Source organism: Gobius niger, assembly GCF_951799975.1.
Source record: "Gobius niger genome assembly, chromosome: 18".
In the NCBI taxonomy this organism is placed as follows: domain Eukaryota; kingdom Metazoa; phylum Chordata; class Actinopteri; order Gobiiformes; family Gobiidae; genus Gobius; species Gobius niger.
Window position 1 is genome coordinate 11745060 of NC_136869.1, and position 116019 is coordinate 11861078.

The window sequence follows — 116019 nt, forward strand, 5'->3', positions numbered from 1 at the left end:
TGTAAATATTCAAGTCCCGAGAAATCAGCTCAGCAAGCCAGTGCCGAGGATTCTGGGTAACGTAGTTGATCCGAGAAAATCACAAGAAGCTCAAGTGCTCCTTTTTTTTTTCTTTTTTACAAACAAAGACAAAAAAAAAGGATACAAATTAAAAAAAACAAGCACGAGGTCGTATGATCCAGAATTAAGGCAATTTTTTTTTTTTGTTGTTGTAAATATTGCAGATAAATTTGGCCCCTGTGTCGCCGACAGACTGCCACAACAGTCACAGCGCCCCGAAAAAAGTGAACGTGATCCTCTTTGGAGAGAGAGTGGATTCTATTTGGTTTCGTTTTCCTCGACTTACTTTTTTTTTTTTTTTTAAAGGGAACAGTGAGGATCGCATTTTACAAAAGTCTAATCAAAATTATTCAGGGTCTTTGTCGTACAAAATGATTCTTATTTTTTTTCCTTTAGAAATCAACGACCGGATAGAGGTGATGGCGTTGCGGTAAGGAGGGGGGGGGACGATTGTGTGTTCTTCCTTAAAAGTAAAGCAAAATGGGCGATGAAATAAAACAAACAAAAAAATTGAAATATTAAGGAAAGGGATGTAGGAAGTCAAGTTTCTGAGTTACAAAGTGATGCATACCCTCGGTGATTCTCTTCCGCGAGGGTCGTTTTTAGGCAAATATTCCCAGCGCTGTCTCCCCCGTTGTTCAAAAAGGCCGGGTCCCCCCCCCCCCCCCACACACACACACAGTTCGTCAATCTGAACTCCATCAGATTCTACAAAAAAAGAGGAATCGCGGTTTCCGGCTCTGCAACCGTCCATTCTGAAGTCACTCTTATTTTGGTCTCTCGGTTGGTTTTGTCTGCAGAGAACGCCGCTGTCCTCTGTCTTTAACCGCTTTCACCACGAGTCTCGTCTGTGTCTGTTTGCGTGTCCCGGGTCAGACCCACTCCTGCATGGAGCGTTTGCAGTACAGTATGTGCCGCGGCGTGCCCTTCCTTTTGAACTGCACCACCGTGTAGACCAGCACGAGTAGACACAGCGCCAGCACGCAGGGGATGACGATGGCGATGGCTTTGACGGTGTTCGCCTCGTTCTCCAGCTCGATGATGACGTCCGAGGTGCCGTCGTCGTTGGGCTGCCGGTCCGGGTCGATGGGCATGAGTTCGCAGCCCATGAAGTCTTTGAGGATGGAGCGCGGGTACCCGGGCTCCACTCGCAGGAACTGGTGGTTGAATTTCCAATACTCCTTCCCCTTGTAGAAGTACGTGAAGCCTGCACACACCAGAAAGGCCATGTTGTAAGCACAAAGTCAGGTAGTCAACGATTGTTAAGTCATTCTGAGTAAGATATTATTAGTGTGAGGGCAGAATTTATAAATGAGCACAGCTGGATCAGTAAAAAAGTTGGAATGTTGTGAATTACAACCAACACTTTCTTTGAAGGCACCACACTTTATTCTGCCAACACTGTTTTTCCTGTGTACTGGCAAATAATTATAATAATGTACATAATTAATTCAAGAACACTTCAATCCATTTTAAACATGGGGTGAAAGGAATAATACTGAAATTCTTTATCTGATATCACCACACAAGGTACGCTTTGTAAATACAGTAATTTGTTTGTGCAGTCAATCATCCATTCCATCCATTTTCTTCCACTTTGCTGTTTCCGATCACACTGCACCAGCCCACGGACGGACGGCCTCATGTTTCTAGCTGGCCTGTTGGTCTCTTATAAGAGGCTTCTGAACCGCTCTTTGTCCGATCCGTCAACTAGGACCATGGGAGACCCTACCAGGGGCACGAAGCCCCCAACAACAGAGCCCCCAGGATCATTTGGGTGCTCAAACCCCTCCACCGCGTTAAAGGGACTATACAGAGTTTAAAAATGTTACATGTTCCAACAATGTCCTAATATGTAGAATGAGCCCAGACCTATTCACCACAACTGCCTCTAAAATCCTGCACTGGCCCTCAAAAAGGTGTTGATTCAGGTGAGCTTAGAAGCTGCAATTACACGTATGACCTGAGGTGGCAGTGGTGAGTTTAAATTGGCAAATTTGCGTCTAGCCCCTTTAAAGTGGCGGTTCCAGGAGGGGCAGTCAATCAATCGAACTTTATTTATAAAGCGCTTTTTCATACAGTGCTTTACAGATTAAAACATTGAAAAAACATTCTTGCCCTGCGCTCAATATTGACAGATATCACACTAGTCTTACACCCCCAACCTCTACTTGTGCATGCGCTCGTTCGTCCAGGAAGTATACATTGTTGTGAAGCTTAAATTGTCGACTGGACTGGGTTTGGTTGAGTGGAGGGCTCGTGGTCATAATGTGACACTATACCCAAGTGAAACATCCTCAACGCAACCAAACCCAGTCCAGTCGACAGTTTAAGCTTCACACAAAGTATTGGATCATTTTTTTACTCTGAATCTTCTTCATGTTCTTCAAATTGTCAGGAACACTGTCTGCGTGCCACATATACAGCTCCCAATATCAGACATGTTTTTGCCTTTGAAGTTTGAGAAGAGACACAGTAAATATAAGCTTCATCCTCAGACAAGAGTCGGCTTTGTTGTGATTCAATGTCACCGAGGTCAAACATTTAAAAATGTTTCGCAAGCCCATTTCCATTGTTCCACCGCTGGGGTTTTATTGCTGAGCCAAGATGCATTTAACCATCCCCTGGGACCAATTACCGTTACCTGAGGTCTTCAGCCAACGGTCACTTCAGTATGGCTGAACAATTTAGTAAAACTATCGAGTTTTCTGACCAATATTTCAAACGCAATTAGCTTTGCGAGTTCTACAGCGTTTTTGAAGCATGTCCCGGAGCAATAACATTTGAGAGAAGACAGAGACATGTTTGAAGAGGACTAAACTACAAAGTGAGCAGTTATTAAAAATATATATATAAATAAATAAAAGGACCTTGGAGCTTATTGTTAAATCACCTAAATAATTGCTGGTCTTGCCATTTGCTACTTTCGATAGCAAATGGCATATACGCAGCCACACAAACATAAACTGGACGACCTCCTTTAGCTGATTTTGCGACTGTATCCTATGTAGAGACCTCTTGAAAAGATTCCCACAGCAGCTGATGTCGGAATACTGTGCCAGAAAAGAAGGCAACCCGGCACCGGCGCTTTGAATGTGCTGAGTAAACTGCACAGCTCACCGTCCCTGTTACACACTTTGTTTTGCACTATTTATTATTCATGCCCACTCTGGCCGTGGAATAAAGAGAAGAGGAAATGCTTTGAATGTGGCGCAGGGAGTGGGCAGGGTGGGTACAGTGCCGGCAAAGGCATGTGCTTCATAAGATAAAAGACAAGAAAGGGGCTTTCAGAGGGACCGGTGGACAAATACGGATTATTATGTCAAGGCAGGGGCTTCGTTGGCACCGCAGGGTAAAGTGGCCCAAAGCTAATTTATTTGCAAAAGTCTTTTATACTCTCCACTCTGAATAAGTCATACAGTGATTTATTATTGCTTTTAGCTTTGGGAGGTATGTGCCAGTGGAGGTGATGCTAAAAAAAAAAAAAATCCCATGCATCTGACATTGCCTTATAACACATTCAGATGGTCTGGATGGTAAATCGATTAATCTCTCCCACACACTATTGTAACCTCTTAACCCCCACCATAACCAAAACATAAAAATAGCGACAAAAACGAGACGTAATGAGGATGCAGTGGAAAAAAGCGCAACAAAACGGGTGAGAAAAAAGGGATGAAAAAGCAACAAAACCGTGACATACACACAGGCAGAAACAAAACAAAAAAGTACCAAAACAGGCGACAAAAACGCAATATGAATCAGAGCCAGTTTTTCCTATACGCAAACTACGCTCTCTGACAGCGCTCACTCACTCTCAGCCTACTTTGCCACATATAACAGTCTGAGGTGGATGAGCAGCAGAGACCGACCGCCTTCCCCCCGTCACTTCCCCTCGTGTCCCCGCTCATCTGTCTGTCTCCTGGTGCTCGCTTCCCGTCCTGCATGTCCCCCGTGTCCCGGGTGTTGCTCTCATGTTTTCTCTGCGGGGGCTCTTCTTAACATCTCTAGCGGAGTATTTGGCGAATATAATAATAATAATAATAATAGATGAGAGTAAAGCCGTTGTCCGTGGCCTTTTTGTCTCAAAGGGGAGTTGAATCCACACGGTTCTTACAGTAACTCTGGTTCTCTGAATGTGCACAGTCGAAGGCGAATTGGGCTCTTCACAGGCTAATTCTCAGGGGTCTGACATAAATAACCGTCAGGTGCAGGTTTCAGTTAGTTTTAAATCAACGGTTCCCAAACTGTGGGTCAGGGCCTGAATTTAAATCATTATGTCCCCTTCTGCCCTGCACTACTGCACAGTGGAACTGTTTTTGACCGTAAATGGATTTGCTCTTTGTCGAATAGCCCTGGGATGCGTACTGTAGGGCCCCGTCTGGATTTTTGCTTAGGGCCCCAGAAGAGCAGGGTCTTCACACAGGAAAACAGGCAACAAACACACAGCAAAAAAACCTTAGATCAGTTTTGTCAGTCTTAGCTTTCAAATGAGGCTCCAGTCGAGAAGCTTTGGGTAAAGCCGAACGGGAGAAAAAAATGTGCTTGGTAGTGGACGGCCAACCTAAATATAGCATAGTTGCCTGCCCCTTCATTTGACTTCTTTGATTAGCCCGGTCACTGCTACATATTTCAAGGCAAATGAGGCAGAACGTCCGCATTTTCAAAACTGATAAATCCCCCAAAGCAGCGGTAACATGTGTGGGTTCATTAAACTCTATTATGAGCCGCGCAGCATGGACGCTATGAGAGGCGTGAGCGGCGGAGAGATCTTATGGGTTAGAGCGCGGTCAACGCTGCCCCAGGGTCGCTGCCTAATGTACTATAATCAGCAGCGCACTCCATTACGCCTGCTTATCTGGGTCAATGTCACTGTGCCACATCAACACAACGTCAGGCTGTTGAATGGACTCGGCATGGAGCACGACTGCGCCATGTTTTCGCAGCTCTACAGTCACAGAGGTATGTGTATTAGGTCCACAGAGGGGCATTACACAAAGCAATAAAAGGGAATAAAGAAAACACATCGACTATGCCGCTAACACACATCTGGTTACTTTCATGTGGGCTGAAAAAAAAAAAAGAGAAAAATAGTGATGCTGTCTTGAACGTTGAGCCAACACTACTATTGCGGTGTATTACTAAAATGTGCAAAAGGTCAGTTTTAGTCACAGTTTCACACATTTTGTTCCATTTGAGCCTCGTTTTGGTTCTGATTGAACAGTCTTTAAGTCTTTCTTTGAACCAGTTTGATGAAAAAAAAAAAAATGCAGGTGATTTTTGTTCAAATTGCGCTGTAATGCTTTGTACACCCTAATAGCATTGTGGGTTGTAGGCTCTGGTAAGTTGCTGAATGTCTCTCCCTGCTCCCTTTCATGCTGTGCTGTCTAGTCCAAAATCCTTTGAAAAATGGTGGAAATGCTTTATAACGACACCTTATGTAGCCTAACACTTCATTCATCATGAACATTAGTTAAGTGTGACTAACACTTAATAACTACTTAACTACTACAGTTAATGCCTACCTCATAATGCATAGTTATTCACATACTTCACTTATTTGTTGTTAAGTAGTCATTGAGTGTTAATCACACTTAACTAATGGATTGTTCATGACGAATTAAGTGTCAACTAATCATTTATTAAGGACAAATAAGGTGTAATTATTATAAATTGTGACTGAAATATCTATACCATTATTGCAATAATCCAGACAATTTTTTTCTCACGATGTACAGCCCTATTGTGTTAAAGATAGGGTTAAGGATACTCCAGAGCCATGATGTCAGTATAGGAATATGAAAAGATCTGTTGAAAATTAACTATAGTTAAAAACTCACCGCTGTAACATCTGCTTTGCGCAGCTCTACACTATACCTATGTTAGAGTGCCTCAGATTCTGTCTTTTGCAATGTTTATCAAGTATAATACCTGAAGAGCACCTGCACCTTCATTTTGGACCCACTGATGCACTTTTTCAGTTTTTGTACTAAACCTACGCTCCTTAGTGAATATTCCCATAGTTCTGACGTCGTCCTGATACCCCTGCACCCTTCACGGTTGGATTGGTGCGTGCTCCACCTGCCTTGCTCCTGGCACCGGGACACGGCGCAGATGGCCCGACTGCTCAGCGCCACCTGGAACTCAGCCCTGCCAAGTCACTCTCCCACCTGGCACCGGACGCCCAATGGGAACGCGTTTCGGGGTCTCAGTGGGCTCCCTGATTGGCAGAGGGAGCTGCTCGGAGACATGTTTGGGCCCGCCTCTCGATTTTTTTATGGATAGGTGTTCTGGCTTAAACCGGAATGAGAGCCCAGTGGTGGTCTTGTCCTTTTTTCTTTTTTTTTTTTTGCTTTTCACTCTCCTGTGCCAATGGGGTCCAATGTAAGACGCAGAAGTATGTTGCTAGTAAGAAAAAAGGCTCTGGTCCTACATGGCAATGATTAAAACAGTGCCCAAATGTTTGTATATCTCGCCAAGAATTAAACAGAGATCTGGAATAACCCCAAAATTACAATCAGTGATAGGAAAGTTTGCAATAGCTACCATTGATAAAATACGCTTTACACCTTCCCCATTACCAGCAGCTGGAGTAAGTACGTAGGCCTACTTTCCATGCACGCCCACTGCCCTGTTTCCTCCGGTGCTGCACGTGTGGAAACAAACCACACGCTGCCACCCGTTAAAACAAATGGGCCAAATTTCAATCGATGCTAGGCCCTGCTTTAGCTCCTGGCCCGTGCCAACAGTGGAGGCTTAAATCGATATATCCCTGGCACACCACTGCACAGCAGCTGCCAGGGAGAGGAGCGCGGGTATTTGGAACAGAACATGACGTACTGTTCGCTTTGTCCACGAAGGCCCCCTGCGGAGACTCGGGCACGCCCCTCCACACCGAAATGGGCTTGGGATATCCTGGATCCATGGTTCTCATCTCCTCGTTGTAGCGCCAGTACCTGAAACGCAAACAAATGATCAGCGTCGGCGAAAACAATGCGAAACAAAAGCAGGTGCTCCGCGAGAGATGATTGAATTCGCAGCAGATGGCGGTTTGTGTTATGGTGTCCTGGAATTATGCACTGTAAATATGCTAAACTGCAACATATCCATTATGAGAGGGAATCTGACTTTATAATAAACAAAGCTGCTATAGATTATGCATAAAGTATTGCTCAAGGGGATACAGCATGTTGGTTGGCAGGCGGCAAGGTTACGTGGGTACAGAGAGATCATTTTGGTTCAGAACAATGAGGAAGCCAAGGCTGTGTGCGCAATAATATATTTAGTGTGAGCACACACTCACATTCACTGCCACACTATTCATTTAAAGTGGGCATATCACGCATAATTGAGGCCTAAAAATATTCCCTCGGGTGCCTCAGCATTGATGTTTTACATTTAAACATTTGTAATGATGTCTATGTAAGGAAAAGACAGTGAGGTGACAAAAAGATCCAGGAAATACAGATCAGAGCGAGAAAATGACCAAAATGACTCCAGACTATTGGGATGAAGTATGTTTTTGACGAGGCCACAGCGCTGTCACATGGTTAAAAACTCCCCAAAAACTTTGCATGACACACTAAAGCCTAGGTCACAACCGGTCGTACAGGATCCAGTGGCCGGTCTACATGCAAAAATGCAAGAAAACATGCATGTGACGTGCTGTAGCCGTAGACTGGCTGCAGAGGTTCTTTGTCTTGTCAAACAAACTCCACAGTGGTAAAAATGTTTTCAGGTTTCAAGAATGCTGTACGTCTTCGTGTGTCGTCTGCACGGCCAGCATATGTCTTTCGCATGCTTTGCATGAAACCTTTTTCGTATGTCGCACTTTGTGTGACTTTGTATATGTGTGGAGCGCCACACACGCACCACTAGTGCGGCCAGCGCACATTCAGCGTACGTCCTCTATACATGTCGTGTAAGTCGTTCCTGAATTGCCCATTCAGCAAGAGTGCATCAATCGTACAAAAACTCTTATATATAAAGCTCCACATGGCCTGTGGCCATTTATACAAAGTTTTTGCAAAATGCCGAGGGGAAGAGAGAAGGCGAGGAGAGAACAGGTGTCAGAGAGGGAGGAGTGAAAAAGGCGTTATGCGTGGTGTGTACGTATAGCATCAATTCACCAAAGATGTTTGGATCCATGCGAATGTAGTCACCGAGGCTTTCTCTCTTCCACTCTCGGAAAAGTGTATCATACATGCGGCATCTCTGTATCCGAGGACGAAATATATAGGCTATACCCCACCACCCCTCCACATTGCCGAATAATCTGCACGGCGTTGGTGCGCACAACGTACAAATTGTGTGCAGTTCTTGCCAACTTCACACAAAGCCCGCATAGAACCCACGGTCAGTATGTTTATTGCAGGTTTGTCTTATAACTACAACCAAAAAGTCGTAAGTCCGGTTGTGACCTAGTCTTCTGTCTCCTTTAAAGCTCCAGGCCGAGGCTTGTAAATGACATTAACTGGTCTAAGAGGTCATAATGTAGCGAAAGCACACCGACAAAATGTGGGAGTAGATCCTGTATTGATGAAATGTCTCTATAACCATATCGCAGTAGCTTTATAGTCAATTCTACTGCACATGAAGTATGCACAGTATACACAGCAGTAACGTGTCCTCACCTGTCCCCTTTGAAGAAGTAGGTCTTAGCCACGTCCTCCCACCACACGGCCGTCTCGATGCTCTGCACTGGCATACCGTGTCCAAACTGGGAGATGTCCTTGGGGTACCCGGCCTGTAGTACGGTGTCCTTAAAAACCCAGTACTGCTTCCCTGCACGCAGAGAGGAATAGAAAAGAAAAGATTAGCGAGAAAGAAGGCGCTCAATATCTTCACAATCAACCAATGACCTTGACCCAGATGTTATTTATTATATAGGACGGCAGACATACTTAGTGAAAAGAGGGAGGAATTTGAAAGAAACATTCATCAAGTCGTCGGACGTTGCCAGGAATAGTTCGGGGACCTAACCCCTAATCATGCAGCGCAATTTGATATATTTTGCGTAAATTAGAACGCCTTTTAGTGGAGGCAACAACACATTTCACCACTCGATGCTCCATTCGATGTCTTATAAAACCCCATTCATGTCGATGTTTTGCAGAGGTAAAATTAGTCGAAGACAATGACACCTTGTCCTTGCTCACGCTCTGAGGTATTTTGGGAACTTTCAGTTTTGTTAAGGTGAACCAAGAACTGCTTAGCGATGATAAAAAGAGAGGGAAAAAAAAAAAAAAAGCTATGGCCCTGGTTGGAGAAATTGGCAGCGCGAAACACTGCAACCTTTTTATGAAACTTTCTAAGCCCTTGGGATCCACGCGCACCTGAAAACAAGAATACATTTAGCGCTTTGCCAATGAGCGTCTTATACCTCAGAGTTTAAAAGCTGTGACTTCTTTTTCTCATTAAAAAAACAGTGTCCCCTCCCTTTTCCTGTGCCAGTAATAGGGCCAAACAACGGCACGTTTTGACACGCCGCGACCCCAGGAAATGCGTTTCTTCAGCTGTAGGGAGGGCCCGGGAGGAAGTGAGCGGGACGAGTGGGGGGGTGAGGGTGGGGACATATGGAGCAGGAACGACATGAAAGAGGCTGAGAGGAATCACGGCTGTATTTGAAGACTTACTTGCTCCATTGTCTGTTTTATCGTATCTTTTATCATTAAAAAGTGGCCCGGACGCTTATTGGACGGGACAGTGAAGCATCAAAAGGTGTGAAGAGCAAAGAGAGGCATGATGCGCCTTTAAACTCAGCCAGACCCTTTCTCTTTGTATCAATCTAGTTTGTAAAGATGGAGTGATGTTGTTACATGGGGTTAGAAAGAGCTCAATCTAATCATTATAGGAATAGTTTCAGAATACCCTTTTCACTTCATGCCACTGTAAGAAGAGTCTGTTTTTACGTAGCCACAACTATAAACATAAAAGGAGTGGTCAAAAATGTCCAATTTGTATATAATCTTTATCGTCTTCTCAAATTCAGACAAATGAATTGGCAAATGCAACTGGTAACCCTTTATAATAATTACATCTTATCTTTAATAAAGGATGAGTTAACTGAATTCATCATGAACAATTCATTAGTTAGGTGTGACTAACACTTAAAGTGACAGGTTTAAATGCTGTTGAAAATATTACTTATTCAGAAGGATGACATAAGTTGCCTAACTAGCGTTTTATTTCAGTGAAGCAGCAATTTTGATGGAGGTTGGGCATAAATGTTATTTTCATGTGAATTTTTAAGCTGCTAACAGAAAGTGACATAGATAAAGGTAAAGTTCCAAATAAATAAAAGCAGTTTAAAATTGTTTGCCTTCACCTATGTCACTTCCTGTCAGTGTCCAATAAAGAAGTGTAACTATAAACATTACAAAAAATGGCAAATAAAGTAAGCTGGGTACAATCTTGAGCAAAGTCTTAAATATATTGTGCTAACCATGTTTTAGCAAAAATGGTGTCTAATGTGTCATATGCACTTTAATAACTACTTTACAAAGAATAAGTGAAGTATGTGAAGAACTGTTCATTATTAGGCATTAACTGTAGTAGTTAAGTAGTTATTAAGTGTCAGTCACACTAAACTAATTATGTGTTCATGATGAATTAAGTGTTAATTCATCATTTTATAATAAGGGGTTGTTACTATAAAGTGTTACCAAGCAACAAACTAGAAGTGTTGCCTGGTGTGAAAACTTTGACAACCACTGCTCTAGAGTCTGGAATCATTCATGAAACATAAGCGTTTCGAACACTCCTTAGAGGAAGTAAGGAGCACACCTTGGTCTGCGAGTAATTGATTGCTGCGACATTCAGAACGTTCAGGATCCTCCATCTTTGCAAAGGTCATACATGTGATGTGTAACCTTATGAAGCCCTGGCATGGAGCGGCCCGAGGAAGTGAGGGGAGGGGTATATCGATGCGAAGGAGGAAGTAACAGTAGGACTGGGTGTTGGCAAACTTTAACCAGGACCCCAGACCTGCACTGGCCTGTTTTGGGAAAGGAAGTTCCTGTCATTGGACCTCTCTCTCTTCTGCATGACTTCACTGGCACTGGCTCACACTTCCTGCCACTTTTTTGCCCATTGTCACACCCCAACATTATGGAAAAGGCTTTCGTTAGCACTAATTTCCTACTTTGAGCACTGCTAAGGACCAGTGACTCAAGTATCATTTGAAGCATCACGCGAAAAAGAACAGTAGTTGCAGATTGTCCTTTATTGAATTACATTTCTTCCCTTCAGCGTTTCGCCCTCCATATTAAAGTGCGGTTCATCTTCTGAGCGGTCTGGCCTGCTTTGATGTCGTGGCAGCTCTGTGGCATTTCTTAAGTGTAACATAGGATCCGGCTTGAAAATATAGACTTCTGTGCGCTTCATGTGGCCCACACGGAGACAGCGCGCAGCTCAAATGTGTGGAAGTTATTATGTGCTCCCTTTTACTGCTGCCTCAAGGCCATTTGTTCACATTGTAAATTGTAAGAGAGACCAAATGGGTAAACTATTCATCTTAATTCCGTCTAAATTACCCTTTAAATTTTACTATTCCAGCTTGACTCTGCGTGGAGTAAATCTGGCTTCCGATCGGGAGACTAATCTCACATTTGCTTATTGGTAACAGACTTCCACAGTAAATTTAACGAAGGATTTATAAAGAAGATATTGGCTTGCTTTTCACTTCGGCAATTAAAGCCCAACCAACACCAAAACAGCACAATGCCCACAATGCCCCCTGATATACGCAAAAATCACGGAAATTGAACAGCCTACGTTTGGATTTGTTTCAATACATTACTTTTTATTTCAGGTAACTAATTCTCCAATGGGGTAAGAAGATTGCACTTGTTTTATTGGATACAACCTTAAAACCAATGCAATGAAAGTAAATAATGGAGTAAACTCAAGACAAGATTAACATTCAGATCTCAGGTCTGTTATGGCCCCCCGCGCCTTCAGTCTCCCTCCTTTTTGAATTAGTTTTGTGTGTGTGGCTAATTTCCACTTTTCCTTCCATAGAAAGTGGCTGTGTGAGCCCTTGCCTGGGATTGGAGGACTGGTTTCCAGCTCTGTCCTGATTGGTTGTTCGTTCCTGGTCCTGATTGGTGCAGAATCTGAACACCTGGCCCCTGATTAACCACCTGCTGCAGCCACGCCTATAAAAAGTCACACCTCATAACATTCGGGGCTGTTACGCCATTTTGTGTCTGTGTCCACCGTGTCTTTACAGCAGTACTAAGTAACTCATGCCCCTAGAGGCCATATGCGCTACTGCAGGTGTTGTAGCATGTTACGTTTTTGTACTCATTAATTGTCCATGAGAGTAAATAGTAAGCTGACAGAAACGAGAGAGGAGAGAGGGATATTGTACATCCAATTACACAATGGAGATCATTTTTGTCACTCAAACTTGGCTGTAAATACTGTTTAAGTGGCGCTAGCCTGCATTAGCGTTGCCCGTTAGCCTGTTAGCTTCTTCTTCGTGATTCCATTAGTGTGTATTGGGGCCTCCAGGTCGGAGCAGGGAAAAGTTGCCATTGTGATTCTGACCAGAGACACCAGGGGGAGATGAAAGACCCCCCAATCATCCTATTAACACTTGTATTACCCCCAGGGGGACTACGGAAAGGATATATTAAAGGTAAACAAGTTACTTAATACTGCTTTAAAGACTGGCTTCCAAAACACTTGTGCGAGGTTGTGTCCACTCTTTTCTTTAGGCCTGTATGTTGCACTTCTTTGTTTAGCTTATTTTAGTAGCTTTGTTTTGTACATCTTTTAGTTTCCTCAAGTTTAGTGAACTCTTAAATGTGTGTGTATATATTGTAAATGGCCTTAGTTTGGCGGTTTTGTTAAATTCGACCTTTACATTCCTTTTACTAAACTTTATCTAACCTTTTTCTTTTGACATCTGGTTTTTGTTACTTCCCTTTTGCCACAGCAGAGCTCGGTTGTAACAAGGTCATTGCAGGTCATTTCTACGTTGAAGTCAAAACCATTTACGAGGTGATCTCTTTTTAACACCTTATAATGGTTTGAAATGACCTGCGATTCTGTACCTAACGGCATCTCCTAAGCACCTAGCCTCAATGATGTCATGAGAACAACAGAGAGCTAGCGCAGCGCCCCAAAAAAAACTACTGAAACATTTCATCAACCGTCTGGCCTGGAGAGAATAGATGCTACTACAGTGACTGAAAATGCTTGATGTGGCTTAAACCAGGTGCTGCTTTTGCTCGCTGACCGACTTTCTTCCAAACGTTTCGCTACAAATTGGGGCAGACAGAATTGCGGCCCGTTGGGAAATCAGCTGTGTGTAGTCAGATAGTACAAATGCTCGGGATCCGTGGGTAGTCCCTTTGGCTTGAATGAAACCGCACGTCAGCATCTGCAACCCGGCGCCTGTGTTTTCGAGGAACTGTTTGTTGTATAAAAATGACAGAAGACCAGTGCCACAGCCGTCTTTCATCGCCTTCATCACTGCCACATGTGCAGTCGTCTATCTGCTTCCCTCTCCGCCTGCGGTGCTAGATGGGGAGTTTTCTTTTTTTTTTTTTACGAGGACGGTTTGTTTGTTCGCAGTCTTTTAACCAGCTTTTGAGCTTCAGACATAATTAGCGTTCAATTACTGTGTTTTAGTGGCCGACTTAGTGTCTGTTTTAAAGTGCAGACACAAATCTTTGTCAGTGGGGTTTGGATTCTGGGCAAATTGAAGGAACTGGCTCCTCTAAATTAGACACGTCCAGAGCGTTTTTTACTAAATAATGTAATGTTCAGTGGATACAATGAAAAACCAGGCAATCATCTGCCTCCCATAAACAGGCATATGTCAAATGCCCTTCCTGACAGCCCCTCTGCATGACTTATGACTGGCTAAAGACCTCCTGAGGACAAGATGATTCTGGCAAATGATTATTGTTTGTGCCTCTGAGAGATTTAGACTCATTGGGTTAGCTCATGGTTATAATCACTAAGCAGTTGAAAATGTTTTGGGCCAAAAAAAAAAGAAAGGCTACACTATAACACAACAAACTGTTTTAGCTCGACGATTTAGGATACCATAGCAAAACGCTGTCATGCATTTCAACTAATGGAAAATTCTTATAAAGCAACACGGTGGATTCGATTGCATCATTACCAGACACAGAAAGCCATTTTTGATAAACAGCCCAGAATCTATTTACTTAGATGCTTGTCCGCTGTTGGAATTTAGGGCAACAACTTATTGCTGCCAGTGCGTTTAAACATAGCACCACTTATTATTAGTCCAAAAAACTCGTGGATTAAGGGAGATTTTCCAGCCAAGTGAGCAAAACACTGCTTTAATCTTCTCCTGATGTACACAGAGAAGCGCACACTCGCTCAGAGATAAGATCAAGGCAGTTCTGCGAGCGGTTCCCTGATAACATGCAGCAGATATTAAAGATAAAATCCCGTGTTTGTTTTCTGGGAACCCGGCGAAACGCACAACACCGACATGAATATTAAAGCGCCATCAGCCCATATAGAGGCTAGACATGACACGTGCTCACGAGAACATTTATGAATGAATTGTAAAGAGGCATGAGCTGAAACAATATGGAACAACATGCTGTACCGGGAGGAACATATTGCGCAATTTCATCTGCAGTAATTAAATCGGGTCTACAAGACAGCACAGGCAGGCAGGCAGGCACTCCTGGTCTCATTTTATACACACTGCCCGCTATGTGACGACCGCACTGAACTACGACAGTGCGACGGGAGTATTTCAAATCTATAGGACACAGAGGAGGACGCGTCGTCGGTATCTCACCTTTAAAGAAGACAAACTTGCCCTCGCTGTTCTCGTACACTGCATCTATCTTCGGCGGCAGGCCCCTCCAGAACACACTGATGAGCATCGGGTAACCGGGCATCACCGCGTTGTCTCTCACGCGCCAAAACCAGTGATCCTGGAAGAGAAAACAGGGATTTTTAGGTTCATTAGTGGAAAAAAGATGTGTGTGTAGCATCAGTGGTCAGACAAACAGGCTTGGGAGAGTTAAGTTTTGTAGCATGTGTATACAGTGGGAGGAAAATGTATGTGAACGCTTTTGAAATTCTCACATTTCTGCCTAAATTGGTCATAAAATGTGGTCTGATCTTTATCAAAATCACAAGAATGAGTAAACAGTGTCTGCTTAAACTAATACCACCCAAACAATTACATGTTATCATATTTTTAATGGCCATAACATGTAAACACTCACAGGACAGCGTGGAATAAGTAAGTGAACCCTTGGATTTCTTAGCTGATTTCTTAGCAGATTGTGCAGAACGATCAGGATGATTCTTGGACCATTCCTCTTTACAAAACTGTTGCAGTTTAGCAAGATTCCTGGGTTCACTTACTTATTCCACGCTGTCCTGTGAATGTTTACATGTTCAGGCCAATAAAAATATGAGAATGAGATGAGAATGAAGTGTCACTGTTTGGGTGGTATTAGATTAAGCAGACACTGTTTACTCATTCTTGTGATTGTAATAAAGATCAGACCACAGCTTATGACCAATTTAGGCAGAAATGTGAGATTTCCTCCCACTGTATCAAGCATCTTCAGTCTGCTATGATGGCTTTGACTTTCACTGTGACACGGGTGACTTCAGGCCAACGGCTCCTTTAAAGACTATCACCCCGTAACCTCATACTTCCTCAGGTCGCCTTTACACACACAACCTACCGAACATACTGTAAAAAACATTATGTGACAAGAGTGAAGGTATGTCCGGGAGCTTTACGAGCATCCACTGACCTATGGAAACGTGAGAGCGTCCCTGGCTATAGGTGTGTCTTTTTGATGTCGGGGATGAAACTTGAAGACACAGAACGCCGGGGGGAGCCAGCTGTGAAAGCCATTAAAACACGCCCGGCCTTTGGCTACAAGCGGCCGATTGTGCCTTTGTGTGCGCACTGGAGAGTGGTCCAAAAAATCCTCAACGCGGAGCTACGGGGAGAAGGGAAGGCAACACATCATCGGAGCTCGCCACATTCGCGGTGAAAGCTAAATAAACAGGGCATTTATCAAACGGTCTCCTCTCGCCGGGACTAATCCAATTGTTTCTGTGGGACTCCCCCCCCTCTTCCTCGCTCTTCCTCCCTCTTGTTCCGCTGCCAATACAACCTTAACAGGCCTTTTCAATTGTTCAGCGCTTTCCCCCAGCCCTGTAATTGAAAACTGCTCAAAGTCTGGAATCGCAAATCATTCCGACTAACAGTGTCCGGACTCGAGTAGAAAGCAAACTTTTGCAAAAATAGGGAAAGTTCAACGCAAATCATCTAAATAAATACAGTATTTTCCGGACTTTGAGTCACTTCGGAGTATAAGTCGCACCAGCTAAAAAAACATACAAGTCATAAGTCACACCAGCCTGGGCAGCTACCTGGGATTAGAGGAGTAACTGCACTGTTGACAAGCCTCTTCCGGCAGCACGTTGTTCAAGATCTCATTTACGAACTCGTTCCTCTAGCTGTGGCCATCGAGCTTTTACACCCTTTTTTTGTTTTCTTCATTGCTGTAAGAGCAACTTTTCACTTTTCGCCAGTCCCTTGCTCACACCCTCGCTGGTGCACAAGCCTAGAGTGCCCTCTAGCGGTGTGAAAATAAATCAAACTATATATATATATACACGTCGCACAAGAGTATAAGTCCCACCCCCAGCCAAACTATGAAAAGTGTGACATATAGTCCATAAAATACGGTAGTGGTGATTCGTTTATGCGTGTTTATGAAGCTATTTTTGAAATGATCATAATCTTGCTGTACTATTTGGTTCATTCCCAAAGACTGTGTAAATATGGAAAGTTGGGTCGGGAAGGGCACGTGGCACTTTGCCAGAAAACACACAGACTTCACAGCATGTTAGAAGGCTGCAAACTACTGCGGCAACACAAGGCAAAGTAGCTCCAAAATAAATATCATCAACAACATTAACTTCCTATACCCAGATAGTTTAAGGCCTGACCCACTGGTTTACGAAACACTAATACGTCAGAAGTCTAGGTCTAAATATGTAATCTACAGTTCAGGGGCATGAAATATTCATTATCAAATGCTATATCTAGAGCACAGGATGAACACGGCCGATTCAAGACATTCGCACAAATCTTTATGTAATGACGACAATGCACTTGCCTCTGCACCCCAGCCATCTCCGCCACAGCTGATGCGGGCACTTTGCAATTATGGGGAATGTCTGGTTTAATCACAACAGCAGAAGTCTGAAATATAATCCCTCAAATTGGGGAAAAAAAAAAGGGCCGCACTGAATTTGTCACGCATAACTGTCTCCATATAACTGCATTACCATATGGTCTCTATTGAAAAGACGGCTTGACAGCTTGTGCGAAAAACGTCCCCATATCCCCGTAAGGATGAAGCTGGTGATTGCAAACAGCTAAAATGTGCAGCTCTGAGAGTCGAGTTGATGTTCTGACACAAACGCCGTTGCATAAAAGATGAATTCCTGCCGCGCTGACACAAATACTACCACTTTTTATGAATAAATGACAAGCACGTTTCATTAAAATTTAAAAAAGAAAGAAAGAAAAAAACAAGCAAGTGTAAACATGTTTTTGTGCTGTACTTGGGATTACAAAGAGAGGGGGTTGGCAAATGCTTGGGAGTTAATTGTTGCCTCATTTTAAACCTAATGCATTTCTGTGTGACATAAAAGGAGATAAGAGAATCACTTTTTGATACAATTTGCAGGGGAAACAACCCCGAATTGCTTGATATTTTTGTTTAAGCCCTGCCAGATCCAAGAGCATTTTCTCCAGTTCGGCTATACCCAAATCTAAAAGCTTCTTGAAAAATATGTCAAAAGATCAGACGAAAAGGAGGATGAAAATGCAATAAAAGGGCAACAAAAAAGCAATGAAAATTTGATAATACTGTGTGACAAAAATGCAACAAAAAAGCCCCCCAAAAAAAAGAGTGACAAAAAAGTGATGAAAAAAATAATTGATGAAAAATCAACAAAAAATTAACAAAAAAGTCATGAAAAATTTACAAAAAATGGATGAAAAATAATCGAAAAACTGATTAAAAAGTGACAAATAATTGATGAAAAATTTACGAAAAATTGATGAAAAAGGGACAAAAAACTGATGAAAAAGTGACAAATAATTGAGAAAAAATCAACAAAAAATGGATGAAAAAGTGACAATAAATTGGTGGAAAAGTGATGAAAAAGTGACAAATAATAGATGAAAAAACTACAAAAAATTGACGAAAAAGTGATGAAAAAGTGATGAAAATTTGGCAAAATTTTGACAAAAAAACAACAAATAAGCGATGGAAAAAAATGTCAAAAAAGTCTTAGCTTTCAAATGAGGCGTTACACTGGCCTAGCGGCTGTAATCTTTCAGATTTGGGTAAAGCCGAAGTGCAGAAAATGCACTTGGTTAATTTTAAGGCAGGGGTTAAGAGGTTAAGTTAATGGTACGCGCTGTGTTTAAATGGACTCATAATAATATTTTTCCCTCGTTATGCAGCCCCGTGTTCAGCTCTCCTTATATGTCTTCATCCTACACAGCACATATGTCGATGGGCAGAGATAACCGGCAGAAGGCCATATGGCGCGTGCGTTCGTATAAAGCTCACCCAGACCTGACCCGCTCGTGAGGCAGGAGCTGGTAACTCGGTATCAGGGGGGGGTTTATTACTGACACTGGATCCAGATGGTGGTTACCTGTGAACCTCCCACGACCCTCTGCCTCCTCGAGCGGAGAGGAGAGAGCGGCCGTAAAACAAAAGCCTAACAAGCATGACTTGGGACGCCTTTGTAGATTCACCCCGCTCATATACAGTAGACCTTAGCCGTTAGGATTTACCGCCCCGCACTAAAGCTGGTTTTATTGAGAGGTAACATTACTATGGGAGCTACTACTGGGGGAGTTACGCGGATTGAAAGCAACAAAAACACAACCAAAATACGACATAAACATGACGACAAAGCGAGGAAAAATCGTAGTTCCATTTTGTACATCTTAGCTTTCAAATCAGGCGTTCCACTGTGGTGACTACAGGCTGTAAGCTCCAGTGTAGAAGCTATTAGATATGGGTAGAACTGAACTGGAGAACATTTGCTTGGATAAGGCTGGGGTTAAGAGGTTAAGTAAGTAAGTAAGTGCTTTATTTGTCATTGTATAAGTGTACAATAAAATGGTGTTCAGGTGTTAGTCCTGAGCCGCGCTGCCATTGTGGGCCGACCTGACCTGCAAGCTTTGGCTGCCTTCAGTCTCCTAGATCCTCTGAAACGGTGCAGCCCCTTCTGGATTTGTCCTTGTTTCAGAGTGTGGTGTCCTGCACTGGTCAACTCCACTTCCTCCTGCACAGCCCCCTCCGCTCCACAACAGTCTTTCACCATCTATTCGTTTGTTAACTGAGTATGACTTAGCATTTAGCACAGAGGTCACTTATATGCTCTAATCCTCATCTAAAGTAAAATCTCAAAAGGTCTGTACATTCATTAATGATTTCTAACCTGGCCTTAACATCACCTAAATGTGGTTGATGCTTTGACAGCTGAAAACATCTGGATGGTTCATGATTTGGGATGTTTGATGGCCAAGTGCTAACGGCTATAGGGAAAATACATTGAGCAGGCTAACAAATGCTGGACTAGCCGGCTTGCTAACTGTCCACATTCGTTAGGATAGAACGCCGCTTTTCCTTTTTATTTCTATGCTCCTGACCATGAACCCGGCTCATGATCTGGAGATAGATCCAGAAAGACGTATACCTAAACCGTGCGAAATAAAACTTGATAAATGCGGTCTTAAAGAGGTTTTTGAGCATTGGCGGTGCTCAATGGCTAATTCTAGTTTACGTAAAACATCAAGGTCCACTACCAATAATGTCAGCAGAGAGAGATGTAAGAATGTTCTCTAAATCATTATGAACTTAAACTTGGTCAAGGCAAAAGAGCCACCACTGACCGCTGCTGAAAGTAATCCCACTTTATCCCAATCTCCCAAAGTAATCCCACCGCGTCCCGCCTTTCTCTTCCCAGTCCGGACCACCTGTGAACCCCTGGGCCCGGAGGGGCTGCACAGATCCGCGGTGTAATGACTTGGCCTCGGCTCGCGTCCGCCGTTCCAAAACCATGGAGTAGAGCGAAACCACGCAGACCAAATGGACCTGGCGCGGGCCCCCTCACCGCACATGCAATCAAGAGAATGGACTCGCGCTGTAAAAGTGAACCGAAATAAGCGCATGCTGTAAATCACTTTCGTGGACAGTGTTTTGGCGAGCGCTCGAAGAGATCTATTAAGCCACGGGTGATTACGCATCTCCTCAATTATCGATACAGATAAACCGCGACGTTGACCGAGAGGAAAGTGCGTAATAATGCGATACTTGAGCCTTTTCGGTGGAGTTTGTGTTACAGCAATTTTGGCCGAGCACAAATTTTGTATCAGGAAACACTAAGACCACCTGCTCCACTGAAAAAGAAAAAAAAAACTGCAGAAGAGAAGATCTAATTCAAAGGCACAGTCTCCCTCCAGTGTTAACTTTATAGTGCTTTTCGATTCAGTGGACTGCAACAAAGGGAAACAAAAAAAAAAACTGTACTCAGAGTGCTACATAAAATAGTGGCCATAATGATGTGAGTGCGCTGGCTCTACAAGTACAAATGATCTGCTACAAATCAAGTCTCACTCTGTTAAACAAACAATAGGAACATTTGAGACGGTGCTAGAGTGAGGGGGGACGCAACTAGTCTTCAAAGCTTCATCGGGAACATGCTTTTTTCTTATCCCGTGCAACACACAACTCCATATCTGCCACGCTCTTTCCCTCAACCTACATATTTCGTTTGCAATTATCCTATTTACGACAGAATAGCCTTTCAAAAAACAATGCAGAGGTTGTTCTGCAGAAACACTCTTCCAGGGTGGCCCCAGCGGATTGGCTTTCAAAGGCCGTTTATTTGCAGACAACGCTGGCAGTCTCTTTAATTTCTTTAATTGAACCAAAGTGGTCAAAATGAAAAGCAACTCATGGGATAGAAGTGTTACGACTACAATATTACGCTGATAATGAAAAGGGCCTGGACTTGTTTTTCACCGCACAGTGTGGGATTAGGAGGCCGAGCTAATCTTTCTTCGCTTTGGCACTGTTCCAAACCAAAGAGGCACACTTTACATTTCCAAAAAAGATGTGCTATATCTTTCGAAAACCCGTTGTTAAGAGTGTGCTCTCGAACACGACTACCTGCCCTTGGTGGAGTAAAGCTTTGTCATAAAAAAAATGTCTCTCGGAAGCTTTGATTTAAATTACTTTTGACAGGAACTTAGACGTCTCTCCATTACACGAAAAATCTGTCTTTCACTTTTCCCACATTTGTCTTGTCAAATCAAAGTCTAGTTAACTCGCTGCAACAACTGTACTCTCTGTGTGTCTTTCAATAGCTCCGAGTGCACGCAAGTCCCATGATCCTCATCACTCCATCAGGAGCAGGAGAGAGAGAAGAAAACTAAATATAAAAGAGTCGAAGCTACCAGAAAACGTAATTATACTGAATTTGACCTGATTTGTTTTGACATTTCTATCCGAAGCCGTCAGTGTAAAAATGAGGTTGTGTGGGAAATCATCGAGCCGCGTACAATCGAGATACGGTATGAAAAGAAGACTGTAAAGAAACGCATCGGTTCTGTTATTTGTGAGCAGTAAATCTGCAGAAGTGTTAGTGCTGCGTGATGGTGGTTAACCTCTTAACCCCTACGTGAACCGAGCACTTTTTCTACCGTTTAGCTTTGCCCAAATCTAAAAGGTGACAAGAAAGTGATTAAAAAGCATTGAAAGACCAACAAAAAAGTGACAAAAAACAAGAAAAAGGGAGAAAAAAACAGACCAACAAAAAAGTGTCAGAAAACCAACAAAAAAGTGTCAGAAGACCAACAAAAAAAATGTCAAGAAAGTGTCAGGAGACCAACAAAAAAGTGTCAAAAAAGTGTCAGACCAACAAAAAAGTGTCAGAAGACCAACAAAAAAGTGTCAAAAAAGTGTCAGAAGACCAACAAAAAAATGTCAAGAAAGTGTCAAAAAAGTGTCAAAGTGTCAAAAAAGTGTCAAAGACCAACAAAAAAGTGACAAAAGAGCAACAAAAAAGTGACAAAAGAGCAACAAAAAAGTGACAAAAGAGCAATGAAAATGTGACATGAAAAATGTGATGCAAACGCAACAAAAAAGTGAGAAAAAAGTGACAGTGGACGAAAAAAATCAGTTTCATAGGTCTTCGCTTTCAAATGAGGCCTTACCCTGTTGCTCTCCAGTCAAGAAGCTTCTTAATTTGGGTAAAGCCGAACTGGCTCAGTCAAGCCGGGGGTTAAGAGGTTAAGGCTGCCGCACATATACAGGGCACACAACGTCCTCCTCTTCTCCCTCATCAGTAATGTACTCCAATAAAGCCTGGGCCATAAATATCACTGTGGAACTTTCCACGTTACTGTATGTTGTAAGTGTCATACAACTCACAGCATAAACACGTCAGCCGTACCAAATGTGCCGAACATGCAAGTTTTCCAAAGGGTTTAATCAGAAAGAAGTCTTGGCCAATCTCTAGAATAAAACTCACTCATAAAGGGGAAAAGGCCAGACTTAACTGGATTTCCCCATTGGTTCCGCAAGCTTCTTATTGAACCAACGAATACAATCAATTTCTATCCTTAGTGTAATCACATAAGAACACACTCGCTCCTTCTCTTTCAGAGCAGAACACTGGGAAGCTTTGTGTAGTCCCGAGGTTTTCCCTGCTCCTGTACATTGAAGAACAGACTTGTAACCAAAGATTAGAGAACGAGAAAGGGGAAAACGCTTTCACAAAGGTATATGCAAATCAGCGCACACTAGGAAGCGGAAAACAGTGTATGCAAATTCAGTAATTTCCAAATTGCGGGTTGCAATTTGACAAAAGAAACAGGCTTCCTGAGAGTCCTGAATTTATTTTTCTTTCAGGTATTTTAGCTGAAGTGAGAATGGTAATAGCATTTTCTGGTGCGTATGGGGTCTTAAGGATGCACGCACAATTAGATGGGCTTTTCAAACGGACTGGGAGTTGGTGAAGGCTTTAGATACTGGGCACGTACAGGCCCATCAAGACAACCACTGGCATGACTGTAGCAGGATGACTTATTCACACAAAGAGAAGGTACAGTGTCAAAGGAAGCACACGCAGACTAATGCTAGTACATTGCTGCAAAGAGCCAAACTTCTTTAAATGACTTTCTTTAAGCTCACACCTCGACCTGCCTTTCACCGCACACAATATGTACCCAAAAAGCAAGCAGATAACAGGCCTTAAGGTAATCCTTCGCATGCTGTTTAGCTAATGCTGCAGCTTCAGGCTCCATAATGGATTTCCCCAAACGTATAGGACATCCACACTGGTGTAAAACGAGCGATACGGTGTTCTTTTGTTGCCTTTCTCAGCCGATTAGGTTCAAACCCAGCAGGAAGAGACTCTTTTGTATACCTTAACTCGGGTGTTTCTTATGGTAAAACGTAATAATGTAACGCAGGTACGAGTAGAAACCCATTTCACAAAGTTTTCGGCTGAAGAAAAATGATCGCTAAAAAGTTTAGAGCACCTTGGGGGGAAATTGATGGCTTAAAAACAACAGAACGGCGAGAAATAGCCCGGGGATTGTTTTGAAATGTGTCCGCCGCCTTACCTTGAAGACGAACATTTCTCTTCGGAGTATGGCCAGCGTGTTGAACCCTCCGTCACAGATGTTGGGCTTGGCGTTGGGGTGGGACGGCGGGGGCAACCTGGGGGGTCTGGTCTGCCTGTCGGGTTTTCGGGGGTCGGATGGCGGATGGGAGCGCGGGAGAGGAGCCGTGGGCAGAGGCTTGGTGGGCTGAGGAAGTTTATCTGGAGGGCCTGCGGAAAGAAACAAGACGGGAGTGGGGGGAGAAATGAGTTATGCTGCAAAGTGCGGTACGGCGACTTTTCGAGGCAGATTTAAGGAGTGCGATCAGCGAGAACACCTTGAGATGCAAAAGACAAATAGTTCTTGGCAGCAGAAACGGAGCCATGAGGCTTATAAAAGTTTAGATATTCATTTAACCTCTTACCCCCCGCCTTAACTGAGAGCTTTTTTGTTTTACCCAAATCTAAAAGCTTCTCGGAGCTCGCAGCCTACCAGTGCAAAGCCTCATTTGAAAGCTCAGGCCGACAAGACTGATGGTAACATTTTGTCGCTTTTGAAGCATATATCTATTTTTTGGGGTCACTTTTTTCGTAACTTTTCTGTCAATTTTTGGTTCAGTTTTCATCACATTTTTGTTGAGTTTTTGTCACTTAGGCCCTGTCCATATAAAGTCAAGCTGAGGACCAAACACAAAGATATTTAATCAATCCAGTGTATCGTCCATACGAGCCCGGTGTTTTGGGGGTCTGTAAATGAACATTTTCCAAACTAGGTCCCACAGTGGAAAGATCTCAAAACGCCGTTTACGTGGCGCCGTTATTACGACGTCTCCACAACTTTTACTAAAACGATGACATCACAGCTCCAGAGTGGTGTCTGTGATCCATAATCTACTGACCTTATAATGAGTTTTACTCATGGATCTATGATGGTTTTACTCCGCTCCTCTTTGCTCCACTGCAGTCCACAAGCCACAGGTGACAAGTAGGAAAACACGGCCGGTCTGTGTTTTTGGACTGACAGTAAAAGTCACTGACAGGTTTTTCTGCTTTAGTCCCGTTACATCTGAAGAGTAAACTCGCCTCCTCGTCTCTTCTGTAGATCGTTAATCCTTGAATCAGTTTCATTTTAACGTTACACTAAGTTTACCTCTACATCTTGTTCTATTATCTGTGTTAGCGTCACAGCGCCTCACACAGACCTGGAAGATGAATCACGTCATTTTCACAAACCTGAGTCGATCCATTTGGACGCACGCATTCACTAAGCTTCGTGCTTACAAAGAAAGTTTCTGAAAACTTAAGTGTTTTGTCTTTGTGTGGATATAGCCTTTGTTGAGTTTTCGTCACATTTTTGTTGAGACTTTGTCACTTTTTGTTGCGTTTGCAACACTCTTTTGTCATATTTTTTGTCACTTTTCCATTGTGCTATCTTTGCTTTTCTGGCCCAGTTTTGTTGCTCTTTTTTGGTTGCATTTTCATCCTTGTTTTCGTCGCTATCTTGACGCTTTTTTCCAAGAAGCTTTTAGATTTGGGTAAAGCCAAACTGAAGTAGATCTGCTCGGTTCAACTGGGGGTTGAGAGGTTAACCGCAACATCTATGTGGTGGCCGTGCGCTCCACAGCACGAACAGAAACTCCGGGCAGTTTTTTAACAAATATGTCGAGATTATATTAAAAATGTACAAGAGAAGGTCACCGCGGGTCTGGGAATAAATAGCCACATGAGTCAAGTCGTGAATAAATAATACAGAACAGGGCGTCATAAGATCGTTTCGGAAACATGCATATGGAGATTAAAAATAAAACTTCGCGCAGACATGCCTCGGTGCCATTTAACATTCATGAATCACACGTGGGAAGAAGAGCGAGAGGAGACGTGCGTTGGGGAGAAACCGGAGTGATTTGGGGTTTATGAATAATTGAATGTATGACGAAGCTCACGTCCTGTCGGGGTGAGCGGTGAAAGCACAGCACTAGGTCTGAATGTGAGAATAAGCGATTCCTTTAGCACTTAAGTCATGTGCGTCACAGTTACATATGTAAGTGGATCTGTAAGTTTCTTCCTTCCGCTTGGCAATATCAGGCGATGTGTTTTCCCCCTGTTGTATATGTTAGAAAAAAATCACGTCCATAGTGAATTCATGTGAGTAAACTGTCACTGTATTTGTCTCTATGACCAGGGTTTACCACACCCATGGGTACATAAATGCTAGATTAGGCTAAAAATTCCCACAATCTCCCTGGAAACGAGGAGGAGGATGAATATAAATGCATTTTCCTCACGTTTTAAGGCTTTTTTTTAACCCCCACGTGAACCGAGTTTGGCACTACTCAAATCTGAAAGCTTCTTGAAAAAAAAGAAGGATGAAAACCCAACAAAGGAGTGACAGAAACGTGCTGGAAAAGCAACAATAAAAATAAGAAAAGAGCGGGAAAAAAGTGGTGGAAACATGACATAAACAGCGTCAAACATGCACTTAAAAACTACGAAAACGTGACAAATAAGCGATGAAAACGCAACAAAAACGTGGCAAAAACGCGACATAAAAGTGACAAGAGTACAAAAACCTACGAAAACCTGACAAAAAAGTGATGAAAAAGCCACACAAAAATGACAAAAGACCGACAATAAAGTGACGAAAACACAGGGAAGAAAACGACGAAAAAGAGATGAAAACACGGCACAAAAGAACGTGTCAGTTTTGTAGGTCTTAGCTTTCAAATGATGCGTCACTCTGCCCTATAGGCTGGAAGCTCCAGTCGAGAAGCTTTTAGATTTGGGTAAAGATGAACTGGAGAAAATGTGCTCATTTAATATAGCTTTATGCTAAACTTTGTTGCATTTTACAGTTGTTCTTTTTCATACATTAGTTTGTATCCGTTGTAGCTTCACTGAATATATAGCTTGCGGCCAAAGTGATCTTGACTGGCTTCTGTGCTTGACATTCATTGGAGTAGTTTCTGACTTAATCTACTGGCATCTATTCAAAAATCAATGTAAAATATACTTCAAACTTTTATTTTTTCGGCGGAAAGAAAGAAGCAAGAGCCTAAAGACAAAATGAGCAGGTGTATCGGAGAAACGAGTCAAATCATGAGCGGTGAGCGAAACCAGCTGATGACGGGATTATCACGAGCCGCCAGTCGTGTGCCAGACATCGCAACAGTCCACGTAACTGATGAGCGGGTCACTCCAGAGTCAGAGCGAGAGAGAGAGAGAGCGAGAGAGAGAGAGAGATAGAGAGAGAGAGAGAGAGAGAGATTTCATTCACGGACTGAGTGAAATCCCCTGAAATACATCCCGGATTAGAAGAGCCAACGCACCGAGTTACATAAGCGCGGGGCTGACCGGACATGCAGACAAACAAACAGGCAGCCGCAGCAGGGTTTACCCCCACCAAAATAGCACAATATGGGACGGAGCTGAATCAGGACTTTGGAACGCTGTACACCCTTCACTGTCCCATTGGTAACTGTGGTTAACAATGCAGGGCTGAGGGAACAGGGAAAGAGGGAAGGAATGGGCAAATGTTGTTTTTAGGTGAGCTGATCCACGTCAGCAAATCATGAGCTTTAATTTGGGAATGTGTGGAAAAAATATAGATATAGGTTTCTGCTGTTATAACTCACTAACATGGTAATGTGTAACATCTTGGACGACATTTCTAAAGCAATCATCTGAACTGGCTTGTTTATGGGGAGACACTATAGGCAAGATTACATTTTTTCCAATTTTCAGTTTGTGGGCGACATTGGTCTAAACTTTCACCTGGAAACAAAAAAATACCTTCACAATAACATGTTTCATTATTGCACTGACTCAATGATTCTCCATAGATTTGTTTCTATCACATTGGTGCGACAATACGTCCACTTTAGCATCTCCTACAGACTTCAAACTTTGCAGTCTAGGGTACGTTTGTTTCAGAGGGATTTTTCAATATCTAATCTCTTACCTGATTTATTGAGTTTTGAATTCCAAAAAAATCCAAAGCAAAATTTTAATTTTTTACAGATTTTTCACACACAAAACAAAAACTTGCAATACATTATGTTCTCATATGTATGTCAGTAATCTACAGCAGACGTTTAACCTGCAGCGTCCAGGCCTTAAGTGTCACCTCATGCCTTTGTCAGCACTAACGACCTTTAAGCAGCAGGATGAGTAATACTGATGAAGCAGTGAGGGGTTTACTATAGGGGTTAGACTATAAAAGGGTGTAACCAATAACATAATGAGGCCCCTTATCTTATTGTACGAGTGTTCACAGGAAAAGCATTACTTCTTTCTCATTATCCAAAAAAACAATTGGCAAACCATTAAGTGTTGACTTGATCACGTCTTTTATTGCATCCAGTTTCTCCGCTTGCCAAAATGAAATATCCCGAGTTAATTTAACTCGCAACATGAACACAGTGAGGGGTAATGGTGCTTGTGACATTTACTACATGGATAGAAATAAACTAGATATCAGTGTATTGTTGAGGGAAATGTTATTTAAATGAGTCTAAATACAATCTACACTAATACCCCAAGTTTAGCATGTCCATTGTTATGTTTGTATGACAGTTTAGACCTCATCAAACATAAGATTTTCAATAGACATATAGCACATTATTGTATCTCTAACCTGCTTAATGTGTGAGAGGAATATAGTCTTTTGGGGATCTTGTATGCTGCCTGGAGCACCCTTTGCTGGGAACGGGGCAATTAAGCATCATAAAAGCAAGATACAATCCACCTAACAAAATGAAGGTGTTGTGATGAACTAACCGAGGCTTATGGACTTCAAAGGTGCACAGGATACTTCCAGGTTCTGTCTTTTATGCAACAAAATTCAGAAAACTGATAAGTCCGCAGTCTACCATCATGGGGGAGATATAGTTCTTCCTGCACGGGACTGTTTTGTGGTCTAGTTGCGGTGGTCCGTGTAATTTGAGGATCTGCAGAAGCTTAACACTTTGACACCAGCTTTGAGGACGAAAACTGAAAATTGCTTCAAGCCGGGTGTTTACTTCGCTCTTCAGATGTGGTCGAACGCACTTTGTTTATCGCAGGCTTTGACTCATTAAGTTTCTCACTTCACGCACTTTGCTGTCACCGAGTAAGTGTGACTTTGGTCTTTACTGACTCCGCAATTGACACTTTAAAAGGGCCGGGATGAAGTTTTTGCGAGGACGAACGTGTGATGTTTGGTGACTTTGCGCTTGGCCTGGCTCTCCGGTATTGTCGGCGCAACCAGCATTTAGCAGTCCACGTAAACAACAAGCGGTCTTCGGAAGGGAACTTAGTTGTTCATAGCATAATTAATACCTTGACTCACACTGTTCTCCAACTAAAAGTCCAATTGTTCAGCACCCACGTCTTCCTATGACCGTTTTTGCCAAGCTGGGAGAAAGGAAGACCAAAAGCTGTGAGCTGAAACCGGTTTGGACGCAACACTCTTGTCCTGTCCTTCAACTCTTTGTCCAACAGTGTGGGGCGCGATGGGGTGTCGGGTGTGAGAGGGGGCAGAGGGATGAGAGAGATCGCCTGTGTCTGTCACTCCCAACGGGACGGGCTCCGAACATGTAAGCAGATGGCCGGTGCTTTTGTTTGATGCGATGCTTATATATATAGACATTTGAGAGGCAAAGCAGAGATATTCAGATGGGGGGAGGGTGGCTTTTCTGTAAGAGTGATCTCCGTTGCACTGGGGAAATAGGATGTAGAATGTTAGACAGTTCCTAATATTTCCCTTTGCTTTCTCCGTTCTTTATGTGTATTTTATGTTGTCAGATATGGTTTCTATATTAAATACTCCTTGTGAGCTGGTAGGGGGCCCAAAACTTAAAGGGATATTTCAGGATTTTTGACATAGGGCCTCATTTCCTAGTTATCCAGAGTGTTGCTGGTACCTGGAGATATTTTTTTTTGTAATTCATGCAGTTCTTATGTTTGAAGAGTTTCGTGGCGCTAGGCTAATGCAAGGCTAGCGCATTTCTACGATGCCAGCTAGCCTGCGTTAAAAACAGTCTTACCACAGTGCACCTGAGGCAAATCACTTAAAACGCCAGACCAACCATATAAATGTCTGTGTTGATAGAATCATTTTTGGAATATAACTGACCTTGCGTCACATGAATGATCGCAGTTTGAGGGACTATTTTCTTGCAGATCACTCCACCGCTGCGTAGCTTGTACAAACACGAAGCAGATGCTGCTCAAATATAAGGTATTTTTAATGCAAAATGGTTAAAATGATTCTAGAACTGCAGAGAATTACAAAAAAAAATTCTCCAGGTACCAGCAACACTCTGGATAACTAGGAAATGAGGCCCTATGTCAAAAATCCTGAAATATCCCTTTAAGGAAATGCTGATGGACCATACTAACTTCACCTACAAGAAATGAGAACGTGCATTGTTGACTAAATCCCTTATGAATAAAACAGTGCAGACATCATTGTTTATGGCTGAAACTCTATAGTCGTAGCAAACACTCGTCAAGACACATCTTGAAATGGAGTTACAGAGAATTGCTGGTTTGTTTGGCGGAAGAGGACAAATTTACATTAGCAAATCATATTTTCTAAATGTAATTTCCTATTGCAAAGAAACTCTCCCGTTGTCATGAAATATACATTAGCAGATAGGACCGCTTCTCCGGAACTAAAGCAGAACATTTACAGCGTTGTCCAGTACCAAGAAATGAGTTGAGTGGAAACTGATGAAAGGGATTTGACTCTATATGAACATTAGTAGCTCATGTTCGATGTGCAGGGAAAAGCAATGGTGGCAAACTAACAAACTGGGGCATGTTAAATCGTTCAACCCACAAAACACACCGCTAGCTCGAAGTTTTCCTCTCTTACCATAGATTTTCTGTATTCCCAGCAGGTCATCCATTGGCAGTTTGAAGTTGTCCGTGTCCATGTACTGATAGAAGGGCGCCATGATCGCCGTGGGGTCATTGGAGTGTTCCAGTCCTAAGGCATGCCCCAGCTCGTGAACAGCGACCAGGAACAAATCGTTACCTGCAAAAGAGACAGAAATGCAAAGTCAATGCTACAGTCGGTGTCTTGTTTTGTTTGGCATTTCGAGACTCAGCAGCAGCGAAAAGAAATGAGTGTGAATCCTGGTCAGCCCCGGGTTATTTTCTGTCTTTTCGCAGCTTGTCAGAGTGCACCTGTTGTGGTTGGCAGCAATAATGTGAGCAGCCTCCAAAATGACGCCAAGTTTAGCGAATTTAGAAAAGGCTGTAAATAATAAAACAGTTTTGGGTCCAAAGGCCGCTGCGCTCTCTGCTGTGGCCTCTATGTCACGACGTACAACTCAAAATAGGAATATTATTATTATGGAGGCAGTCAATTCCAAAGTCGGGTCCGGGGAACCGCAGGGGGCCGTGCAAAGTCCACACATCATTCACATGAGTGTAAAATGAACTTTGATATGAATAAGTGTATGTATAATATAATTTCCAATGCAATTCAACTTGATTTGTGAAGGACTTTAAAAACAACACAGTTAACCAAAGCGCCAAAGGAAATACGTTTTCAGCAAAAATTTAAAGACAAGAAGTGGATTGTCTAATATACAGGGGACGCTCATTACTCAAATGGCACGATCCCCACACTACCCTGTTCATTTCTATTTTCACTGAACATTCATGAGAAAACTGTTACATTTTCTGATAAATAGAGCAAATTCTTCTCACTTGAGGGCCCTGTGAGATCTTTGGATGCAAACAAATGACAAGTCCAGATAATTTCAAATACTGATGGTAGAAAAATCTCTCAAAATACTGGACTTTCGAATATCTAGTCATAACTGCTGAAGCTCATGTGTGGAGTTAAACAGCCAGTGTGGGTTGAATTCTGATCGTTGCAAATGTCAGCCGCCCCCATGAGAGGAGAATAGGCTGATAGACGTATGCATAATCCTCCACTTATGCATGAAATGACTGGATTATGTAGTTGGTCACAGCCTCTAATGTGACACTCTCCACGCCGACCCCGCTCTCAGCACGGGAAGGCTCTGTAATTAGCCTAAATCTGTGGTTAAGCTGACGATACATCGGGTTGACCTTTTGTCAAACCCTTTGCGGCCACGGGGCAGGACCAACCCTCGCCTTCTCCGCCCTGCAGCAGCCCGCCATGTTCATATATAAACCGAGACTCCGCCACGACTTACACAACCAAAGCAACAATAGATAAACAAAACAGCTCCTTTGCAAATTTTAACATCAGTACGCCAGCTCTGAGCCGCAAAAAGCCTTTCATTGTTCAGACAAAATTCCTTTGTGCTGTAAAATTTATAGCATCGCCCTGCCTGGTTGTGGTAAGCCATTAACCCCATTCTAGGAAGGCATCACTGTGTTTTATTGTACGCTTTCCGAATTGGAACCACCGCTAAAGTATGTCATAAATAATGCAATATTAGCAGAACTGGGGATAGAATGTGGAAAATGGGAAAAACGCTGGTCCAGTATGTTCTGTGCGGTGTCAATTTGGGAAAAAAAAGTAAGAATGGGCCAAGAACAAAATGTGGCAAGTTTCCACTCTAGTTTATTTATTCGTATAGTTTAATAGGACGGCCATTTTTGAGTTACAGCCTAAAAAATGAGGGAAAAACGTGTAGTTTTTATAGGATCAGATTACAAAAAAACTGTGGAGTGCCTCAAGGGTCGGTCCTCAGCCCCACCCTCTTCTCCATTTATATGCTCCTCTTGGGCCACAACATGTCAGGCTGGACTCCACATTATCTACCTCTTCACTCCCCATTCTAACTGCCTGCCTAGAGGAGACAAAGGCAAGGATGCCTGACAATTTTCTAAACAGCTCCAAAACTGAAGGTCTCCTTAATGGGACCCCACACCAACTCCGATCCTCCCCCCTTACTGTTTACTCATTTGCTGGCCATGACATTCCTATCACATCCTCTGTTACAAACCCGGGGGTTCGATTTGACTCCCACCTGTCATTTGACACTCATATCCATCTGTATGACTGCCATCTTTCACCTCCAGAACATCTCATTTTAATCATTAATTCGAAGTACCGAAATAATTGCAGCCTTTGGTATTTAATAACTGCAGCCATAGAATATACGATTCGATCAGTCTTGAAAGCTTGACACTGTCAGATACAGTAGTCTGCCAATGTATCTTGTTCTCATTTTCCTTCTCATTTTTGAATATATATTTCACTATATCCTCTTTGGCGCATAGCTTTTCGTAAAACCTAAGAGTACTATGCTATTGTCAAGGTTGAATCGTCCTTATCCTTTCACCTTTCCACCTTTGTATCGTCTTATCAAAAGCCGACAAGACAAAAAAAAAAAACTCCATCACTTATTCATTGACATTCTGCATAAGAGAAGCACTTATCTGCTGCAAATGTGTCATATGAATAATGCAACGGTATCTGGCCACTTCGTAGCAAGTACAGTCGAAAATGTACAGCCATTGGTACCAAGAAACAGCCTAATTGGAAAGGCATGAAATATATTTGACAGTATAAACATTAGTGACTCATGTTCATTGTGCTGCTGTAAAAGTGATGTGCGGCAGTAATATCCGAGAAGCTGGAGATGAAATGTGCGGGTTCTAATAAAATAATATGGGTTTCATTACGATTATGAAAAGAACTATTAAGTTTATGAAAGTGCAAAGAGGTACAGAGACAAGTGTCTGGAGATACGGTTTGAAGGTCTCATAATGTTTATTTCAGGCTTTTTGAAAATGACTTTTGCGCAGCGTAGCATTAGCATTTCAAGTTTTATAACTCATGCGTTTGACATCAAGTATCACCAAAGAAAACAGCTTTTCTAAGTACCATCATACCTAAACCTATTAAATATAAGTTTGATAATATGAGCCGGAACACAATTGTTTAAGAGAAATGATTTGTAGTGGAGGCAATCAGAGCAATGACATGATCAGAATGAGTAGGAAGCTCAAAGACAGAATAAGCACAAGTGCATGAATGAAACAAAACTCCATGTATGCTTTTCGTGAGGAAACACAATTATAAAATGGTCGAGAAGCCCGAGAAAGTCAGTTCAGTGTAATATCGGCACTTGTAAAGGGTTGTAACAGTTCAGAGACTCAGTGATCGATGTCAGAGAAAATAGTGGCACCAAAGAAACATGGCCTTTCCAAATAAGGTCAAGAGCAACAGAGGAGAGCAGCGGGCAACAAATCACAGATCTCAGAGGCTGTGGCCGCCGGAGTTTCCAAGTTTAACCAAGATGTTGTAATCTGGGGCGAAATTTACTCATCGTGACTCCAAAAATACCTCGGTTGGCAAACGCTGACAACTAAAGAGATCTGGAGTGTCATAAACTGCATCAAATTCACAGCTAGCAGTGGAGATCTTAAGTGTACGATGAGGTGTTCTGATGCAAAACTGTGTTATTTCTCATTGTGACCAAACAAGGCTCATTTCTGTCCTTTATGTTGAAGCTTTGAGGATGTTCTACACATTGTTTGCCACAAATAGGGCTAGGTAGCGTTAAACTATAGCAGTATGGTATCGAGAAAAAAAAAAAAAAGTTATGGTACAGCTGGTATAGAAAAACGTATACAGTATCTTCAGAGATCCAGTTTTGATGGCGTGACTTGGTTGTTTCAGCTCTTTTATCGAATATAGTCACATTATTGTTCCGTTTTCTGTATCTAGATGACAAACATTTTAGTATAGGTATAGAAAAAAGTACATTCAAGTATTTGTATCGTAAACCAAGTATCGTCAAATCCAGTACCCGCCCCTAGCTACAAACATAACATCACAGTAATGTAAACACAGAATACATCTTGCAGAACTATTTCGATCCACCTGCTTTGCCTTAAGGAGTGAGATACAGATCTTATTGAGCTGATAATCCTCACATAAAAATAAATTAATACGAAGATCATCATCAATCTCGCAGTGACTGACAGGTTGAGTGCCTTTCAGACGGATCGGGTCGTGAAGCTACAAGAGTCAAAAGCACAGTTTGTCTGTCTCCAGTTCCGGCTCATTCAATCTCCCGTCAAGTATGTGAGGCTATTCCAGGTCAGCGCTGTCACTTTGCGAGCCGCACAACAAGAAGAACATTCCGTTATAATAAAAAAGACATTGCTGCGTCTATTGTGTGGCTAATTATCAGGTTGGATGCTGCGTATTTATAAATAGAAAGAAAATTGCAAGGGGAGTTGTTGATGCACAAGAACTTCAAGAGGGGGAGGTAAGGACGGAGCGAAGATTCAAAACATGATATATATTTAAACCAACAAAAAAAAAAGAAAGTTAGGTAACATAAGGAGAATGGCGAGGGAAGAAAACCGGGCGATAAAGAGGCACTGAAAAACTGAAGCTGGGAATATGATAAGGCTATAACAGGGCAATTTGTTATCGCGCAGGACGGGCTCCCACAATCGCGAAACGCGCACGCAAGATGATGAATTGCGGAGCTACAAACTCTGACCTTGGCATTTGTAGCATCATTGTCTCCGAACAGACCGCATAAGGAAAAAAAAAAAAAAAAAACAACAGCTAAATAATAAGGCGAGGAACAGAGTGAGTGGGATTTAAGAGGCGGGAGGAAGGAGCAGCGCCAAAGTGTTGAGGATGATGCATGTTATGGAGGGGCGTGTGATAACCCTCCGAGGGCGGCGCTGGGACAAAAACAAAGACTTTATTCTTTTTTTTTTTTACATTTGGTTTTGTAATCTGTTTACAAGATGTGTTTACTAAATGTTTTTCAAGCAGCCAACATTTACTTTATGCTGAAGACAACCTCCGGAAGAGAGAGAGAGAACTGGGGACTTGGGAGTAGTTTTCAGGGATAAGGATTCGTTTTTCATTCAGATAACTTCAACAACTTCTGAGGGCCAAAACCACCAACAACCCCCAGGTTTCTCTTTTTACCTGTGAGTTTTTTCCTTGTTGATCTCCAAAGTATTCTTTTTGATGCAATAAACATATTTTGTGGGGCTTCCTTGGATAATGTCTTTACAGTATTTGTGTTTGCAGTTTTTCCTATGGCTTTGCCGCTGTCACAATTTCTACATCACGGGACAAATAAAAAGTATTTATCATCTTACTTTAAAGAAAGAGGCCACCGTTTTTACATACTGAGATATGTTCTTGCCTGAGCTTAGACGAGTTGATACGTTCCTGTCTGGTCTTTGTGCGTGTGCTCACTCACGCAAAACGACCAAAGATGTTGTTAGTATTTGGCCTCTCCCAATGTATTCCTATAGCTCCAAATACCACGCTCTTCCACGGGCACAAAGACCAGACAGGTATGAATCAACTCACCTAAGCTCAGGTAAGAACATGTCACAGTATGGAAGAACTGTGTGCCCTCAGTCACGCAAATAAAACAAAGATGTTGTTAGCATTTGGCCTCTCCCAGCATATTCCTATGGCTTCAAACGGGGGGTGAAGTTAGAAGCTCATATCTCAGTATGGAAAAACGGTGGCCTGTTCCTTTAAGGCAAACTCTGGTTACAAAATATGTCTCATGCTGATCTCCTAACAAGTAAAGAAGCCTAATTTGAAAACACTTAATTTTGTGGCAAGCTGAAGGATGTTTACAATGACTCACTGTTAACTTGACAATAAACAAGATCCTTAGATGGCACTTTAAAGCCCGTTCACGGCCTGATTTTGTAACATCCAGCTCCAGGTTGTGAAAATAGCAGCCATGTCGTCCTGCCAGCAGTCCAATGGAGAGGTCAAGGTTGCTGTTAATGAGATGTTGCGGCCAAGAAGCCAAAGAAAAAAGAAAACAACATGTTACTGGGAAAATCTATAGCGCACTGGCTGGAGGAGGAGACTTTGTAGATTCATGATGAGACGATGCTGTCTGTCTATCCCCGCGGGGCTGCAGTAAACTAAACAGGACAAATGATTAGAAAATCCTCTGCTCCTTGGCCATAACTTACCAGCTTTCTGCACATGTCGCCCCGTCTGTATCCATTTGGGTGACCACACGTGACTCGGGAGCGTAGGAACCAAACAAATAAACACGCCGGGGGACCACAAATCACGATACGCGCCCCGAACACTGCCTTTCGATTGGAGTAATAGCTCATGTTGTCAGCGCCGGGTCTCCAGGGGCTTGTAGTTTCTTACTGTTTAACTAAATGTAGCTGGTTCTTGGGCGATATATATGGCGCTTGACCCAAACAACAGGCAGCGGTGACGGAGTGGGTCGTCGTGATGGTGGGCTTTGCTTTTTCTAAGGCTGCACAACGAGATGTTTATGGAAACAGCCAGGGGAAAATAGCATCCTAAATCAAGATAGACAAATAAACAGGGCAGGGGAGCAGATTTTCTCTGCGCTAATGTGTGCTGTTGGGCGTATAACATTACACATAGAAAGTTTCTGTCAGGTTTAATAGAGCTGTAAATCAGATATAGAAAATAGTTTAAGGCTATGTCAGAAGCCAAGTGTCTCTACTAGATTTATTCACAACAATTTTGACCAGTGTACTATCCATAATTTCAGGAGAAGAAAAGCAATATATCGTCAACACACAATAATGTGGTAACACTTTATAATAACTTCACCTTATCACCTTATCTGTTAACACTTAATTTATTAGTTAAGTGTGACTAACTCTTAATAACTACTTAACTACAGTTGATGCCTTACTCATAATGTATAGTTTTTCACATACTTCACTTATTCATTGTTGAATACTTATTGTTAAGAAGTAACTTGTTTACCTAAATAAATCCTTTTCCTAGTCCCTCTGGGGGTAATACAAGTATTAATGGGATGATTTCATCTCCCTCTGGTGTCTCCGTCCAGAAAACCACCCTTGCAACTTTTCCTGCACCGGGTCGGAGGCGCAATACACACTAATAAGATAAGATAAAACCTTAATTGAATCACAAAGAAGAAGCTAACAGGCTAACGAGCAAAGCTAACTGTGGGCCAGTTCCACTTTAGCAGTATTTACAGCCAAGTTTGAGTGGCAAAAATGATCTCCTCTGTGTCATTGAGTTGTGGCACAATGTACAATATCCCTCCGTCCCTTTGTCTTTTCTGTCAGCGTTGTATTTACTCTCACGGACAATTAATGAGTTAAAAAAAAACGCAACATGCTACGACACCTGCAGTGGCGCTTATGGCCTCTAGGGGCATGAGCTACTTAGTTCTGCTTTTCTAATTGTTCATGATGAATCAAGTGTTAACACATCATTTATTATGGTTAAATAAGGTGTAGTTATTATAAAGTGTTACCAATAAAGTTGCAACATGTTTTGGAAGATAAAATATTGAGTATATCGTAAATATACTTTGGAAAAGATGTGTATATTTTTGCACTTTTGTAGTTTATTATGAAGATAATTCTTGTTTTGTGCAACAGGTAGAGGCAGGCTCTTTTAACAGAAAAAAACCCACTATTTAGCTAACACACTTTTAAATGGCAGCTAAATATTAAAAAGTTTATAATGTATTGGATGTTGTCGTATGTTTTATTTTGCTTATTGCTCATGACCAGAGAACAGCGAACTGAACCGCCCCTTGGGAAGAACAAATTTATCTGATTTGATTTATTTCATTGAGAGGTCTGTTAACACCATTACTGGCTGTAGCCTTTTGAAAACCATAAAACTCCATAAAAAAAATGATTTATCATCCATCTGTTAAGGTGGTTTCATGGATGTTTCTGTCGGACAAAAACAAAAAGAAAAACTGAAGCTTTGAACATGTGAACATCCTGCAGAGATGAGTGAATACTGCAAGGCTGTCAACATGTTGATGTAGCTACCAGAATAACAATAGAGAAAAACTCACACTCGCCACTACAGCATCTACTGCTGCGCTGGCCTATTCTTTACATGTTCCGAGCATGTGCGGGAGTTCATAATGGAAACTAAACTAGACATCATGCAGAGTTTTGACAGCACTAATGGCAATTCAGCCTCCCATGTGGTTCTTACTGTTTTTCCAGCTCTACCTAAAGCCATTGTCTGTCATCTCTCTTTATAGCGACGACAAGATCAAATGAACATTTTGCACCAACAAATCACAATAAAGCTTTCCAAAGACAAAGCTCTACAGAGACAAATCCTCCCTTCCCCTCCCTTTCACAGCTGCAGTGGTTAGCCCTGTTACCTCGCCGCCAAAGCCTAAGAAACACGGTCTTATTCCCCAGTAGGCATCCAAAATTTCCCCACGTTAGCCTCTTTCATTCCCCCAAGAGGCTGATTGCGCACTTTTGACAATACGGGCAAGAAAGTAAACGCACAAAGGTGTTAATTGCAATGGTTTTTGGAGGTCGGAGCTGCCAGGAACATTGGCGTGCATGACTAACCTTCACAGCGGTAGGAAGAAAAGGTTTTTTACTCTTACAGTAGCATGAATAAAATATCGCTCTGGAGCCAAACCACCGTTCAGAACAGACCACAGAGTTTCCACAGACGGGTGGGTCACCTGATTTAAATTTACTGCATGAATAGACCCCGAACAGCTTTAATCAAAACCCTGGCACAGGTCTGGAGGCTCAAGGAGAAACTCGGTCCTAATATTTGGCAGGACGGCAGAACAAGAAAGGAAATTAGTTGTTACTGCCAGTTCAAAGGATGGTCAAAAGAAGAAGAAGAAAAAAAAAAAACACGATCCAGGGACAGTGAGTATATTGGCAACCAGGCGAGAAATGTAATTCAAGTAAATGCTCAGGACTTGTTCTTATTAGAGTTTGGAATTCCTTGTAATCCACGCACACTAGTGGAGTGTCTGCCGATATCCGATATTAACCGATACCAAGAGACTTTGTTGTGAATGTTCCCCTTTCCTCCATTTTAACATCAATAAAGTGTTGTCTTTTCTTGTCATGATGTTACAGATCAATTATCAGCTATATCTATTAATAAACTAGTAAAACATTTAACAAGGATCACTGGACTTTTGCATACAGTACACTACATGACAGGTTTTTATGTTGCATTAATATAAACAACTCACGTGATCTGATCTTTACAACTTGTTTAAAAATATGTTAGATGAGTTATTCTTTTGTCATTCTCCAGCATTTTAAACTAAAATACAAACACTTATTACTGGTTATTTTATTTCATTAGGCTTCTTTAGGGATTTCTATGTTTTTGGCTCAGCCTTGATTTTTCTCGTTAGCGTTAGCATTCTGCCGCTAGCTTAAGCATGCTCTTGCTAGTCACAGCGATCAAAAATACATTTGCGCAGGTTAAAACTAACATGCATGCCCAGATTTACTCAGATTTAAGTTGGTGAAAGTTGTGTTTTTAAAGATGTGAGAACCAAAACTGGTATCGGTTCAGTATCGGATAATTGTAGCCGATACCCAACATCGTTTTTTTTCCCAGTACCTGCTCCAATATATGATAGCAGTATTGGATCAGTGCATCCCTAGTGTGAAGCATGTTCTCTCCGCGCCTGCGTTGATTCCCTCTCAACATGCACAGTTGGCTAATCCCAGACGCTTTACATTGATAAACGATTACGAAAGAAAGCGCTGCCGACGCCTAACTGAGCATACTATAAGGATCACGTCCGATTTCACTGCGTCTGCCTCGAAATCCTTAATCAAACTCATGCCCGCAGCCTGACTCCACTCCACGTCAAGTACAATAGATCATTACAACACGTCTGCGAGTTCCCCCGTGGGCCCAGTGATCTCAGACCGCAGGATGGATTGGGTGCCTGGCTCAATGGCTCACGGGCCGAGCGGAGTTGGCCGTCAGAGCGGAGCAGCGTGCCTGGCTGCTGGACAGAGTGACCACTGTGACGAACACGGCCAAAGTACAATGACTGCTTTCTGCTCCATTTGCTTTCACACTTACTCAGCTTCAACGCGGCCTCAGCGGACAGTACAGGAACAGCCAGTGCGGCGTTTAGTGGATTATTAACACAACAAGTAGGCTAAGGCTGGGGACTGAAAATACAAATGTGATGAGTAACGAACAGGGCGGGTTAACTGAGCTGCCAGTACTCATTTTAGAGACGGGAGAACGTTAATGTTTAGGGCTGTGAGTGTAGGGCTGTCATGATAGTCACTATATGTGCAAGAATAGGACTCGATATTTATTGTCTTTACGAGTTTTGGCAAATGCGGACAAAGTATACAAAGGGACATATCTGAGGTATAAGAGAACTGAAAAAGTAGCCAGTTTTTGCGCGTGTCCCAAGCACAAAGGGACTGGGTGGGTGGCAGAAGGCGAATGCAGATGAAACCTCTTCCAAGTCGCGATGCAAAACATGTGGTCTCAGATGAGTTGTCGCAGCGACCCCCCCCCCCTGAAGGAAAAGCCAAATTGGAAGTATAAATATCACGCTATGATGAGGCTTTGTTCCAAATGAACACAGCGTTTGACCTTTACCTGCACTGATTGCACTGTTTTCTCCCATTGTTCGCCCCCATTGTGAACCGGAGCCATAGGTTTTCAGCGGGTCTATAGAGACGCACTATCTGAACCAGGACAACTGCTGCTTCTGTCTCCGGCTGCTCCTTTGTGTCTGCGGGCTGTCGACAGGGCCAGCGCTGGTGAATCTATTAAACCTAGCTCTCGTCCTGCCTTGCCGTGTCTGCAAACACAACCTCAGCTGATGGGAGCAACATATGTATACCGGGGTAATTATTTACAGAAATTGCAATGGGGCGAGCTTTTGCGAGTGGAACGCTGCCAACGATCCAAACATTGGCCCGTTCCTGTGGACTCAAGGTAAATAAGAAATGCAGGAGAGGAAAAAGAAAGAAAAAAAAAGGAAAAGAAGGGGGGAAAAATGCCAAGGAAAGGACATTCTTTATGGCTGTCATGTTTATCTCAGCGCAGCACCTGTGACCCAGACAGGAACGTATGCATTTTCATTGTCATCAGTAGTCGTTAATAATGCATTTGCTGGCATGCTTCTAGATTCTGGAGGGGCCCTATAGGCAAGAGGGAGCTCAGATATACTTCGCCAACTGAAAAACTCAAGCAGACATCCCAACAATCTGAGCAAGTCTTAGGAGAGTTGCAGCAATGAATCATAAATAATATTATTAGCTGGCCTCTTTCTGTCTTGTGCACTCATGTTGGTCATTTTTTACCTTTGTAGTAAAGCTTTTTACATAAGAAAACTTACCTACAAGACAGTTTTGCATATAGTATTTTTATTAGAGATGCACCGATCCACCTTTTTTGCTTCTGACACCGTTAATGGGGGTTTGAGTATCTGCCGATATCCGATACAGTATTAACTGATACCAAGAGAATTTCTTAAAAGTGGCCTTCTCTGAGTGAAAAGGTGAATGATTCTCTTATCTCCATTGTGAAATCAATAAAGTCTGTTCTTTTCTTGTCATCATGTTACAGATCAATTATCAGTTAGCCTATATCTATTAATAAACTAATGAGAAGACACATAACAAGGATCACAAACACAGTGGCCTTGATTAGTTGCTGCTAGCATTAGCATTCTACCGCTAGCTTTAGCATGCTGTTGCTAGTCGCTACATTTTTGGGTTTGGATTCTCCTGGTTTTTTAGCTTCAAAATGACGTGCATCATGCCCATATTCACTTAGATTTAGTCGGTGAAAGTTGTGTTTTTCAAGAGCCAAAACTGGTATCGGTTCAGTATCGGATATTTGTATTATCAATATTTCAAAAAGTCTGTGGCGATTTTGAATGGGATTTTTACTTCCTGAACCAGAGCAGGAGCAGAGGTGGGCGGGGCTGTTGAGCCGCCGCTGATACATTGCAGCACGGCGTGGTTTCGTCAACTACGGCGTCTATTATGAATAGACTCTAATTAAATGTATACAATTGTGTTATTATAAACTGGAAGATAATTAAGACTTTCTACCGAGCGCGTTACGTTAGGGGTGAGGCCTTTCCAGGAGAACTTAATCTCTCAATCATCGAGGCGGTAAACACATCGGGATGAATTACACTTATTAAACAACCGTAATCAGATTAAACTTTTATGAAATGTATTAGAGAACAAGTCGGAGTGTGTTTGATTGCCTACATGTCGAAATTCAAGGCCCTGCGCTGAGTTTTTTTGTATCTCCGTTTGCTTTGGATAGAGATTCAACAATTAGAGATCAAGGGAATTAAGAACACCGTAAAAAGTCCTGAATAATGCAGGATTTGCCGGAGGAAACTGAATGCAGAAGGACAAAACTGTTGCCTTTTCCTTCATGCATCATATAAGTTTTGCACTAAACTTTGACAAAAAAAGGGTCAAAAGTTCCTTCTAAGCTCTAATAGGGCTGTTGTTAGAAGGACCTGAACCCCAGGCAGCTCTGTTTTCTCGCTGTACTTGCAAAGGATTACGGGTACGAGGTAATGAGAGCGGGCCGTGGGGGGTGTTGGTTGCGAAGGGCGCGTAGGAGGAAGCTAGCAGTGCCGCCCACATCGAGGTTGTTGCCGCTGCCAGTGGGCGGCTGTCTATTTCGAGTGGCAGCCTGGTGGGCAGAACGCGCTCTTCCTCTGCCTAATTTCAGAGTCTTTGTGAAGAGTGTGAAAGCTATTAAATCCCCACATTTCCAAAAAACGACGCTACTCATAGTTGAAAATTAAAACGTGGTTATGTAACTGCCGGGGATATTTACCGACACAACAAACGGTGCACTCTGCAAACTGCGGATTAATCATGATGTTAATGGCTCTGAGCGTAAACAGGCTTTACTTTAAATATGCAGTGTTTTCTTAGCTAATATTATGAAAGGGAGAAAGTTCCTCTCTCTAGTTTCGCATTTACCTGTGTCAAGTTTGGCATTGTTTCGCAAACCGCACACTCACGCCAACAGTCGAGCAAAGTCCAGCCCTGTCCAGACACACAATCGACATCAGTCACTGCATACACCCCAAGAGGGAAACACAGAGGGAGGATTCGTCCACAAAAGGTCCTGTTTATGTTTCATTTGTGGAGATCAGATTGCTGTATTTCTTTGCCTCGCCCCGTCATGAATAGGCGGGGTGTATGCAGTATGGACAGCTGACTATAATATAAACTCAATTACAAGTTACCGCCAGGTGCCCATAGCCACGGCCCAGCTGCTTTTGGCATGCCCCAAAAATCTCCTAAAAGCTGGGTTTAATGCCAATACTTCAACAATATGCACTTTGCTCGGTTAACTGACTGTTCTGATCTGGTGTTGCTGCAGTTGGTCAAGGTCGAGGCTCAGAAACACTATGTGGCCAAAGAATGAACATCCAAAATGACCTGGTTATTCCATCAATGGATCGCTTCTTCTTCCCTGATGGCATATTCCAGGATGACAATGCCAGGATTCATCGCACTTACATTGTGAAAGAGTGGCTCAGGGAGCATGGGTCTTCATTTTCACACACGGATTGGCCACAGAGTCCAGATCTAAACCCCATTGAGAATCTTTGGGGTGTGCTGGAGAAGGCTTTGCGCAGTGGTCACACTCTCCCATCATCAATACAAGATCTCAAGGTGAAAAATGAATGCACTGGATTAATAACACTGGATCTTGCAACCAAATATTTGAGCGTGTGATGATTTTTTTTTTTTTTTGCCAGGCAGTGTATTTTAACAATGAACTTAATAAAAACAAACAGGGATGTAGGAGTGCACTGTTATTTTAGGCTATTGCTTTCCCATAGAGATACAACCATAATATTTCATAGCCACTACAACTACACTCTATCCGCTCTATCTGACTTACTGAGGATCGGACTGTTCTCACCAGTGCATCAGGAAAATATTTAGCACCCAATAAACCTTTAGGCGCATGCAAAGTCCTGAATAATTCATGCAAAAAAATAACGTTTGACTGTGTCCTTCATAATATATGGTCCATAATGCTACGGTACACTTTACTGTCCCCATAGGGAAAGTTGTCCATTCCTTTTCCTGCAGTGCCACTGGAGCAAACCTGAACAGGCAACATGAGCGCAGCGCCCGGGGACCCATCAACAGAGAGAGAGAGCTTGTGTGGGGTTTAGTACCTGGCTTAGGGGAAAGAGTTTTGTGCATGTCTTAGGCTGACGGAGGAAGGAATCCCATCTGGGGACTCAGCCACCATCATCGGCTCGTTCACTTCCTTGTGTTGGATGTCCAAGTCTTCACTCACCCTATATCCACACACATACGGTAAAACTATGAAAAACATCTCTACACAGGATGTCAGCTGGCACCTGAGCGATCGATACAAAACGCATCAGCGGGTTTTTACAAAAGTACTCGGAGCCTGGGATAACATCAACCAAGACGAATGCGTGAAGGGTGGAGCTTACAAACTTGACGGCATGTTTGTAGCTTCTATTTCTGCCCAAGTTTGAACTTTTGACAGTGAGAAACCCACTTTACACAATGCAATATTAACACAGCAGCATAAAACTCACAAGCCGTGGCGGTCAGAGCTTGTTCGTCAGCCTGCACTTCCGAACCCCTTCCCCTTAAAGTAGTCGCGCTTTTCCCCGGCGCTCAGACTTTGCAGCTGAGAAAGGATAGGCATCTACCTTTTTAAAGAAAGCCTATTCTTTTTCGCGGGGAGACAGGACGCGGGGGAGCTGCAGGGTAAGGTGGATGTGAGATAGAGACGGAAGACAATTTGCACGGAATAACTTTGATAGAGCGAATGTTCGGATCCGAGTGCACTCAAACTACGTGGGAACTTTCAGACAAAACCAGTGTTTGACTATCGAAATTAAACTCTGATACAATCTTTTCTCTTTCAACAGTTTATTCCGGAGCGTCCGCCAATTTCATGCCAACGTTTTGAAAAACAGATTAGTGCATTTTTTCAATTCAATTTAAGTTTGTTCTAAGGGTGAAATGTGGACTTGGAATAGCCTCGCCGTGCATTTTTGTTTCAGGCTGTGTTTGCAAAGACAAGTGTAAATCTCCGCCACATGAAAAGACCTGATTTATTCTGCAATGTATTGTGGCTTCTGGAGAGAGGGTTACTGCGTCTCGAACGAAACAGGACTGAGACTATTTCCTGTGGCCGGCGATTCAACACGAGAGAGAGAGAGAACCGACCGGAATGAGTGTACACGGAGCAGACAGTGAACTTTAACCTCGTCCCGAAACGAACTCAACTCCCACATTGATGGTCAAATAAAACGCCACAGAGACATTCTTGACTTTATATTCAACTTTCTCTGTCTAGAGCAAAGGGAGGTCAGTCTGGGGATGTGCTCTTGAGGCTCGTAATTCCACAAAAAGAGATGTACAAAAAAAGACTACATCAACCAAATGAGTAACAATGTCTTTTAGCTCAGTTTTCATTATCTCAGTTCAATTATGAGGCCAATTATGAATTATTGGTAGAGATTAACATTCAAAAGCTATACATCTATTACTTTTGGTACAATTTATCTATAATAATACTACAAAATAATGATCTTTGGATGGACAGCTACAACTAGTCTTTTTTCGAGGGAATTACAGATCAAATTCAGCAGTGAAGAAAGCCCTGCAGTTAAAAATCTGGCCTCTATGTTTCCTCCTCATCACTCTGTAGGAGCTGCAGCCTAAAAATAAGCCCGCAAGGACACCATATGTCCCACTTCACTTTCCGTAGAAACCGCCCCGTGTCTTATCTGCAGCTGATGCCCTTTTCGCAAAATTGAGACATCGCACAGTCAATATTCTTGTGACTTGATATCCCTATATATGCATCATATTATAAATCAGTCGTTTTGGAATGAGATAAATTCAAATACTGGGCTAAACAAGGACTACACCTGGACTAAAATAGTACCAAATGAACCAGGGCTGACCTAGATCCTCACCATCAGTCTCCGCATTGATTGTTTTTTGCGCTAATGGCCCCTAGATGCCTCCCAAAAGCCGTCCATACTGGAAGTGCAACAGGACATCGATAACGAACGAAGCCAATTGACATCAGCGCGCAATCTCTCCCCTCGGCTAAGCTACGGCCATCAGTCAGTCATGTGATCAATTCTGGGCCGGTCCCGTATCCAATCGCTGCCTGTTTATCGAGCGCCCCTCCCTCTTACATAAGCCCCCGCTACCTGGAGACAGAGGGGTGTTTGTCTAACCCCTCGACTTCTCATTTCCTGCGTGTCGGTTCATCGGCGTGCTTTGCATTGTTTCATACTTTTCAGTCACATGGTGGAATGCAAAGTACAAAGACGGGGAACAAGCAGAGAGAGTGTTGTAATGGTTTACAAAACGGGGTCCTATATGTGTATGTAATGAAGATTTATAATATTTTTTCAACTATAAGATAATAATTATGATCTACAGATCATGGCAATGTGTAAACAAGCAGCAGCCTCCCTCTCTCTTGGTACAGCTGTGTTTTTTTGCCTTCTTCAGCAAACCGCATTTGTGGTTTCTGTGCTCCACATTGTTTTACTGGATACTTTTGGACGTCTTTGCCGTGTTTTGTGGGGTTCGGCAGATTATTTTACTGCAGAGAGTCCATAATGGTCCTGAAGAAAGCAGCGTTTTTTAAAAGTAAACAAACAGCTAGCTTATGAGCTAAAGACATTTGAGACCTACAGATTTCTACTTCTTCTGAAACACAAGAGGCACCAAGAGCCCCCCACACCTGCAGCACAGTGGAGGCGTCACAAGAGGAGCTACAGGAAACAGGGAAGGGACAAATGAGGAGGTATCCAGGCAAGACTCACAGCTAAGCCACACATGCCTTCTGTCCCTACTATTGTTCTGGCTAATGGACGAAATGTCCCCAACAAAGCAACAACAAGGTGATGACAAACTGTTTTCTATGAAGGTTAACCACTGAGAGCTTACACAAACCACGGAGGGATATTTTGTTTACAACTCATAAAAATATTGTTACTGTATTGCAAATATTGCTTCAGTCAGGACGTGTGGGAAAGAGCCATTTTCCTTCTGTTAGTTTCCCGTTGCTTTCATAGTTATTTATATAATCAATAAACAAAAAGTGAAGCATTCCAAAGTAGAGTCTGCACAGGTCATTGTCGTCATAGTTCATTAATGTAATTTCTCTGTGCTTCTGAAATAGCTTCATTCTTGAACATTACTTTAGATCTGATTGAAGTCTATAATTTTCCTAAAAGATGGAAATACGGAAGATTCTCATGTTGTTAAAAGGAATTTTGTAAGATTACTCCTGAAGCAAAGCGCTGCATTCCAATGAAAAATATTTTTGTATTGGCATGTTTGATTAATCTCTGGTCATGATGTTTTCACCGTAGACAATAATCCTTCTCACAAACTTCTCGATTTCTTTCGGGGAGACTTATATCCCGGGCGGAAACTTCTCAGTGGCATATCAAGTCTTTTAAGCCGCCCTTGGCACAGCCTGGCTCAGTACAAACATACAGTGACCATGATCCAACCTGCTCCTTCCTGGTGCCAACTATTATTCCACAAAAATCCAATCAGAGCCAGTGCGAGCGATTCCATCTTATCTATGTGATGTGCGCGGCTTTCATTCCTCGGAGAGAAAACACATAGCGATGACCTTGCGATAAAGCTGTCGTGAGTGTCTTGTTGCCTGTTCGTCTTTTGTGTTGTTTCCAAATGGAAAAACTGTCAAACAAAACGCCTCGGATGTTTCTGCAAATTCATGTCCTTTCAGAAGTGGCTGCAGCATGTGGAGATCTGATGAAAAGACCATCTTCTATCTCCAGATCCATTTATTCTTTTGCCTGTGTGCGCAGCAAATCTCTGTGCAATCCTCTCCTGCCTTACAGAGCTCCGCGCCTCGCAAAATGCTACATTCAGTCTGCTTTCAAGGCACACGCAGCATTTTGAATAACACTGCTCGAGCATTGTATACGACAATAAATCATCGGATAGTGTTCTCATCACCGCTCACAATAAACTTTAGCTCTGAGCATGATTAAAGGTGCGTTATGCAACTTTTTATGTGCGTGTTTGACCTTGTAGTGACCCGGCAGCTGTATGAGTGGTTAACATGGCGCCTTTATTTCCCGTCACAGTGGTCTCTAGGACGCTCCAAGATAACTTGTTTGTAAGTTTTCACTGCTGATGGACCCTCTTACCAGAATACCTACAAAACAGTTGATTCTGGAGCGTTGTCGAGGCCACTGTGACGGAAAGTAAAGGCGTCATACTGACCATTCATACAGCGGCTGAGTCACTACAAGGTCAATATACGCACACATCAACCTTTTTTTCCACATAAAAGTTGCATAATGCAGCTTTAAAGGGACTAGACACAAATTGTCATTTTTATACTCACTACTGCCGCCTCAGGTCTTACGTGTAACTGCAGTTTCTATATTAAGAATAAACACCTTTTTGAGCGCAGGATTTTAGAGGCAGTTGTGGTGAATAGATCTGGGCTCATTCTACATGAATGGACTTGGCTGGAACATGTAGGGGGAGGAAAATACATAATTTTAAAACTACGTCTTCTATAAACTTCTGTAAAGCCGCAGCTGCCTTGAGGCTGCAAACCTGTGCCAACGGCCACCCTGACAATCACAAAGTATCGGGAAAAAAGGTTTATGTAATACTGGTATCAAAAAGTATCGAAAGCGGGTACAAAATCTTTTTTTTCTCATCTTTAGAGACCGAGTTTGGACGCTGTTGGTCCCTGATGGAATAAATCAACATTGTTGTTCTGTTTTAAGGTTTAAAGTTAGAGATATTTTAGTATAGTTATCGGAAAAAGTATCGTTTAGCCAGGTATCGGTATGGTAAATTAGTATCTAAAAAAAAAAACAGTATCCAGCCTTACACACAAGCACATGTAAATGGTTTTGATTTGTGTGGTTTTTCACCTCCAAAGACCTCTCACTGCTCTTTTCCAGACATGTCACTCATTCACAACCTCAAACAACGTACACAGGCACTATAGACTCTAGAGACAATGTAAGTTTAGTGTTTTGCCCGAGGACACAACAACAGTAGACCATAAGAGCTATACAATGTTCCCTTGCCCTATCCGCAAATTTATCACCATAACGATTCTCCCATTTCTCCCAAGTTTTCCATCGAAGAAAAATAATCTTCCCTAGTGTTCCTTCATAATGGCTGATCAACATGAAGTTGTTTCACACTTGAAGTTATGCAACATTTATAAAATAAATACAAATCTGGTAGGCATGGTAGACCTGTGAGTGAGAAAGAGCGAGAGGCAACCATCAAACGTTCCTACAGGTGTTTGGATTACATAACGCCGCTCACTGTGGCTGGATACAGTTGTAGCCTGATTTTTAGCAAGCGCTGTCGCAGACCTTGATATATTTCTGCCAATTTGAAATGCATTTTGTCAATCTGATATGATGCTTTGAAGCCAGTGCGTTTTTATTAGCGTTTGTTCATTTAAATAGTAATTTTCCCGTCACCCCGGGCTAGCTTTATAGTCTACAAGAGAGAGATGGAAAAGTGAGTAAATCCAGCTGTTACTTCAACACAAAAGGAGCGCTTGAAATCTGTGTCAAATCGTTGGATGTGTTTCTTGATGTTTGAAATGTGGTGCGATGCAGAGGAGTGGTGTCAATTGCTTTTTCATATGACGAGCTCTGGAATGTGTAGACTAATATCGACAACAGATGCAGAAAAATCATAAGTAATAAATTGTAAGATGTTGAATTAATGTGTGGTATAAATTGTCAATCAGAGAGCTCAGAGTCATGTGATTTAAGTTGCCAGGTCCATGTGAAAGGCAACCCAGATCGCCTTTACTTTTGCAGTACCATTTTGATTTATAAGCAATAAGCAGTTTTTTTTAATTTTAATAAAGAAATTTAGAAGAAGAAAGAAAGAAAGAAAGAAAGAAAGAAAGAAAGAAAGAAAGAAAGATGGAAGGAAGGAAGGAAGGAAGGAAGGAAGGAAGGAAGGAAGGAAGGAAGGAAGGAAGGAAGGAAGGAAGAAAGGAGGGAAGGAAGGAAGGAAGGAAGGAAGGAAGGAAGGAAGAAAGGAAGAAAACAGAAAGAAAGAAAGGAATGATGGAAGCAAGGAAGGAAAGATGGACGGAAAGGAAGGAAAGAAGGAATGAAAGAAAAAAGGAAGGAAGGACAGATGGACAGTAGCAAGGAAGAAAGGAAAGAAGGAATGAATGAAAAGGAAGGAAGGAAGGAAGAGAAGAAGGAAGGACAGATGGACAAATGGACAAAGAAGAAAGAAAGAAAGAAAGAAAGAAAGAAAGAAAGAAAGAAAGAAAGAAAGAAGGTAGGTAGGAAGGAAGGAAGGAAGGAAGGAAGGAAGGAAGGAAGGAAGGAAGGAAGGAAGGAAGGAAGGAAGAAAGAAAGAAAGAGCCTTTTGATTGCAGAAGGAGGATGCTACAAGTGCAATGAGCATTTTCAGAGTGAGCACATCCTTGTTTCTAGGTTTTTTTCTTGCACTTCTCTGGTTTTCTAACAGGCCATTGTCCTGCGCTTTGGACGAAAAGGTGAATCTCAAGTGACACGAAATTGCTGAGGCTCCTCACTTATATTGAAAGCACGCAGCCAGTAAAGCCACCATACACACGGCACGCCATTTAGTATGCCATTAGCTAATCCCGCTGTGCATGCAAGAACTGCCTGCAAGTGCTAACTTTGGGAATAATCCCTTATCCTTAAATGCCTTCAGCGTATAGTGTGAAGTGACGCTTATACATGTCATGGATGAAGTCTTCATTTATATGTACAGTACTGTGTTTATCTTTTCAGTGCGTGGGGATTATTCCTACGCCGGTGGTGGCCGCGTGGTTCAAAACAACAACAATAACAGCGTCACAGCGGCGGTGCTGGCACTAGTCAACGTGACCGCGGTCGGTATCCTGCTCGGCAACAGTGGATTAGGTATGACAGGCACAGACGAACTACAGGGCAAGGCTCATCTCCCCCTGCGAGTCTGATGGAGGGAGCGTGGATGACAAAGAGAGAGAGGAGCAGACAACGTGTACTGTGAAATTGCATCATAACCGGCAGCAACGTGGCAGACAAAGCAACGTGGCTGATAGATGCAGTGGAAATCTTCAAACCGCTGTAACATCAGGCGGAGGTGTGTCGCAGAATCACTGAGGTCTTCCACCCGGTTGAGATTTAACAGGATATACGGAAAAGGTTTAGTCAGGTGGAAGAAGTCTGCGGTTTTATTTCCAATTCAGACAATATCCAGAATATTCATCTATCAATGTTTTTCGGAACAAATTAGTACATGTGACAATGCACTCGCTGGGAAATATAGAGGATCGGATAAGAGTACAGGCAAGATATTTTTCAGAAAACTTCGGCCTGGCGCAACAACAGCTTTGCTCAAGACAAAGTTGGGATCTTGTGTACAAACAACAGTGCGCCAGTGCTTTTGTGGGTACAAGCAGCACTAACTACAACGAGTGCTTGCTGCTTCCTCTTCGCTCTCCTCATGAAGTTGTTGCAGGGCAAACTACAAAGCATTTCTTCCACTGTGAGTTAAACACTGCCCATGTCCCGAGAAAGAGAGAATGTGTTGTTGTTCCCGCTCTAGAGCTAGTATTAAATAGTGAGGCAAAATTCCAGTCTGGCACTTCTATAGGAGGAAAAGCTTGTAGAGGGACCACTGCCGTGCATAACATTGCCACGGCAGTCTGTCCAGCCACCTGGACTGCGCCAGTTATGAAGCTGAAGATTTCACGTAGCACCCCAGTCAGCGAGAAAGTCTTGTCTACTGTATAGTCTGTGTTTAGAATCATACAATCAGGCCCTGTATGTTAATTGTCACTTCCTTTAAGAATATGCAGCAAATTGGCAATATCTTGCAGAGAGGAAATAGAAAACACAGCAGTCAATTACCTTTCTATTCAAATGGAAGTAAAATACAGAAAAACATTTTAGCCTTAAAGGGACTATGCAGAGTTTTAAAATGTCAAACCTATGTGTTTTCCTCCCCCTACATGTTCCAACAATGTCCTAATGCGTAGAATGAGCCCAGACCTGTTCACCACAGCTGCCTCTAAAATCCTGCACTGTCGCTCAAAAAGGTGTTAATTCGTTACACGTATGACCTGAGGTGGCAGTAGTGAGTATAAAATGGCTAACTTGCATCTAGCCCCTTTAACAGAGTCTTAAAGTCATACCTTAACTTGTATTAGTAATTCAGCTTAACTGTACATAGTGTTTATCAATGTGCACTATCCTCTCCAAATAGCCAAATAAAGCAAGTACGTAGTAAAGTATTTTTGCCTGTAGATTCTTCTGATCCATCAAACTCACTCCAACTCCAAACTGCCTTTGGACGGCGTGTATGGCATGCGTGGTTTGTCAATTATGCAAAATATCGTGCACCAGTTTAACAGAGACCATGCTGTATCCCAAAAGCACGAGGCCTGTTGTAAGCACTTTGGGTCTCTCCAATGATAAAAGAGCTGCAGCTATAAATGGTAATCGCTCTGGTGCGGTATCAGCGGTACTAGTTGTATCAATATTGTGTTTTACTGTAGTCGCGGCCAGCCAGAGTCCGCGCGCTGCCTCTGAGCTTTGAGCGGCTTGCCAAGTGAAAGCATCTGGCAGGAATACAAAGCACCTCCTATTAGCATTTTTCTGGCTGTAAACTGGAAATAAAAAATGTAAAGGCATCCGATATCTCAGGCCCGAAGCCGCTATATGGGCACCTCAAAACGCTTTCTGCCTTCAAAAATTCATCTGAAGGTAACACCATCCCTTCCTCGCGCCCATCCCCACAGCGAGCAGTTGGGAATGGAGCGCTGCATGATTCATATTTGGCAGGAGAGGCATATACCGTAGAGTGCGTAATAGAAGTGCACGCATGATTATGGATGTTTTCGCAGAAGTGTGGGCCACAGCGGGTCTGTATAAATATTGTATTGAAGGCTGGGGGGGGGGGGGGGGGGGGGGGGGGGGGGGAGCGCTGCTGTTGGTTTGAAGGGAGTGAATCACAGGCTACGATGGCTGCGGGAGGTGACAAGACTGTGATTGTACGTAAATGGGGCACATGTGCTGGTCACCTGCTTGTATGGACACAAAGAAGATTCCAATGGGTAAATATCTTAACCTCTTAACTAGGGCTGTCACGATAATTACTATATCGACATATCGTTCAATAAATAACAGATAAACGATATATTTTTGCACTCGATTTATCGTCTGTACATTTCTTAGCATTCCGCCCTATTTTTCCTTTGTAAAATTTTAACTCAAGCCAATTGAGTTAAATTATATTTCATGTTTATTGCAGCTTATGGTATTTCATGATGTTGCACTTTTAGAACAAAGATAAATTATCTGAGAGTTGACAGTATCGAGTATCGTTAGAGCCAATAATATCGTTTATCGCGATACTTTCCTGCCTCAATATATCGAACTTCAAATTTGTTATCGTGACAGGCTTACTCTTAACCCCACCCGAACCAAGCACATTTTCACCTGTTTTGGCTTTACCCAAATCTAAAAGCTTCAACAACATAAAAAAAACACATCAACATAGTGACAAAAGGATGAAGGATGAAAACGCAACAAAAACATGCCAGAAAAAGCAACAAAAATGTGACAAAAACATGACCAAAAAAAAAAAACTGTGGAAAAAAGCCACAAAAAGAGACAGAAATGTGACAAAAACATCAACAACAAAAAAAGCAAAGAAAAAACAATAAAAACAACAAAAAAGAGAGGGAGAACATGCTTCAAAAATGTGACTAAAAATGCATTAAAAAAAAATCACTTTTGCAGGCCTTGGCTTTGAAATTGCTCTCCAGTTGAGAAGCTTTTAGATTTGGGTAAGGCCGAATTGGAGAATATGCACCCAGCGGATGCTTGGGTGGTTAGCATAGCACCTTTACTTACCATCCGGATGACCAATAGGACGGTCCAGGATCAATAGTTTTTTAGGTTTTCACTGCTGATTGAACCGTATCCATGGTTACGTATGCAGTCCATTCCTAAACCAACCAGAAACCCTGAAAAAAACCTGAAATAAGATTGATCCTGAAGCATCATAGGAGCCACCGGGAAGGAAAAGCGATGGCGCCAAGCTAGCCACCCATACAGCCGCTGGGTCACTGGAAGGTCAAATACACACTAATCCAAAAAGTTGCATAATGCACCTTTAACACACTGCTTGGGGCCGCCTTTAGCTTTGATTATAACATCCATTCACTGTGGTATTGTTTCGATAAGATGATGCCACAATGTCTCATCACTGTCCAGTATTTTTCATCAATATCTCGTATTCTGACACTCAGGGGGGGGGAAAAACGTAAATCGGCGCCTATGGTGGTGCAAATTCATCTCCTTCTCATTTTGAGTCATGGCGTGCGTTTTCAAAACATCCACAACTCATTACCTAAGCCTCTCAGTTTCTGCTTGAAATTCAATCTTCAACACCAAGTTCCTCGCTTCTATTTCTGACACATAGTGCTCAACAACTCCCACTCAGCTCTGCTCTGCTCTACTCTCCTCTTTCTCTTCAAATGTTGTCTTTGCTTCTCTCCGCTGCTCTGTCTCTCTGGTGAGCTCTTGAACCGCCAATATTTGTCTTGAGATACTCCGCCATTCTCTTTTATCCTTTCGCGGCTATCACCAAAGGCTTCTTTTTCTTTTTTTTTCCTTTTTTTTTTACTTATAAAATCCGAGCTCTGACTACACTTTTCTCTCTGCATTTTCAATTTGAGGTCCCTCACTTGCTTAGTCACCCCCGTCATTGTTTTGACTCATAGTTCTGTAAGCATCATGACTCCTCTTGACTTACTCCTTGGGCTACGCGAGATCTACTTGCACATTGCGTTTGATAAAAGATGCAAAATAATATCGTTTTTGGCTCCCGGTCAGAAACAATGAGCTACAAAGCCTTGTGTCATTTCTTCTGTTGTCGTTCTCATCAAATTCACTGCAACACTGAAGGATGGAGGGGTCAGAGATTGCGCTGTGAGCTTAGTCCGCTCAATGTCACAGAAGTCAGCGACAGTTCGGCGAGAGACTTACGCGCTGTCAGATCAACTCCGAGCGTTACAGCATCCGCAAAGCGATGAACGACACAATAACTTCTTATGCTGAAACGGAGTCAAATCCTGTGTGATTGATTACGGCAATACTGTCAGCCCTAGCAGTGAGCGCTTGCAATAACACCCAAATAAAAGTACTTCACAACACAGTCCTGACAGAATAGATGAGTGGATTCCCTTTGACTTTTGTATCCACAGTGGGTTTAGTTATGAGGAAAACGCTTTGAAGAACGAGCATTCAAGCCCTACAAAAACCATCCCTTTAGTTAATAGAGACATTGGTCCTGACATGTAAATAATGCTAGATTTACGGATTAACAGCTCGTAGTTTTTCATCATTAGGGCGTACCGTTATATTTTTTTCGATACCGGTACTTGAACGATACTTGGTTTACGATAACGATACTTGAACTATCCTTTTTTCAGATACGTATACTATGTTATTTGTCACATAGAACCATGAAACAGATGAGTAATGTGAAATTATTACATTTTTCTTTGTATTTGTACCATTTTATTTGAGGAGAAACAACCAAGAAACTTCCTTTGACTAAAAGAGAAGAAAATTAATTTAATTTCCCCCAAAATTTCTATTTTTTCCCAATTTATCCTACTTGTTATTCCCAATTTTTTGTATTTTTTTTTTAATTTTCCCCAATTTTTAAAGTTTTTTTCCCCCACACTTTTTTCCTCAATTTCCCCAAAATTTTCAAATTTTTCCCAATTTATCCTACTTGTTCTTCTTGTATCCTACTTGTTCTTCTTCTTATTTTTTTTTCCACTTTTTTCTCAATTTATCCATGTTTTTTTCCCCCCAATGTTATTTTTTTCCCCTCCAATTTAAATGTTTTTTTTTTCCACTTGCGTTGCATGAATATGAAGATTTTATGTTTCTTTTCAGTACCTGCTTTCGATACTTTTATTTTATCTAGTACCTAAGTATTTTCTTTTCAATACCAAACTGGTATTGTTAAATGGTACCCAACCCTATTCATCATAAATATTCGTTTTAAGGGATGAACAGTGGCGCAGATGGGGTCGTTGTGTCCTTGGGCAAGACACTTCACCCACATTGCCCCAAGTGTCTGCGTGCATTGGTGTATGAATGAGAGTGTGAATGGGTGAGTGGATCCTTGCTGTAAAGCGCTTTGAGTGCCTAATGTAGGTGGAAAAGCGCTATATAAGTTGAGACCATTTACCATTTAACATGGCTCTACTATATGAATGTAAATGTGGCTTTCCGGAACATCAGCACTGATTTATTTACATTTTCAAACTTAAAACAATGTGAGTTTGAAAGAAAAAGGCTCTCAATCAGCATAGACTAAGTTGGTTATCATCTCAAGGGCAGCAGTAGGAAATGTAGACGCTATAAAGATTATATGAAAGCAGTATGTTTTCGCCAACAAATCAAAGGCGCTGGTATACACAAAGATTCTATCAATTAATCCAGGAAATACCCATGGGGCTTTAGCGGAAGAAGAAGAAACAATCCAATTAAACAGGATTACCCAAACCTGTCCGACTGAAGCAAATAGACTACTCCATTGATGTTTTTTGACGAAGAAACAATGGCTTAGAGCTCAGAAAGTTGATATTGCATAGAGTATCACATTTCACATTTAGGCTGGAGAGATAAATGTCATGCACGATCGATCATTGCACAAAGGCGCCTGCACAGACTGTTGTGTCCTGCCGGAGTACATGTGTGAACTAAGTACTCAGCAGCAGTAACGGAGGAGCTATAAACTGCTGTGGTTTTGCTCCAGAGCGAAGTAAAACATTTTATTTCGCCACTAACCTTTCCCACACCGAAACCGCACAAAGCCATTCCCGGCAACGTTCCCCTGAACACGTCACACAGCGCGCTCTCTTACCGTCATGATTGGGGTTTCCCAGCGTCCACGGCTCGTCGGAATCAAAGTGCGTGTCCCCTCCTATTCCCGGCCCGGGGAAGTAGGCGTGCGCCAGGAAGCCCCCCTCCCCGTCGAAAGGCGAGCTGTCGCCGTGGAAACCTGAGGCGAAGATGATGGTGATGTCCACGTCCTTCTTGCTCCGCTCCAGCTCGCTGTACGGCACGGCCTCGAAGCGCAGCGGCGTCACGTTCTGCCAGACGTCGAACGCCCGGCGGATGGCGTCGTGCGTCTCGTCCGCGCCCACTTTGGGAGTGACGTTCTTTATGCTGAAAGTAGACACACCTCATGATTATTACTGAACTGTAGAAGGTCTTCCAGGAGTTATGAGTTATTCAGAGATGAGGACGTTTCACCTCCCATCCTCCTACTCTAAACAAGCCCGTCAAGACGCCTCATTTCGAAAACCTTTGCAAAGAACATGAGTAGAATATACACGTACACACTTTGAGAGGAGCAGGCACATTAAACACATTACAATGTTAATATTTTTATAATATTTATCCAATTATGTCATTGGGGGCAATAACCATAAGTGTAGTAGTATTTTATTGAATTCCACAACACTATATAAACTTGTAAAACAATATTTCAGAATATCCTACAAAGATTTAAAGCAGTACTAAGTAACTTGTTTACCATAATAAATCCTTTTTGTAGTCCCTCTGGGGGTAATACAAGTGTTAATCGGATAATTGGGGGGTCTTTCATCTCCCCCGGTGTCTCTGGCCAGAAAACCACAATTGCAACTTTGCTGCCACCGGTTAGGAGCCACCAATACACACTAATGGAATCACGAAGGAGAAGCTAACAGGCTAACTTGAAAAGCTAACTGTGGGCTAGCACCACTTTAGCTGTATTTACAGTCAAGTTTCAGCGGAAAAAATTATCTCCATTGTGTAATTGGATGTACAATAACCCTCTGTGCCTTTGTCTTTTCTGTCATCGTAGTATTTACTCTCACAGACAATTAATGAGTAAAAAACTGCAACATGCTACTACACCTGCAGTGGCGCCTATGGCCTCTAGGGGCATGAGTTACTCAATACTGCTTTAAGCTCTTACAATCAAATGCAGGCAATACAAAAACACAATTGTACAGGGATTTGCCTGGTATTTTATCTTCTAATCTTTAATTAAGTGCTCATTGTGCGTCCTGGTCCATTCATATTTTTTATATATAGAATGTGAATGAACGAGCTGAGCTTTAGCAAAATCCACATCAAATACATCGGAAATATATATATAGTTAAAACAATTACAGCTTGGACAAGTTACAAGGCAAAACTTTGCTCATACTTCTAATCTCATAATCCTTCAGCTGTAGAAGCGCTACAAACAACTTGTCAACCAAAGTCGCCAATACAGCGATCTACACTTTCGGACGTAAAAAAAAAAGTGCCATTGACACCAGCCTCCGTGTGTTTCCGTCCACCAGCCGAGAGCTAAACGAAGCCAGTGGAGTTTGAGAACAGCTGAGGCCTCCCCCGCCGCCTCGAGCCGCTGCAGGTGTGGTGGGAAAGATGGCACAATTTCCAGCCTCTGGATTTTATTTTCTAATTAAGGATTATCAACAGCCCGGTGCCCGCTGAGAGCGCCGGTATGGGCCGCCCAATCACACAAACCTCCCTCAGCTCTGCTCAAGGACTAAATATTTGAGGTCTATTACGGCGAGACACTGCAGGTGAATACGAGGAAAATTAAAACGGAGAAATCTTAACCCCCACCTGAACTGAGCACATTTTCTCCAGTTTGGCTTTATCCAAATCTGAAAGCTTAAATAAATAAAAAAAAAACACTAAAAACAGCAACGAAAACGAGGATGAAAACGCAACAAAGAAGCAACAAAAAAGAGACAAAAAAAATGACCAAAAAAACAAAAAAAAATGAAAAAGCAACCAAAATGGACAAAAACACAACAAAAAAAGAGACAAAAATGTGTCAAAAACGCGGCGACGTAATCAAAACTTTTACAATCACCTTTCTAGGTCTTAGCTTTCAAATGAAGCATTATACTGTAGCACTCCAGTTTCCCATGTACTAAATCTATAGAGAAACTTTGAATGAGTGAAATTAAAGCAGTACTAAGTAACTTGTTTACTGTAATAAATCATTTTGTTAGTCCCTCTGGGGGTAATACAAGTGTTAAAGGGATGTTTGGAGGAAGAAGAAGCTAACAGGCTAATGGGCAAAGCTAACCGCGGGCTAGCACCACTTAAACAGTATTTACACCCAAGTTTGAGTGAAAAAAAGTATCTCCATTGTGTAATTGGATGTACAATATCCCTCTCTCCCTTTGTCTTTTCTGTCAGCGTAATATTTACTCTCACGGACAATTAAGGAGTAAAAAACTGCAACATGCTACGACACCTGCAGTAGCGCTTGTGGCCTCTAGGGGCATGAGCTACTTAGTTCTGCTTTAAACACCTTTGCGCTATTTGTTTGTTTCCAGGCGAATGTTCATGAATTAAGACTGGCCCGAAACCTGAAAATTGAAAATTAAAAAACACTTTCACCTGCAGTGTCTCCCCCTAAATTTGAAAGTTGTTTGAAAATGTGCCTTCTCCTCCCGTGAGAGCCTCTTGAGCCGACAGCCTGTCATCTCTCACGAAATGAATTAATATTAGAAAAACATTGCTTCACTCCCGCTCGCGTCTCTTCATATGTGCGGTGAAAAGTCAGCCGCGGGGCAAATTACACGCCGCATATTTAAATTAGCGCAACTTTTAATTATCAAATCACTCTGAAAAGGTGCTCCGGAAACTGGTATGAAAATAATTTGGTTCGACTAAAGACGCTATTAGACTTCACTGAAGGGAAGGAATCATGTTGACAGATGTATTTGCGGCAATTTCTCACTTGCTTATTAATTTGACAGATTGGTAAAAACATTTTAAAAAAAACTGGCCAAAACATGGGAAATATGTTTTTGGAAATAGGCAAGTTTCAGAAAGTGGAATACATTCACTGGTGGCTGCAAAAGTCAGTCACACGTTGAGGATCACGTGGCTTTCGAGGGAGACTACTTTTCCTCACAATAATCGTGACTCTGACATTTAGAATCGTGACATCCTTAATAACAATGTGCCAAACCATAAACAAGGAGGATGTTCCACGTCTTGTTTTGGAGCTCATTCAACTGATGAAGCGAACAAACATTATTAGTGTCACAATCAAAAAGCCACACTCCATGAATGAGGATTTGATCGTTGCAATTTGTAAACGTCTGAAACGATCTTTATCCGTCCTCAATTGCCCTATGGAGGGTGCAGCCTATTCAGTGCGAGATTTCCAGCACTATTAATCTATCTTGAACATCAGCTGAAGCGGCGTTAGCTTGAGAGCACTGAAAGCTGTCTATGTCTGATTAGGCCCTTTATAGAGTCGGCCCGAATGACCCTTTTGTCTTTCCAAGTGCTTATGTGCAGCGGAGAAAGGCGAGGCAGGGTACGAACGGGTAAAACAAGGACAGAGTGTCACTGTCACATCAATATTTGTATCTGACCTACATGTTTCACCTCAGGGTAAGATCAAGATCTTCCCTCATCTTTGTCCTGTGTATTTTCTAGAGATGCACCGATCCAGCTTTTTTGCTACCGATACTGGTGTTTGAGTATCTGTCGATAGCCGATATTAACCGATTCCAAGAGACTTTCTTACAAGTGGCTTTCTCCGAGTGGAAAATTTACTTTATTGTCATGTTACAGATCAATAAAGTTATATCTATTGATAAACTTTTGGTTAACATTTAAACATTTAACAAGGATCACTGGACTTTTCGACACTAAATATCCTTGGGTACATCACAGCCTTTAGGTTACATTAATATAAACAACTCACATAAAGTGATCTGATCATATGTTAGATCAGCAATTTCTTAAATACAAACATTTGGCTTCAGCAGAGGTTACTTTATTGTATTAGGCTTCTTTAGGTATTTCTATCAAAGTTTCTGACCCAGCCTTGATTAGTTTTCGTTAGCATTAGCATGCTCCTGCTAGCTTTAGCATACTGATGCTAACCACTGCATTCTTAGCTTCAGAATGATATACCGCATGCCCATGTTCACTTTGATTTAGGTGGTAAACGTTGTGTTTTTAAGGCAGTGAGAGTCAAAACTGGTATCTGTTCAGTATCGGATATTTGTAGCCGAAGATCACGATCTTCCCTCATCTTTGTCCTGTGTATTTTCAATCTTCAATGATAATGAACATCAGCCTTTTACGGGAATAAACCTTGTGTTTCTGCCAAGGCACTGCCTGTGGGACAACTGTGTTGATTGTTGCAAATACGTGACAAAAGGTGACAATTATAAATGATTTCGGCCTTGCTGAAGCACATGGCGGTAGTTCAGAGTGTTAAATTAAAACTTTAAGTAAGCATTAGCCCGGGTTTTTGCCACAACACAAAAAAGGACTTCAAATGCTGCTGTAATGAGAGCTCTTATTCTGCCTCAGTTCGGTCATTACTCATGTAGCTTTGAAACTTGCTAGCCTTGTAGCTTTAGCAAGTAGTATTTCAGTCTGCTCCTAAATGCTCCAAGATGTTTAATGTGAAAATATACCTTGTTACAATATTTATCAAAACATTTGCAATTATAACTACTTTTTCCACATATCAATGTTTGCAATGTATAAAAACGACATACGTACAGACAAAGATACAAATTGTTACAAAATGTATCTTAACCTGCTCTGGGGCGACATACAATGGTTCATATTGTGAGGTGAAAATGATACAAATAAGAGAGAGAGTGCATGGAGGGGGGCAGAGTTAATTAGTGACTCCCCGCTGCCGCCTCTGCGTGAGCGCACACACCTGGGGCACTACCGCACTCTGTTCACCCCTCTAAATGCCAGCTTTGTTGTGGGTTTTTTTTTAAGATTATTTTTTAGCTGCTTTTAATCCAATGAATAATGCAATTGCAAGAGACCAAACTCTGAGTAACATGTCCTCGATTGTTGCTAAGAGCAAGTAGAAAAACGTATAGGCATTTGGGAAACAGACCTAACAGGAAGTGCGCAAACCATTGAGAGTGACTATACTTTTATAACTGGTGCTTTTCACATTTCCACAAAACACTTTAAAATTCTTAACCCTACATTGTTTCTTTAAAAAAAAAATACTGCTAACACTAGTACATCAGAGTACAAGATCCTAGCTCTCTTCGGGCTTTTAAAACTTGCTTTGCAGCCTCTAAGAGTTGTGAATGTCAATTACTGAATGCAAACTTCAGAGATCCCTCCATGGGACGTATATAGAGTGGGTGTTTTCGTGCAGAAGCGGGACACGGATTGAATGGATTGCTAAAACACGCACCACTCTAGGTACGTTCATACAGTGAATGTAACATATAACACGCTTAACAGCTAACTAAATGCTCATTATGTTCCAGAGCCAATGCCATTGTACTAATTCAGGACAAAGGGAGCAGCTGTGAGCACATCTGAGGACTAACCCGGGCCCAGCGCACACTCTCATCTCTCCACAAAAACCCACAGTCGAAATGTTCCTGTCCCGTTACGTAACCCTAATCTGTGCCTCCGTCCGCCGGGGTTTCCTCTTACTCACAGCTGCCTTAGCTCTCCAACAAACTGCTCGAACGCTGTCCAAACAACATCATATTTTAGCATGGAAAAAAAAAAACCTGCATGAATATGGAGACCCAATTCAAAAGCGGGTCACTGATCCAGTAGATTAGGTTTAGCATGTTAAACTGCTTATACCTCTATCCTCGAGGCAGACTAAAAACATGTGCACATATAGAGGATTATCTTGTCAAATACGAAGCTGGAGGCGAGCCACATCCCTGTATAGTACATGCTTATTATATATATGCTAAAACATGTGCCTCGCTTCTTCCTTATGTCCGCAGAGGAACATATGTGAACGGGTTTGTCCGACGCATTGCAATCTGCACTGACTTTTGGCAAACCTAATGGCGTCCCTCCTATTTTCCAGGCTACCTTTCCAAAAAAATTGTTTAGCCCAAACTTTATGTGATTTCCTGAACTCACGCTGAACCTCTTTTTTTGGAAGATTTTTCGATGCGACTGGATTTCATGGGCTTACTCATGGCAGTAAATTAGACCCCATTATATCAAAAGGCAAAGGAGAGGTTCAAGGTTTCCCAATAACTTTTTTGTGGTGCAGATGAGGGGGAGCTGCTATAAAAGGCGGAGAGGAGGAGATGAGAGAGATCCTTGTCTCGCTGCCAGATCCGTATCTTGGTGAAAAGGTCAGTGACACAGTGTAATTCCCAGAGGCCTGTTTTGTGCACGTGTTGTGTGTGTGATTGTGCAGAGATAGTGGAGCTTCTATTGTGGCTGTGGGGCTGCACCGCACTGTCACAACATGCAGTAACAATAAAAGCCACTGTAGGAGACCTTACTTCAGGTGTTGATATGTGCTAGTGTTGTAATAGATATCATCAAGTGGCATATTTCTACATATGGAGATACTCAGGCAGCACAGTTTGATATAAAACCACTTAAAGGGGCTAGATGCAAGTTGGTCATTTTATACTCACTACTGCCACCTCAGGTCTTATGTGTAACTGCAGCTTGTACATTAAGCTCATGCATGACAACACTTCGGACCCGAATGAACACCTTTTTCAATAGTTCTGGGCTCATTCTATACCTTAAGATATTGCTGGAACATGCAGGGGGAGGAAAATACATAATTTTAATATCTTAAACTCCGTATAGTCCCTTTAAAGAAAACTCACCTGTATGTGATATGTTTATGTTGCCACTTCTGTCCCGTGAGGGCATACCGCTTTTTCCTGACGTTAAATCTCGACGACCCTCCCATCTGGTCTGGGACGCCACATCTGGGCTTCTTCATCCACCTACAACACATAATACAAGGTTAGCTTCATGCTTCAACTCTTCATCCAGCAATAACATTCGATAATAATAATAATACAATAGGGCTCCACAATACAAAACAAAATACAACAATATTTGATCTTGAATATTGCAATAATGATATTGAAGCAATATGTTTTAGTAAATTGTTTCATTACAGTACGTTCAATTAAATTTAAACAAAAATCTAATGCAATTTGTCATTTCATCAACCACTTAACCCCCACATGAACCGAGCACGTTTTCTCCAGTTTGGCATTTCCCAAATCTTAAAGCAAAAAAGCTGCAAAACAGCGACAAAAATGTGGAAAAAAGCAACAATAACACACGACTAAAGAACGATGCAAAAGTGACAAAAATGAGATGAAAAAGTGATGAAAAACAGGACAAAAAAAGGAACAAAAACGTGATTATTAAAGACGAGAACCCAAAAAAAAACACTTCCAAAAAGTGACAAAAACACGGCAAAACAGTGACAAAAACGTGCCGGAAAAGCAATGAAAAATGGTGACAAAAACACGACTAAAGAGTGATGAACAAGCAACAAAAAAAATCAACAAGAAAGACACGAAACAGCGATGAAAAAGTGACCGGAACACGACAAAAAAAACTACAAAAACACCTACAAAATGCGGTGTGGTCTTTGCTTTCAAATGGGGCGTTACACAAAGGCTGTAAGCTCCAGTCCAAAAGCTTTTAGATTTGGGTAAAGCTGAACTGGAGAAAATGTGCTCGGTTAAGGGTAAGTAGTTTTAACAAACAAGACTTTGAAAATGACTACATTTGGACCAAAACATTGCTAAAATCAAACTAAATTAGGAAAAATCATGACTAAACTTCTTAAAGGTTCCATGAGTTTTGTTATCGGCCAAATGTATAAATCTTAAGCAATAAGTAACTATAATTTGCTAATATATAAACCCAGAAAAAGACGAAATCTAGAGAAAGAGAACCTCACCTTATTGTGGTATCGCTACATCAACAACGGAAGCACAGGGGAGTAAAAGACAAGACAGGCATACCGTTAGCATACCGTTAGCATACCGTTAGCATACCGTTAGCATCCCATTAGCCGATCACATTGCATTGTGTTTGGTAGCCAGCGGTGGGACAGCTGTTGCCTGCCTCACATCGTCGGCGTCCTCGGCGTGATTTCACAGTTCACCGGACGATTTGAGCTCATTGCTATTTGCGGCGCGGATGGTATTTCAGCGTTGGTGGGCACAAATGTCACTGAGCACAGTTTCAGTGATTTGGAGGTTACGGGAATCTAGTTAAAGGTCTCCCACAAGAACAACATTAGTCTGAGAGAATGGGAAGAATTTACTGCACTGCAATTCTGCGTCTGAGCCAATCATATGCAAGATTTTGGAAGGATTTTGACACACAATGCTAAATGCTCATGCTAATAAAGGATAAAAACGGAGATGAAGCTGAAATAGTAATTTGAAAGATTATACCGAGGCTAAACGTCTGAGTGAGGACCATACAACGTTTACCTGTCTCTTTGTGTGCAGTTAAAGAAGAGCACTTTCTTTGAATCACTTGTGACTGTCTCTTGGTAAAAGCCTGACGGATGGAACTGAGAGGCTCACTGTCCCTGTGTCTCCTCCACACTGCGTTCAGACTCTGGCGTTTCCAGTCTTTGATCTGACAAACGGAGGTGTGCTCTCACTAAAAGCCTTCCTTTGATCAAATTAAAACGGCCCACTTAATCCATGTCAGGGAAACTTTGTGTCTGGCAAAATGTCTCGCTCGGCCCACTGAATGTAAAACAGGGAAGAATAACACACTGTGTTTGTCCCCTCGGTGAGTACATAATATGTCCAACTCGAGGCACTTCGTGAATGTTAACAGTTAGGTTGAGACACGGTGCACGTTTAATTAAGTGCACGGCACACTCAGGCCCCATCTCAAAAAGTAGAATATTGTTGTTTTCTTTCTGAGTAAAACATAGAGGACAAATATACTAAAAGAAAAAAAATCTCCAGTTACTATATAGGTAGCAGTGGTGGAAAGCAACAAAGTAAAAAGTACAAGTACAAGCAAAAAGTACAAATTATTGGTACTTTTACTTACTTTAGTCAATTTTATGATGAATACTTTTTACTTTTACTTCACTACATTTTAGAGCCTGCATCTGTACTTTCTACTCCACTACATTTTTAAATTGTGTTCAAAGTAAAACCTCTCTACGATGAACTGGTTTAGTCCCAATTTAGACTTGGTCTAGTGGTTTACTCCTTTAGACCTGGTTTAGACCTGATCTAATTTAGTCCGGGTTTAGACCCGGTTTAGTTCTTCCTTTATTTTGGTGTGCTAGATCGAAACAGGAAGTCACTTCTTGGGCGGCATTGTTATGGTTTGAAATTATGCACAGAGTCAATTAGAGTAAATCATACTGAACTGCCATTGTTGTCACTTTGTGCAGCTGTATGCTACAATTCAATCTGCAGTGTTCATTTCATCCCAACACTTCCTTAATCACTTATGAAAATACAATCAGACTACCATTATTTCAAGTACAGCCCAAAGATCCCTAATTGTGCATCCCATAAATGACATTGTTCCTATTGTTTCAGTGTCACTCACTCTATGGTGCTGCTGTCGAGGGTCCCTGTGACGTTGAGGCCGTAGCGGCGCTGCATGGCAGCGATAGCCGACTGCATGACTCTGGCCGAGCGCAGCACTGACATCCGGGGGTCTGCAGAGGGCAGGTATCCATACCTCTGCAGCCAGGTCTGCACAAGAACACAGAGAGAGAGGACATTATAGTCAAGCACAGAATGACATTGAGAGATCCAGTTGTGATTAAATGTATTTGACTATACTGAATATGCCATTGAGCCAAAATAACATCTCTCTTCTCTCGCAGCCTGTTCGTATTTTCCCTATGGGGCATAATTTTCCATACTGTGTGCAAAACAAGAAAACATATCATACAACTCAGCAGGCACTGCAAGGATTTAAATTACGGTACAACAACACAAAAGATCTGCAGTCTTACCATCTGTTCACGAATAATACACAATTTGAATGTCAATTATGGCTTTGATTCTTTCTTTTCATATGCTTTAAACTGCATCGTGAATGAAATGCTTTATTTTTCACTGAAATGAAAGCAATGCAGACATTTGTAGGATGGGAGGGAGAAATATACGCTTCAGAAAGTGACATTTTGGTGAGAAATTGGAAGGACCAAATGCCGAGTGATAACAGGTGCCAAATGTCAGCTGTTATCACTGCCTTTGTAATGGAGATTTCAGAATCCAAGCAAAATCCTGCCAAGAGGAAGTTTAGATCCCAGAGACAGGGCATCGACTGGGCTTTCCCTCCACAGAGAACCAGGGCTTTGGGACGGCGTCACCACTACAGTCTAAACACAGAAATGCAAACATCAACCGATCATACTGATGGCTCCCAGTAAACTGATGAACGTGCGGTCGCCAAAACCTCACATTGCTTTGTATGTTTTTGGGCAAAACTACAGTGCAAGCCTTCAAATATTATTGCAGGTTTGTAACGATCACATTCTCCTGATTGTGTGCTGCCCCGTTTTATTGTTTTGTTTTGAATAATGTACAAACACTGGCTCGAAATCCCCGTTATGAAATCAAACTGCCCATCTGTGGATTGCCTCGAATTGCTTCGCTTTTCGCTCTGGATGTGAAACCTGAGCTGCTCTCGTACACATAGTGCCCGCCGCTCCGGATAGCAGCACGCATCCACAATGAGATTCACTAAACACCGGGCGGATGGTGTGAGAGCAAGAGAGGAGAAGGGAGCGATAAAAGACTAGCCATTACTCCACAATAGGACTAATGCAGCTCAGCTTAAGATACAGTGAAAGAGACGTGGCATGTGTGAGGGATGGATGGGCCGAGTAGAAATGTAAAGGCTTAATGCACATGATGGATGGGCTTTATGGACTGAGATGCAAGGGTCACCTGAGTGCAATACATTTGTCATTTCAATGCAATACTTTGATGCTGTTCTAAGAGGAGGATTTATGTTCCTTGGTAAAATATAAAGAATCCAGAAATAGCTTTGGAAAGCATTAGAAATGTCTAAGCTGTTGAAAATTAAACACTTATGGTTAGGGCTGTGAACCGACCAGTCTGGTATCGGAAAAAAGGTTTAGGTTCTACTGGTAAAGAAAAATTTCAAGTATCGAAAGCAGGAACCGAAAAGAAATATACGGTATATTATTATTTATATTCCAGTTTTGATGCTGTCGGTCATCAAAATGTAAAAGAAGATAAAGTGAAAGACTAGTTGAGAAAAAAAGGAACAAATGGGGGCAAAAAAAAAAAGGTTAAAAAAAAAAAACATGTTTTTTAACATTGAAAATGTGGTTAAATTTTGGGGGAAAAATTGAAAAAATTGGGGGAAAATGTGAAAATTGGGAATATTTGGGGCAAAATTTGAAAAGAAATGAAAAAAAAGACTTTTTTTAAAAATTGGGGAAGAAAAATTGAAAAAACGGGGGGAAATGTGAGAAAGCTGGGAATATTTCGGACAAAATTTAAAAAAAATTGAAAAAAAAGGAAAAAATTTACTTTTTTAAAAGATTTAGAATTTTGGGGAAATTGGGGAAGAAAATGTGAAATGTTTTTTAAAAATATGGACATTTTTGTGAAAAATGTTTCTAGTTAAAGGAAGTTTCTTGGCTGTTTCACCTCAAACAACTGATACAAATGCAAAATAAATTCAATGGAAGGAAAGGGAATGAATTAACATTAACATTTTATGGTTCTAGATGACACATACTTTAGTCAAGGTATCGAAAAAAGTATTGTTCAGTAATCGGTATCAAAAACCACGTATTGTTAAAGTACTGGTTTGGAAACAAATGTAAAAGTACCCAGCCCTACTTATGGCTCATTTGAAGTACAAGTGCAATAGTAGGTGGAAGTAAGTGACAATAAATGTTCTTCAAAGTTACGTTTGACAGCAGCAATGTATCACAATCTAAAATGTGTTGATTTACACCTCTGGCTAAAACCTGTACAACTTGTATTTGTCCTGCTCATACTTGGTGTATGAAGTTTGTAAATGTCAAGCCTATTTATATGTGACCTGAGCTTCACCCTGCCAATCCAAAGCATTACTTCTCGTGGCCATTTCCCCAGTTTCCCCTTGACTTCCTGCTTCAAATGCGACCTGGGCCCCTCCCCCACCCACCCATTGCAGATAACATTATGAAGTGTGCTGGATTTTTTTTTTTTTTTTTACGCTGTGTGACTAGACCTCAGGGGAGAGAGGAGCGCACGGCTTCCCACTCAGCTGCTGCTTAAGTCCCGGAGCCATGAAATGCAACGTAACAAATAAATGCACAGGCTGGGGACGAAAGCTAACGTCCTCATGCACTCACAAGGTTTCACATGTAAAATAATAATGATTCCAGGTTCGTGTCCAACCCTGTGTCTCTGTCTAGATCCGTTGGAGTTAAAGTCCTCAAAATAGCACTTTTCAATTATGACAATGCGGCGCGAGCCCATATATCCTGCCTCTTTTGTTTGGTTGCAAAGCTTTCCCTTCCCTCCTCGTGCATCCAATCGTCTCCCACCGCATCTATATTCCAACACAGCAAACATGTTTACCATCATTTTCATAAAGTTGAATTCATTTGAATGCAAAAACCCTCAGACATCACAGGCGTCCACACCGTCCCGCTCCTCCCTGTGAAACCATTCATCCTTGTGCTGGGTTTTAATGCCTATACTTTCCCCAATCCTCGTCCTGTAATCTTTCCCAAGCGCATCCCTTAGCATCTCCACTCTGACATTTGAGGTTTTTACTGAAACCACTTTTGGTTTTCTCCTGACCACAGCCCCTGTAAGTTCCCTTGGCTGGAGGAATAAAATAAATTTAAAAAAGCACATGATGAGAAGGGCTGCTGTTTGGACAAGGTTTTGCATATTTTGCTAAATTTAGGTGTTGCTACTTGTTGTGAAGAGTTCAAGTATGCAGGAGATGTTTTTTTTTGACAACATCTCATGCAGATGTTTGTGCTTAGGGCTGTCACAATAATCACTATATCGACTTATCGTGCAATAAATCACAGATAAACGATACAGTTTTGGGCTCAATATTCATCGTCTGTACATTTATTAACAGATTTTTAACAGAAGCTAATTGGGTTACATTATATGTCATGTTTATTGCAGCCTGTGTGGTATTTAAGGATATGATTATTCACTCTTAGAACACAGGTTTACTGTCATTTTTATGCTTTAGAGTTGCCAGTATCTAGTATAGTTAGAGTCAATAACATCGTTTATCGCGATATTTTCCTGCCTCAATATATCGAACTTCAAAATGTTATATTGGGACAGGCCTGTTTGCGCTAGATGTACATTTTTCCAGATTTGGAACAGTCACTTGATTTGAAGGAAATATCTAATTGCGATTTTTGTAGTTTCTAACCGTTCTAACAGCAGCTTTCCAAAATGTTAAATGGCAACTCATAAAGCGCTTTTCTACCTTTATCAGGCCCAAAGCGCTTTACAGCATGGAACCAGTCACCCATTCACACTCTCATTCATACACCGTGTGTAGGCAGACACTGGAGGCAAGCTGGGTGAAGTCTCTTGGCCAAGAACACAATGACAGTGGGGACCCTCAGGAGCTGGGACTCCAACCCCCGACCTTCCGATCAAGAGACGACTCGCTCCGCCAACTGCGCCACCGTCCAAATCTGACTGTGATTAGTTGTGTGGATCCAGGGTTTATAAGCAAGTCAAATGTACTTTTTTAATGCCCAAAAACTAAATCTAATGCGACAAATGCAGAAGAAATACATGGGATTTACAAACATTTCATCAAACAGAGGAAAGAGAAATGGCCAGATGGGAAACTTTTGCGTGAAAGCTGCAAGTGAATATGTTTAAACCATCATTTTGTTTTTTTTTCCTATGAACTTTAAGGCTAAAAAATGTTGAGCGATGTCAAAAGATGTTCAAGAAATTTAGACTTAATGCCAGTCTGAATCCATGTTGATGCTTTTTAATGATATTTACTGTAAGTTAATGACTTTGATTGCGGAAACCCTGGGATCTACAAATGACCTCACCACAGACCCTTTGCTTAGTGGAACTATAAACAATCATATTAGCATTTTGCAAAACAAAATACCTCATAACTGAGAGTGGTTTATAGAATAGAAAGGACTTTAATTACTATAGCAGGGCCAATGCCATAGTTTGCTATCTCCAAGTATTTTTTCAACTTATAAATAACGTTGCTTTTTTTGCAGCGGATATTACTAATAAAGTCAATCTGATATCTCCAGGAACATGATAAAAGAAATTTGAAGAAGTATTATGACCGTGCAAAAAGTATTATTATGTAAATTGCAAAGAAGATGAAAAAGTTTTTTGTTCGAGTTTGAATAGCGTGATGTGTTTGCGCCCGCAGACAATGGCACCATTATCACAGAAAGACGTACAGTTATTATTACAGCAGGAAATAAGGTAAGCCTGTGGTTAGATATGTCTGCCATTTAGATATTAACAGGATATTGGAGGACGGGGGGGGGGGGTTGGTGTGCGTGAAGAGGTGCGCTGCTTGTTGTTCGCTCTGCCCCCGAAGAGAATGAGAACAGCGGCGGAGAGAGCGGAGCTGTCACACCAACGCGTTATATACGGGCACTGCGGGCGAGATGGGACAAAATGAAGCCGGCAGAAAGAGCAGCCGCCCGCGTGTTTCTGATAAAAAACTTTGCGCGACACAAGCGACGGCAAACATGTCCGCCAGACTTATTCTGGTCGCCGCTGTTGTCACACGCTTCGCAGGTAAAGGATAAAATGGATGTTGCTGTTGTGGAGAGCGGCCCGGCGGTGGCTGTCGCGTGGTTCCTGCGGTGATGTGTGGATACAAAAGTGTTTGTTTTGGGCTTTGACTAGTGACTAAAGATACAGCATTGGAAAAAGGCAACATCGACTCCATTTCTATTCCAGATTAGAACAGCCATAGTATGTTTGTGTGGTGAATGGTGTAGGAGTGGAAAGCATTCATGAATTGTTAAGCTGAGGTTTGTTTCGAAGATCTTCCTTCTATATCAGCAGGAACTGTTATAATATACATCATGTCGAATATTGAGACCAATGTGAAGGGAGAAAAGAATATGACATTGCTACCCTGTCTGATTATTGTTAATGAGACATCTGTTCTTTAAAGTGCATATAACAGGTTTTAATGCTCTTGACAATATGACTTATTTGGATCTGTTGTAACCAGTGTTGGCACAGATTACTTGAAAAAGTAATATATTACTGATTGCTCCTTTGAAAAGTAACTTAATTACTTTATGTATTACTTGATTTTAAAAGTTACTAAGTTAGATTACAAGTTACATTCAGCTGCGGCCGACAACGCCTCCACTGTCACAACACATAATGACAAACACTTTTACCAACACTCAATATTGGAGGTGCATTTTAACAGTAACATCAACAAAGCTGACGCAGACTCAGAAAAGCCAATGTTAGTGTTTTCAGGCTGAAAACATGAACTGTCACATTATGTTATGTCATTCGCCGAGATACAAAAAGAAATGTATTTTTTTCCAAAGTAAAATGACAAAATAGTAACTCGCAGTGATTTGGAAAAGTAACTTAAATCTGATTACTTGTATGGAAATAGTAACACGTTACTGAAATAAAGTAATCAGATTACAGTAATCTATGACTAAGTAATTAGTTACTGGCATCACTGTTGTCACTAAGGAATAATTATAATTTTATTTCAGTGAATGAAGACGTGTTGGAGAAAAGTTATTCTTACATGAATTTGTAAGCTGCTGACGTAGATAGAGGCAGAGCAGTTTGACTCATTCAATTTCCATTGACATGACATGGTCGGCATGGCAACAGTTTAAAATAGTCTGCCTTGATCTATGTCACTTCCTGTCAGTGTCCAATAAGGAAGTGAAACTATAAAGATCACAACAATGGTCAAACTAAAGAAAGCTGGGTACAATCTTTAGCAAAATCTTTAATGTTGTTGTGTTGGTTATGTTTATGCACAGTTTGTCTCTGATGTTTCATATGCACTTTAACTTATTGGCTGAATAAAAAGACATCTCGAGATCAAACACTGTTTGATCTGCTTTGACTGTTCTATTTTTCGATTCCGATGCTCAAATGTTGCATACCATCCATAACTTGTGACTGAAACTCATAAATAGTATCTCAAGCAAGCATAAAGCTGCTCATTGTTCGACTTAGGAGCCTCTTTCGCCTTTGCAAACGTCTGTATGCAAAAGAACAGCCCACTACGTTTCTGTTCATAGCCAAGTGCTGAAGCCTACGCAAACGTATGCTCAGTCTACGACCATCCATTTGTTAGCTTTACTGTAATAAACACGCCACTATTTACTGATCAAAAATAAAAAGTGTTCAGAGCTTCTTTTTAAAGCATCCTCCACTCTTTGTTCCAATACATGTATAAAGCAGCTCAGAGTACATCATGTTGTCTTCTATTTAAACTGACAGTCTTTCCCTTATGGGCCTCTTCTGGGAATCTGCTTCTATAGCCCAGCACATGTTGTCAAAAGAGATCAAGATTAAAGAACATGGTTGTCACACACGTCTTTAAAGCCTAAGAGGATTAGCCATAAGATAATACCACGCACTTGCACATAATTTTGCACTACATTGGCCTGAGTAGTTTTGCTGAATGGGGACTCTGTGTCTAGCCCTCGCCGGCGTTTTTCATTGATCGGGTCTTTCTGTCCGTGATCTATGGTCCGTGCCGTTCTGCCGATGTAAGGATTCCTCGGAGAAGCATCACGGCTCCAGCTGACAACCACTTTATTCAATACGACGGAAATTCCTCTCTCTCCTCACACGATGCGCCATTGGCGTCGGAAGCTTGCAGGCACCAGTGTTGAGGAATGCAGGTATTATTCAGGGCGTGGTTTAACGTTCGTAACTGCATTTTTGGAGGCTAAATGCTATAACACCTCATTGCATAATAAGAAGTGTTAGCAAGTCAGCTCCACATTCGTTAGCCTGTTCAATGCATTATTCCTATAGGCACTAGCATTAGCCATGAAACGTCCCAAATGATGAACGATACAGATGTTCTCCACTGTTGTCAACCCATCGACCACTTAAAGGTGAAGTCAAAGCCTGGTTAGAAGTCATTCATGAATGTACAGATCTTTTGAGATGTTCCTTAAGATAAAAATTGGCATATAAAAGTGGCATCAGAAACATACACCACAAAAAGTAAATATCAAGCATTGGCTTAAATGACTTGAACTGAGGTAATATATCTAGTTTTGAGGGGTTTTCACTCATTTAGACCTTTTTCCTGATCTGACCAAGATTATTTTGCTAGTTTGAGGACATTTCAGATTGGTTCTATGGTATATCTCGCTTGAAATTAGAAAGTAAAACTGCCAATGGGACACGATCATTTTTCTTACCCCATTGGCAGAGAAACTTACTCGAAATAACGGCGAAATGTATTGAAACGAGTCAGAAACATCTCAGAAAGAGTGAAATAATCTAGGTCAAATGCCCAACTACATCTTAACAAGCCAAAACAACAAAAATGTGGATTATTGTGCTCAAATTGAGACGTCTAAACTAATCCAGTTATTTACTTTTTGCAGTGTATCCAATAGCCACTAGACATTAGAGAAACCACAGCCATACTTTAATATAGGAACTGGCTTCACCATTAACTTCCCTGAGGATAGGATGCTCAATTCAAACAGGTCAAGGAAGCCGCTAGTCAACAGATACGTATTTGCTCTGATTGTTAGCGGCATTTCTGGCATCTCTTTGACTCCATTGTCGCTGTTGTCATAGTAATGCTAAACAACCATCAATATTTCTGAAACTCAACAGAGAGTTACTGAACCTACTTATTTCTCAGACTCATTAGCCAAAAATGCCGCACTAAAGTCGGTACTTCCGCGGTTAGCGTAGCTGCTGCACCGTTAGCATTTTTCTCCACTAAAACGGAAGTACCGATTATGGTAAATATTAATTTCATAGCAGTAGGTACAGCGTTTTCGGCTAACGGGCCTGATAAGTAAGTATGTTCAGTAACTCTCTGCTGAGTGTCAGAAAAATTGACTGTGGTATTAAAGAGTTTTTCGTAGTTTCTCGCACATCTCGGGACCCGGAGGTAGAGCTGTGACGTCTCCACAAACGTATAGGCTCCGATTGCTGTTTCAGGCGTCTCTTTGACTCCATTGTCGCTGTTGTCATAGTAAGGCTAAACAAATGATGATGTCATCGCTCTATTTCCGGGTCCAACAGGGCTTACTATTAGCCGTATTCATTATAATGGGATTCTGCTGATTTCAACATGCTGTAAGGCTCTTTTTAAACATTTGATCACACAGAAATATTACTTTTGCGCCGGATTTTCTTGAGTAATGCGTTTCTTACATTAAATACCTGGAGAAATGGTGACATATATAGCATTCTGATTAGGTGTAAAGCAGCTTTTACCTGTTGTTACTTCAGCAGAAGATTCAGATAAAGTTGTGGAACTTTCAACAGTTTGGACCCGGAAGTAGCTTATTATTGCGTGGATAGACCAGATAAAACTTTGATATACAGCCCCGAATGTTGTTCCTTCTATTCTTGCAGCAGGATGACAAGCTAGTTTTAGTTTAGTCGTCTTTCTGCTGCTTCCCTCCTGCCTCCAGCTGATGTCCCTGATGAAGTAGGCAGGAAAAGGGTGAATATGCTCAAGATTAGGAGGTACGTTGCTCCTGAAAGTTCCCTAAATGCACTGGTAAAACGATGCAGGGACACACAGACAATAAACTCCAGCATTACGTGACAAGCCTATAGCCTCGACTGAGATTTGCAAGGCAACAAAGAACTGCAATCGTTAGTGTAACCCGGAAACAGCAGCACCTTACTTGAAGCTGTAGAGGGGAAAACTTCAAGCCAACTTTTTTTTTTTCTTCTGTCAATGGCGGCAGGAAGTGTATTATGAAAATGTCAAACTATTTCTGACTGCACTTATTCCCTCGCAATTTAGTCCCTATAACCAGCAGCGCTCAACAGGAGTCAACCTGGTGGAAAGCGGACGCGTCACCGGCTAAACACAAGTCTGTAACACCGTAATTGCAGTTATGAAAGCACTAACAACTTCCTGAGAGCCGTAATGGGGTTAAACTGGTAGAAATCAAGGCCCCTGCAGCTCTTGCCTTGGAGTGGAGCGATAAGGCGTCCAGCAGCGGCAGATCCTGATGAAGGCTATAAAGTGCCTGAAATGCCTCGCCGCTGACTACTTTTGGGAGCTCCACACTTGATTTGATTTCACTTTGAAGTAGATTTTTTTTTTTTTTTTTTTTTTTCCCCCGCAAACTTCTGATGCAAGACCTCTCCAGCTCGAGCGCCATAAACCTCTCCAAGATTTGAGTCATTGCTAGGTCTTATCAGGATGAGGGGGAAAATAAAAACGTAAGTGATTTCAAATTATAGCACTTAAACAGATGTTAGATAAGCTACTTTAATCATTTAGATGGGAAATGAGACGGATTTTGCAATAGAATAAAGGATCAGCGGAAAAGTCTGATTTGGTGAAGCGATTTGAAAAGGTTTAGTTTTTGCATAAAAGGTTACAAAGCAGATATTTTGTATTTTGAATCATGTTTTTAACGCAGGCATGAAAATCCAGCAGGTTCGATTGATCGGACTGTTTTGTTTATTGTTTTAATAATGTACAAAGTGTTTGGATTTTTTAGCTTTACCATCAGAATGTGCCTCATTTGCTGTTGCCTGATCCAGAGGGATGATCCCGGAGTGGAAATGAACATAAAAGTTCCACAACTCCCAACATTAAGTCATATATTTAGTGCTAGTGCTGCCTAGTAGTTAAAGCAGTACTAAGTAACTGGTTTACCTTAATAAATCCTTTTCGTAGTCCTTATGGGAGTAATACAAGTGTTAATGGGATGATTGGGGGGTCTTTCATCTCTCCCTGATGTCTCTGGCCAAAAAAACACACTTGCAACTTTCCTGCCCCAATACACACTAATGGAATTACAAAGAAGAAGCTAACAGGTAAAGCTAACTGTCTGAGTGAAAAAAAAATATCTCCATTGTGTAGTTGGATGTACAATATCCCGCTCTCCTTTGTCTTTTCTATCATGTATTTCTATCATTTACTCTCACGGACAAATAATGAGTAAAAAACCGTAACATGCTACGACACCTGCAATGGCGCTTATGGCCTCTAGCCTGGGCATGAGTTACTTAGTACTGCTTTAAAGCTCAGTGGCTGAAATCTGGAGGTTCTTACCTTTCAAATGAGCAACGGCATGTCTGAATACACTAGAACTTGTGCTTTTGTCCTCATATGTAGGTTGAGCCAACCCAAGTTGTAGTGTTTTAACCACTAAGGCGGTCATTTATAGAGACATAGGCTAAATAACAAGTGCAACCTGGTAATATCTGTGGGCATGTTTACATTTGCACATGTCTATATTACAGTATTCGGGCCTTAAATCTGATACATACTTGAGATAATGGTGCGTGCGTAAAAAATGCACTAATGACAGATTTGCACGTGCATCGCATCCTTGACTCAACTATGGTAGCCTTGCTCTGACATACGCCTCTGATTAAGATTTTAAATTCCTTTTAAATTGCAGTCCACATGCATGAGGAGCTGATGTTATACCACACGATCATGATCAAGTGTTAGGCACAGTTGCATTTCTCATTTAATTCCCATATATTGATCATATAGTTTAATGTATAACCACTGTACCTGATTCTCGACAAACTACACAGCGAAATCCTTTGAAGCCAGACACACACAGAGTAAGAAGAACGCCCCTAAATATTAAAAACAACATGTAATACTTGTTGAGAAGTCTTTTGGTGGACCTCCATAATATCATAAGCTCCAGGAACAGCCGGTGATCAGCAGTGAACCCTCGTCCTTATTGCATGAACTGGGGTGAACTGGAGCGTCTCCGTCCTCAGCACACCTCACATCAGCAGCAGCTTGGCCCACTACGTCCAGAGCAGGAGGAGCACTAATTAGCCCACGGATGCCACCGAAAGGCCAACCTATGAGGAGAAGGCATCCCTCTATAATACATGAGCGGTGACTCCGAAAAAAAAAAAAGGAAGAAAAAAAAAAGAAAAACCTGGTCGGCATGGCAACACGAGAGCCAATGGGGCGCGGGACTGTAGTCGGCCAGCTGATAGGGACAAGATCATGTGGTGATCAATTATTCAGCACTGGTCTGTGGCTGTGGTGGTGAGTTCGGCTTTCGCGAGTCACAAACAAGTCAAAATACACAGAAGCTAAGAGCACAACAAGCATCTGTTTACATTACCTCACTGGAAACGATGGTTATAATGGCTTTAGTAACATACCGAACACAAGAAATAATATATTTACTTTACCAGCTCACTATAGGCTCTACTCTAGTAGTAAAACCATTTTCAGTTTGCATTAGTTTTTCCTGGGGAACAATTTATAAGATGCAAAAACTTGTCGTGATTTCAGTTTTGGGTTTATTCAATGCTTAATCTCTTAAAATCTCTAGTTCGGCATTACCCAGATCTAAAAGCTTCTTGAAAAAAAAATAGCGATGAAAACGGGGATGAAAACACAACAAAACAGTCACATAAAAAGCTCACAAAAACCTGATGAAAACGCAGCAGAAAAGTTACAAAAAGTTCAGAAAAATCTGACTAAAACCTGAACAAAACGCAACAAAAAAAGCCCCTAAAAAGTTCACAAAAACCTGACGAAAATGCGACAAAAAAGTGACAAAAACACGACAAAAAAACTTCAAAAATGGAAAAAAATAGTGATGAAAAAAAGCATTAAGAAACGTCCCGAAAACGCAACAAATAAAGCCACAAAAAAATGACCAAATTGCGATGAAAAGCTGACAAAAACACGACAAAAAAAGTGACGAAAAAGAGACAAAAATGCAACAAAACAGCCACATAAAAAGCTCACAAAAACCTGACGAAAACTTGACAAAAACGCGGCAGAAAAGCTACAAAAAGTTCAGAAAAATCGGAATAAATCCTGACGACAACACAAAACACGAAACACGAAAACGCACAAAAAAAGTGACAAAATTGCGATGAAAAACTGACAAAAACACGACAAAAAATGTGAGAAAAATGCAGCGACAATGCGACAAAAAAAGTTACAAACAGTTTTGCTGGTCTTAGCGTTTAAATGAGGCGTTACACTGGCCAAGCTCTCCATTCGAGAAGGTTAAAAATCAACAATAATCTATGAGAAAATACATTGAAAACACAGGTTCAATCATTATTTAGGTCGCAGCTCATCTTCACTGAGCTGATTCGTCCTTGAGAGTCCAGAGCATTACGTCTTTTCCTAAACAGAACCCAAATGAAACAGATGAGCACGATCTTACCAGAGATCGCCTGATTTCTCCGGTAACATGTGGCGCATCTGCTCGCAATAACTCCCCCCAACTAACAACAGTTATTTACGCGCACAACAGGGACACTGCCTGTTTCACGGACCATCGGTGAAGTTTGGCCCCGGGGCGAAAGTGTTTACAAGCCCGTTCTCACAAGAGGGTTATAGCTTCAATGTGACACATGATTACTGCGCATTAAGACCTTGTAAAGAGCCACTTCCTGGATACACCGACAAATGGTTCCCATACTATGAACTCCTGTGACCTGTAATGTAATTATGAACCCGTTGACTGAAAGGGCCTCAGACATTTGCCAATTCCTACATTCATTATTGAGTGCGTCTGGGGTTACTGGGCTTTCTCTCGAGTGTTATTTCTTTCATAGTATATTTGCAGTAATTAATAAGCACTAGTTAGGCCCATAGATATCTGACTCCAACTTTGACTCTTCCAGTGTTGCTTCTTTGTCAGTTTAAATTTGCTTTATCGCTATACAGTTTGACCACACAGAGCAGTCTCTCAATTACCTTGGTTTTACGTAACACAATGAATGGCTTCTTTTCCCATTCATTTGCCGCAGACACAGTGATCAGTGGAGCCACGTGGGGTTTTCTTTCACAGAGACACAGCGGTCACATGGATCGCGTTAAACCAGACTGAAACCTCGTCTTCAAGTGGGCCGGCTGCAGACTGCAAAAGGGCCCTTACAGCTTTCCGTTCCCGTCTGTAATCAGCGAATGATTTACTGTGAGGGACACAATTAGCTCCCTGCTGGGACAGAAAATCACTGACCAAAGGCCTTTTCTGATGCGGGGAGACAGGTTCATAACACCGGTGTTAGCTTTGCGAAGGAGGAAAGTTTTTGTCTAGAGTTGATTGAAACGTGTGGTGGTGATGTAATAGTAAAATAGCACCTTCGAAGTTTGAACCTTTTATGTTGTTACCTGTGGAAGCCTGGCAGGAACATGCTTCAAACGCTTGTGTTGTCCCAAAACTAATGCTATATATACTGTATGAGCTTATCAGAAGATTCCTAGTTGGTTAGCTTCTGTTCTGAATGAGTGACAGGCAGATTTAACCAATTGCTGGTAAGTGTGAGCTCTCAAAAGAAGCACAGAGGAAACTATAGGATCTGTATATTCTAATTAGCTTCACCATAGTCTATACCAGTGGTTCCCAAAGTGTGGGGCTCGTGGGACACTGAAGTGGGGTTCACAAGATGATTTTTGAGACAATTTGGGACCCCTCCTTATGTAAAGTAATTTGCATTTGTGATGATTTAAAGAAATAAGCCACAGTTTTTCCATACAAAGACATGTTCCTGCCTTAGCTTAGATGAGTTGATGTGTACCTGTCTGGTCTTTGTGCGTGCGCTCAGTCACGCAAAAAAAAGGCTAAGGTGAGTACATATCTCAGTATGGAAAAACGGTGGCCTGTTCCTTTAATATAGAAACTGCAGTTAAGCGTAAGACCTGAGGTGGCAGTAGTGAGTATAAAAAATACAACTTGCATCTAGTCCTTTTAAGCCAAATATCAAAATACAGCATCCAAACCTGCAAAATTAAATCAAAATTGTAAATGTTTTGCAACTTAAATGATCATAAATGCAAATGACTTTATATAAGGGCGGTCAATACACTGGTTCACCCTTCACCTAAACTTAAGATATCCTTTTTTGTCTTTCTCAAAATTCCATGAAGAACTGTTTATGAACCGTTTTGTCTGTAAAAAATCAGGGCATAATTATGGGGTTTAGGTCAAGTTTTTTTTCCTATGATTTAAATGGCATTATAATAGAATCAATAAAACAGTGTGCGATCACAACAACGCAAAGCAGATGCAAAGCGATATATTTCCCCAGAGGCTACAAAATGAGACCTATACGGTGGTGCATCTCAACAGATATGATAGAAATGAATATATTTTATCACTACGCTATATCGTATTGAACTCATAGCGGAGCCTGACCCACTTTGAGTAGATGCGTTTCTCCTGTACTCGCCTGGTTTCGCTGTGTGTAGGTGGTCAAAGGCAGCTCCAAAGCAACACACTCCATCTTTTTAAATAGGCCGAGTTACATCATACAGTAATGAATGTTTACTTGCTATATCGCCTTCAACAAAACTAAAACCTTTGTAGCCTTGTAATAATTTCACTCTTCTTGTAATAAAGTGGAGCTGTATGAGTGAGTCACAGAGAGGGCAATGCTAATAAAATTCTGGCTTGTCTAGGTGACCAGGGCTGACCTGATGCACCTTTTGGGACACCCTGCCGCCTACAACTTGACAGTCATTAGTCATAGCCACGGTCTCTAACCCACAAAATATATACTATACAGCCATAGTAACTCCAGCACAAACCCACACATGTCACTGGACTAGGACTCCGTCTACTCCCGTAAATTCCTCCGTTTGCTTAACTCCCCCCAGCCTTTAACATGGCTTACCAAACCGTGACCAAAACTGTCTTCGGCTTCTCATTCCCTGCAACACTTTATGCATGCCATCCCCGTCTCCTCTGTGGCCCCATTAGGACCAAATGTCAGAAAAATGTCACCCAAAAATGTCACAGTGTGATCGTACATACTTATCAGAGCCCGGCCTTTCAACGAGAAAATCTTTGGTATTTCTACAGCAGGCGAAAAGGAGGCTGCAGATGAACATTTTTGCTATACACAACCATTCCAACACAAAAATGTTGATCACAATGAAACTCACGAGCTTTTGCATACTTTAAAGCTCCCATGCGTTTTTGTTTCATGCTGTGTTGGCAAAAAATAGTGTAAATCTCAGTGAAATGGTAGAATTCACAGATTGTAAGACATTTTGGCTTTGATTACGACATCCAATAATGAGATAATGATAATTAGGGGCTGCACGATATATCGCAAAAATATTGTAGGCGATGCAATATCCGTATCACAAGAAGCCACAATATATCGCAACATCACGAAAGTCCTCATCTGACTGAAAGCGTTTTTTGCAAACTCAGCCAGCAACAAACAATGCATTGAACTTACAAATGTGTCCTTATTTAGTTCAATTTTAGTCTTACTTACAATTTGTGTTTCATTAAAATGGACCATATCGTGTTGAAATGGTTTAGGGAAATATCGCAATATCGTTATCGTGATATTGCACAGCCGTATCGCGTATCGCAAGTTACTTCAAAATCATTCGGCCCTAATGATAATCTTGTGATTATTGTGCTGCCCTACTTTTTTACCCATCATTCTTTCGTCATCATTCTCTTGCAGCTCAGAAATGAGCTCATACTTTACTCATGATTACCTGAGCCACCTGAACTCTCCTGTATGTGTAGAGTGGATTACTTCTGGCTAAGATTGTGTATATCAATAAAATGGTATAATCCTTGGAATTATCTTAAAAAGACCTGAGGAAAAAACTGATTAAAAAAAAAACAACGTCCAGAAACATGACCTCAATAATTATTCCTACAGACCTAGTTATGCTAATTGGCGGGAACAAAATCACAGATAGAAATTTGCCAAAACATGTGCGGGCATTCCCACGTGTCGCGAGGCTGTCACATGTCAGGCGGGTGTGGGAGGAGAGAGCGGGGCCCTGCCAATGATCCCCATAACAACACGATTACAAGTAATAAATGTGAATATGGGGGGGGGTGTCGACATCTGAGTCATTTAGGATGTTGAGTTTTCATGCGGTGAGGGAGGAACAGATTGACATTTGACACTGGCACTGAAAGAATATCACCATTTTGGTCGACATAAAACCTCACACATCCTTTATCATAGTGTTGATATGGAAAGGAAAGGCAGTCAGGATCGAGAGACTTTTGTAAAGAATCTTTCACTTTTTGTTGCGAGCTCGTCGTCGGCCTGGTGATGAATGCACTTTGAGCGTAGAACTTCGCAGAAAACTGGATTATGGGCTTTAAAAAATGTGATGGACGGTTTTGTGTTCCCTCTACGACACAATAAAGTCCAGGAAACACAAATCGGAGCGCATCAGCAGAAGAGGAAACGACCGCAGTGAAAGAGAATATTCACAACAGCGTCAATCTTTTTTTTTGAGAACGACATGGTTAGAAGTGCCTTAATCGATTCCCTGTGATTGGTTAAAGCTTGCCCTCATTGACTCATAACATGGCGAGGGTTGACCAATAGGAGGAAAACGTATACGTGTCTTTGTATGACCTGCGGAATCATGATATGACAATCTCGAAATCGGTAGATCATGGTTTGACTTTATATCGTCATAAATTCCCTCTCCGTCTCCATCCAGCACGAGCCACGTGACGTCAGGACCAAATGTGTTTGCGTCGGTGAAGCCGTGTGCTGCTCACGGTGCATATGCCGTGAGAAAAACGAGGCCGGAGCAGCACATAAATATAAATATGGTCGTAAATACACCTGCAAGCAGCGCTCCCAAGGTGAGCTCATACATACAAACCGGAGGAGACGATGATCTATTTCTGTTTTTCAGCCGAGAATAAGCGCCCACAAATGCAGGGCTGGTTTTACATTGCTGTGCCGGTGTTTTGCACCTTTTACAGACTGAGTTCGATTTTTTTGTTTTTTTTGTTTCATCCAAGGTAGCACCAGTTCACTGTCCAAGGTGCATCCAACCAAAGTGCAGACATATAGAAAACAGTTCTGGGAGAGTGTTCTGAGAGTGCCACGCCATCCGATTCATTTGTCCGAAAATAGCGAAACAAAAGTATTTTCTGTTTGGTGACGCACTGCACAGTGGTCGGCATCGAAGTGCATTGGCCAGAAGGGTAAAAACAACTTGAGCGCCCAACGTCAACACAGCGGAGAGCAAGACACACACAAGAAACCGCAAGAATAACAAAATGAGAACCCACAACCCTGTCCATTGCATTCGAACACACAGAGGGTAAGTAAGTGAAGCATTGCAAAGTCTAAAAGTTCTTAACATAAATCGGCACACACAAAAGAAATGTAATAATAATAATGCATTTTTTTGGTGAAGACAACCAGCTTCCTGAGAAAAGAGTTTCAAAAATGTCGAAGAAACCGTGAGCCCCAGCCAGCTATCAAAACAGTTTACACTCCCTCTTGAGAAAACCCATAGAAATAGTGGTAACACGAGCTGCAGCAGGAATGAGGCTCGGGTCATTCCCCTCACAGTGACACCTGCTCCAAGATGTTTGCACTCGACCACAATAGCCTGATAACTAATACGTACACTATACTCCAAAGACAAGTCAACACTGAATTAATGAGCATTCGGACATAACTTTGATGCTTAACATTTAAGGTACTTGAAGGACATTTTTTCTCATTGAACTTGTTCAAAATTGTGTATGCCAGAACACCAAATTGCTTGCTACCATATGCGGAAAATGCATTTGTTAATATTACTAAAAGGTTGACTGATTGCCTATGTGCAGATTAGTCAAAGATATGATCAACAACAGGGAAGAACTAGGTATAGAAATAGATAAAGGTTCACTGAAAGGATGGCGTTTGTTGTGTTGTGGATTACCTCTGAGTCTGACTAACTTGTCGTGTGTGTCTCCGGAGTATAGTGTCGTCATGATTTGTATCCTTACGGTGACTCAGAACGGAGTACTGCACCTGAGGCCTGCAGACACAGCAGCAGCAGGAGCCAAGACAACGAGGCAAGTCTCTATGGGAAATCGTGTGCTTAGCAAGTCAACATCCACAATCACCCAACACAAAAGACCTAATACCTCACAGTACAACAGACTGATAACACCAAGCACAACATCAGGACAGAAGGTTTTACTGCAATACTTGGCGTGCACATGAGCAACACAACAAAAAGCTGAACAGATACAACTGAAATCCTGCCATCTGTGATCATTGCGAAAGACAAAATCGAACCTGCGCTGTCTGAACCAATGTTTACTCAACTCAAACACAAGTCCGGGCTTTGTTTTGACACATCAAGTCAGGACTGACTCGGAAACACGTCCAGTGATCTGATCTGAATCATTCATTCACAAATTTGTGTCAGCCAAATGCAGTTAGTGGCTGTCATTTAGTCCAAAAAAAACAAAGGAACAGGACACCAAGCCTTGCATGGATGTACTGTATGTAAGGACGGCATTACTTTCTGGAGTTGTCAATCGTAGAAAAATGTATCGACTAGAAGTTATGGATACAGCGGTTGGCATGGTATCGAATCTCAGGTCAACAGCATTAAATTTATCTTTTGCTCGGGATTGTTTTACATTAATTTACGTCTTGTTTCGGCTAATATTAATCTATAGACATTGTTGCCTTGACCGATGACAGAACTTGATATTTATTTGTGATATTTGATCCAAACTCTATAGATCACGTATCGAGTGGTTCTGCATAGTCTGTCCATTGTGGTCCAAGGCAACTGGTAACTTGTAAATTTCCCACTTCCCACTTGGAAAAATGCCTCGGAAGGCCGCTCGAAGTGGTAATTACAACTTGTAAACTCGGAAACCTCAAGACTACTACGAGTTCGAGATGACGACACTAATGGCGGCCCCCAGTGGAGGAGTGCCGCTACTGTTAAAACTGTGACTTTCGGTAATTATATCTGGTTTGGAGAAACCTTCATATGGTTAGCGTCGTTTGAGCTAACTGTTGTAGCATTAGCCGTTTTGCTTACAATTTTCAAGTTGGCTGGAACGCACCACAATATGAAGCCTCTGTAGATCAACATGGTATAGAAGGATGAGAAGCTTTAGCATCAATCCAATCAGGCAAATACAAGGGAGTCAACAGTTCAGGGAGATCGTCGGGCTTTACGGCTACAGTGTCGTTTTACATGAGGGACTCAAAGCTTTAAAGCGCACAGAGATTAGCACCGGCGGATTGACTGTCGGGAGAATAATGTGGTTAAACACAACAGTTCTGAGGGAAATCTTATTTATTCAACACAGCCTTTCACTTTGTGTCAAAAACAGACAGGGGAAAAAAGCATTAGGAAACAATTATCATCCTGTTTTTTTTAATTACCTGAAGTTCTAAAAATACAATAACACTCTGATTGCATTGCCGACCCGTGACTCTCTTTGCGCAGAAGAGTTTAAAACACCATTACCGCTGGTTACATCACATTTCTCTCCCTCATCTAAAATCAATATGGACAGAAACAGAAAATAAAAGCCGCACAACAATAAATGACATTAAGCCGAGGCGGTGCTATTGTTAACGGCAAACTCTTAATTTACAGAGAAAACGACTTCTTCAATTGGATAAGCAAAAGCTAAAGAGCTCTGAGAGATATTCAGCGGTGAGCGGCAGACGCCAGAGCAGCTGTACACAGGTTGAGGTGTTGAAATGTCAAATTCATTACTGTTTTATCACAGGGAGACAGGAGGGGCTTTGTGTGAAGTACAAGGGAAAAAAAAAAAACAGGCGGATTCAGGCTGGTGACTGACAGCTGTATAAGTCAAGCCAGAAGTGGGCAATAAATCCTGCAGTGTGAAGTTTTCTATAACAAAAAGTGAAATGACAAGGCAGCTCAAGCTCAGTTCTGCATTTAGACAAAGTTAAGACATCACAATACTTCATTCATCGGGCTCACATTGTGAAAGAGCAGTTCGGGAAGCATGAGACATAGTCCAGATCTTAACCCCATAGAGAACCTTTGGGATGTGCTGGAGAAGGCTTTGGCATTGGTCACATGCCCCCATCAGCAATACAAGATCTTGGTGAAACATTAATGCAACAATGGGTAGAAGTAAATCTTTTGACACTGCAGAAGCCTATTTAAACAGCTGGGATCAAAGCTTAAGGTCAAATGTTGTGATGACCTTTTACAAAGGTGTTAAGAGCAAATTATCTTATAGACATCTGCCTAAAAAAACTGACCAAACTAAACTAGTCTGTCGTAGAAAAAGGTTAAATCATCAATTGGGTTTGGTAAAGTTGAGGACGTTTCGCCTCTCATCACAGAAGCTTCTTCAAGCTCTTCAGGTCATAAAAGACACAATTACCCAAACTCGAGGGGACTAAAAAGGCCCAGGCTCAGGTTCAAGTAGTTTACAGTATCACTCAACTAGCAGGTCTTTGTTCTGCTCTGCTGCTGAGTCAAACTAGTCAAACTAGTCTAAATCAACCTCTTCACCCCCGCTTTAGCTCAGTGCATTTTCTCCAGTTTGGCTTCACCCAATTCTAAAAGCTTCTGGACCGGAGAGTCACATTTTTGCTGCTTTTTTGTTGAGTTCTCGTCAAATTTTTGTCGCACTTTCATCAGTTCATTTTGTGACGTTTTTCAGGAAGTTTTCAATATGGGTAAAGCCAAACTGGAGAAAATGTGCTCGGTTCAGGTGAGGGTTAAGAGGTTCATGGCCTGTTGTTGTTTGGGTTTATTTTGCAGAATCTCTTGGGGAAACATTTTCTCTGTGGCTCTCTTTTGCCAATTGTATCCCTGATCTTGGACAAGGTGCTCCCTGGCGCGAAAAGTTTTGAGACCCACCGCACCATAGTAACAAAACATGCTCCTCTATTGTGCAGCCCATTTGCCTCTCCATTGCGAACCTTATGTGGCGTGTGCTGCAGACACCATCACTCACGATAATAACAGCTCCACGGACAGAGACAGACTGAGGGACATTAGTCATTCCGTGATTGGCCATTATCTTGTCAGTATTTCTCTTTCATTCTCAAAGCTTTTCATACACAGCGTCCACACGCGCCGCCACCATTCTTTCAGCTAACAATCCCTTCGCTTAGTCCAAGTCGTGGGCATCATTTTGGGCAATTTGATCCCCGTCCTTGTGAACTTTTATCGGCCGCCGCGAAAGACATGGAGAGAATGCCACTCGATGAACATGTCTTTTTTTTTTTTTTGCGGTAGCTTTTAACAGATGCCGATGTTGAAAAGCCCCTGACAATGATGACAGTTTAATGAGCGCTCATAAACGGTTTGTGTAACAGCGAAACTCAGGAGACGCGCGGTCAGTCAAATTGACACTCGGGCTTCAAAAGGGAAATGTTATTTTTCTGCCGAGAGATTGACTTGGCTTTTAAAAAAAAAAAAATCCAACTTGCATCATGAGATCAATGGAGAAGCCAAAGCATGAAGAAGTACGGTATGTTTTTGGTAGTTATTGTAACCAGATTCTTCAAGAGCACAGCTGTAAAATATTAGAAACAGGTGATGTGCATGAATGAAAACTGCTACGCTATGACATGCAGACTATGGTCTACAAGAGGCACATGCAGCCTCTGCTGTTGAGGATCTATGAGTTTGTAAAGTCCCAGTTTAGTCCTGGATTTAGACAACCTTAAGATCTGAAGCCAATCCCTGTTGAGCCCAGGTTTAGCACGATTTAGCACGAGTCTAAACCTGGGATTAGTCCTCACATTCACAGATATACATAGGCAAATAACTGAGGTTGTTAGTGGCTGTTTACAGACAAGAAAGACAGGCATAATTAATAGCTCTTTGGATCCAAAAGCCTTGCCCTGACACAATACACAAAGGAAAAGCGCTTTGCCACAAATCTCATTTTCACTTGCTAACTCCTGCTGAGGTTTGCTCTACCCTAGCAACAACTATCAGCAGTAAACAGGTTATATCTTGGAGGATGATAAGAAGTTAGTTGTAGTCAATGCATGGAGAGGTATTCATGGGTATTTTTGTAAGTTCTTTTGTTCCTTTCTTGTGCCTTTGCATCTCCGTTCTACATGTGTAACTTGTAGCATCTGGACTAAATCTGCTGGCTGCCTCCCCAAAGCGAGCAGAAACAGGAGCCAAACGTGCAAGTCGGGAGGGATGTGTGGATGTGTGGAAGCCCCGGACATGAACAGAGGTTGTTGACAAGCTCTTTGTGTGTAATGCAATATATAATGTGTGAGGAAGAGGTGGCTGAGAGCGGTGACACTTTCGGTACAGTGGTGTTTTTTTGTGTGCAACTTTTGTCTAAACGGAGGTGGTCTGCTCCGGATGGAAGTCGGGTGTTAAGTGGGATGATGTGGTTTAAAAAAAAAAAAAAAAAAAACTCACACTTTTCCTGAGGGAGGAAAAGGCATGGCTTTAATACAGTACGAGCGAATGTGGAGGAAGGAGAGCACATTGATTCTTTGCTTAAAGGGCGATTGAGTTAAAGCTTAAAGTGTTGCAGTGGAATCCATTTGATACCGAGCCAGGATAAAAGACACCTTTGTTGGTTGTTTTATTGATGCCAGTGGACACATAAGAACTCCATTGTGCAAATTGGCCAAGTAATGCTGCTCGAGATACCTTATGAGACAAACTTGCATGAAGCTATATGTGTTGCTGCTTTGTTTTTAAGATTGTCAAAAAGATGTAGTAGGTGTCTGTGATGTTGCTTTGTTTAACGTGAGATTTGCTGCTGAAATCGAAATGGGTTTACTGTAAGTTTGAAGTGTTTTTTTGTTTTGTTTTTTTTTAAGTTGAGAAAATACGAGGCGTAATCTCTCCAAGAGTCGAACAACAACAAAGAAAAACAATGACTCGGACATGCGTAAAGTCCGTGTTATTAAAATGAAGCCCGGATACATAAGCCGGGCAGATCGCGCGTGCTGCTCAGAGACATGTCAACAAATAACGGCGCTCTCACCTCCACACTGAACGGCTGCTCCTCTCCATTGACGGCGCATAAAATCCACAGCAACAACTGCAAGCATAACGTCCCCATAGAGAAACTCTTTAGACATCTCCTGCTGCGCGCCGCCAGTAACACCATAGTGAAGTCCGCCGTGATACTGTCTGCGCACAGCGGTTTGTTTACAAAGTCGATACAAAAAAAAGAGAGAGAGACTACAGCGGGTTAAATCCTACACTTGTAGCGGCAACATTTCTTCTCTCTTGGTTGGGATGGGAGCGGGGCGAAAGAGCAGCACGTCGAGCGCCCGCTGCCGCTGATGGGTGCGCGCTCGTATGTCGCGAGACGGAGGAGACGGAGCGTTGTCCCCCGGGGAAATCCGAGCTGATAACGCCGGTCAGCAGCCTCTCAATCCCCGCGGTTCCCCCGGGTCGGTGCTCCGGTGTGAGGACGCGTCCAGCCTGGTTTCTTCTCCTCGGCGCGGCATAGCTGCCCGTTTTCAATCGAATTTCCCATCGAGTGCGCATGCGCTCTGGTCCCGGGCTCCCCATCCCACTCCTCATCCAAATTCCCTGCCTATAAAAAACACTGCTCAGACTTGACCGTTTGCTCTGGCGGTTGTTTCCTGAGCGCGGCGTTATTGTGGGTGTCTCTCAAGTGGCACCGTCTGTAACAAGATCGGCTCTGTCAAACCCTGGCCTGTCCATATTGGGAGCTTTAAAAGGATTTATGCACAATAAATAAATAATTGATTGCATATAAGCTACTTAGGAATGTTATAGCCACATGCATTGGCTTACACCCAGCCCCGGGCACAATAGGATGGATATTAATGCTCTTCGTTGTTCCTCTTTTCTCCTTTATAGAGACGCTCCTGTGCTCTTGTATCCCTATAGATCTATTTGATTTCATGCTGGAGTTAATTAGTGCGCCATGGCCACAAGAGGGCGATGACAGTGCCACAGCAAGTGATGTAACTCAGTAATCCAAGCTGCTCAGAAGTGTGTGTGCTGTATTTCCAGTATATGTGACGATGCTCTCACAGCTGTCATCTTTGTATTTACCGCACACTCCGTGACCTGCCTTTATTATACAAGCAATAAAACCTGCAGTCCCGATCCCACTCCTTATCTAATCATGACATGAGATAAGAAAGTGTTGTTTTTTCAAAAGGAGGGCACTGATCTCACCTCGTTTTTCACCAGAATGATGTGTCATCCTACAAGACAGATATTGGTTAAATCCAAGGTGGTCCTGGGTAATCTAAACCAGTGGTTCCCAACCTTTTTTGTCTTGTGGACCCCTTGGACCTTTCAGTGGTCTGTGTTCCCCTGCCTCAAGGGTCTTGCAGTTTATTACTTAAAAGCGCCATTTGTAAGTAAAAGAGACATGGTTTAAATTAACATTACAATTCTTTCCAAACTACACATATCACTGCAATGTATAGCTTTTCCTATCAAAATAACGTTCAGTTTCCCCCCTTTTAATTAAATCTGAAATAGTTTTGATCTAAACCGTTCTAGCTGTGGCACTGAAACATGGGATAATGTTTTAGCTTTTATTTTCCATCTTTAGATAATCTTTCTTTGAACCAGCGTAGATGGGTTAATCTGAGGCTGTGAAGAATCAGCTCTGTTATCATACAAAGTCTGTGAATGATAAAATGCTGCATCTTTTTACTTAGACACAACAATATCTTGAAATGAGACCAAAAAGTCAAAAGCTAGAAAAAAAATATTCTTGTCCAATTGGCGATATTTGCTCAAAATCAGCACAAATCCCAATATTTGAAGCATTTGATCTCATGGCATGGCATTGGCTACACATCTCAAACTCGCGACAATCGTACCTTTTCCCTAATCCTTCCAGTTAATAGCAAATGGTCAGACGTAATGAAGCAGATCAATGATTTTCCACTTAGTCCGACACCGAGGGGAGGGGAGCGGGAGAGCCGGTGTGTCTCTGCAGAGTTGGCTGAGCCGCGCCATTAGACCAGTGATGAGGTTTAACTTTGCACACAGCCCACCGGCCTCTCTCAGGACCACAACATTTGAGAAGAAAGTCGGTTTGGAAGTTTTATTCCGGCACATTGTTTAAGTCCAAAATGGAAATGTCATATGGTTAAACACCATGACATGTGACCGCCGAACACTTTACAGAATAGATCTGTAAAAAGGCAGGAGGCCTATCAGGGGCCGACTGAGACTGAAAAACGGCCCTGGACTCTGACCAGCCTGGCCCAAATTAGCGTAAATGCCAATCATGGTTTCACTGCTTTAACGCCACGACGCTATAGGGGCTGACATTGTCCACCATATTGCTGCAGCATCTGCGGCAAAACAAGCTAGTTTTCTATTAGTTAGCATTGCGCTTTCCACATGTTTTAAGCAACTGTAAAGCCTGGTTTCAATTTTTTTGGAACTTGCTACACCTATACCATGGAGATCCGCCATCTTTGCAGCTGTTAGCATACATATCCAGTGACTAACATTAGCTAAAAACAGTATAAAAAGTTGGGGGGAAAAGCCGTGGAACAACAACCATTAGCTGCTGAGTTACTGCTGGTAAATACATCTAACTCACTGTGGTGTCCAAGTGTTTTAACGTGAACAATAACTCCAGTATTTTAACTTTTAAGATCTCCATTAGTTTATAATTGCTGCTAATCCCATAATGCTTAGCGATATGATGTCACATTCCCAAACTCTATACTGATGAGGGCCTGGACTTAGATTGACAGGCAGGTTAGCATGAGAGCTAATGGGGCCCGGCTACGACTGAACTACATGCCCCACGAGGGCCGAGTCTACAGTGAAGATCCCGCCCTTATGCCCTTTTGAGGAACATGCTCCGTCACAGCAGGGTAGGAGGAGTCTGTAAATCCGCCATGATTTCCCCCTCGAACGTAGTTATTATGGCAAACATGGAGGAGTGAGGAGACAGAGGCTATTATTTATTATGTCTATGGTAAATGCACATTTCCACAAAGACAAATTTTAACCTCTTACCACCCGCCTTAACCAAGTGCATTTTCTCCAGTTCGGCTTTACCCAAATCTATAAGCTTCTCGACTGGAGAGCAACAGTGTAACGCCTCATTTGAAAGCGATGACTTTTCATCACGTTATCGCCACCGCATTTTGTCATGTTTTTGTTTTTTTGCTTTTTCGTTACCTTTTTGTTGCTCATTCATTGCTTTGTTGTCATGTTTTGCATTTTTTTGGTTGCTTTTCCTGCACATTTTAGTTCCGTTTTCATCCTTGTTTTCGTCGCTATTTTGATGCTTTTCTTTTAAGCTTTCAGATTTGAGTAAAGGTCGGTTACATAGGGCCAGTCCACCGACAAACTCAGATATTGTTTTGACTCTTCTTGTTTCCTTCCAGTCATAAAGAGACAAACGCTTTTAATCAAATAAAGGCTTGTATTTTGCCCTATTTATTGCTTACTCGAGGGATATTAAAGACCATTTTAATAATTATTGATGACCCATTGCCCTGATGTAGCTCGTTTCAAGTCGTAGACAACAAGCTGGCCACACACGCCCCCACAGGACCGCTGTTAATGCAAGTTTTCACTTTTGCTAAATGAGTTTCTTGTTTAACGACCAAAGGGTAAAGAGAGGGCCAGAAATCTCTCCCCAAAATGACTCCAGAGGCACATTAGCATGCTGCGCCCCTCTTATGTAAGTTATTTATCAGCTCCACTAAGCAAAAGGGAAAACACAGTAAGTCATATTGTGGGGTGTATTTTATGGTTCATGGGCATTTTTAGCAGTACGTTGAAATAAAAATACGAATTCACCGACATCTCTCAAAACTCAAAGTCTGCGCGGTGGTTCTTACTCAACGTAACATAGTGTATAGAGTGTGGAATCTTTTATTCATGCCCCGCCACAATTTGAGTTTAGATTTGATTCTGTTGTGACAACTCTTCTATCTGAATGTCTGTGTAAGCTAGTTTTCCTCGCGCTAAAGGGAAGAGTAAGACATACCATTATCTCGTTCCCTCCTAGATCAGTGGTTCCCAACTGATGTGGCGTCAGGAGCCACCATTACCATAGAATGACGAGCCACAACCCAAAACAGAATTGAATTTCTTATACACGATGAAAAATAATGTATTTTCCTTAAAAATCATTCCTAAAAAGCGAGTTATTTCAATCTCTTAAAGAAGCAGGCCACCGTTTTTCCATACTGAGATATGTTCTGAGCTTAGACGAGTTGATGCGTACCTGTCTGGACTTTGTGCGTGCCCATGGAAGAGTGTGGTCACTCCATTTGGAGCTATAGGAATATCCTGGGAGAGGTCAAATGCTAACAACATCTTTGGTCTTTTTGCGTGATTGAGGGCACACAGTTCTTCCATGCTGTGATATGTTCTTACTTGAGCTTAGACAAGTTGATATGTCCCTGTCTGGTCTGTGTGCCCGTGGAAGAGCGTGGTAGCTTCCAACTTCACCTCCGTTTGGAGCTATAGGAATACATTGGGAGAGGCCAAATGCTAACAACATCTTTGGACGTGTTGCGTGACTGAGCGCACGCACAAAGACCAGACAGGTACGTATCAACTCGTCTAAGCTCAGGTAAGAACATATCTCAGTTTGGAAAAATGGTGGCACATTTTTCTCCAGTTCGGCTCTACTCAAAACTAAAAGCTCCTCGAAAAAGGCGTCCAAATAGCTACAGAAACGAGAAGAAAACGCGGATGAAAACAAACAAAAAGCTTCTAAAAAGTGACAAACATTTGATGAAAACGCAAGGAAAAAAATGTGACAAAATCATAACAAAAATGTGACAAAAATGTATAAAAAGAAATTGGATGAAAACGCAATAAATGAGCCCCAAAAAAGTGACAACAACAAGGCTATAACATAAGGAAAAGATCCATTTAAGATCAGTTTTGAAGATCTTCGCTTTCAAATGAGGCGTTACACCGGCCCATTCACCTTCTTCCAGAAGTTCACGTGGGCGTCGCCATGTATTGTGCCCGCCCCTTTTCTCCTATCAGTTAACATGGGACTGAAGAAGTCAAGATAAAATCAGCTACTACATGAAAACAAGGCTTGTTGGTGCAAATGAACAGTGGACAGGTGTCAAGAAGCTTTAAGATTTGGGTAATGCTGAACTGGAGAAAATGTGCTCGGTTAAGGTGGGGGTTAAGAGGTTTCAGGTAGTGCTTTTACATTAAGGAACACACATCTGGGAAAGGTTCACTTTTGGGTCTCGATCCACCAGTTGAGACACACTGTCCTGGTTCAGCATTACTTGTATCTTAACACACTGACAGGCCATTAGTCTAAACCAAACCAGCGGAGTCGTAACTGTCGTCTTTACTTTACTTTGACAATAGTCGTAACCATTTATCAAGCCTTGGGCATGGCACAAACAGTTCACTCTCTTTGCCATTCATTTTCGCTGGATCTCAATCAACAAGTTTCTTTCACCCTCCCCATCTTACTTCCATGACACACGAGCTGGGTCCTTGGCAGAGTCACTTCACATGTAGAGCTTTTATTAATATCAGAAATCCTGGCAGCCATTTTGTCCTGTATTGTGTTTATTTATAAACTCATTGACTCTCCTCATCATGCCTTCCTGTTTCCTGCCTGCAGCCTTGTGCCCGCACCATCTTCTTTCGCTCTGGTTTGCTTAATTATTTCCTCTCCCGCTCCACCATTTTGAATAGCCCTCTTTCTGGCCCTTTCCAAATGGTCCACCCACCACCGTCGCACGGCAATGACAATTTTTTCCCTCAAAGCCGGTCCCCTCCGAACTCATCTTTCGTGTCATCGCTGCCGCATCTGTTTCCCTCAGACCTCCTGGATGCTGGCAATGGACACTCCAAAACCGAGCGTCTGTTTGCAAAGACATTTCAAATGAAAAGGCGGAAGGAAGAAAGAAAGAGAGAGAGAGAGGCCAGGGGAGTGCCATTTGGAAAATTTGCTCCAGATTGTTAGTTAGGTTAAAGCTTTTAAGGTTTGTGCGTCATTCTCTTGGAGCACGGTAATAGCTATAAAATTTGTGCAGGACTAGTTTATTTCGATGTAGGAGAGATGTCTTTTTCTCTAAATGTTGACATCACTGTTTGGGTGGCTCAAGACTCACTGCTGTCAGGGGAGGAACAATGGAAAGCCACATCAATAACCGGAGGCTGTGTTTGTAACATGGAGACCCAAACCTTTTTTTCATGTCTTGAAAATGTCTTGGGTTTACTTGTTTTGGCTTGTAGCAATTCCAGTTACAAGGAAAGTCAAAATGAAGGGCAATAAGATTTACATTTTTTGCAAAAGCCGATAATTAGCTTTTTCTTGTGGATGGTGAAAGTAAACACGGGGCTCCAAGACTGTTATTTTGCACTGACGCACCCAAGTTCTTCATTTAGGTGTACCCAAACCTCTTAAAGGAACAGGACACCGTTTTTCCACACTGAGATATGTTCTTACCTGAGCTTAGACGAGTTGATTCATACCTGTCTGGCCTTTGTGCCCGTGGAAGAGCGTGGTAGCGTCCAACTTCACCCCCGTTTGGAGCCATAGGAATACATTGGGAGAGGCCAAATGCTAAGAACATCTTTGGTCGTTTTGCGTGACAAAGACCAGACAGGTACGCATTAACTCGTCAAAGCTCAGGTAAGAACATATCTCAGTATGGAAAAACGGTGGCCTGTTCCTCTAACCCCGCCGTAACCGAGAGCACTTTCTTAGGCATTACCCAAAAAAGAAAGGATAAAAATAAGGACAAAAAGAGATCAAAATGCAACAAAACAGTCACAAAAAAGTGACGACAACACGGCAAAGACGCCAAGAAAAAGATCCTATTAGATCAGTTTTCTTGGTCTTAGCTTTCAAATGAGGCACCGGCCTTTAGGCTGAAAGAAGCTTTAAGATGTGGACAAAGCCAAACTGGAGGAAATGTCTGGCTCAGCATCCCCCAAAACGGATCTTTTTCCTCCCATCTTTGCCACTTTTTCATAGTTTTTCTCACTTTTTTGTTTTGATTTTTTCACTTTTTAGATCATTTTTGAAGATCTGAGCTTACTCTATACATCTTATTGCGGAAGTTCTCGGGGGCACCGCCATGAATTGTGCCTGCCCCTTTCCTCCTATCAGTTAACATGGGACTGGAGTAGTCAAGATGAAATCAGGTACTACACGAAAACAAAGCCAAAAAAGTGCCCTTTTTCCCCCTTTTTTTCGCCACATTTTCAGATGCTTTTTGTTTGGCTTGTTTTCATTTTCTTCTAATTTCTGTCTTTTTCAAGAAGCTTTTAATGCCAAACTTGAGAAAATGGACTTGGTTAAGACGGGGGTTAAGAGGTTAAAGCAAACCTCTAAATTATCCATCCACAGTCATTTTTGATAAAGGCCGGTCGACCCACTGTTGAGAGAACCACTGCTCTATAATCATACACTTTACGTAATAATAATAAATATCATCCAACAAAGAACTTGATAGACAAAATTAAGGATAGAGGCCTGCATTCAGATGAAAACCTTGTGATGTGGATGAACATAAGGAACGTAACCAGGTTAGTAGAATACAAACAGCATCATTTATTGCCATCATGGGAACAGCCTGGATATTTACATAATAAAGCTTAGCCGTGCAGAACGCCAGTCAAACAACAGATTTCCATGTTCAGAGGTGGAGGAGACTGAAACGTTGTGTGTCAGAAAATATGTGTCCAGCTGTCATGTTTTAACCCAACAGGATTCAAACGCCAAGAAACATACATGTACAACACAACATGTACGACACTCATGACCATAACATAACAAGAACATAGTGTGAGAGACACGTCTCATTCCACACGGCCTTTTGTTCCAGTCGTCATGTAACACTCACACAGACGGGTTGAATAATAATTTACAAGGCTTCTGAGTTGAAAGTAGGACTGAACAATATCGCTGATTTATCGTTTTTGCAATTTTAGGTGATACCACATCGCAAGAAGCTACAACATCTTACAAAATCCACAGAGAAAAACTGTTAAAAATATATTTTTTTGAGTGTGCAAAAGTTCAGTTTTAGTGTATGGGACCTAATTTAGTGTCTTTTTAAAAACTTGTTTTGACACTAATTTGCTGATAAAATAAATTGCTTTCATCTTTTATTTAAATTTAACATAGTGGTGAATAAACGGTTTAGTTTTTTTTTTTATTAATTAATTTATTGGTTTATTTGGTAGGGACAGTACATATTAATGAACATACATGGGCCTCGTGCATGTAAACATGTAAACACACCGGATAGTAGCCTTGGGTAAATTTCCACCGTCCCACAGGGGCACTCTCAAATACACTCTCATTCATCCTGGCCTATTGTACATGTTTTAGTGGTAGGAGAAACCCCACACAGAAAGGCTCCGTCACAAGTGGGAATCGAACCCGGCCCTTCTAGCTGTGAAGCACAAGCGCTAACAGCTGCGCTACAGTGCCTCCCTTATATGTTATTATAGTAAAAAAACAAACAAGATGGAAATTTGTCTTTGGTGTCACCTTTAAGACACATAAAAAACATATCAACATCCAAAACATCATCATGTGGCACCACATTCCTTGTGTTACACGCACCAAATAATTGTGTAGCTTAAAAAAAAGCATGATTAAAAAGACAAAATAATGCTGGCTAATGCCTCATCAGGAGAAATTAAAGAGAAAGAACAGCTTCTCTTACAGATTTTAAGAGTTTTCCGCTTTTACAATGTACAGCTGTTAATTTCATACTGGAATCTTCTAAAAAGTTTGGAATCATACATGATGACCATAATTTCTGACGCTTTTTGGCAACAGTGTGCTGTACGTACTGCTTACACAGCTCTAGCTTTTTTGTGAACTTGGTTTGCACTTGCCACCCAGAAAGACTTAGTGGATCCTGCAGTTCACTGCGCCACACACAAAGCGCTTTGAGAAGATTGCCCTCCCTGATTGGTTATGGCCTCCCTTGAAACCCATAGCCTCTCCTCGGCCCCGAACGTTTCCTCTCCTCCTCAAACGGGGCAAACAGTCTGACCACGCAAACTTCCACTGGGCCAAGAGCTGATACTGATCTGAGCCGTGAGATCGGAAGTAGATCAAAAAGCTGCTGGCATCTCCCTCTCTCTCTCTCTCTCTCTCTCTCTCTCTCTTTCTCTCTACCTCCTCGCTCCTCTTTGCTCGTCCGCGCTCTCTCGCTCCCTTTCGCTCGCCCTCACTGTTGCTCGCTCCAGCCAACAGTTTCCTTTTCAAACTTGTGCCGGAGGGAATAAGCCGGGCTGATGCCATAACAGTGCTGTTAATAACTTCACTGGGAGGAACTTGGAGAGAGAGTGAGAGGGGAATTCACTTCACATCTCCTGCTCTGTAACCGTACTGTAACAATATAACAATGCACTGTGTGGGCAAAAGATGGCTGCAAAATGAACGCTTCTTTCTAACTTTTCAAACTGTATTTTTATAAACTCAAATAACAATGTAGTTCTTGCGCAACATCTTTTATTCGTTCTAACAAAATGAGCTACACTACTTTTTACTGTATCGGTGTCAGAGACAGATTGCACACCATAAACCTGAAAGTTTCTTTCACTTAATTGGCCCCGATTCACTTGTAGAAAATCTGTTTTGTCTAACTCAACCATATAATTGAAGGAGACTTTAATATTGAAACGAATCCAAAGTGTTATGAACTTCAACCAATAAAGATTTACATGCAATGCACATGGATTGGTAAGGTCTAATGTTTTTGGATGGGAAGGTTGTGGCTCACATGTTACAACTCTAACACTCAAGCACCCCAAATGTTGGCAGATCAATTCTCGCAATAGATTTAGCCTTCCGCTGTGGTCTCCTTGTAGTGGGCAAGACATTTCACCAACTCTAAGTATATAATTCGGTGGCCTGAAGTCCAAAAGGTAGCAACAAATGGCACCGAGGTAGACGATAAGAAAATGAGAGTCACCCAAAACAAAGAAAACTGTGTCCGTGTGTTCCCTGTGCATCTTTCCCTGAACCAAACTATCCCCTTGATTGGAGGGGCACATCTCGCTCTGTTGAGTATGAATCCGGTTGATTTGCCAGTGCGCTCCTTTGTGCAGATTAACCCTGCTCTGTCACTGCAGCTGCCCGTCTTCCTCTCCAAACTTCCTGCTGCTGAATAGAGTTCGGATGGTGCAGCGTTAGCCGAGAGCGCGGGGGCCAGGGATGAGCAATGCACTCAGCTCCCTTCTTCTCAGCTCGGGCAATTATGATTGATTATAACTCCCACCAGCATTTCTCACTCAGGCCGCTCACAGCACTAAATTGGTTCGTGGCTTTGGGCCGGGCAGCAGTTCACACTCGGACGTTTTTTGAAAAGAGCGGTGTAGATGGAGGCTTTAACCTAGACCTGTCACATTTAGAATATGCGGTGCAGCTTCATCATTATCCTCCTCTGTGCAGCAGGAGTTACCCGGCTGTAGAGACGTGTTGGTGGAGCGTATTTAGATGTAGAAGCCATGAGGGATAGTACTGTGCGAATGTTCGCACAGGAGATATCAAACATCAGTGGATTTTGTTGAAAGCATTTGTGACGAGGTCGGACTTTAAGCTGAACATTCGCAGCTATGGATCAGTTTCAGAAACACAAAACAAGAAAGTGCTATGATTGTAAAGCAATATAGTGAAATAAAATTGAATGTTTCACCCCATTGTTTGGCTGGGAGAAAAATGTTTGTTGCTGTTATATAAACCCCGCCCACTCTTTTTAGTATGTGCCATGTGATTGGTTCGCTCTGTGGAAGTAAACAAATTCAGTAGCTGTAACACTCTAGTTATATATCACACTTTTTTTTGGGTAGGTATGTGACTTATACTCCGGTGCGACTTATATATCAAAATATATCATTTCACATGTTTGCTAGTTTCACATTGACAGCCACTAGAGGGCACTCTTAGCTTATGCACCAGTAATGGCTACTGAAAATGTTTTGGAGCGAGAGAGAGAACAGGAGAGGAGGGACAGGAGAAAAACGGAGGTTACTCTTACTGCAATGAAGAAAGAAGCTAATCGCGGGCTAAGAGCTAGATGGCCTCTGCTAGTGGAATGAGTTTGCCAAAGAGAACTTGAACAATGTGCTGCCGGAAGAGGCTTGTCAACAATGCTGTTACGCCTCCAAGCCCAGGTAATTGCGAAGGCTGGTGTGACTTATACTCCGGAGCGACTTGTAGTCCGGAAAATATGGTACAATAAAACTAAAGCTGCTTTTTTCTTCTTTTTCCTGCAGGTCATCCAATGCTTTGTGATTCTATTAGTAGTTCTTCAGCACTTTTTGACCTGCACTGTATATTGGCACAGCAGTCAGCCCTCAAGTATTAGCCACATGTCTGAGATGTAACTGCGCTAATGTCATAGGCTGCGGTCGCCCTGTAGGGTCATTGTGAGCTGAGACTAAGCCACGGGATGGTCATTATCCTGCAGATGCCTTCTATACCAGTGTTTTTCAACCACTGTGCCGTGGCACACTAGTGTGCCGTGAGTTATTGTCTGGTGTGCCTCAGGAAATTATCCAATTTTACCTAGTTGGTTTTTTTTTTAAACAAATTAATTATTATCCGCAAGCAACGTACCGTTTTCAAGTGTCTGTGCTGTCTAATGACCGGCCGAGTAACCATGCAATACTCTTCCATATCAGGTAGCTAGTTTCTTTGAGATAAGAGAATTAGTGATAAATGGATGCGGCAGGTGGCGGTGACAGTGGCATTTGATGAGAACGACTGAATATAGGCTACAGAATAATTTTTTTTTTGCATTTTCCGCTGGTGGTGTGCCTCATGATTTTTTCAATGAAAAAAATGTGCCTTGGCTCAAAAAAGGTTGAAAAATACTGTTCTATACCAATAATCGCATTAAAGCAGTACTAAGTAACTCATGCCCCCAGAGGCAATTAGTGCCACTGCAGGTGTCGTAGCATGTTGCAGTTTTTTACTCATTAATGGTCCGTGAGAGTAAATACTACACTGACAGAAAAGACAAAGGGAGAGAGGGATGTAGTACATCCAATTACACAATGCAGATAATTGTTTTCACTCAAACTTGGCTGTAAATACTGTTTAAGTGGCGCTAGCTCGCAGTTAGCCTTGCCCGTCAGCCTGTTAGCTTCTTCTTCCTGATTCCATTAGTGTGTACTGTTTACTCCGACCTGGAAGCAGCGAAGTTGCAATTGTGGTTTTCTGGCCAGAGACACCAGGGGGAGGTGAAAGACCTCCAATCACCCCATCAACACCCCCAGAGGAACTACGAAAAGGATTTATTAAGGAGAGACAGGTTACTTAGTACTGCTTTTATTCAAACATGTTTTGACATTGCAGCCTTCAATATGTTAATGATTAACAAAAGGTCCCGGGTGGAAATTGGGTCACTCATCAGAGTAAACATCCCACAGAAGAAAAACCCAAGAGAAAAGATCATATAGTAAAGTTGTGCAAAGCTGCTATATCTCCCTTTACCTGAAGCCATTGGCAGCTCCTTGCAGGTGGTGCCTTTGGGAACATTGCTCAAACAGTGAGAGGAAATGGGCAGCGCTTGTTAACACTTCTATTAAGAGACTGAAACATTCTCATAAAGAGCGCACCTGTAGCTCCACCATTAAACAGTAGGACATGACAGAAGAGTATAGTTTTTAGGAAAAGCGCGGAGAGCTAGAGCTGTTTCATGCTGAGTAATTGATATTAATGAGTGAATAAATAAAGTTATTTTCATGATGATATTTTGAGTCAGCTGTGTGCTTGCATGGGGGGGGGGGGGGGGGGTTGCCAAGTGAACGGCGCCTCACACTGTGGCCGGAAATGACTAAGACAAAAGCAGTCACCCATAGGATGAAATACATGACAGAAAAATAATTGTGTGACGAAAATTCACAAAAAAACTGCACTTAGTCACAGGATGTTGTGGCACAAAGTTTCAAGCGCTGACAAAGCATAATATCAAGTATAATAGCTACAACATAAAATAAAAGGTCATGATGTGGGCTCAAAAACATAGATTTTCTTATGCCTCCGTTAAATGTTTGGGAATGGGACAAACTGGGTGAATAAGACGGCTCACACATTTGATTCCCGTGGATTTGATTTTGGTTCTAAGCAGAAATTGACCTGGTTTTGTCACAAACAGCAGGCGTCCCGTCTGTATATCTGCATATGGCACATCATGTGAAGACGCTGTTCACCTCCTGCTGTTGCCCCTGACTCACGCCGCCGTATGGGACTCTTTAGATCCCTGTGTGGAAACTGACAGGTTACAACCCCCCCCCCCCCAATACACACAGTAATGACAGAGACCTCCTTATTTTAACTTAAATCCCTTTCCCTGTTCAGGTGGGACGTAGTTTGACTGGAAGAACATTGCACTTTGGAAGAGATGTCACTTTACTGTAGGCTAGGCGTCACACAGAGCTATATTTACGCACTTTCTGGGTGTTACTTTTTTTGAAAGCCCGATGAGCGGTTCAGTCGTTTCTAGATGTAAATGAGGGAAATGTATATAATATAATTACATCATCATTATGTTGTTCAATTGGGCTGCATATTATTTTTGCAATCAACGCGCCATCAACAGCGTTCATGAGTGTTTGCGTTGTTATCTTCAAATTCAAACCCACTTCATCTATAGAGAACATTTTTCAACTGATAGGCCCAAATGTTGATATATTTATGCAGAGGGGGAAACAAAGAAGGGAAAAAAAATCAACTTTCTCCCATTTCTACACCATTGCTTAAAACAAATGCTGAATTATGAATATGTTTTTTCACCAATATAAAGATACAGAGACATGGAGTGGAGCAAAGTGGTTCAACAACCCATAAATACTTCAAAACATGGACAAAGCTAACCAGGAAACAAACAAAGCTAACATTAGCAACGGGTGACGTTTGTTGCTTCTACTGAACAATTTGCTGTGATAAAACATCCATATGGACCAGATTTTGGCTTGACTTTATTGGTGTGTGACAAATATGTTAAAGCGATTCCCACTTAGACATAATAAATAATAGACTCCGTCTGCTCACTCCTCCCTGGAATCTATGGTGGATTTACAGACTCCGATTACCCTGCTGTGACGGAGCATGTTCCTAAAAAGGGCATAAGAGTGGGATCTTCCCTGTAGCCTCGGCCCTCGCGTGACGTGTAGTTCGGTCGTAATCGCGCCGGCCGTTAGCTCTAATGCTAATGTCCAGCCCTCATTAGTATACAAGGTTTCTAAAATGTACCTTACGAAAACCAGCCTGGTTTCTTTAACTGTAACTAACCCAGCGTTATCACAGGAGGAATATCTAGCTGTAGAAAGTTTAAAAAAAAATAGAACTACGTCTAGAATTACGTCTGTAAAGTACAATGCTTTCTGCTGGAAAACTAGCTTGCTTTGCCGCCCATATATGGAGATACTACGGCAATGGTGGGCAAGGTCGGCCCCTAGCATCGTGGTGGTAAAGCAGAGCAACCAGCGGCCATTGGATATCCATGAGCCCCCTCGGCTAGGCCACGCCCCTTCTATGACACGTTGCCATCTGTATCTATTGCTGCATTCATGTGGACTCGTTTTCTCGAGATGAAACGTCATTGTCTTTTTGTCCATGTGCTTTTTTTTGTGCCAAAGTGGGGATTTTGAATTAAATCTCACATTAGATGATTGAATAAATCAGCTTATCAGTTGTTCTCCCTAGTGAGCAAGCATTTCTTCCAGAGGACCATACGAACACAGCACATAATTCATTTATTTCATACTGTAGCGCGTCTGAACTCAGCATTATTCTCCAATTAAGCAACTGCATGGCGAACGTTACACCAGATGGCCATTCAAACACCTGTGAGCATTTGGGCTCAGGACAAAATGAGATATCACACCTAGCGAACAAACAACGGTAAAAGGCAAGAAGATCCGAGGCTCCATCCTCGACCATGTGCCTTCCTCGGGTAAGGTTGCATGTTCGTGTTATATATATATATAGACAGTATATATATAAGTAAGTTTCCCCCATAGTCATACCACTAAAAACATACAATAGTCAGTAACATATAGTGCTGATCTGGAGTCCCCCACATACATCTAGTGACAGTTCCCAGTCTCAACGGTTTATTTTATCATTCCAAAATCTTGCATCTGACCCATGTCAGTAAATCGGTGGTTACATAAGTCCGTCCTGTTTGTGGGTGGGTGAAGAGTGTTGAGCACAGGTTTGGGTCACTGGACTGTTATCTCTGCTACAATAGTGCAGATCCTCGGCCCGGCAATCTCCTCCCGAAGGATGATGAACGGCACACGACGCATCAAAATGTCACCACAAATAAATCCTGAAGCCTCGGGCACACAGCAGCAGGTTCAAACAAATCCATCAAAACGGTATCCACGATAAGGAGACTCATTTTAAAAAGTCAAAGGCTGGTTGTGAGGTATTGGAATGGTAAAAAGCTAGATTTAAATGCAAAAACTCTCAAAGTAGCTTCTTCTGGAGAACAGTTTGGAGAAATCTAAGCAAGAGTAACATTACCAAAAGCATAATCACTGTTTAAATCATTTTCTTACTTGAAATGTTACCAAAACCAGATCAAAATGCAATAAAATCCATAATTGGTTCCTTGTGTCCAGTCGTATCTATTGAAAGTGTATCTGGGCGTGTGCGTTTTTACACTTAACTTCTATTAGTCTCCATTACCAGATCCAATGGTAACATGGGACTGTAACAATAGTCTGCTGGCCTCATTTGGGGCAGTAATAGCTCCAGTAAATGTTGTCATTCAAATGGGGGAGCCAGACAGCTGCTCCTTACACGGCCAATTCTGCTCATTTAAAACCTTGAGGCGCAGAGCAATACAAGGCAGCTTTTCCGTACAGCTCCGACCGGCGACCTGTGCATGGGCGAGGTGTAATCGATGGCTAATAGGAGCGCGGGCTGCTCTGTCATCCTCTGGGCAGTCAGGTGGAATGGTGTTTGCTGATAGGGCTGTTCACATTTTGTCTGAGTGGTTGTTAAAGTCAGCTGTAAGGGGAAGAGGCATAATCACTGTATCTCTGTCATAGGGCAAGTCTGAAAATGAGAGACGCAGAGAGAGAGAGGGATCGACAGATATGCGGCACACTCGACATGTTGAAGTGCACGTGAAAATAGTGTAACTATTTCACATTACGTCCGAAAATATGCAGCAGCAGCAGCAGCAGCAGCACAATCTAACGGTGATTATGACTGGAGCTTGCAGACTCATTTGAAAGCTAAGACTGGCAAAATTCTTCTTCCTTGGTATGATTGTCGTTTTTTGGTTGTGTTTTCATCATTTTTTTTTGTTGCTTGTTTGACTAGATCATGGTTGTATTACTCTACAAAAAGATGGACAAAAAAGCAATGAAAACGTGACAAAAAACGAATGAAAATGTCACAAAAAACATGACAAAAATGTGGCAAAAAAGTGCCAAAAAAAAACAATGAAAATGTGACAAAAACATGGCAAAAAGGTGAAAAAAAATGTGGCAAAAAAAGCAATAAAGACATGACAGAAACGTGACAAAAAACAGATTGAAACGTGTCAAAAATGTGGCAAAAAAGCAATGAAAACATCACACAAACATGACAAAAACCATGACAAGAACAAATGAAAATGTCACAAAAACATGACCAAAATGTAGCAAAAAAACATGACAAAAAACAAATTAAACGTGTAAAAAATGTGGCAAAAAAGTTATGAAAATGTCACAAAAACGTGACAAAAAAAGCAACAAAAACACAATGAAAAACACATAACAAAATAACAAAAACAAGGAAGAAGCTTAAAAGAGTTTTGCAGGTCTTAGCTTTCAAATGAGACGTTACACTGGCCTATAGGTTGTAAATTCACCAGTCCAGGAGCTTTTCGATTTGGATAAAGCTGGAAAAAATGTGCTTGGTTAAGTGAGGTTAACAAGCTTGACTTTACACTATAGTCATCATTCAACAGGAGAAAGGAAACAGAAATCAGACATCTTGGACGCTTTTACAATGTGAACAAAAACTGAACCGTGTGCTTTAGCATTAGCAGATTGTCTCTCCTCCGCGTCGCCGGTGACACCAGTTCAACCTTTGGGCGCAGTCTCCCTTCATCTCTGTCCCGCCGCTTGGCATTTGGACTCCAGATGGCATGGTTTTAGGCAAAGGAAGCTTCAACAGCGCGGCCTACTTTTTGGACATCGCTCCTGGGCGACGGGAGATTAATTTTCCGGGAACAGGTTTTTTGTTTTTTTTCACATTTGAGCGAGGCCGACAAAGGAGTTTCGGCGCGACCTTAAAACTTTGCGCACAGTGAGGACACGCGGCGAGGTTAAGAAAATACTTCGCGAGGCTTCGGCGGGTTTTTTTGGATCGCGTTCTGTGACCGATTTTGAATAAATACGCCGTGGATTATTTTCAGTCAACAAAGCTTATTTTGACAGAGCCCCATGGTTTGCCCCCTTAGGAGAGACCCGCGCTCCGAAAGCCGCTCGCCCTTTGATCGCAGGCACCTGGCCCGGCACCGCGGCGCACATGTAGCGAGCGGTGTCACGGGGGCCAACACCCACTGAGATGAGTGCGCTGCGGCGTGTTGTCAAAAATGAAAACAACCATTTGAGGAGAAGAGGGAATCCCAGGGAGGAGCCGCGGAGAGCGAGATGGGATTACGGGTCATTTTCCAAACGCACACTCCCCCCCTGCTCTGTCCAGGGACACCGCCGCTGGGCCGATCGGGTTCATGAGGGGGGAAGAAGAGGTTTCGTACTGTGTTGCAGTCAATCGCAGGGCAATTCATAAGGCCGGCGACACGCGCCTCCGGTCCAATGTACTGTCTGTTTTAGATGAAGACTGCCTTTCTCGAGGACGATGTACAGTTGGCCATAACATGTAGACGTTCACAGGACAGTGAGAAAGAAGTGAGTACACCCCCTGGCTAAGCATCCTCCAAGACATTTAGAGTTAGGTGTGAGTCAACCTGAAGTCCAGTCTCTCTCTCTGTATACGATATGGGCGACGGAAACAACAATGCACACTGTTGTTGTGTCTTTGGGCAAGGCGCGTAAATGTTCCCGCCTCAGTCATGCCAGACAGTGACCATATAGCACAGCCTAAGTTAAAGCTGTTTGTGTTCATTTACGGAAAAAAAAACTTTTAAAGGGATATTTCAGGATTTTCGACATAGGGCCTCAATTCCTAGTTATCCAGAGTGTTGTAGATTTTTTTTTTTTGTATGCAGTCCTTATATTTGAAGAGTTTAGTGTTGCTAGGCTAGTGCTAGGCTAGTGCATGTCTACGGTAACTACTAACCTGCATTAAAAACCTCTTCAAAATCATCGGGTCGTCCTCCAAATGTTGCCATATCTGGTTTGTAGAAAGCTCCTTTGTGAATTCCACGTGTAGTAATGGCGGCCGCAGGTAGATCCGGCAACCTTGCAGATCACTCCGCCACTGCGTAGCGTACAACCAGGAAGCTGCTCAAATATAAGTTCTTTTAAATGCAAAATGGTTATATTTCAAAAAATATTCAGTCAACACATTTATATCGATAGTCTGGTGTTATAAGTGATATGCCTCAGGTGCGCTGTGCTTGGTTTAAAGCAGGCTACTAGTTAGGCTACCACAGACATGCGCTAGCCGAGCACTAGCCTAGCACCACTAAACTCTTCAAATATAAGGACTGCATGAATTAAAAATTAAAAATAAAAAATCTCCAGAAATCAGCAACACTCTGGATAAGTCTCTTGGTCAAGACCCCGTCTTCACCAATCATATTTTCTCCAGTTTGGCTTTACCCAAATCTGAAAGTTTCTTGACTTGAGCTCACATCCTATAGGCCAGAGTAACACCTCATTGGAAAGCTAAGACCTACAAAACTAATTGTACCTTTTTTGTCAGCGCTTTTTTGTCCCATTTTGAAAGCGTTTTTGTCTAGTTTTTTGGTCGTGCTTTGGTCACTTTTTCATCTCATTTTTGTCGCTCTTTGGTGGCTTTCTTGTTGATTTGTTTTGTTGCTTTTTCATCACTATTTAGTCGTGCTTTTGTCGCTTTTTTGTTGCGATATTGTTGGTTTTCTGTTGCTCTTTGGCTGTGTTTTTGTCACATTTTTGTTGCTTTTTTCATCACTCTTTCGTCATGTTTTTGTCGCTTTTTTTGTAAGTTATTGTTGCTTGTCCGGCGTGTTTTTGATGCTCTTTTGCCACTTTTTTGCTTTTAGATTTGGGTAAAGCCAAACCGGACAAAATGTGCTCTGTTCAGGTGGGCGTTAAGCGACTGGTTTATGGTCAAATCTCTACCATGTTGCAATGTTGTTCTCTCAGCCAAAACATACCTAGAGCTGAGACCCACTCGCGCATCTTTGAGTAATCTTTGAATCATCTGTGGTGGCAGCTCCTGGAAAACTCCCCCAGAGACCCGTGTGCAGACCTCATACTCCTAGAATGTGTGTCCTTGCAGGCACATTTAACACCATTTTAATTGAACCACCAATGTGAAACGAAGCCTGTTACTTTAGAACTGCGGGAAATGTGTCGGTTATGTCTAATTAATATGTGACCTCATGCATTGTAAACCTATTGTGTGGCTGTTCTGATTCACTCGCCCCTCGCCGTGGCCCGAGGAGAGGATATAATAGTGCGTCTCCACAGCACTTGTCGCCCTGCTGTTTGAATAGGAAACAGTCACTTGTTCATTTTTCCACAGCGGATATTTCAGGGTCGCCGCGCACGTAATGCCCGCGGCGCTGCACCGGCTTTAGACAGGTCCCCATTAAAACTGAATAAAATGTCTCAACCTCAAGTGTCCCATCGGTGGGAAGATACTGTAAGTATGTCGTGCAAGGCAACAGTGGTGTATAGTAACATCGCATCACAACTAACTAAATAACTACATTGTGCATTTTATTGTTATATTTGCTGAGGGATTTTCAAAGCCACTACACGATTAATTGCACGGACAAAAGTTAGTGCGGCTTATTCATCATCCCAGCTATAGTTTTACCCAGAGAAACTTTCCTAAAACAGTTGATTAGCCTGTTTTTGTCAAGCGGAAGAGCTTTTCTACACAACCACCCCGACAATACCTCCAATCAGGCGGCAAAGCACTCGCCAGCGGGCAGCGATATTGGTAATGCTCAATTCAATTTCATTGTTATTATGACTGAACGCTTTTGCAAAGTTTTCTTTTCAGACGAATGTGTCGAAGGGCCATAAAACACAACAGGTCGCTACGAGCTTATTTTATTCCTCCTCGAGGCGAACTGCCGTATCTTAACTGCCGCGATATCGCCGGGCTGGGAGAACTTTTTCAAGATGTCAGCGCACCTAAGAGTGCAATAATAATAAAGCTAATATTAATATGAAGAATAAAGTTATGAAGGCCGCGCCGTAAAAAATATATTAACCCCCTATTGTAGCTGGAGGAAATGATCATTGCATTCGTCATCGATAAGACTTGATACATCGGAGCAAGTGCAGCGACACGTTATGACAATTTTATTGATATGCTGCGTGCGACGGCAATTGACAAACGTGATATGGTAGCCTTTAGACTTGTCATTTGTTTTATGTTCAAATCTGGCAACACTTTGAAAGAAATGGAGACACTCAGGCTGCCATTGAAACAAGTAGGAGACACTTGTACTGCAATTGTTTCTTTTACCCCCGCCTTAAAGGGACTATACAGAGTTTAAAAATGTTAAAATTAAGTATTTTCCTCCCCCTACATGTTCCAGCCATGTCCAAAAAAGGAGAATGAGCCCAGACATATTCACCACAACTGCCTCTGAAATCCTGCACTGTAGTGAGTATAAAATGGCCAACTTGCATCCAGCCCCTTTAACCCAGCGCATTACCTCCAGTTCGGCTTTACCCAAATGCGTTTTTGTTGCTCTTTTGTCGCTTTTTGTTACATTTTGGTCACACTTTTGTATCACTTTCTTGTTGCTTTATTGCAATGTTGTCATCGCTTTTATGTCATGTTTTTCTTTGCTTTTTTGTGACCTTTTTGTTGCGTTTTTGTCACATTTTTGTATCTTTTTGTCATGTTTTTGTTGCTTTTAAATTGCTTTTTGTCACATTTTCTTCAGTTTTCGCCACGTTTTTGTCACTTTTTTGATGCGTTGTTTTTTTTTTTCCCCCAAGCATTCAGATTTGGGTAAAGCCAAACTGGAATGTCCTCGGTTCAGGTGAGACTGAGCACATGTTTTGCTTGTTAGCTTCTTCTTTGTGATTCCATTAGAGTGTATTGGTGGCTCAGGTCCGGTGGCAGTCAAGTTGCAATTGTGGTTTTCTGTCCAGAGACACCAGGGGGAGACCCACAATCATCTCTTGTATTACTCCCATAAGGACTACGGAAAGGATTTATTAAGTAACTGTATTGCTTTAATTGACTCCCCTTGCTGGATGGTGGTGCAGCGTAGCCAAACTATAAACTATTTTAGCGATCATGAACAAATTGGAATGCATTAGGAAAGTTGGGAATGAGTTTGGACCAGTAGAAATAGGTTCTGCCCATTCCCTAACAATAGAATAGTCTAAAAATATTGCTAATTTAGTGACTTAAATATATAATCACAATTTCTAACACTAATATTGACCCAAAGTGTAGGATTGAGGGCTATCATTACAGCATAATTATTGAAAAGTTCAGTTTTACTTTCAAAGTGTTCAGGAGAATAGCTCATTGCTCTCCACCTCAGCTGAACCTTGACAGTTTGCTGAAAATTGGCAGAATAAGTCCCGGCTTCTCTCAGCGTTGCTCCGAATGCAGTATATTTTTTATGGGGTCAGAGCAGGAGTCAATTTTGATTCAACAAGCAGCTCTGGAAATGCTCCTGTGGGTCTCGGAGGGAGGTCAGCGGTTTACAGTTAGCTCGATATGTGCAGCCGATTGTGAGAGTCTGGGATATTTTTGCTGCTCGCCCACTGACTGTACATTGAAACCCTGGCCTCAGTGATCCCTGCGCGTCTCGAGGCTGCCGGGTTTGTTCAAGGGCAGCCATGTTGTAAATCTGACAGTGCAGAGTGAACAGCGGTCAGACCTGTCCGCCGCCCGGACCTGTTTAATCCCGGCTCTGTCCTGAAGAGGATTCACTGACCCTCCAACTCCTTCCCCTGTTTTGTGCTGACGTCCTAGATATGAAGCAGTGATAAATAATAATAGATTCATACATTCATATCATATCAATAATAAAAAAGCCCCAAAACTTGATCTTTTTGTTTGAGCACTGGGCACATTCTTGCTCTGTTGAACACATTTGTCATTGTCATAACTTAAAGCAGTACTAAGTAACTTGTTTACCTTAATAAAGTCCCTCTGGAGGTAAAACAAGTGTTCATGGGATGACTGGGGGGGTCTTTCATCTCCTCCTGCTGTCTCTGGCCAGAAAACCTCACCTGCAACTTTGCCTGCCGCCGACCCAGGAGCCCCAATACACACTAATGGAATGAGGAACAAATACAGAGACAAGGGTACATGCCATATCTGTCCAAGATCTTTACCTTTACATACAACGTACTTCCTTTGCAACAAAAAAAATTACATTTTAGCTCGAAAAGGAGCACTAGTCCTTGTAGTAATAAAACAATTAAGTTACATGTAGGCTATACATGAGATGCACAATGCATCACATTAAGTCAACATTCACAAAATGCTACACTTTATAACAAATGTCTAATTATTCATTCATCACAACCCACACAGTATTTATATTGTATATAATAAGTGTTTGATTGATATACAACATGGCCCATATCTATTCATGAGGAGTATAGTAATAACAGATTGAGTCATTGATTGATTGATGCTCATGGTAAACAGATTTAATTTTAATGATGTGTATTAAAAGCATTTTTATTTCTTTTTTTTGTGTGTCAACCTGCTGCCAGAGCATAGCAACCCCTGCGCAACCGGCCCACCCTTTGCTAAGTGCTGTGCATTAAAAGAGACAAGACTTAGGAGTCTGCTGCCAGAAGGATGCTATCCTCGAACAGCCGGCCCCCACTTGTCTGCCCTGTACTACAGGTTATGTTGAATGTGGATATATAATATGGTTATGTGTACATTTTATTGCTTTGAAGAACTTACGTATGTATTATTATTATTATATTATTTAAGAAGAAGAAGCTAACAGGCTAACGGGCAAAGCTAACTGCGGGCTAGCACCACTTAAACAGTATTTACAGCCAAGTCTGAGTGAAAAAAAAATATCTCTATCGTGTAATTGGATGTACAATATCCCTCTCTCCCTTTGTCTTTTCTGTCAGCGTAGTATTTACTCTCACAGACAATTAATGAGAAATAAACCGCAACATGCTACGACACCTGCAGTGGCGCCTATGGCCTCTAGGGGCATGAGTGACTTACTTGCAGCGTCCTGTTTTTTTTTTCTCCATGCGACAGAACTGGCGAATTATTCTGTCGATTCAAACGCACGATAAACTGCCCAGTCCTAGTTGACACAATGTTTAGAGTTTTGATGTTCTGTGTCTGCAGGTCAGGTTTTTACAATAAAGTAAGGTTTTGAGCGACCTGCAACAACACAATTCTTACAACGTAAACGAAAAGCAGAATGCTGGGTTCAATTAATCATACAGCCCAAACCACTTCACTCCATCCCATCATTTTCTGTCTGAGGAACGTTACTGTATGTCCGGCTTCATGGGGTGAACATGAGGACAAAATGAAATACATCTGTTTACACAAGACACATAACAATCTATAGTGTTTTATGTCCATGTTGAGGCAGCCTTGAAGCATGACTCAAACAAATAATTCATCCAGTCCTGACGGTGTGAGTTCGAGTCCTTGGTTTTAATGCTGTAACATGTTCAATGACAAATGGCTGTGTTTGGGTGAAGCTTTTGTTAGTAAGTTCTTTGTCTATGTCCTCACTGGATGTCAAACCAAAACATGCTACTTGTATAAATGAATGAAGCACGTCTAAATGTTTTCCCTTCTCTTGTCCGTCTGTTGCAGCCGCCTGGTGTAATGACTAGTGACCAGCAGTGCAGCCAAACATCCTACAGGGAATGCAGTGGGTGGCGAGTACTGTATGTCTTTTAGCGAGTGATTGTCATAAGCCGTGACAACCTGTCAACTGAATCATCAAAAACAGACACCAAATGGTTTTTCAGCCCACAGATATAGCCTGGGTCTTGTACTTGCGCTGCTGTGGGCCACTTCATACTTTTTAACTGGATATACCATGAAACATACCTCAGGCTTGATATTCAACGTGTACATTATAATCCCTTAACTCCCACCTGAACCGAGCACATATTCTCTAGTTTACCCAAATCTAAAAGCTTCTAAAAGCGACAAAAATGAGAAGAAAACGAGGATGAAAATGCAACAAAAAAACGACTAAAGAGCAAGTGACAAAAGAGCAACAAAAAAGCAACAAAATGTGACAATAAAGCGGGGAAAGTGTAGCAAAAAAGTAACAAAAATGCAACAAAAAAGTGGCAAAATGGTGATGAACAAAGCAACAAAAGAGCAACAATATAATAAAAATGGATTAAAAATGAAATGAAAAAAGTGACGACAACACGGCAACAGTGCGAGGAAAAAGATCATTTTAGATCACTTTTGTAGGTCTTAGCTTTCAAATAAGGCATTGAGGCTGAAAACTCCAGTCAAGAAGCTTCCAGATTTGGGTAAAACCAAACTGGAGAAAATGCGCTCGGTCAAGGCGGGTGATAAGAGGTAAAATAATGTTTATGTTGAGAACAGACATTAAATGGACTATACGGAGTTTAAAAATGTTAAAATTATGTATTTTCCTCCCCCTCGTCATGCACGAGTTTCATATAGAAGGTGCAGTTACACGTATGACCTGAGGGGGCAGTAGTGAGCATAAAATGGCCAACTTGCATCCAGTCCCTTTTAAGGAGTGAGAAACTTGGCTGTTCGTCATCATTTTGAATTACCCTGGAGTGCCCTATGCTGTCACTAGTGAGAATGTCATTAAACAGCTAAAACAAGCCTTCATGTTTAACTAACTGCATGCTAGCAAAGAAGAGTCGCCATGATGAAAACACTTCGCAGGTCTAGTAATGGGCGTTCAAAGGTGGAGGATAGTTTTGTGTTCTGAAGCACTGTATGTTTTTGAAGAGAGACCATTATAGTACAGTCAAAAGCTCAAAAAAAGTCACTCATGCATTGTGAAAGGTTCGATCAGATCTCATGTGTGAGGACGAGTGCTACAACGGTTTAATGAAGTAAGACGAAGGCTGGTGCTCCTCCTGGACAGTACTTGTAGAATAACAATGAGAATAGACTTTCTTGTTGAGATAAAAGAAAAAATCATCCAAGGCGTCTCGTGTCAATATGAAAAACTATTAAAAGACCTGCCTTAGTTGTGACATATATATTACAGGATAAGGTTCTGCATTGAGGCTTCACTATGAGCCAGTCTTTTGACCAGCTCTTTATAATGAACAGATCCCACAGAGTCGATTCCCAATAAAGAGCCGTAAACCCCATCAGTAGTTTGAACATTGCTTTTGGACCAGCACATACTCCCGACATCTGCCTTTGATTACACGAGGACTGTGTCTCCTCAGGAAATGTCTTTCATGGTATACTTTCAGTCTGTGGAATGGTTTAAGAGGATTTGCCTTTCAGCTGGTTTCTATAAGTTAGACCACAAAAATGTATTGGTACATCGATGTAGCTGGATCTAAGATAAAAGCTGGGAGATGCCTGTTCTGTTGTCCGCACAAAATGTAGGGCTTTGGTTTACAACTCTGAACATTTAAAAGGGAA

At 42.0% G+C, this 116019-nt stretch overlaps 1 protein-coding gene across 2 annotated transcripts; it reads right to left on the bottom strand.

Moving 5' to 3' along the window:
- Window positions 1-287: 287 nt before the first annotated feature.
- mmp16a (matrix metallopeptidase 16a (membrane-inserted)) lies at window positions 288-90815 on the bottom strand. 2 transcript variants are annotated; one of them, XM_079576022.1, is made up of 11 exons: window positions 90304-90815; window positions 66951-67099; window positions 65317-65331; window positions 64217-64339; window positions 57451-57755; window positions 30596-30757; window positions 23762-23970; window positions 14858-14996; window positions 8694-8844; window positions 6901-7016; window positions 288-1267 (listed from the first exon to the last, which is right to left on the bottom strand). In XM_079576022.1, exons 1-11 carry the CDS (start codon window positions 90427-90429, stop codon window positions 933-935), a joined length of 1830 nt encoding a protein of 609 aa, XP_079432148.1. In that variant the 5' UTR covers window positions 90430-90815; the 3' UTR covers window positions 288-932. The 2 variants fall into 2 exon arrangements, with proteins under 2 accessions (XP_079432148.1, XP_079432149.1); XM_079576023.1 differs by lacking the exon at window positions 65317-65331.
- Between the last annotated feature and the right edge of the window lie 25204 nt (window positions 90816-116019).

Coding starts and splice junctions, on each gene's coding strand:
- mmp16a (XM_079576022.1), bottom strand. CDS start 90,429: ATGGTGTTACTGGCGGCGCGCAGCAGGAGATGTCTAAAGAGTTTCTCT. Junction 67,100..90,303: donor AGCAGCCGTTCAGTGTGGAG/GTGAGAGCGCCG, acceptor GTTCTTGTGCAG/ACCTGGCTGCAGAGGTATGG. Junction 30,758..57,450: donor GGGAAACCCCAATCATGACG/GTAAGAGAGCGC, acceptor TCTCTTTTGCAG/GTAACGATTTGTTCCTGGTC.